We start from the raw sequence: 144,179 nt of genomic DNA, 5'->3' as shown, positions 1-144,179 counted from the left end.
TTAAAAACATATTGCAGTAGAAACGCATACAAATGACAAACAAGGCTGTAATTACGTCCAAATCAATCAACCGATTTTAGTGCGATATATTATATGTCTAGTATATGAATACTTAATAATCAAGTTGGTACATCTGTCTTAATTACATCACAATGTTAAGCAACGTTGATTTAGACAAGTACCAGGTTGATTAAAATTTGGGTATATCAAGCGATGTATGTATAAGCATGTCGACACTTCTAACAACTTCATCGTCCTTCCTTGCCTCTAGATGTCTCGACCCGATACTTTTGCTAGTTCAGGATCGTTCGGACGAGTGAGTGAGACTGTCTCTTCGCAAACTCGCCTCTACTTGAAGAAAACTAAGAGGTTTTGTCATACATCCTCCCTAGAGTAAATAAATCTAATAAAGTAAAGTAATCTAATGACCTTCCTCGTTTTGACGAAAGAATATTTTTTCTACAAAGGAGTTATCACTTATCAAATCCTGGAAGCCACTCAAGGATAAAGGTTACTGAGTGTACAGGCAATGTGACATTATCGTAGTAATCGTTTGTAGTGGAAATTTGGTAAATGTGATTACTTAAAGGAACGACTCATCAAGAACCTGTTCACGTTGGACTTGAAGACGATTATATTGTAGTCAGCTTGGAAGTAGGGAAACGGAAGAGTGTTCCACGGGCAGACTGTTCTAAAAAAGAAACTTTGTTCATGGAATCTACGTTTAAGTTTTAGCCAGGAGATTTGAATAGCATTTGGGATTAAAAAAAAAAGTGTGCACTACTGGTGATGAAAAGTGAAAAATTACAGATATCAGGGAGTATTGAACTGTCTGATCAAGAGGAGATGAGTGCGCTTGGATAAGATGACACTTACAAATATTTAGTTGTCCTGAAAGCAGACACCATCAAATCTACAGAAATGAAAAAGAAGACGTGAAAAGAGCACTTGAGAAGAACAAGAAAACTCTTAGAAACAAATATATGCAGTAAAAATCTAATTAAAGGAATAAACACCTGGGTAGTATAGCGAATAAGGTATTCTGGAACATTCATAGGCTGGACCAAAGAGAAACTTCTGGATTTTGATCAGAGAACTAGGAAACTAATAACGATGCAAATCCAAAAGACGATCCTGAGGAAAGAGGATTAATAAATGCCGAAGACTGCATAGAAATTGAAAAAAAAACCCTTAGAAAAGTACATGAGCTAGAACACAATGACTGACCACCGCAGTCAGAGACATGGTACAGGATATGAAGAAGCCAATAACAAAAAGACAAGAAAAGAAAAGTAGGTAGAGAAAGTAATGGGCAATTCATAAGAATGACAAAAGAAGAGAATAACAGCTAAGGAAAGGACAATGAACAGAGAAACAGAATCTCTTCTTACAACAGAACAGTACAACGCGATTAGATCGAACCACATTAAAGCTAAAATAGACAAAACGCTGGAAAACAGTAAATGTTGACTTTCTGGACAAAAACGTGAAACGCTGAACCATACAATGCGGTAAATTAGCCCAGGAAGCATACAAGGACACACACAACCTTATGGCGAAGGAGGTATTGGGAGTTATACAAACGACTGCATCTTGACACGCAGAAAAATGGTCCAAACACAAGCCGAAGACTATACTGGATAATGAAAACCACAAAATGCTTTGGGATATGGAGATATAACCAGATAAATCTATCCAAACCAAATGACCGGACGTCATATCAAGAAGACAAAAATGGACCTGTCAAATTGTAGATTTTGCCGACCCAGTAGTCTACACGGTGAAGAGGAAAGAGACAGAAAAGACAAACAAATATGCTAAAGAGAACAAAAGAGAATATGAAACCTCAGGAAAATCACATACTAACAATAATTGTAGGAGCATTAGGAACAGTGCACAAGAACTTGAAACCAGAATTGTAGTAATCGAAATCAAGTAGAAGGTTCAAACTATGCAACAGACAGTAATACTGAAATCATGAAAAATGTAATAAAACCTTTGGATGCGGAACTTTCTCTACAAGAATGACAATCGCTATTCGGACATATAAAAAATACACAAGAAACAACCAAAAATCAAATCGAGAGACCTGAGTCTATGAAATTGTAGACTGACTACTTTATCCCCCATCTCAACTCTTCCTCACCCCTTCCTCTAGCATCTCTCTCACCTTCCCATCTCCTTTACCATACCACATCCCATAACATTCTCATCATCATCATCCACCAAAAAGTAAGTAGTTTAAGCAAGCAATTACGAGACATCCACTGGATTAGTGGAGAGTAGTGGGGACGCCCATTTCGACCTAGATTCTACTGAAAACTAATGGTTGCTTTAAGCGAGAAATAAATGGTGAGTGACTGTTCCAATGGCGCAAATGTATTTGAAAAATTTATCGAATATAGTGAAGATTACTGGAAATCTGGGGAGACGTGTTTTCACCCAGACTTCAGGGAACACCACCGGTCTTTGTCGGTGAGCAATCTCTGTTGTTGACCTTTGTGAGAGGTTCTAGTGAGTTTAATAATAAACTCAATATAACGTCAGCAATCGTAGAGATCTTTTGCAAAAAAAAAAAAAAAAACTGTAAGAAAGAAGATAAAAAAATACAACAGGTATCAAAAATAAAAACGCCATTTTTCTTTTTAATATTATAGAAGCAGAAAGCAGCCTGCATGAACTGTGAACGCTAACCAATAATTTGAACACTGTAATATAAATAAAACAATTACGACAAGAAAGAACCAACAAAACGAAATCGCATATTTAGTGGCGTTTACATCTGATGATGCCACTCTAAGGATCCATCGAATGTCCAAGATGGACAAGGAGGATCATTAACCACTGCAAAAGTGCGGAAAGTACTGACGCTTTGGGGAGTTTTTTTTTTAATACTTATACCTCAGAGTATTTTAATGGCTGCTGCTAGCAAGAGGTCAAAGATAACTGCTTATTATGATAACATGAAATATGCTGCACTAATTTTCTAGAGAAGTAGAGTTAATTGGAATTTTGTGGAGACTTGTTGTCACTCAGACTCAATAAAACACCGCAGCTTATTACCAGTGAGTTATCTCTAATGGTGACTAGGACTAGTGAGTGGATAATATTAAAATAACTGCAAGAAATCTTATCAACTATGCCCCCCTCGCCAACGACAATTTTGTTAAAGGATAGAAGTGAACTATCCATAACAAGACCTCTATTGAATCTACTGGGAATCTGGAGAGTTTTTTCTTAACTCTATTGAACTTATTTTCCGATAATGAGCTGTGTGAAAACTGGTAAACAATACCCCCCAACAGAAAGGCACCAGTCTAGGCTGATACCATAGACCATGTTTGTGAAGTGTACAAGACGATGAACGAAGCGACAAAGGAAAACACTAACATTATTATTATTATTATTATTATTATTATTATTATTATTACTACATGATAGAAGTAACAGCAATAATAATAAGCTATATATTAATAGGATTGTGTACGTGTTATTTATTTTGCGTGTCCCGCTTACATCCGAATGATCGTCGTTTAATTGTTATGAATGCCCCATTTTTGTAATAAAAAAATTACTAAGAATTCTTGATAAGTTTTGGTTTCGGTTTCGAATATAGCTGATGCCACTCCAGAAATCCATCTTTTTATAAATAATTTTATCCAGAATTTGTCATAAGTTTTGGTTTCGGTTTCGATTCAAGCCGATGCACCAAAATCGTATGGATATAAATTTTTTAATCGCAACTTTATAGTATATTAAAATCGATAGAACCTCAATTATATAATAATATATACGAAATCTGCAAGAATTAAAAATTCATATTAAAGCGCACACTGCGACCAGACTACGCCGGGCGTCCCTGCGAGCTTGATAAATAATTTTGAAGTTTTAACAAAAGATTTAAAATAATATTAGAGCGTCTCCATTTACGGTGAACATCTACAGAATGCTAACATCGATATATTACATATGATTAATTTCTATATGTCCTGCTGGTAATAATAAATATAATAATAATAATAATAATAATAATAATAATAATAATAATAATAATGATAATGATAATAATAATGATAATGATAATAATAATAATAAAAATGATAATAATAATGATAATAATGATAATAATAATAATAATAATAATAATGATAATAATAATGGTAATAATAATAATGGTAATAATAAGGATACATGATAATGATTATAATAATAATAATGACAATGAAAATAATAATTATAATGGTAATGATAATAATAATAATAATAATAATAATAATAATAATAATAATGATGATAATGACAATAATGATAATAATAATAAGGGCAATATTAATAATGATAATAATAATGACAACAACAACAATAATAATAACAAGAATGGGAAGAGAAACAACTCCACGGAAGATTCATAAGAATGACAAAAATATGAGAATAACGAAAACACCTTAACATGGATTCGAAAAGGACATATAAACGGGGAAACTGAATCTCTAGTAACTGCAGAAAAATATAACTCGATAAAAACCAATGATATCAAAGCAAGTATCGATAAAACACAAGAAAACAGCAAATGCAGACTCTTTGGAAAAAGAGACGAAACGATAAACCATATAGTAAGTGAATGCAGCAAACTTGCCCAAAAGAAATACAAAAAAAGGCATGACCAAGTGGGGAGGGTTGTACACTGGGAATTGTCAAAACAACCGCATTTTGAGCGTACAGACAAATGGTACAAGCAGAAACCCGCAACAGCACTCGAAAACGAGAACCACAAAATCCTGTGGGACATGGACATACAGACGGACAAACCCATCCAAGCAAGAAGACCAGATGTCGTAATAATAAACAAGAAAGAGAAATCCTGTCAATCGTAGACGTTGCTGTCTCAGCTGACCACAGTGTGAGTTTTAAAGATGATGAAGAAAATCAAAATAGTACCGATAATAGTAGGAGCACTAGGAACAATTCCGAAAATTTTCGAAAAAAAAATGTTAGAAATTGAAATCAGAGGAATAACTGCAAAAATACAACGACTAACGATAATGAAAACGGCTGAAATATTAAGGGAAACCCTTGAATGCGGAGAATAATACAAGAAGACAGTATAACGAATAAGCGTTATAGGGAATGAAGAACACCGAAGCTGCATATCTACAAGTTTTACACCCCCACCATGCATCCCCCACATTATCTCATCACCGTTCCTCCCAATAGAAAACTAATACCATAGAGCCGAGGAGTGTCAATAAGGACTGAAAGACCGAGGAGAGAGCGCTGACCAGACTTCGGCTGGACAAACAAAGAGAACTGGGGCGTTGGGAAGCTTAGTACCACTCAAATTTTAGTATAACCCAATGGTCACTGCCAGGGAGAAATCAATGGTAAAAGGCTGTTGAGACGATGCAAATTAATTTGCAACTGCTATCGAAGGAGGCGGAGCGAGCTCGACGTCTGGGGAGACTCAGCTTCCGGAGAACACCACAGGTTTCCAATCATATCGTTTGTTGACTTGTGTGAAAGCTTCATGTGAGCAAATAATAAAAATAATAATAATAATAATAATAATAATAATAATAATAATAATAATAATAATGATAAAACTAATAATAATAATTACAATATAAGTATTATTATTCATACGTAATAATGATAATAATAATAATAATAAATATTAATAATAATAATGATAAAACTAATAATAATAATTATAATATAAGTATTATTATTAATACGTAATAATGATAATAATAATAATAATTAATGTTAATAATAATAATGATAAAACTAATAATAATAATTATAATATAATTATTATTATTAATACGTAATAATGATAATAATAATAATAATAATAGTAATAATAATAATAATAATAATAATAATAATAATAATAATAATAATAATAATAATAATAATAATAATAATAATATTGGAAAAGTGGAAACTTGTTGAAAGTGAAAGGGATAATACTATTAATTCGGGAATGAAAGAAAAATAGGATGTCGACTCAATTGTTGAATTGAATACAATAAAAGAAGCAGAAATAAAGGAAATAATAAAGCATTAATGCAAGAGAGGTCTATATTTCATTTTTCGGTCAAACTTGAATGTAATAAAACAAACTACCAATATTAAATATAAATATTTCAATAAGAAATAGGAATTATTCAATGGAAAGAAAATGAGCTGAAAAATATAGACAGGAAACGGTTTCCTTTAATGGAGCTCTACACCCAAATACTGATTTCGATGAATTATATGTAAAACTTAAAGAAAGAGGACGAGGTCTAATGGAGTATGAACGAAGGATTACAGGCAATGAATGCATAAAAAAACGAATGGAAAGTGTATTAAGAAAAATGTGTGATCAAGTTAGTACGAGAGGCAGTTGACAGGGAAACTAAACCTGGCGATTGTTGTCAAAATGTAACTGGAATCTCTAGGACACGGGCCGTCATGTGTGCTGAATAGAAACAAGCGCTCAGGTCAAATTATGTCAAGTATCACAATGATAAAATGACTGAAAGTCCCTTATGTCTATTGTGTGGTTTAAAATATGAGAATATACACCGCCTCGTCATTAATTGTGACAAGTAAGCTCATGGGGATTACAGCAAACGTCATGACAGTTTGTTAGAATGTTCGCTGGTATATATATGCAAGTAAAAGTCTTTGAATGCAGTGCAAAATATAATGAGCATGCTCCAGAAACCTTGCTAAAGCGTGAATATGTGTGATTATTGTGAGATATGAATACCGAGGCGATGGACGCAAGGAGACGAGATTTAGTCTTGTTAAGATAAAAAGGAGCAGATCCATATAGCAGTGCAAGCTGATATGAATGTGAGGAGGGGGGGAGAAAAAGTAAAGGTCGAAAATTAGCAAAACTTGAAAAACAAACATAAATATGTTCTAGAAGAAGACGGTAGCAGATGTAGTTATTGTGATGGAAGTCCTGAAAAGTTCGGCACTTCAAAAGACTGTGGTTGGAACAACGAAAATCTTATATGAAGCAGTGAAAGACTGATAAAATTATATGATAGCATACAGTCATTTTTTATGATCCGGCTCTCCAAAAAATCGGTAATATCAACAGCCAGACACAAAATGTGACGTCATCATCATCATCATAATAATAATAATAATAATAATAATAATAATAATAATAATAATAATAATAATAATACTTCTGAAAGGGACGAGATTCATTTTCAGAGGATTTCCCTCAATCCTGGCTTTAAACCAGGAGCTTCAAAGATCGAGGGTTTTCCTAAGGATGTTGGTGGTACCTACAATTGCAGAAGTCTAAAGGCCGCCTAGAACATCGGGGATTCGTAGTTTTTTCAATTGTCCTTCCAGACGACTTGACACTACTCCTAGTGTACCAACTACGACAGGGATTATTTGTGTTTTAACCCCGTGTATACGCCTTATATGCAAGCCGAATAGAGCATAATTATTCCACTTCCATTCTCATTCTTTCTCACATTCCTCTCCCAGGGTACTGAAAAGTCTACAATCTGCCAGTTTTTTTAGACCTTGTCAATGACGACCAAATCCGGACGATTATGTTCCAATAGATTGGTCGCTATGACACTTTTGTCTCACTATACCTCTACCTTGCTATCCTCACTTGTTCTCACTACATCAGTCACCTCCTCAAATCATTTTCCAGCATACTTCACCCCACTCCTTTTACACACCTCCCAATATATCCGGAGTCCTATGCGATCGTGTCTTTTCGGTACTATCTCTGGTCCAGCCCCCTACACCCTGTTTCAAGGTGCGCAATTGACTCTGAGGTCTTACCACAAATCCGGCATTCTACAGCAACTTTCTCTCCTAGAACAACTTTTTTGAACAATCGTGTTTATAATAATAATAATAATAATAATAATAATAATAATAGTAATAATAATAATAGTAATAATAATAGTAATAATAATAATAATAGTAATAATAATAATAGTAATAATAATAATAATAGTAATAATAATAATAGTAATAATAATAATAATAATAATAGTAATAATAATAATAGCAATAATAATAATAATAATAATAATAGTAGTAATAATAATAATAATAATAATAGTAATAATAATAATAATAACATTAATAATAATAAAAATAATAGTAATAATAATAATAGTAATAATAATAATAATAATAATAATAATAATAATAATAGTAATAATAATGGAACATGAGAATAAAAACTGATAAATCCATCCAAGAAAGAAGAGCGGATGTCGTAATAATTAACAAGAAAGAAAACTTCTGTGAATTCGTAGTCCTTGCTGTCCCAGCTGACCACATAGAACATTTCAAAGAAAAGAAGAAACGGGGCAAATATAGAGGATTAGCAGGGAGCAGAAAGGGATATGCCATGTGAAGAAAATCAAAATAATATCTATAATAGTTTGAGCACTTGGAAAAATCTCGAAGAAAACTTTAAAACAAGAATTCGAGAAATTGGAATCAAAAGAATGACTGGAAAATAGAACGAACAACAATAATGGAAACAGCTGAATTATTAAGAAAACCCCTTGAAATATGAAAACTAACACACATGAGCAAAAGCGCGGCTCAAACAAACTGCTGCAAAGGAAAAACATGAAGCATTACATGGAATCAAGAGCACTGAAACACCATATCTATAAGTTCTCTAACCCTACTCCATCCCATCCTCTCATTACCCCCTCCCGTTCAGAAAAAAAAAGAGTGAGACCAAATAACCAAGTAGAGACAAGGACGATTGAAAGACCTAGGCCTCCTCCATCGGATAAGTGCAAAGAGGGCTGGGATCTTGGGCTTATTGGCACTCAAATTCTAGTGAAGACCAATAGCAGCTGCTAACGCGAAAACAGTTGCAAGCAGCTGTTGCGATGATCCAAATTTATTTGCAAATAGTAGCGAAAGAGATGGAGGGTACTGGAAACCTGTGGAGACTTGTTGTTAATCAGCTTCCAGGGACACCACATGTTTTTTTTTAAATTAGATATTTGATGACCTGTGTGAAAGCTTCCTGTTAGTCAACAGCAACAATAATAATAATAATAATAATAATAATAATAATAATAATAATAATAATAATAATAATAGTTCCAGAAAACCAGAGAGTGAGAAACAAAGAAACAGAGAAGGGAAGCAAATACACTGAACTGTCCAATGAACACAAAAGGATATAGAATATAAAGAAATTCAAGATAATACCACTAATAGTAGGAACACTGGAACAACATCGAAGAAACTTTAAAAAGCAATTAGAATGCGGAATCTCTTAGAAGATACACTGTATTACACTTATGAAAACGGTTTAAATATTAAGAAGAAAACATTAAATGTGGAGACAAATAGACGTGAGCTACGGACAAAAGTCGAGCATATAGAAAAGAGCACAGCTGTAAAATACAAATGAATTATCACATGGGATCATAAACACTGAAACTGTATAATTGTAACTTAATTGCGCATGTGCCCCTGCCTTCTATTTACTTGTGTGTGTATATGTGTGTGTGCGCGCGCGTTTGTTTTCATGTCACAATAAGAAATACAACACATCAAATAATCTGCAAAGAGGATAGAAAGACCCGGGAGAGAAAGCACTAGCTAGACCTCCGCTGCATAAGTGCAAAACGGATTGGCACCCAGAAGAGGCTTATTGCCACCCAAATTTTAGTGGAGACAAATGGTTGCTGCCGACGAGAAATTAATGGTAAACGGCTGTTGCGATGATGCAAATTAATCTGCAAAAGTACTCGAAGGATGTGAAGAAGGTAGAAGTTGTAGCTATTGTCATTAGGGGAATGTAACAGAAGGATGTGATAAGTGGATTGAACAATTGAGACCCATTGCAATGTGAGAGTACCTAAAAAACTGCCTTTCTGGCAACCGCCAGAATATTGCAGGAAGTCCTAGAAAACTGAGAACACAAGATTATAATAGTCAGTGTACACTTGTTTTGAAATTATAAAATCGACAATACCAACAATTAGATACAAAATATGAATAATAATAATAATAATAATAATAATAATAATAATAATAATAATAAACATTATAATAAACATTATAATAATATAAATAATAATAATGATAATGATAATGATAATAATATTAATAATAATAATATAAATAATAATAATAATAATAATAATAATAATAATAATAATAATAATAACAATAATGATAATAAAAGTCCACAGTTATCTATTGTTATATGAATATCCTTAGACGACATCACTTCCCAAATATAAACTTAAACTTTGTCAGTTAGTTTTGCACGGTTTAAAATTAAAGATGGATTTTGATGTCTACATGATAATTAAGAGTCCACTTTGGCGGAGTTTTATAAACACGATCTGGATCTAGTATCCCAACCATTCATACACGAGTTGTCGACACACATACACACTCACATACACACACACAAACACACACACATAGAAAAGTTCACCTTTACATAAACATAGAAAACTAGTTGGCAACGCGGCATTGCCTAGTCGTGAAATACGCATACATATTATGTTTCCATTCATACACAAACTGAGACACGTACCTGAGTTAATTTTTTTTTTTACTTACAAGAAGTAAACATATATATTATTTGAATTGGAATTCATTATTGAGATGAATATTATTGATATTAATTTATTTATTGCGGACTTTTATTCTCATCTTTATTAGTTGTTGTTTCACGACGTTTCGGCCAACTATTCCTGTGGCCTTCGTCAGGTCGTAACCGTGACGGATAGAAACTTCGAATCTCCTAAATGCATTCTTCGGGACCCGTGGCGCAGTTGATAGAGACGTTGAATCTCCACGGTTCCAGATGGGCATTGTCTGAATACAGCGGTTTCAATCCTACTCAAAGCCGGCTAAAGGCTTACTTGGCCAAAACGTGGTGGGACGACAACAACTACGGATGCCAGTGATTGCTGAGAATGCAGTTAGGAGATTCGAAGTTCCTATCCGTCGCGGTTACCACCTGACGAAGGCCACTGGAATAGTTGGCCGAAACGTCGTGAAACAATGACCAATAAAGATGAGAATAATAGTCCGCAATAAATAAATTAATATAAAAAGTAAACAGTAAAAAAACAAAACAAAAAAAAAACAACATAATACTCGCATGCACGTATCTAAGTTTCTGGGCGAATTGAAATGTCTTATTTATTTGTATTTTACGACTGGGCAACGCCGAGCCGTCTGGTAGTGTATATAAACGAAAACATATTTAGTTAGTTTATAAAGTTTTTATTGTCAAGAAGAAATCTCTGATGATCTTTGTAAAAGCTCCTTGTGAACTACTACTACTACTACTACTACTTCTACTACTACTACTACTACTACTACTACTTCTACTACTACTACTACTCCTACTACTACTACTACTACTACTAATAATAATAATAATACTACTAATAATAATACTAACATCCCCGAGGAGTAAAACAGATGCCAAAAAGGAAAAAGAGAAACACATGACCTGTTATATATATAGATCAAAAAATCCTAAAGGAGGTAAAAAGGAGGAGAAAGAATTTAGCTATGGCATGGATCGACTACAAAAAAGCGTACGACAGGATCACTCAAGCACGAACAATAGAATGCCTAAAAATGTATAAAATACCAAGCGGGATCACCAACGTAATAGAAAATGCAATGAAAACATGGAGACTGAAATTGACAGCCGATGGACAACACATAATAGAAATTAACATATAAAGAGACATCTTTCAAGGAGACTGACTATCACCACTACTGGTCATCATAGCCATGATGCCCTTGAATAGTATTCTGAGAAAGTTTCAAGCCGGATACAAGTTCTCCAATACAGAGGAAAAAATGAACCACCTGATATACATGGACGATCTGAAACTTTTGGCAAGGACCGAAAAGGAGCTAGAGAAACTAATCAACACTACCAGAATCTTCAGATATCCAAATGGAATTTTGAATGGAACAGTGCGCACAACTAGTTATGAGAAAGGGAATATAAAACTACCCAACCAAACAGAAATGAGGGCACTAGGGGAACAAGACAACTATACATACTTGGGAATTCTGGAAGCGGACACCATCAGAGCACAGAAATGAAAGAGAAAATTGGAAAGGAATATCTTAGGAGAACAAGAAAACTCTTAGAAACGAAATTATATAGCAGAAACCTAATAAAAGGTATAAATAAATAGGCAGTATCACTAGTAAGATACTCTGGACCGTTTATAAGGTGGGCAAAGGAAGAACTGAGACAGCTCGACCAGAAAACCAGGAAACTCATGACCACGGATAATGCACTACACCCAAAGGATGATATTGACAGACTCTACGTGAAAAGGACAGACGGCGGGAGAGGACTCATCTGTATAGAAGACTGTGTGAAGGATAGGAAAATAGTCTAGAAAAATAAATAATGCAAAACACTGAAAGGACAATTGTGACAGCGAGAGACACGGAAAAAACAGCCAAACAAAAAACAGAGAGACAAATGACAAACGGAGAAAAGAGAAATGGGAAGAGAAACAACTCCACGGAAGATTCATAAGAATGACAAAAGATAAGAATAACAAAAACACCTAGACATGGATGAAAAAAGGGCATATAAACCGAGAAACTGAATTTCTAATAACTGCAGCATAAGATAACTCGATAACAACCAACCATATCAAAGCAAGGATCGATAAAACACAAGAAAACAGCAAATGCAGACTCTAAGGACAGACAGACGGAACGATAAACCATATAGTTAGTGAATGCAGCAAACTGGCCCAAAAGAAATACAAAAACGGACATGATCAAGTGGGGAGGGCGGTGCACTGGGAATTATGAAAACGGCTGCATTTTGAGCGCACAGAAAAATGGTACAAGCATAAACCCGCAACAGCACTCGAAAACGAGCACCACAAAATCCTATGGCGCATTGACATACAGACGGACAAACCCATCCAAGCAAGAAGACCAGATGTCGTAATAATTAACAAGAAAGAAAAATGCTGTCAAATCGTAGACTTTGCAATCCCAGCTGACCACAGTGTGAGTATGAAAGAAAAGCAGAAACGAAGCAAATACACAGAGCTAACCAGAAAGTTAAAAGGGATTTGGATGATGAAAATCAAAATAGTACCGATAATAGTAGGAGAACTAGGAACAATTCCGAAAAAACTTTGAAAAAAGAATGTCAGAAATTGGAACCAAAGAAATAACTGCAAAAATACAACGCCTAACGATAAAGAAAACGGCTGAAATATTAAGGAAAACCCTTGAATGTGGGGAATAACACAAGACAATATAACAAAGAAGCGTTTCAGGGAATGAAGGACGCCGAAGCTCCATATCAACAAGATCTACACTACCATCATACACCCCCATTGTCTCATCACTCCCCCCTCAATAGAAAAGTGATACCAAAGAGTCGAGAAGGGTCAAGGAGGATCGAAATACCGAGGAGAGAGCGCTGGCCAGATCTCCGCTGGACAAGCCCAAAGAGAATTGTACGTTAGTGAGGCTTAGTGCGACTCAAATTCTAGTACAAACCAATGGCCCCTACCAGCGAGAAATCAATGGTATGAGGCTGTTGCAATGGCGCAGATTTATTTGCAAAGTCTATCGAAGGAGGTGAAGAGAGCTGGACGCCTGGGGAGACTTGTTGTCACTCAGCTTCCAGAGAACACCACAGGTTTCCAATCAGATCGTTTGTTGACTTGTGTGAAAGCTCCATGTGCGCCAATAACAATAACAATAGTAATAATAACAATAAAAATAACAATAACAACAATATTAATAATAACAATAACAACAATAATAATAACAATAATAATAATAACAATAACAATACCCACAGTGATAATAATAATAACAATAACAATAATAATAATACCAACAACAACAATAATAATAATAATAATAATAACAATATCATCAACAACAATAATAACAATAATAATAATAACAATAACAATTACAATAACAACAATAATAATAACAACAATAACAACAACAATAATAATAATAATAAAAATAACATTAACAATAACAACAATAATAATAACAATAATAATAATAATAATAATAATAATAATAATAATAGCAAAAGCAATAACAAAATAATAATAATAATAATGATAATAATAATAATAATAATAATAATAATATACGAAAGAAAAGAATTCCTTTTAGCTCCCCTCAGTTAATGTCTATAGTTATCTCTTGCTATATGATTATCGTTCCACGACATTACTTCACAAATATGATATAATAAAATATACTCCATTTATATCAAATATAAACTTCAACTGTGCCAGTTATCTTTACACGATTAAAATTAAAGATTTTCGATGTTTACATGATCATGAAGAGTTCACTTCTGCGGAGTTTTGTAACAGGACGTGGATCTGGTATCTCAACTAGTGTGATAACATAGTATTTGTTCGTGTCTTGTTTTTTTCTCTTGATATTCATACAGGAATTGGCGATGACTTTGCACTTTTTTTTGTATATTTTCCCCTGATAATACCCTTTTTCCCTCTTTCTATTCGCTTCGTCTCCCCCTTCTAGACACATTTTCCTCAAGTCAGAACAGATTAACGCGCTTCGTGTAATAATCTTTTCTGTAGCGTACTATATGTTTCCTTGTGAAGCCGTTCATCAAAGAATGGTGACTGCTAAAATGGAATCCATGAAGCGGAATTTAAATTTGATAAGCCAATTCTGACACTATCAACCGGAAAGAACAAATGGCAGCAAAAAATAAAACGAATATTCAGCCGGAAGACAGATAAGGGCACACTGCTGAAAGTCAAACAAATGGTTTATAACTAGCAAGCTGCCAGGTGTTGCCAAGTCGTAGAATACTTTTAATATGTTAATTTAATTCATGCTTATTTCCTGTCGCGATCTCAAAAGTTTATATAGACACATATTTTCAAAGGAAAGGAAAAAGAAAAAGAAAACAACAATCGCTCCTGATGGTGATCAGATGAACCGATAGAACGCGCTTAAGAAGAATATGGCTGAACAATAAAGTGCGGACGCCATTTTATACAAATGCCAGCTGAAATAAAGAAAGAAAGCTCGGCGAATGGAAAAGATATCCAGAAAAATCGTGAAAAGAATAACTGTCCTGTTCAATCAGACGTGCCTGAGTAATGACTTGCAGCCATTATACATATATATATATATATATATATATATATATATATATATATATATATATATATATATGTTTTTTGGTCGGCTGTAGCGTCCTCAGACTTTTACAGAAATGTTCGCTATTTGGGGATGAAAGAGTGGAAGAGTGAATGAGATCAGGTCACCCTTTCATCTCAAAATAGCGAACATTTCTCTGTAAAAGTCTGAGGACGCTACTGACGGCCAAAAAAACGGCAGTGGACGCTACAGACGGCCAAAAAACGGCCGTGTAGCTGAAACAATAATGTAACTTAACAGAAAGATACGGTAATAAAAAATAAAACGCATATTTGCTGTACAACAGTATTGAACACTTTCTTCAGTTTTTATTAATTACCACCTCCACTAAATAACTATATATATATATATATATATATATATATATATATATATATAATAATAATAAATTCTATAGCATAACAACGTCGCAGCCAACAAGAGCCATGACAGCCAACGAACCTGAAGTGGGCTGCGACGTTGGTTGCCTGTGGAATTTATTATATTTATAATCTCTCATTTTATATATATAATGTTTTTAACTCTTTTTCAGTGTTTTTAACATATTTTATTAACTGCTTGCCCTTTAATATATATATATATATATATATATATATATATATATATATATATATATGTGTGTGTGTGTGTGTGTGTGTGTGTGTGTGTGTGTGTTGGTTGGTTGTTTTTACGGCATATCAACTCTTTTTTTGGGTATTTAATGGCGAATCCAAAGATTTTGAAGTAAAAATTTTTAATAGAATATATTTGTTGTTTTCAAGTCGGTTTCTATTTAACCCATAGTTAGGACCCTAACGGGTTCTACCACTCCAGGTCAGAGTGGACCTGGGAGCAATGACAATTAAAGGGTTGCTCCACACTCCCCAAAGCCCGCAAGCTGGGGCCTCACCACTGGATATAGTTTTAGGTTATATCAAGGACCGTCTGTGTGTGTGTGTGTGCGTGTGTGTGTGTTGGTGTTTTTCTCTTAATGCGGGTGTTGTCGACGACTTAACCGTTTTTAGTATATTTCTTCCTAATTACACGCTTTCTCACACTTCTATTCGCTTCGTCTTCCCTTTCTGCACATTCTTTTCAAACACATTTTCCTCAAGTCACATAAGAGAGAACGCACACACACATACATGAGTGTTTTTGTTTCTGTGTGTGTGTATACCTTTGTAATTTTATACATGCATAGCAGCTTTTTATTTCGATTAAACTTTAAATCGAATTTGTTTCACAGGCCCGATTATATATCAAGTTTTAAGTCGTTAAACTTAATTAACAAAGTAGTTCGGTAAACATAAACCCGTGTACACGCACACACACACACAAACACACACACACACATAAAATACCACTTTTAAATAAACATAGAAAACTAGCAGGACGCCCGCCGTTGCCTATTCATAACTAGTACATTTCCATTCATACATAAACTGAGACATGAATGAGTATTTTTTCTTACTTACAATATATATATATATATATATATATATATATATATATATATATATATATATATATATATATATATATACATATTACATTAAGTTAGAATATTTATAAACAAACAGAATCTTTTTTTCGTTTATATACACTACCGTACTGCCCAGTAGTAAAACACGCATAAATATTACATTTTACTTAATACAGAAACTGAGAACCGTGAGACAGTATTGTTTTGTTTTTTGTTTTTTAACTATTTACTTCTTGTAAGAAAAAATAATCATTCATGTCTCAGTTTCTGTATTAATGGAAATATAATAGTTATGTATAGGCAACGGCGGGCGTTCTGCTAGTTTTATATGTTTATGTAAACGTGGTATTTTCTGTGTGTGTGTGTGTGTTTGTGTGTGTGCACGCGTTTATGTTTACCGAACTACTTTGTTAATTAAATTGTTAGTTTAACGACTTAAAACTTGATATATAATCAGCCCTTTGAAACAAATTCGATTTGACGTTGAACCGAAATTAAAAGCTGCTAATGATTCACAGTTTAACATTCGAAACTTGGAAGGCGTACTTCAAAATAATGTGCAGTTCTTTCGTATGCCCTACTACACATTTTATTGTAGAAGTGTATTAATTAAAATGAGCTCAGATGAGTGCGAATAATGATGGGGAGGTAAAGGTTTTTCAACTAGAATCGAAACTAAAAACCTTTACCTCCCCATCATTGTGATATATATATATATATATATATATATATATATATATATATATATATATATATATATACACATACAGACGGCTATGTGTTTGTCTGCCTGTCTGTCGATTGTCCTCTGTCTTCATATTTTCAAACTAAAAAACGGTGATAAGGTCATAAAATGATCGGACTTTTTACGGGTCACTATTTTATGGGTCTTCAGCCTGTTAACATTGCTAAAAGGGGCCCAAAATGGATCAAAATTGAAAAAGATCTTCCTACATTTTGTGTATTCTCTTTAAGCTATGTTTAATATTTAATCGTTTTATATGCGTGTTACGTTATTACATTGGTAACGTGACCAGATTTGAATGCGGCAGTTTCGGTTTCGATCCGAGCTGATGGCACCGATATAATTTCTTTTACTTTTGAAATCACGACTTTATAATAATACCTTCGAAATCTAAACAAATTAACATATTATATAAAAGCATATTCATCGCAAGGGCAAAGTCGCACTCCCTCCGCTAGTATATATATATATATATATATATATATATATATATATATATATATATATATATATATAGTAATGTGATTGACAATTTAAAATTAAAATTAGAATTAAAAATTCAAAATTTGTTTCATAAGAAGGAACAATAACAAAGGCAATAATTTGTACGATCGTTTCGGAGACGATGTTTTTTATTGTGATAGACATTAAGCCACGGACAATAATGTTGACATATAGTATTTTATAAATATATAGTATTTTTTAAAACAAAGTCTCCTCATCAGCAAATATATATATATATATATATATATATATATATATACATATATATGTATATATATATATATATGAGAGAGAGAGAGAGAGACGACAGAAAGATAGAAGTGATGTAGAACACTGAAAATCTAATGCACATTTACTAAGTGAATTGAATTAATGAGGCAAAACCGAAACGAATATTTTTCACATTGCAAGCGTTAAATGCTTTGGACAGTTTTAATCAAATATTGCCTGCCAGATAGAACCAAAATCAACTCGATTTATGAAGATATAAAAAAGAACTCATCATATGTTGCGCCCACGTAATGTGCGCGTATAGCGATGAAAATTTTATTTGAGATTCAAACGTGACAGACTGACTATCGAACGGCATATATTTCTTGTCCAAAGCATGGGTGTATCTCGCAGAATCTTATTTAAAGAATACCACTGCCAGAATAAAATATTCAAATTCAAATTATAGCGTGACAGACCAAAGTGAGTGATATGCGAATGGAATTGAATTCCTGAAGTAATGGATACGTAACCATGCGCGAACGCACGTATAGTGGCTATATGCAAATAACGAGTCGTGTATAAAATGCCGCCAAAGTAAGGACAAAAGGAATATTAAAGTGAGGGGCTTGTACGTTAGAGAATATGATCACATTCTCGACGTAACGGACAATCGAGAGCACGTTCGAAACAACATTGAGAAGAACTGAGTTCAGAGAGAAGTAGTACGTTACATTTTACTCGGAAAGAACTCAGAAACAAATGCTGTCATTAAAAAAAGTTTAGTTATTTCTTGTTTTAGTCTGACTTGCGACGGAGTCTACAACGTGTTGGGTGTACGTGTGTAAACGTGTATAACGTTGCAGATAATTTAAATTTAATTTGCGTGTGATTTTATACCAGAAATGCTATTTCAAATGTGATCATGAGAGACTAATTACCATTTCAAATTGGAGCATGACAGACTTAAGATGATCGTTATAGGCCAAGAATGGTGGGATCCTTCTACCGCTCCAGAAGATATCTCACTACTGATGCAATTCTCTATCTATATAAAAGCCAAGTACGTCCAAGGATGGAATACTGTTGCCATATCTGGACAGGAGCTGCTAAAAACAGCCTATCCTGCCTTGACATAGTACAAAATAGACTTCATGGCTTAGTGGGGGGTGCCCTTTTCTCTACCCTGCAACCTATCTCCCACAGAAGAGACATTGCGAGCCTATCCTTGTTTTATCGTTATTTTCATGGCAGATGCTCGTCTGAACTCCAATCTCTGGTCCCCCCTCGCCAATCTTTCACGAAAAACACTCGTCTAGCTGAATCCACTGTGAAAAATTTCCCCCACTCTATATCTGTGCCTAAATCAAAACGCGGATTTCATGAGCAAAGCTTCTTTCTTAGAACTGCACGCCTGTGGAACTCTGTTCCGTCTGCCTGCTTCCCTCCGGACTACAACTTGGATGTCTTCAAGTCCAATGTTAAGAAATTCTTAATGAACCGCCCCCTTACGTAAACACTTCAGCAAATCTCCTCACTAACGTAATGTACTTGCAATAACCCTTATCCCTGAGTGGCTTCCGGGCCTTGATAAGTGGAGATCACTGTGTAAAAAAAAAAAGAAATATACAAGTAAACCGTGTTATACGTTATCGTAACAAACCGGCAGAGGGATAATTCTACAGAGGTGATTAGATGTAAATCGACATCTTTCCTACAATTTGATAGTTCATCGATTTTTAGTAAGAGACTGTTAACTATTTTATTCAAAATTAAGCACAGAAGAAAACTAGCGAACAAGGCGAAGAGTCGAGGAAAATGTAATTTAATATTCAAGGATTAGAGACAAAAGACAATGTTTTTGTAATATTAGACGTAACAAACTACAATGCTACTTTTTATTTAAGCGTGAATCAATAAACCAATGGAATTCTAAATTTAATCGTGACAGATCAGTTCTAATGCAAATTAGTTGCATATTCGATGTCTTCAATAATCTTTCAGACTTTTGTTGTAGAGCGATTTCAAGTTCTCAAAGCCTCTTAAAAATCCAGTATTTTATCGCAATAAATCTATTGGGAGTACTGCCCAGTTATTTTGATTTCAGATCCAAATGAACAGCTACAGCAGGGATTAAAATGCACCCTAATAAAGCCTGATTGGCTCAGCTGTTGAATTAAACATATGCAATATGGGCATGAGGAAATAAGGAACAGAATTGTATTTTAAACGCAGAAATGTATGGAATGCGTCGAAGGAGTAAAAACGTCACAACATTGAGAGTTCATTGGCCAATACGGATGTAATAGATAAGAACCGTAGTGTATCTATAGCGGCAATAAATCCCAGTTTGATGTCAGTGTGGGAACTATATATATATATATATATATATATGTGTGTGTGTGTGTGTGTGTGTGTGTGTGTCAATTTTTACTCTTGCAGCGAACATGTCTTCGTAACTTAGGCATTAACGCCAAAGAAAAAGTAAAACGTAAGCTAAACATTTTGGTTTCGATTCTCGGTGGTGGCACGCGAGTCCTTTTTTAAAATGTTTTAATCATTACTATATATTAGGTCCAATATAATATAATGATAAATATGAAATTTTTACAAATCAAAATATCATATTTGAGCGCATGTTACAACCGGGCAATGCCGGGTTTCCTACTAGTATATATATATATATATATATATATATATATATATATATATATATATATATATATCAGGCTGGTGACATTGTTATCTCTAATTTAACAGTTGACGGTGAGACCAGTATTCTAGGCGAGAGGTCCTGACGGACAGACAGACATTCTTTTAAAAATAAGATGCGTTATTTATTCTAAGGAGGACGATGGAGACTCTTTACAAAATGCTTACACGCATTTAAGATGCGTCTACTCACTTTCTCAGTTTAACCATGGCAACATTACTTTGACGAAATGTGTGGCAGACAAACACATATACAGACGTACAACACTGCACAGAAACATGTGATAACCTATCTATCATGATAAGAATGTTGTCATGCCGCTTTTACTTAGATAACAGTTACGTTATAAATAACTTATTATTATACCATATGTCACTGAGACGCTTTTAGGAGAAAAAATGCGGTATACAATTCTCTTAGAGGCAATGCATCTTCTTGGTATTTCCATCGTAAACTCGTAATTAAATTAAGAGATCCAACTTATAACTGCAGACAGGAGACAGATAATGAGTGAGAGATTCCTAACTGGCGTTATCCAAGTCGGTATGTGTAAAATATATCTTTTGTCTGTTCGTTGCCTTGTCCTAGAAAGGTAAGTTTGGCTTGTACAGGCGAAAACGGTCGAGAAGTTTGCATTAAAATGGCGGTACGATGGCAAAGAAAAAGGAAAATTACTAAAAACTAAAAATTATAAAATAAAACTACACTTAAATGAGTTATAAATATAACCAACTAGTATATGACGAAAGCAAACAGATGCTGGAACGATTTTTTCACAAGGTAATCACCACTTATCAAGGCCCGAAGCCACTCGGGAATAAGGCTTACTGCGTGTACAGTAATCAATGGGATAGTATCGTAGTAATCGTTAGTATTGGATATTACTTGTGTATGAAAATTGTCCAAGAAACTGCGTGAAGTCATAAGAAGATAACAAGAACGAAAGATGGCCATCGAAAAGACCTGAAGAAGCTTATTTATTTTAGTCTTGAAAATTTAGCCTTTCGTTTCCTTAGATTTAGCTCTTATTACGTGTGAATCCCTAGCTTTAATACACCTAGTTGCATCTACATCTATGCCACAGAGGATTTTCTGGTTTTCGTTTTGTTTTTATATTTTACAATTGAGGACCAGCGTTAATGAGTGGACAGTGGCAAAGGAAAACATGTCGTATTCATCTTAGTAGTAGAGATTCGGTAAAAGGAATTACTAAAGGGGAACGGTTAATGAAGAGTTTGTTCACGTTTGCCACATTTTAGTCAGTTGAAAAGCTGGAAAACAAAACAGAGTCCCACAGGCGTGCGGTTCTAAGCAACAAAGTGTTTTTCATGGAATCTATGTTTAGGTTTAAGCACAGATATAGAGTGGAGGAAATTATTGATAATGGTTTCTGATAGACGAGTGATTCTCGTGAAAGCCAGGACAGGGTGCACCATAGATTGGAGCTCAGACGATCAGTTGCCATGAAAATAAAGATAAAACAGAGACAGACCCGCGACGTTTCTTTTACTATATCCAGTTTCTTTGGGCAATTCTTGTCTACATATGCAAAATGTTACCAGTTTATTGGTTTTCGACATGTTTGTTCTTTTTTTATTCTTTTTTTGCATTAATTTATTATTTGGATTGCTATTTCGATTCTTTGTCTAGAAAATCTACATTTAGACTGTCTTGGGAGTTATCTATTTTATATTTAATGCAGTGCACTCACATAATTTTGTGCTAGTTAAAGTAACGATCCTGTTCCTCCCGCCAGGTGTTCTTTTTATTCCTATTTTTAAACGTTTTTGCTTTTCTCGAGATTTGTCATATTAATAAACGTTCATGAATGTTATTTTCTTCCGACATTTTTTTTTACCTTGTTTATATGTTGTTAATTTCGAGGTTCCTACTTTCCTTCTTATGTTTTAGCTTTAACTTTTTGTTATTATTCGCAAAGTTTGTTTTATTGTATTATTATTATTATTATTATTATTATTATTATTATTATTATTATTATTATTATTGCTATTATTATTAATGTTATTATTATTATTATTGTTATTATTAATATTATTATTAATATTATTATATATTATTATTTTTATTAATATTATTATTATTAATAATATTATGACCATTATTAGTATTACTATTATTATTGTTGTTATTATTATTAATATTATTGTTATTATTATAATTATTGTTATTATTATTAATATTATTATTGTATTTATTATTATTAATATTATGATTATTACTGTTGATATTAGCATTATTATTATTAATATTGTTATTATTGTTGTTATTATTATTGTAATCTTTTTATTTTCATTTTTATTTAGTTTTTTTTTATTAAAATCTTTTATCTATTTATTAATTTTTAAAAAATTCAAGCTAAAACTTAACACTTTTGCTGTTCCCTACAGGCAAGCTTTTGTAAGATTGCAAAAGAAATTGTATTGTCAATCTGATTAAGCCATTTATGGTGGCTTTTGTTAATGGTTCCAAGCGTTCTAATCAAAATAGGAATCAGCTTGACTTCTTTACATTTCCAGTCTAATTAATTCCCATTTTAGATCTTGGTATTTATTTATTTTTTCTTGTTCTTTCTCTCGCACCTTTATATCGAAAGGGCAGGCTACGGCGATGATTGAGTAAGTTCTTTTGTTTATTATGATTATTATGATTATTGTTGTTGTTGTTGTTATTATTATTATTGTTATTATTATTATTGTTATTATTATTATTATTATTATTAACTCACTAGAAGTAGTTACACATGTCATCAAAGATTTCACTTTGAGAAAAACTTGTGGTGTTCTCTAGAATACGATTGATAACAAATCTTCACAGATGTCCAGAACTTTGCATCTTTATGGATAACCTTTGCAGATGAATTTGTGTTATCGTAACAGCCGCTTATCATTGAGTTTTCATTAGCAGCGACCATTTCTCTTACTTGGTATTTAGACAAGCCCGTTCCACGGCAGACATCCTCACTGTAATCTCTGAACGCATATACCATTCACTGGACAAAGCGGGAGAGGGCAGAGCGGTAGCTCTAGATATATCCAAGGCTTTTGACAGGGTATGGCATGAGGGTCTCCTCAGTAAAATCAGACCATACGGTATCACTGGTAGAATACTTAACATAATTAAATCCTTCTTAGATAATAGAAAAATCCAGGTTGTCCTCAACGGTCGTACATCTAAACAATATGATATAAATGCGGGAGTGCCCCAGGGTTCTATCCTTGGACCTCTGCTGTTCCTGATATTCATAAATGACCTCCTCGACAAAACTGCCTCTGAGATGGGTATATATGCTGATGACACCACGCTCTATAGCAGGCACGACAGGAAAACAAATGAGCATACATCTAAAGTAATGGCAGAAACACTAGAGGATGACCTCCAATCAGTAGTGGAATGGGGACAAAAATGGATGACCACGTTCAATGCCGCCAAGACAAAACTGGTTTCATTCAATAATTACAAGAAACCTTCTCTACCACCTATAGCAATGCCCAACGACTCTTTATCTGAGAGTACGTCTCTCAAGCTCCTTGGCCCAACGTTCACAGGAAACATGAGCTGGAACAATTACATCGAGAGCATTGCCAGGGCCGCTGCGAGGAAAGTGGGCTCTCTCTACCGTTCTAGGAAACTTCTAACACTCGAAAGTATCCTGTACCTCTACAAGGCCACTATTCGCCTATATATGGAGTATTGCTCTCATATTTGGGCTGGTGCATCGGCTACTAGTCTCTCGCTCCTTGACAGAGATCAAAAGAGAGTCGCAAATCTGATAGGCCCTAAACTGGCATCTAAGCTTCAGCCTCTGTCCCATCGTCGAAACGTTGCATCCCTCTGCCTGTTCTACAAGTATTATAATGGTGAATGCTCTGATGAACTGCAAGCACTTGTGCCCCCACGACGTAAACACCCTCGACAGACCCGACAAGCTGCAAAATCCCACCCCCACACTGTAGAGATCCCTAGATGTAAAAGATATTTCTACTCCAGTAGTTTCTTCCCCAGAACTGCTAGACATTATAATTCCATTCCAGGTCACTGCTTCCCCAACTGTACTGACATGCATAAGTTCAAGTGCAACGTGAACCAACATCTCGCTGCCCAAATCCCTACATAGTACCCCAGTAGATGTTTCCCCTGATAGTAGCCCCCTACACCAAAGTGGCAATGTGCCTTGTTTGGGGTGAAAATGTAATAAAAAAAAAATTTATGTAGCAAAACCCCTTCCCAGGGTATTAAACCTTTTTGCTCTAGGCATCACTTTCTTAAGGTGAACGTTTGATTGGTGTTATTCATTATGACTAGCGGGAATCTACGAGACCGAATTAAGCACTTATGTTCCACCATATCCGCTGCTTAATTGTTCTATCTCATATTTCTTTTCTCTTCCGTTTCTAAAACTTGTATTAAACGAGCCTGTGTACAGGTGGAGGGTTTTAGTGTTACTGAATTAGCTAATTTAACTATTAACGAAATATGAGCATCTTTTACTTCCCCCCACTCTTTATCTGTGCCTAAACCTAAACGTAGATTCCGTGAACAAAGCTTCTTTCTTAGAACTGCACACCCGTGGAACTGTTTTTCGTTTTCCTGCTTTCCATCTGATTAAAATATGGTTGGTAAGTCCAACGTAAACAAGTTCTTGATGAGCCGTTCCACTAAATTAAAAAAAAATACCGAATTTCCATTACTAACGATTATTTTATTGTCCAATTGACTACTGTACACTCTTAACCCTTATCCTCGAGTGGTCTCTTGGCTTTGATAAATGGTGATGCTTTTGTAAAAATAAAATACCGATTTTTAATGCCCCCTAATTGAAACACATTATCACTCTATTTTGCAAAAGACAATCACGGCCCATTATTGTACTTCTGTTAAGATTCTTCAAAACAAAAAAAATAATGAGGTGTTAGATGAGTTCCTATCTGCACTCGCAATAGGAAAGGCACTTCCACAATTTATAAGGACCCGTTAACCGCTCTTAAATTTACCTTGTAGTTTTAATCCTTGTCTACCTGATTTGTAGATCTTGCTTTTTATCATTAATTCCATCGATCTTTTTTTTCGTCTGTCCTGATTTTGCCGAACTGGTTGCGCACTTATAATATTTTTTTTCAATTTTTATTTTACTTTTATTGCAGTTTGAATATGACCGGTCATCACATGTAACTCATGTGTATTAATCACTGCATTTGAGAAGTTTCTTTAATATCTAATTCATTTTCAGTATACTGATCAGCTTTGTCTTCGCATACATTACATAGTTACTATTTCGAAGTTCTACGAAAATGTTCTCACACGGTCCTACTATTATTAGTGTTGCTTTCCTTGATTTTCCATATTCTTTTTAGCTCTCATGCCAGTTTCGTTAATTAGCCTTGCTTCTACATATCGTTGCTATTTACCGTGTGGTATACTGAAACAGTGAAATTGGGATCTGGCAAGAATTGTCCTTCTTATAAACTATTATGACAGCTGGTCTTCTTGCTTGGATGGATGTGCTTGTTTGTATGTCAATGCCACATGCGGTGTTACGATTTCTCTTCTCAAGTACTGCCTCCTGTTTGTACTTGTGCAATTTGATTAGGTATTTAAAGTGCAGTTGTGCCATAATTCTCAGTTTACCGCCTTCAGCAATTTAACACATCTCTTCTCATATTCTTTTTAGGTTAATTTGCTGTATTCATTTAATCTATGGTTTATCTTTTCGTCATTTAGTACACATAGTCTGCATTTGTTGTTTTCTTGTATCGTGTCGATCTTTCTGTTTAGGTGGTTAGCACTAATCGCGTAAATTAGTGAAGTTGTTATAGGGATACATGTTCTCTTCCGCAAAAGTTCTATTTCGCAGCCATGTCCAAGTTTCATCCTTTGCCATCCATATTTACATCCGAGTAGAATTGTTTAATTCAATTTTTCTTCTTATCGCCCAATCACTTGTTTCTCCATATCATATAAATAATAAAAATAATGATAATAATTATAATAATAATAACACTACTAATATGAATTATTATTATTATTATTATTATTATTATTATTATTATTATTATTAAGTATGCTATTTCTTTAATGTTTCAAACGATTTACACAGAAAGCCCTTCATTCCACTCCGCAATGAAGTGTTCAAATGCCGATCGTATAATAATGCTTTGAATACAAACAAGTATTCTTAAAAGATCATATTGGAATAATATGAGTGATTTTTCTATTGCAATTCAGGCATGTTTCGATCTCTAAGGGCATTGCATGTTAATAGTAATATATCAATTAAAGTGTAATATTTTACAATTTTAAAATCGGGTTTCTATGAATAACTATTTTCAAAAGTCGACACAATGATAAGTGCATTTAGCGAACACAGATATGTTTTCCTTTACTCAAATTCGAATTGTTGGTTTTATTTTATGCTACTAAGTTATTAGAGGTCATGTATTTGTCAGGATTAAATTTATTTGTTGCAATCTATTTAATAATAAAATTATTTTATCGTATTTATAATTATCTAGAATGAATAGCAGAAATGTCTTGAAGTGAACAATTTTGCATCATTTATTTTTTGGAATTTTTTGAATTGAGTAATTCGTTTATTTATTTATTTGCAGACTATTATCCAAAACAACAATAATTTTGAAGGAAGCAATTACTTGAAGTACAGTTACTAGGGAGCATTTCTATCCCGTTGTCGTGAATCAACCGAAGAAGTCCGGAGGATGAGTTGGCTGAAACATGGTGAAACAACAGAAACTGTGAAAATGAGGATAATTTTCAGCAAATAAATAAATACAATTTGCATCACTTGTATCTATTTTTATTAGTCTAGAATCTTATTTCGATTAAAATGGGTACAATATATTTATAGGAATAAATTGCAATCTAAAGTTTAGAAAAAACAAAGACCTAACTGAAACTTATACGTCAGGGCAACTTAACTATTTTTGTATCATATCAATCAACTTCCATAGAAGTCTTATATAGTAGAATTATTAAATTTTATGTTTTTTCGATAATATACAACCTAAAACATTTATGACCTTTAATACAAGTATTTTGAGTTGTATTTTAAATGATTGCTGTACTCCGTATTATACCGCATAACACTTAAATATTATACATCTTTAAAATCATTTACTATTATAACCAACTTTAATACAAGTATCATATAATGTAACATTACGTAATCATGTTACGTCGATATTAAACCAGATATAATACTTTAACATCAATGCACATTAATGCAAATCTTATATAATGTAATCTTTAAATGACATAATAATTATTGATCAATAAGAAAGTATTTAATCGGGAATAATATTGAGATCACATGATATTTAAAGCATCCAATATATCTGTTGTGCATGTGATTTTATCAAATGAAGGTATAATATCGACATGACATAATAGAAAATAAAATATTAGATAAAATATACAACTATATAAGACTTGCACCAAGGTTGATCATTTTAAATATATATTAATGCGTACCATATGTTCATAACATGCTTTTAAAATATACGAGCCGATCATACAAATACATGATCCTGGATATGACCTTATACTATATTCGATGGTAAGGCCCCAGCTTGGGGGGGTTTGGGGTGTGTGGAGCCACCCTTTAATTGCCATTTCTCCCAGGTACACTCTGACCCGGAGTGGTAGAACCTGTTAGGGTTCCAACTATGGGTTAAATAGAATCCGACTTAAAAAAACCCAAATATACTCTATTAAAAACCGTTCTTAAAATCACTGGATTCTGCATTAAATAACCTGAAAAGGGTTGATATGCTGTAAAACAACCAATCAACCAACCATACTATTACATTTAAGGTAGTATATAATATATATATATATATATATTTTGATATAACATAGTATTTGAAAATTGCGTTTGATTTTAGCAATATTTTATTATTTTATAGGAGTATAATATGAGCATCACATATCATTTAATTCAGCTATATAAGGTCGTCCGAATTATTCCTGTAAAGTTTGATGAAATTATCGAATTGTTGGTAAAATTCGGTAATCGAAACACGTGTAACTAAGCAGATAAAACGTTAATTAAAATATATATTTTCTCTGCAATAGTATTGAGCACTCTCGTCAGGTTTTTACTAATTTCCATTTTTGCTATATATATATATATATATATATATATATATATATATATATATATATATATATATAACTGTATATAATCGATATATCATATGTTTCATTGTATCATGATTTTTATTTTGTGGTAGAACGGAAAGTTAAACGAAGTTGAGTCTTAAAAATGCAGCTATTTGGAATAAAATGCGAATGTACATGCACACACACCTTACAGAGAAACATACTATTACTGTGTAAAATTGGCCGAACCATACCACAACAACGTCAAAACAAAATGGCTAATGCTTCAAATAAATATTAAAACTCGATTAATGTCGATAGCAAGCTTCTATCTAGCGTATCATCCACAAAATTCCGAGTAAAACGAGAAATTTCACTGTGTGTGAAATATGAAATATTGCTTATAAGTTCTTTTTCACTTTCTTCTTTGAGAAGGCGTCCGTTTATTGCTAATCTGTAATGCCACTGAAACGGCCCAGATATTTTGGCACACAATAGTGTTCTTCTTTTAAAGACTCTGGCTCTACGATCCCACTGTCTGTCTCTTGTGCCCTGACATTCTACATTTGAAGGGGGATATATAACAAATAGTCGATATGTAATATTGTTAACTAGCATTTCAGCCTGGCGTTGACCGGGGTGTTTGGAGGTGTATATTGAGTAAAAAAAAAGCGGTCAATTTTTTAAAGTTTGACCCCAATTATGACGCCTTCACATTTATTGTCTGAGGATCTAATGAAGTTATTAAGTTTGATCCACACCCAAGCAACCTATATCTAAAATTTCATGTGTTTAGACCCGAAACTAGCAAAGGAGATTGGTAGAGTTCTCTAAGGTCAAATCGTTGAACTTTGACTCGTTAACAGCCAAATTTCTGGGCGAAAACGGATAAAAAAATTTCCCAAATCTCAGTACCCTGTACATCAAATTTTGAGTCTGTCGACTGCGTAGGGAAATGTACACACATAGACGCACAGACACACAGATACACAGACACGTTCACTTTCATAAATATACTAGCATTTGAGCTCGGCGTTGTCTGGGTGTTTGGAGGTGTAGATTGAGCAAAAAAGTTTTAGGCAGACATGCAAACATACATACAAACATACATTTATATATTAGTAACTAAAACTTCACGACCCCAGCCGATTAAAAAGCTTGCCCTATCGCTGAATACATTTTATGTAAAATTATAAATGTTTAGATCACAAAGTGTCTGATTAATTTGGTAGAAACTACAGAAGTCATTTTTTTTTAACTTTGAACCCTAATGTGACCCTTTATCTTTATTGTCTGGGGCTCAAATAAAATTATTAAGTTAGATGTCTGTCCAAGGAACCTCTATCTAAAATTTAAATTGTTTATACCCAGAATTGGCGTAGGAGTTTTGTAGAGTTCACCAAGGTCAAATCGTTGAAATTTGACCCATTAACAGCCAAATTTCTAACCGATAACAGAGCACAAAAACTTTCGCAAAACTCAGTATACCAAATTTCGAGTCTGTAGACAGAAAATGGTTAGAGTTTTTGCGTAGGGAAATGTACACAGATACACAAACAAGGAAACACATACAGGTTCATATATATATATATATATATATATATATATATATATATATATATATATATATACACATTCCAGCCCGGCGTTGCTCGGGTGTTTCGATGTGTATGTTGAGATAAAAAAAAGTGGTAGTAGGAAGGCAGGCTTGAACCTGCACCGGTAAGGAGGAAAAACGGGGGAAAAACCTGACGTCTATGCTGTTACGACTACCGTAAAACCGGAAGTGACGTAGGTTTAAATGTAGGCAAGGCATACAAAAAGATAAGATGAGTTTAAAAAATAACGAAAAAAAAAGCGATCCCCCCCCCCTGTAGAAAAGTGCCCAGTTGCAGGTGAAGGTATTAATGTTTTAAGCTAATTTTTCCATATTTGTCGTATGAAAGGTCAAACTTCAAAGCGATACTGATCATGGTAATATCCGTAACCTATGCCGTAAGTTTTAGGAAGACACGCAAACATATACATACATTTATATATTGGCAGCTAAAACTTTTCGACCCAAACCGATTAAACAGCGTGCCCTATCTCTGAATACCCTTTATGTCAAATTTCAAATGTTTAGACCATAACTTGTCTGTGTAATTTGGTAGAGACCGCAGAGGTTTATCTTCTAAACATTGAACCCTATTATGACCCTTAAGATTTATTATTTTGGGCTCAAGTCAAGTTATTAATTTCAAGTGTCATACCAAAAAATTGGTGAGGGAGTTTGGTAGTGTTCTCAAAGGTTAAATCGTTGAACGTTGACTCTTTAACAGTCAAATTTGTAGCCAAAAATGGATTACAAAGATTTTCTCAAATCTCGGTATCCTATGTATACAAATTTCGAGTCTGTAGACTAAAAATTGACAGAGTTATTGCGTAGGGAAATGTACACATACAGACACACAGACACGCTCACTTTTATAGATATATAGATAGATTTTCTTATTTTCGTTAGATTATCATCAATTACAGCTCAGTGGATATTTTTTTTAATCTCGTTCGCCTGGAATACAAAATTGTAATTAAGTAATTCCGTCTTATATTAAAATTACATCTCGTTCTCATCCTTTTTCGTTTTTTTTATGATTACTCGATGTTAAGAATTTTTCTTTACTAATTAAATTTTAATGAATTTCAACTTGAAGAGAGATTAAAGTGTATCGAAACGGAATTAATGTTTATCAAGGCAGAAATTGATAAACAATTTCAATGTTGCTTTAAGCCATATAAATGTCATGTCAAAAAGAGACTTGGTGATTGGCCAACGGCATATACCCACAATGGAAGAGACTACATCAAGTTCAAATATAAGTGATTTATAATTGTCGCCCTAGAAAGGATTACATTATTCAATTTCCCTTTGATGAAAACTGGTTTACATTTTTTGTTGCAGTCATCTTCTTGTTAGCCAGTTGTGTACAAATCCCAAAGGGGATATACGCTTTCTATCACGTCTGAAAGTGGCACAATGTTTAATGAGTGAAGCCGGAGATGCGCCGCTGTACAACTATTGTTCTCTACCGATCCATATTATGCACACAAGACCATTGGCAGCGCACTCAAAATTCCAAATGCCTACTAGACAGGAGAGCCTTTGAGTGCCTAGTACACAGGAGAGACTTTGAATGCCTAGTAGACAGGAGAGACTTTGAATGCCTACTAGACAGGAGAGAATTTGAATGCCTAGTAGACACTATCCTCGAGTGTCTAAGGTCTCTCTGTACAGGGATTTGTCAGAACAACCTGGCATGAGGATACTCTTTCAATATAGAAGTAAACCCTGAGCAAATATTCCAAATCACATAGTATTCGCTATCCAAAGATCTCCTCACTATGGCTAACCCACATTAGCTTTTACGAGGAATGGCGCCCCTTCTCCAAGTGATGTTACCTCAAATAACAGCACGAAGCTAGATACTCCACAAGACTAGATAAATGTTGTTCTGGAATCCAGTAAGACCAAGAGATCAAAATGAAAGGTATACTACAATGTATAAAAATGGTTAATGGAGGAGAGGAAAATTATGTTCTCAATTTCTTACTAACTCAGTGTTTGAGAGATAAAGACCTTTAATGGTACATTCACATATCTATGTATCTCATATAGAGTTCAAGTGTTACCCCAGGTTGTGGGCCCCAGGTTGTGGGCCCTATGATTTCTGAGAATTTTTAAAAAGAACGATTCAACGCATGAGTGTACAACTTAACTTATCCTGCAGTCCTTTAAAGGTTGCGAAGCGGGTGGTCAAGGCAAAGGATACTGCCAGAAAAGCTCGGTCCAACGAGTTTATGAAAAGGTCCACACAATCATTGATAAAACCCCTCAGAGGCATATTCGGCAGCTTTCCATAGATTCAAACGTCTCACATAGAACTAAGAATGCAGGTGTGAAAAAGATATTGAGGCACACATATCCGCCAAAAAGCCATATTGTGGTGGAGAATTCAAAGAATCCTAGGCTAATCAAGTTCGTTGTTGCTCTATAAAGCACTCGAAGCACCCTCTTGTTATTTTAAGATGAAAATAACTTCTGTGAAGACCAGGTGTACAACCGTCAGCGGCAAATAACGGCAGCGTGCCCAGCGTGACGAAATAAAGTTTCTGGCCATGGTTATAATCTTTGGGGTTGTTTAAAGGGAGAGCAATATCATGCCATCTCACATCTTCGATGTCGGTTGGAAATTGCACCTGGAAATGCTGAAGAGTGTTGTGACCCCCTTGGTGCAATGAGGTGGTAGCTGGCAGAGCCTGGGTGTGGCAGCAGGATCGAAGTTGGCTCACAAGTCTGAAGATATCAATGTTTGTCTTCAGAAGGAGTGCTACGATTTCATGACCACCCACAACACCAAAGCTGTCGCTCCCTATTCCGGAACTGTACAAAAACGCCGATTCATGGTAAAGGTTTCTAAAATTGAATAGATTTTAGCTCTGCTACATAATCAAGTTGCCTAAATTTATTTTTCAATAGAAGTTCTTAAATAATTGTTTTTAAAATTGTTTTCTTTCGGGCGACGATTTTTATTGTTTAACCCTACACTCTATATATATATATATATATATATATATATATATATATATATATATATATATATATATATATATATATATATATATATATACAAGCAAAGTACCTGTCGTTGACTGGGTTCGCAAACAGCCTACAGAAAATGGACTCTGATTTATGAAAGTATGATAGGTTATGAAAAAGAAGGGTTGTAGAGAGATAGCTTCGAATTTGGGGGTATCAAAACCAAAACAAAATATGATGAAAGTAAAAATAAAATAGATACACCCCTATATTTTATTATACCATACCTGTTAACGCTGAAACACTTATCACAATATTCTGTGGATCTATATTTTAACACCTTGTTAAACTTTGTGACATATTTCCATTCTATGGAGGTCAGGCCCGAACGAACATCCCATAATTTTATCATACCATATTTCTTCAAACTGAAGCATAATTATCAAAGTATACTTACGCAGATAGATATGAAAAGTCGTTATTAAAGTTTGTGCCTATTTCCATTCTATGGAGGCCAGGCGCGAACGCAGACCCCCACAATTTTATAATACTATCCCTATTTAAGTTAAAACATATTTATCAAAGTATTATTATGTGCATCTATATCCAAACCACTTGTAAACGTTTTTTTTTTTTAATTTTGTTATTTCCATACTTTGTTGATCAGGCGCGAACGCAGACCCCACAATTTTAATGAACCACCGTTCTGCCAGATCGAACATACCCATTTCTGTGTCTCGATACATCTTCTCTCATTATATGTAATCAGTTTTTTTTTTAAATAGTCAACCATATAGGAGCCTATTCGTGACCCAGACACACATACACACACATATATTCAGCTTTATATTATAGATAAATATATAATATATATATAAATATATATATATATATATATATATATATAGAGAGAGAGAGAGAGAGAAGGAGAGAAGGAGACAGAAAGACAGAGATAAAAATAAAAAGGGACACACCGAGTTATATGTTCATCAATGTTTCGTCTTTATTTCGCGACTTAATACTATTAAAATTATTCTCATATATATATATATATATATATATATATATATATATATATATATATATATATATATATATATATATATATATATATATATATAGATTGCTGGCAAAAGGAAAAGCCGCACTTGTAATTTTTTTTTAAACTGCAAATTAAAGCTATATTTAATGTAACTGTTTAAACAAACTATACTTTATTTGATTGGGCGGTTATTTTTCTCTAATTTTACCTGTTCATATTTTACTTTTAATTGAAATATTCTAGTGTCCACGTCAATTTAAAAAAAAAAAATAACTTCAAATTGAGGAGGCAAAAAGAAAGTCCGCACAATGGAAAATTGTTATTTAAATGTAATTGAAGGGCATTAAGGCAATATATATACAACAAGAAGACAATGAACTAGTAAATATTTAGTAGCATAGCTTTTCTGCAATTTGACAACCTGCAATCTTTTGGGAAATGTGATATTTCGGCGATAGAACAGAGATTAGTATTGTGTTAGGCGTGCCAGGCATATTAAGTTTGAGACACTTTAAACCCAGTTTAAAAAGAAGAGAAGATTAGCAGATGGATTAGTCCAGGGTACAATACGCTATGCGCGAGGGAATCATTTACTTGTTAATACTATATAAATTATTCTCAGGTGAGAGTAATTTTCTAACATGGATGATAGATCTCAGCTTCTTCACATCAGGTATTTCTTTACGTTTATTCGTAATAGAATATTTTAAATCCCTTTGTTAATACTTTCGTCTATATATCAGCAGTAAATAGGAGAGACAAGGGAAGAAAGATAACGGACACATAAGCTAATCATATACGTTAATCAGTGGAAAATAATAAGATATAGAGGTATGGATGAAAATATATAGAAAGAGTATCCAACAGCAAGTGTTATAGGAATAAAATAATGTACGAGCTGATAGTTGCTTGGTTGTTTTGTTTTACGGCATATCAACCTTTTTTTGTTGTTCTTGTTTTACGGCATATCAACCCTTTTCAGATTATTTAATGCTGAATCCAGTGATTTGGAAGACATTTTTTTAGTGTAATATGTTTTTTCAAGTCAGTTTCTATTTAACCCATAGTTGGGACGCTAATAGGTACTACCACTCCGGGTCAGAGTGGACCTGGGAGCAATGATAATTAAAGGGGTGCTCAGCAATGGTAATTAAAGGGTGGTAAACATTCATTGTGAAATGTTGATAGCAACAAATAAAAGAAACTTAATGTGTTAATTGCAAATTAAAGCTAATTTGAACACTTGAAATAAAATTGTTTAAAACATAAAATATTTTTCTACGTCTTTTTTGTTGTTAGAAAATAGAAAATGTCATCGTTTCCCTTTTTTAGCTGATATCCTTAAGGCATGAAATCAAAATTAGACGCAAGATCAGATTACGTGAAAATTTCCAACCCTTTGATTTGATTATCTGGATTCTTAGAACTATTGTTTTCATCTGAAGTGCTATTTTCATAACGTTTCGATCGATATAACATTCGGTGTACCTTCGTTAGGCGTATCCTCCAGAACTCGTTAATCTTTCTTTCGCAGTAGGAACTTGCATAAAATTTCGTAAATTTGGTAAAATGTAGTTGCAAGTTACACTTTGCTGGATGTTTAAGGATTAATCATCAGAACGGGCGACATTCAAAATGCAATTACAAACCACTTTGGATTTCTACCCTGTCAGGATTGAACAACAGCTGGTCCCACATTTGATTGAATAAAGATTTCCATCAAAAAATGCGTGCAGGTTCTCAAAGTTTACAGGAAGATTCCCGAGTTCAGCAGAAAAAATCTCGAGTATTAAAGATACACACGAAAGAAGCTCAAAGGTTACATTAACTGAAACGTGATTAAAATACCAATCAATGTGAGAATACGAACACATATATCATGGTTAATTAATATTAATATTTTATAAGTAACCTGGTCAACATATTTTTTCGTGATCAAGATTTTTAAGCTGATTTAGAATAATTTCGGGAATTCCGACACTGCTATACATTCTTCTCATCTGATGAAGCTGTTAAGATATGCGTAATTTCATACTTTGTTACCTTTAAATTGGATGTTCTGTCTTCTTGTTTTGAACCCATTATCTTCATTTAAGTTACTTTCTCCTAAATTTCGAGTTGGTCTCCCTTTTCAACCACAGGCGACATAGCACGTCTATTTCTTCTTTATTCGCTCTCATATCCGGCATCCACAGTATATTTTACTCATTTCTTTTGCTATACAGTGTGTTTATTTATTTGTGTCAGTTCATGATCCATTTCCTCATGAACTTGTTCAGTGTTTTAATTTCTTTATCTCCTTCATTTTTCTACCCTCGTTTGTTCTTATTGTTTTTACTTTCTTATATTTCTCATTTTTCTCTTTCAGCTTTTACGATTTCTCTTTGGATAAATATATCTGTTGATTATGTACTAGTAATCAGTCGTTATTTTTCAGAATAGTTCATCTGACTGTGAAGAATATGGGTGCATGAGTACATTAGGCGTGTTTCTATATACATTCTATCTTAATAATTACAATTATTGTGATTTATGTTCATAATTATAGCGTCACAAGCCTAAAAGCAAATTAAATTAGATATATACCTGATAAAATGTGGAAACTGAGGAGTAAATAGGCCCACAGATTGTGGCATGTTTACGTTGATTTCTGAGTCAAAGTGAGCTTTATTCTATTCATGTAAGAATTAATTTATAAGCCAGATAAGAAAATAATTAAGTTACATTATTTTACATTCGTTGCAAATTTTTTTACGCAAAAAATATGCAAGACTATATCATATCGTAGTCCACGTTGTTTAAATAATCCGAATTCGTTTTGCTTAACACGAGGGTCGTGCAATAAGTAATGCCCCTAAACGACCTCCAGTTGTCTGATCTAGCTGAAATTTTTCATGTCCAATGATTTATATCTCTACTAGTTATGTGGCAAATTACAGCTATGAACTAATTGTGGTTTCTGTTTTACAGGTGTTTGAACTGAGTTAGGTGTGAAATGGAGCCTGTTGAATATCGATCAATGATCTGGTTTTTGTATTTGAATGGACCCACGCCACAGGAGACTTTTGATGAAATGAAAAAAAACTGATGGTAATAATGCCCCATCATATGACCTTGTAAAACGCTTGGATCGTGAATTCAAACATGGCCGGAAGTCTGTGGAAACAGCTCTCAGACCTGATCGCCCCCCTTTCTGCCATTGATGAGGCATCTATCAGTCAAGTTGAGGCTGCCATTTTGGAAGATCGGTGCATTACTATTCGCCAAATAGCCCAAACTACCAAGATTAGTACGAGATCTGTGGAAACTATCATTCATGACCATTTGCATATGTATAAGGTATCTGCCAGATGGATTCCTATGTTGTTCACACCATTCCAGAAGCGAGAACGCGTCCAGTACTCAGGGATGAATTTGGAAATATGCCAAGAAGATGAGTCAAAGATTTTCAAAAGACTGATTACATAGGATGAAACCTGGGTCCATCACTATGATCCAGAGACCAAAGCCCAGTCAATGCAATGGAAGCACTAGTACTCACCACCTCCAAAGAAGGCAAGAGTGCAGCCCTCCACTGGCAAGGGCATGCTCACAGTCGTCTGGGACCAAGACGGAGTTTTGATGACAAATTTCCTGACAAGAGTACCACAATTACAGGAGCCTATTATGCTTCACTTTTGAGGAAATTAAGGGAAGCTATCAAAATCAAGAGGCGGAGCAAGATCAGCAAAGTTACCCTCCTCTTGCAAGACAACGCTCCGGTCCACAACTCGCATGTCGCCAGATCAGAACCACGGGCGTGTGGTTATGAAATCCTTCCCAATCCTCCCTTCTCTCCTGACCTTGTATACTCTGACTTTCACCTCTTCCCAGATATGAAGTTGTTTTTGAAAGTAAAGCGTTTCCCAGATGATGCAGCTTTGATTTCTGAAGTGACGTCGTGGTTGGAGGACCAACATGGGGTATTCTACAAAAACAGTCTTCAGAGCTGCATTAAACGATGGGAGAAATGCATAACTCTGGGTGGTTCCTATGTAGCGAAAGGCTAATAACGGTGCCAAGTTTCGTTGCTAAACTGCTATGGGAAGTGGGCCAGGGGCATTACTTATTGTACGCTCCTCGTATATACGTTGCAATTAAACAGGAAAGGGATAAGAGAAGTTGTGAAGTGTGCTTACGTGCTTCAAAATAATTCTACGTGATTAAAATAAGGCACGGTATGCCCATATTGTATTCAATCAATGTGTTTAGCATTTTCGATTATGGACAAAAAATGACGGACAGTCACTCCGCTTAGGTATTCCAATAGTTTGGCGTGAACTGAAAAAAACACTTCGATGATTGCCATTTCTGTGCAGTCTAAACGGAAGGTAATGGGAAGAACAGGAATTCGTTGATTTATTCAGAACATCGAATCTGCAATTAGACTAATTCCACACTGCAACGACATTCCTGTTCCAGGGTTTAAATGGTTGCCCCCATTGGAATTGCGTGGGTCTGAAGAGGACCGAACATCTGTTTTTATACTGACAATATTGAAGCAACTGTTTCAGATGTTTGTTTTCCTCTTTCTTTTATACTACATCTTTTTTTCTCAAGGAGAACCTAATGATCTGACGAGGCATCTAAAACTTCGCAAAAATTTTCTGAACATTTAGCTACAAACTCAACGAAAAGTTCTCTGTTGCAATATTTCATAATGGCGTATGATTCTGCACAGTCGGGAGATTCTATTTATAAACGATGCTGCTAGGAACTGGCGAATCGAATCAATTCTCGTTCTGCTACCAACCAATCAGAAACCAGAATGGCTCCATAAATATTAAACCTTTATGTAGCAATGTCGCATATGTTTTCTTCGAATCAACACGGGAAGAATGTTTTGCGCTGTGGATTTCAAATCGAGAACTGTCTACTGCGAACCAGTCCCCTCCAGGAATTGTGTAGAACAACTAACCATCGGAAACTGTTCTTAAACTAAACGTGGCTTGCACTTCTAGAGGTTATGGCCCCAACGTGCATCTTTATTTCGATGAATCCAAATAAAAATTCGAATTGTGGCAAGTCAAATTTCTAGGATATCTATGAATACAAAGATTACACAAAGTACTTCAAACACAACCTGAAAACAGAAACGACCCCGATTTTATTGAGAAGAACGCAACTGTGTGGAATTAACACAGTGCTTGGATGACCGGTCTATTACTGGTAATGAGAGAAGCCCTAAACGATAGCTGCAAAACATTGAAAATATTGAGAGAGCATTATTTATCGAAAGGAAAACCCAAAATTATTTCTTTATATACTGAACTGACCTCTACAAAACGAATGGAAGCTGAAAACATCACAGATTATATCATAAGAGCCAAAACTATTGCAAAATCTTTAAAAATGTCTGGTGAAGTTATTAGCGACAGTATCTTAATTTCCATGGTCCTCAAGTGATTATCGAGTCATTTCAAGCCATTTACCACCGCGATAATCCAGAAAGAAAAAAACAAAGACTTTTAGTCAATTGAAGGTTGCACTCAGAAGTTACGAGTAAACTGAAAAAATGATCACCGAAAAACACAAGTCTACAAATATCATGAACTTTAAAAATGCACACATAAAAACACCAAAATGAAGTTATACTTATGCTGGGAATAAAAATTGAAACGTTGCCGTAAAAAATTTTCTCCTAAGAAAAGTACAAAAAATTATTTGCTGTATTTTTGGCTGGCGTAATCACAAGAGATTTTAAAGTAGATACCGGACTTTCAAGGGAAAATCTCCGTTAGCGAACATACATTTTTATTTTCCTGTACGTTTAACACTTCAACAGACAATAATAATTTCCTTGTCGATTGTGGTGCAACGGCCTATGTGATTACAAAGGAATCTGATTTTACTAATTTTGTAAATTTTAAGCTTCAAAATCATTTTGTAGAACTTGCTGATGGCGGTCGAGTTAACGATACCATTTAGAAAAGAGGTGATGCTAAAATCTCGCTAAAGAACAATAAAGGTGAATTGTGTTTCTGTATTCTAGAGAACGCTTTTCTAATCCCAAACAAAATATATTTTCTGTACAAGTTGCCATTAAAAAAAGGTGCAAATCTAAACTTTAGCCCCAATAAATCTAATCTGGTGTACCCCAATGGAACTGAATTCGACATTTAATTTTATTGACTTTCAAACTTTAATTATTCCACATTTCCCGCATCGGCACGCGTTACATTCGGTTTTCGGTATAAAAAAAGCGAAACTCGACTCTAATCACAGGCTCAAAGCCAGTGGTCTCTAGAGAGCTAAGTAACATTTGCTCAATGTCGACTCCGTCATATCAGACGGTAGCTTTCATTTCGAGACGAGTGAGCGGGTTTTTAAAAACAAACAAACCGATTTATTCACCTCATTAAAAACTGCCCCGCACAAAATGCTAACAGCTGAATACCTATCGCCGCCACGTTAATCAAAAACGCGCACCTGTTTTTTTTCACACTTTACTATTTTCCAACTGCGCGTCGTCAAGGCTTCCTTTTTTTTTCACAGGCACCTTTTTTTTCACATTTTCGGGGGTTTTTCACACACACACCTACAAACACACTGGCAATGCCGGGTACCCCTCGCTAGTCTATTATATAAAGAGCAGCTTGATATTTGTTAATATGTATGTGTGTCTGGTCCGTTTTGTGTCCACAACTACAAGAAAAACAACTCCAAATTTTGTACATTCTGTTATCAGAATTACCTTAGATAAATAAGACCTTAATTACAAAAACAAATATATATTTTTTTCATTTTTAAGAATCAAATCGACCACTTTTCCATCGGTTTTTCAAGCAGTCTAATTTGAATTAATATGTTCGAAAGACAATACCAATGTCAGAAAATAGGTCGAACATAAAAAAGAAATATGGTAAATTATATTGTAGACACGTTTTACCGGAAGTGAGGGTCAGCTGATCGGATCTGCGTGTGAGTAACGTGATCAGGTGAGCTGGAGAGTGAGTTTGGACGTAGAGAAGAACAGACGACTTAACAGGTCGTCCCCTCCACTTCACTGGGGGGGGACGCTGACGTGTATGAAAGTAAGAACCAAGCAAGCAAAGATATTCACTTTCCATTCTTCTGCGATTGACACCTGGAATGTGAAATAAAAACTATATAAAACCAATCATCGTCTTGGAGTGAATGAATATTCGTCCAAAACAGGTTCCCAGTCTCCTCTCCAGGAACGAGATGAATTCCAGGTGGACATGATCAACGATGCATGAAGAAGATATGTCCAAAATACATGTACCACACACACACACACACACACACGCACACACACACACATACAAACCCACACACACTAACACACACACACACACAAAAACATATGCACACTTAGATATGAATATATCACAAATAGACAGCAACATTTAGGCGATCACACGCACGGCCCCCGTTTATAATACTAACAATACAACGCCAATACATGGCTTTAAAAACAAAGCTCAGAAAGAACTTAAGAGAGTTTCCCTTGAAAGAAAGATTTAGATAGCTAGAAACCCGGAAAGTGTTGCTTATTGCTGTGTATTAAGTATTCATTCTTTCGCTTCTCTTCTTTCTTTATTTTTTTTACGTCAAAGTCAAAATTAATCAAGACCTGAACTACACTCTAATAAGTGTCAGATGTTCGATGAGACAAAACCGTAATAATTAATAGTGCTTGAAATTAGGTAGAATTTGATTATTTAACAAGACAGCTTTACAAGAATTTGTAAACATTGGACTTGAAAGCAACCATGCTGTAGTCTGATGAGAAAAAGGCAAGCGATGGATTTAGTAGCATTCTACGAGCCTCCTCAGTTTTAATTGTTTACTCTATATGGGTGAAAAAATCATGCGGATAATAATTTTACCAGGAATTTTTCATAAATTTTGGTTTCGGATACGATTCTAGCTGATGGCAATCAAATCATTTATTTTTTTGTAAATAATTTTTCTAAGAATTCTTCATATTGTTGGTTTCGTTTATAGCTGATGGCATGTTAGTAGTCTTTTTTTCATAAATTATTTATCAAGATTCTTCATATGTTTTGGTTTCTGTTTTTATTATAGCTGAAGGAACTAAAGTTATATATATATATACATTTATATATATATATATATATATTACAATAGAAAAATGCAAGCATGATAAGTAATATGGTAAGCTTTAAAATGGAAAAGTAAAGGATTGTTGTTAAAACTGGAAAAGAGCAGGACAAGATATTCTATTAAAAATATAATAAATGTATAACTTAAAATATTGCAGCATTATAAATGATTATATAATGTTACATATTGAATATAATCAAACTATTAATGCCGCAATATTTTAAGTTTTAAATTTATTATATTTTTTTACTAGAACATCTTTCATTTTCTTTTGCAGTTTTAATAACTAGTCTTTTACTTTTCCATGTTTAAGCTAAACCATATTACTTTCCATGCTCGCAATTTTCTATTGTACTTAATGATTATTCAAGGCTTCCGATAAATTCACCTGTTCTTTGTTTAATTTTAGTGTAATTTTGGGCCTTATATACATACCATACACAGGTGTGATAACAATATACGTTACTCGTCTACTTTAAAAAAAGCCCCAATTATCTCCCGTTCGTTCTTTCATTCTCTCTGTTTCAGTTGTTACTTCTCTTTTCGCGAGATGAGTGAATTAGCAACAGTATTTTGTCTTCATGAAACGAGTGAATTAGCAACAGTATTTTGTCTTCATGAAACGAGTGAATTAGCAACAGTATTTTGTCTTCATGAAACGAGAGAATTAGCAACAGTATTTTGTCTTCACGAGACGAGTGAATTAGCAACAGTATTTTGTCTTCACGAGACGAGTGAATAAGCAACAGTATTTTGTCTTCACGAGACGAGTGAATTAGCAACCGTATTTTGTCTTCATGAAACGAGTGAATTAGCAACAATATTTTGTCTTCATGAAACGAGTGAATTAGCAACAGTATTTTGTCTTCATGAAACGAGTGAATAAGCAACAGTATTTTGTCTTCATGAAACGAGAGAATTAGCAACAGTATTTTGTCTTCACGAGACGAGTGAATTAGCAACAGTATTTTGTCTTCATGAAACGAGAGAATTAGCAACAGTATTTTGTCTTCATGAAACGAGTGAATTAGCAACAGTATTTTGTCTTCATGAAACGAGTGAATTAGCAACAGTATTTTGTCTTCATGAAACGAGTGAATTAGCAACAGTATTTTGTCTTCATGAAACGAGTGAATTAGCAACAGTATTTTGTCTTCATGAAACGAGAGAATTAGCAACAGTATTTTGTCTTCATGAAACGAGTGAATTAGCAACAGTATTTTGTCTTCATGAAACGAGTGAATTAGCAACAGTATTTTGTCTTCATGAAACGAGAGAATTAGCAACAGTATTTTGTTTTCATGAAACGAGTGAATTAGTAACAGTATTTTGTCTTCATGAAACGAGTGAATTAGCAACAGTATTTTGTCTTCATGAAACGAGTGAATTAGCAACAGTATTTTGTCTTCACGAGACGAGTGAATTAGCAACAGTATTTTGTCTTCATGAAACGAAAGAATTAGCAACAGTATTTTGTCTTCATGAAACGAGTGAATTAGCAACAGTATTTTGTCTTCATGAAACGAGTGAATTAGCAACAGTATTTTGTCTTCATGAAACGAGTGAATTAGCAACAGTATTTTGTCTTCATGAAACGAGTGAATTAGCAACAGTATTTTGTCTTCATGAAACGAGAGAATTAGCAACAGTATTTTGTCTTCATGAAACGAGTGAATTAGCAACAGTATTTTGTCTTCATGAAACGAGTGAATTAGCAACAGTATTTTGTCTTCATGAAACGAGTGAATTAGCAACAGTATTTTGTTTTCATGCAACGAGTTAATTAGCATCAGTATTTTGTCTTCATGAAACGAGTGAATTAGCAACAGTATTTTGTCTTCATGAAAGGAGAGAATTAGCAGCAGTATTTTGTCTTCACGAGACGAGTGACTTAGCAACAGTATTTTGTCTTCACGAGACGAGTGAATTAGCAACCGTATTTTGTCTTCACGAGACGAGTGAATTGCAACAGTATTTTGTTTTCATGAAACGAGTGAATTAGCAACCGTATTTTGTCTTCACGAGACGAGTGAATTAGCAACAGTATTTTGTCTTCACGAGACGAGTGAATTAGCAACCGTATTTTGTCTTCACGAGACGAGTGAATTAGCAATTTCTTTATCTCCTTCATTTTTCTACCCTCGTTTGTTCTTATTGTTTTTACTTTCTTATATTTCTCATTTTTCTCTTTCAGCTTTTACGATTTCTCTTTGGATAAATATATCTGTTGATTATGTACTAGTAATCAGTCGTTATTTTTCAGAATAGTTCATCTGACTGTGAAGAATATGGGTGCATGAGTACATTAGGCGTGTTTCTATATACATTCTATCTTAATAATTACAATTATTGTGATTTATGTTCATAATTATAGCGTCACAAGCCTAAAAGCAAATTAAATTAGATATATACCTGATAAAATGTGGAAACTGAGGAGTAAATAGGCCCACAGATTGTGGCATGTTTACGTTGATTTCTGAGTCAAAGTGAGTTTTATTCTATTCATGTAAGAATTAATTTATAAGCCAGATAAGAAAATAATTAAGTTACATTATTTTACATTCGTTGCAAATTTTTTTACGCAAAAAATATGCAAGACTATATCATATCGTAGTCCACGTTGTTTAAATAATCCGAATTCGTTTTGCTTAACACGAGGGTCGTGCAATAAGTAATGCCCCTAAACGACCTCCAGTTGTCTGATCTAGCTGAAATTTTTCATGTCCAATGATTTATATCTCTACTAGTTATGTGGCAAATTACAGCTATGAACTAATTGTGGTTTCTGTTTTACAGGTGTTTGAACTGAGTTAGGTGTGAAATGGAGCCTGTTGAATATCGATCAATGATCTGGTTTTTGTATTTGAATGGACCCACGCCACAGGAGACTTTTGATGAAATGAAAAAAAACTGATGGTAATAATGCCCCATCATATGACCTTGTAAAACGCTTGGATCGTGAATTCAAACATGGCCGGAAGTCTGTGGAAACAGCTCTCAGACCTGATCGCCCCCCTTTCTGCCATTGATGAGGCATCTATCAGTCAAGTTGAGGCTGCCATTTTGGAAGATCGGTGCATTACTATTCGCCAAATAGCCCAAACTACCAAGATTAGTACGAGATCTGTGGAAACTATCATTCATGACCATTTGCATATGTATAAGGTATCTGCCAGATGGATTCCTATGTTGTTCACACCATTCCAGAAGCGAGAACGCGTCCAGTACTCAGGGATGAATTTGGAAATATGCCAAGAAGATGAGTCAAAGATTTTCAAAAGACTGATTACATAGGATGAAACCTGGGTCCATCACTATGATCCAGAGACCAAAGCCCAGTCAATGCAATGGGAGCACTAGTACTCACCATCTCCAAAGAAGGCAAGAGTGCAGCCCTCCACTGGCAAGGGCATGCTCACAGTCGTCTGGGACCAAGACGGAGTTTTGATGACAAATTTCCTGACAAGAGTACCACAATTACAGGAGCCTATTATGCTTCACTTTTGAGGAAATTAAGGGAAGCTATCAAAATCAAGAGGCGGAGCAAGATCAGCAAAGTTACCCTCCTCTTGCAAGACAACGCTCCGGTCCACAACTCGCATGTCGCCAGATCAGAACCACGGGCGTGTGGTTATGAAATCCTTCCCAATCCTCCCTTCTCTCCTGACCTTGTATACTCTGACTTTCACCTCTTCCCAGATATGAAGTTGTTTTTGAAAGTAAAGCGTTTCCCAGATGATGCAGCTTTGATTTCTGAAGTGACGTCGTGGTTGGAGGATCAACATGGGGTATTCTACAAAAACAGTCTTCAGAGCTGCATTAAACGATGGGAGAAATGCATAACTCTGGGTGGTTCCTATGTAGCGAAAGGCTAATAACGGTGCCAAGTTTCGTTGCTAAACTGCTATGGGAAGTGGGCCAGGGGCATTACTTATTGTACGCTCCTCGTATATACGTTGCAATTAAACAGGAAAGGGATAAGAGAAGTTGTGAAGTGTGCTTACGTGCTTCAAAATAATTCTACGTGATTAAAATAAGGCACGGTATGCCCATATTGTATTCAATCAATGTGTTTAGCATTTTCGATTATGGACAAAAAATGACGGACAGTCACTCCGCTTAGGTATTCCAATAGTTTGGCGTGAACTGAAAAAAACACTTCGATGATTGCCATTTCTGTGCAGTCTAAACGGAAGGTAATGGGAAGAACAGGAATTCGTTGATTTATTCAGAACATCGAATCTGCAATTAGACTAATTCCACACTGCAACGACATTCCTGTTCCAGGGTTTAAATGGTTGCCCCCATTGGAATTGCGTGGGTCTGAAGAGGACCGAACATCTGTTTTTATACTGACAATATTGAAGCAACTGTTTCAGATGTTTGTTTTCCTCTTTCTTTTATACTACATCTTTTTTTCTCAAGGAGAACCTAATGATCTGACGAGGCATCTAAAACTTCGCAAAAATTTTCTGAACATTTAGCTACAAACTCAACGAAAAGTTCTCTGTTGCAATATTTCATAATGGCGTATGATTCTGCACAGTCGGGAGATTCTATTTATAAACGATGCTGCTAGGAACTGGCGAATCGAATCAATTCTCGTTCTGCTACCAACCAATCAGAAACCAGAATGGCTCCATAAATATTAAACCTTTATGTAGCAATGTCGCATATGTTTTCTTCGAATCAACACGGGAAGAATGTTTTGCGCTGTGGATTTCAAATCGAGAACTGTCTACTGCGAACCAGTCCCCTCCAGGAATTGTGTAGAACAACTAACCATCGGAAACTGTTCTTAAACTAAACGTGGCTTGCACTTCTAGAGGTTATGGCCCCAACGTGCATCTTTATTTCGATGAATCCAAATAAAAATTCGAATTGTGGCAAGTCAAATTTCTAGGATATCTATGAATACAAAGATTACACAAAGTACTTCAAACACAACCTGAAAACAGAAACGACCCCGATTTTATTGAGAAGAACGCAACTGTGTGGAATTAACACAGTGCTTGGATGACCGGTCTATTACTGGTAATGAGAGAAGCCCTAAACGATAGCTGCAAAACATTGAAAATATTGAGAGAGCATTATTTATCGAAAGGAAAACCCAAAATTATTTCTTTATATACTGAACTGACCTCTACAAAACGAATGGAAGCCGAAAACATCACAGATTATATCATAAGAGCCAAAACTATTGCAAAATCTTTAAAAATGTCTGGTGAAGTTATTAGCGACAGTATCTTAATTTCCATGGTCCTCAAGTGATTATCGAGTCATTTCAAGCCATTTACCACCGCGATAATCCAGAAAGAAAAAACAAAGACTTTTAGTCAATTGAAGGTTGCACTCAGAAGTTACGAGTAAACTGAAAAAATGATCACCGAAAAACACAAGTCTACAAATATCATGAACTTTAAAAATGCACACATAAAAACACCAAAATGAAGTTATACTTATGCTGGGAATAAAAATTGAAACGTTGCCGTAAAAAATTTTCTCCTAAGAAAAGTACAAAAAATTATTTGCTGTATTTTTGGCTGGCGTAATCACAAGAGATTTTAAAGTAGATACCGGACTTTCAAGGGAAAATCTCCGTTAGCGAACATACATTTTTATTTTCCTGTACGTTTAACACTTCAACAGACAATAATAATTTCCTTGTCGATTGTGGTGCAACGGCCTATGTGATTACAAAGGAATCTGATTTTACTAATTTTGTAAATTTTAAGCTTCAAAATCATTTTGTAGAACTTGCTGATGGCGGTCGAGTTAACGATACCATTTAGAAAAGAGGTGATGCTAAAATCTCGCTAAAGAACAATAAAGGTGAATTGTGTTTCTGTATTCTAGAGAACGCTTTTCTAATCCCAAACAAAATATATTTTCTGTACAAGTTGCCATTAAAAAAAGGTGCAAATCTAAACTTTAGCCCCAATAAATCTAATCTGGTGTACCCCAATGGAACTGAATTCGACATTTAATTTTATTGACTTTCAAACTTTAATTATTCCACATTTCCCGCATCGGCACGCGTTACATTCGGTTTTCGGTATAAAAAAAGCGAAACTCGACTCTAATCACAGGCTCAAAGCCAGTGGTCTCTAGAGAGCTAAGTAACATTTGCTCAATGTCGACTCCGTCATATCAGACGGTAGCTTTCATTTCGAGACGAGTGAGCGGGTTTTTAAAAACAAACAAACCGATTTATTCACCTCATTAAAAACTGCCCCGCACAAAATGCTAACAGCTGAATACCTATCGCCGCCACGTTAATCAAAAACGCGCACCTGTTTTTTTTCACACTTTACTATTTTCCAACTGCGCGTCGTCAAGGCTTCCTTTTTTTTTCACAGGCACCTTTTTTTTCACATTTTCGGGGGTTTTTCACACACACACCTACAAACACACTGGCAATGCCGGGTACCCCTCGCTAGTCTATTATATAAAGAGCAGCTTGATATTTGTTAATATGTATGTGTGTCTGGTCCGTTTTGTGTCCACAACTACAAGAAAAACAACTCCAAATTTTGTACATTCTGTTATCAGAATTACCTTAGATAAATAAGACCTTAATTACAAAAACAAATATATATTTTTTTCATTTTTAAGAATCAAATCGACCACTTTTCCATCGGTTTTTCAAGCAGTCTAATTTGAATTAATATGTTCGAAAGACAATACCAATGTCAGAAAATAGGTCGAACATAAAAAAGAAATATGGTAAATTATATTGTAGACACGTTTTACCGGAAGTGAGGGTCAGCTGATCGGATCTGCGTGTGAGTAACGTGATCAGGTGAGCTGGAGAGTGAGTTTGGACGTAGAGAAGAACAGACGACTTAACAGGTCGTCCCCTCCACTTCACTGGGGGGGGGACGCTGACGTGTATGAAAGTAAGAACCAAGCAAGCAAAGATATTCACTTTCCATTCTTCTGCGATTGACACCTGGAATGTGAAATAAAAACTATATAAAACCAATCATCGTCTTGGAGTGAATGAATATTCGTCCAAAACAGGTTCCCAGTCTCCTCTCCAGGAACGAGATGAATTCCAGGTGGACATGATCAACGATGCATGAAGAAGATATGTCCAAAATACATGTACCACACACACACACACACACACGCACACACACACACATACAAACCCACACACACTAACACACACACACACACAAAAACATATGCACACTTAGATATGAATATATCACAAATAGACAGCAACATTTAGGCGATCACACGCACGGCCCCCGTTTATAATACTAACAATACAACGCCAATACATGGCTTTAAAAACAAAGCTCAGAAAGAACTTAAGAGAGTTTCCCTTGAAAGAAAGATTTAGATAGCTAGAAACCCGGAAAGTGTTGCTTATTGCTGTGTATTAAGTATTCATTCTTTCGCTTCTCTTCTTTCTTTATTTTTTTTACGTCAAAGTCAAAATTAATCAAGACCTGAACTACACTCTAATAAGTGTCAGATGTTCGATGAGACAAAACCGTAATAATTAATAGTGCTTGAAATTAGGTAGAATTTGATTATTTAACAAGACAGCTTTACAAGAATTTGTAAACATTGGACTTGAAAGCAACCATGCTGTAGTCTGATGAGAAAAAGGCAAGCGATGGATTTAGTAGCATTCTACGAGCCTCCTCATTTTTAATTGTTTACTCTATATTGGTGAAAAAATCATGCGGATAATAATTTTACCAGGAATTTTTCATAAATTTTGGTTTCGGATACGATTCTAGCTGATGGCAATCAAATCATTTATTTTTTTGTAAATAATTTTTCTAAGAATTCTTCATATTGTTAGTTTCGTTTATAGCTGATGGCATGTTAGTAGTCTTTTTTTCATAAATTATTTATCAAGATTCTTCATATGTTTTGGTTTCTGTTTTTATTATAGCTGAAAGAACTAAAGTTATATATATATATACATTTATATATATATATATATATATATTACAATAGAAAAATGCAAGCATGATAAGTAATATGGTAAGCTTTAAAATGGAAAAGTAAAGGATTGTTGTTAAAACTGGAAAAGAGCAGGACAAGATATTCTATTAAAAATATAATAAATGTATAACTTAAAATATTGCAGCATTATAAATGATTATATAATGTTACATATTGAATATAATCAAACTATTAATGCCGCAATATTTTAAGTTTTAAATTTATTATATTTTTTTACTAGAACATCTTTCATTTTCTTTTGCAGTTTTAATAACTAGTCTTTTACTTTTCCATGTTTAAGCTAAACCATATTACTTTCCATGCTCGCAATTTTCTATTGTACTTAATGATTATTCAAGGCTTCCGATAAATTCACCTGTTCCTTGTTTAATTTTAGTGTAATTTTGGGCCTTATATACATACCATACACAGGTGTGATAACAATATACGTTACTCGTCTACTTTAAAAAAAGCCCCAATTATCTCCCGTTCGTTCTTTCATTCTCTCTGTTTCAGTTGTTACTTCTCTTTTCGCGAGATGAGTGAATTAGCAACAGTATTTTGTCTTCATGAAACGAGTGAATTAGCAACAGTATTTTGTCTTCATGAAACGAGTGAATTAGCAACAGTATTTTGTCTTCATGAAACGAGAGAATTAGCAACAGTATTTTGTCTTCACGAGACGAGTGAATTAGCAACAGTATTTTGTCTTCACGAGATGAGTGAATTAGCAACAGTATTTTGTCTTCACGAGACGAGTGAATTAGCAACCGTATTTTGTCTTCATGAAACGAGTGAATTAGCAACAATATTTTGTCTTCATGAAACGAGTGAATTAGCAACAGTATTTTGTCTTCATGAAACGAGTGAATAAGCAACAGTATTTTGTCTTCATGAAACGAGAGAATTAGCAACAGTATTTTGTCTTCACGAGACGAGTGAATTAGCAACAGTATTTTGTCTTCATGAAACGAGAGAATTAGCAACAGTATTTTGTTTTCATGAAACGAGTGAATTAGCAACAGTATTTTGTCTTCATGAAACGAGTGAATTAGCAACAGTATTTTGTCTTCATGAAACGACTGAATTAGCAACAGTATTTTGTCTTCATGAAACGAGTGAATTAGCAACAGTATTTTGTCTTCATGAAACGAGAGAATTAGCAACAGTATTTTGTCTTCATGAAACGAGTGAATTAGCAAAAGTATTTTGTTTTCATGAAACGAGAGAATTAGCAACAGTATTTTGTCTTCATGAAACGAGTGAATTAGCAACAGTATTTTGTCTTCATGAAACGAGTGAATTAGCAACAGTATTTTGTCTTCATGAAACGAGTGAATTAGCAACAGTATTTTGTCTTCACGAGACGAGTGAATTAGCAACAGTATTTTGTCTTCATGAAACGAAAGAATTAGCAACAGTATTTTGTCTTCATGAAACGAGTGAATTAGCAACAGTATTTTGTCTTCATTAAACGAGTGAATTAGCAACAGTATTTTGTCTTCATGAAACGAGTGAATTAGCAACAGTATTTTGTCTTCATGAAACGAGTGAATTAGCAACAGTATTTTGTCTTCATGAAACGAGAGAATTAGCAACAGTATTTTGTCTTCAGTAAACGAGTGAATTAGCAACAGTATTTTGTCTTCATGAAACGAGTGAATTAGCAACAGTATTTTGTCTTCATGAAACGAGTGAATTAGCAACAGTATTTTGTTTTCATGCAACGAGTGAATTAGCATCAGTATTTTGTCTTCATGAAACGAGTGAATTAGCAACAGTATTTTGTCTTCATGAAAGGAGAGAATTAGCAGCAGTATTTTGTCTTCACGAGACGAGTGACTTAGCAACAGTATTTTGTCTTCACGAGACGAGTGAATTAGCAACCGTATTTTGTCTTCACGAGACGAGTGAATTGCAACAGTATTTTGTTTTCATGAAACGAGTTAATTAGCAACAGTATTTTGTCTTCATGAAACGAGTGAATTAGCAACAGTATTTTGTCTTCATGAAACGAGTGAATTAGCAACAGTATTTTGTCTTCACGAGACGATTGAATTAGCAACAGTATTTTGTCTTCATGAAACGAGTGAATTAGCAACAGTATTTTGTTTTCATGAAACGAGTGAATTAGCAACAGTATTTTGTCTTCATGAAACGAGTGAATTAGCAACAGTATTTTGTCTTCATGAAACGAGTGAATTAGCAACAGTATTTTGTCTTCACGAGACGAGTGAATTAGCAACAGTATTTTGTCTTCACGAGACGAGTGAATTAGCAACAGTATTTTGTTTTCATGAAACGAGTGAATTAGCAACAGTATTTTGTCTTCATGAAACGAGTGAATTAGCAACAGTATTTTGTCTTCATGAAACGAGTGAATTAGCAACCGTATTTTGTCTTCACGAGACGAGTGAATTAGCAACAGTATTTTGTCTTCATGAAACGAGTGAATTAGCAACAGTATTTTGTCTTCACGAGATGAGTGAATTAGCAACAGTATTTTGTCTTCACGAGACGAGTGAATTAGCAACCGTATTTTGTCTTCATGAAACGAGTGAATTAGCAACAATATTTTGTCTTCATGAAACGAGTGAATTAGCAACAGTATTTTGTCTTCATGAAACGAGTGAATAAGCAACAGTATTTTGTCTTCATGAAACGAGAGAATTAGCAACAGTATTTTGTCTTCACGAGACGAGTGAATTAGCAACAGTATTTTGTCTTCATGAAACGAGAGAATTAGCAACAGTATTTTGTTTTCATGAAACGAGTGAATTAGCAACAGTATTTTGTCTTCATGAAACGAGTGAATTAGCAACAGTATTTTGTCTTCATGAAACGACTGAATTAGCAACAGTATTTTGTCTTCATGAAACGAGTGAATTAGCAACAGTATTTTGTCTTCATGAAACGAGAGAATTAGCAACAGTATTTTGTCTTCATGAAACGAGTGAATTAGCAAAAGTATTTTGTTTTCATGAAACGAGAGAATTAGCAACAGTATTTTGTCTTCATGAAACGAGTGAATTAGCAACAGTATTTTGTCTTCATGAAACGAGTGAATTAGCAACAGTATTTTGTCTTCATGAAACGAGTGAATTAGCAACAGTATTTTGTCTTCACGAGACGAGTGAATTAGCAACAGTATTTTGTCTTCATGAAACGAAAGAATTAGCAACAGTATTTTGTCTTCATGAAACGAGTGAATTAGCAACAGTATTTTGTCTTCATTAAACGAGTGAATTAGCAACAGTATTTTGTCTTCATGAAACGAGTGAATTAGCAACAGTATTTTGTCTTCATGAAACGAGTGAATTAGCAACAGTATTTTGTCTTCATGAAACGAGAGAATTAGCAACAGTATTTTGTCTTCAGTAAACGAGTGAATTAGCAACAGTATTTTGTCTTCATGAAACGAGTGAATTAGCAACAGTATTTTGTCTTCATGAAACGAGTGAATTAGCAACAGTATTTTGTTTTCATGCAACGAGTGAATTAGCATCAGTATTTTGTCTTCATGAAACGAGTGAATTAGCAACAGTATTTTGTCTTCATGAAAGGAGAGAATTAGCAGCAGTATTTTGTCTTCACGAGACGAGTGACTTAGCAACAGTATTTTGTCTTCACGAGACGAGTGAATTAGCAACCGTATTTTGTCTTCACGAGACGAGTGAATTGCAACAGTATTTTGTTTTCATGAAACGAGTTAATTAGCAACAGTATTTTGTCTTCATGAAACGAGTGAATTAGCAACAGTATTTTGTCTTCATGAAACGAGTGAATTAGCAACAGTATTTTGTCTTCACGAGACGATTGAATTAGCAACAGTATTTTGTCTTCATGAAACGAGTGAATTAGCAACAGTATTTTGTTTTCATGAAACGAGTGAATTAGCAACAGTATTTTGTCTTCATGAAACGAGTGAATTAGCAACAGTATTTTGTCTTCATGAAACGAGTGAATTAGCAACAGTATTTTGTCTTCACGAGACGAGTGAATTAGCAACAGTATTTTGTCTTCACGAGACGAGTGAATTAGCAACAGTATTTTGTTTTCATGAAACGAGTGAATTAGCAACAGTATTTTGTCTTCATGAAACGAGTGAATTAGCAACAGTATTTTGTCTTCATGAAACGAGTGAATTAGCAACCGTATTTTGTCTTCACGAGACGAGTGAATTAGCAACAGTATTTTGTCTTCATGAAACGAGTGAATTAGCAACAGTATTTTGTCTTCACGAGACGAGTGAATTAGCAACCGTATTTTGTCTTCACGAGACGAGTGAATTAGCAACAGTATTTTGTCTTCACGAGACGAGTGAATTAGCAACCGTATTTTGTCTTCACGAGACGAGTGAATTAGCAACAGTATTTTGTCTTCACGAGACGAGTGAATTAGCAATTTCTTTATCTCCTTCATTTTTCTACCCTCGTTTGTTCTTATTGTTTTTACTTTCTTATATTTCTCATTTTTCTCTTTCAGCTTTTACGATTTCTCTTTGGATAAATATATCTGTTGATTATGTACTAGTAATCAGTCGTTATTTTTCAGAATAGTTCATCTGACTGTGAAGAATATGGGTGCATGAGTACATTAGGCGTGTTTCTATATACATTCTATCTTAATAATTACAATTATTGTGATTTATGTTCATAATTATAGCGTCACAAGCCTAAAAGCAAATTTAATTAGATATATACCTGATAAAATGTGGAAACTGAGGAGTAAATAGGCCCACAGATTGTGGCATGTTTACGTTGATTTCTGAGTCAAAGTGAGCTTTATTCTATTCATGTAAGAATTAATTTATAAGCCAGATAAGAAAATAATTAAGTTACATTATTTTACATTCGTTGCAAATTTTTTTACGCAAAAAATATGCAAGACTATATCATATCGTAGTCCACGTTGTTTAAATAATCCGAATTCGTTTTGCTTAACACGAGGGTCGTGCAATAAGTAATGCCCCTAAACGACCTCCAGTTGTCTGATCTAGCTGAAATTTTTCATGTCCAATGATTTATATCTCTACTAGTTATGTGGCAAATTACAGCTATGAACTAATTGTGGTTTCTGTTTTACAGGTGTTTGAACTGAGTTAGGTGTGAAATGGAGCCTGTTGAATATCGATCAATGATCTGGTTTTTGTATTTGAATGGACCCACGCCACAGGAGACTTTTGATGAAATGAAAAAAAACTGATGGTAATAATGCCCCATCATATGACCTTGTAAAACGCTTGGATCGTGAATTCAAACATGGCCGGAAGTCTGTGGAAACAGCTCTCAGACCTGATCGCCCCCCTTTCTGCCATTGATGAGGCATCTATCAGTCAAGTTGAGGCTGCCATTTTGGAAGATCGGTGCATTACTATTCGCCAAATAGCCCAAACTACCAAGATTAGTACGAGATCTGTGGAAACTATCATTCATGACCATTTGCATATGTATAAGGTATCTGCCAGATGGATTCCTATGTTGTTCACACCATTCCAGAAGCGAGAACGCGTCCAGTACTCAGGGATGAATTTGGAAATATGCCAAGAAGATGAGTCAAAGATTTTCAAAAGACTGATTACATAGGATGAAACCTGGGTCCATCACTATGATCCAGAGACCAAAGCCCAGTCAATGCAATGGAAGCACTAGTACTCACCACCTCCAAAGAAGGCAAGAGTGCAGCCCTCCACTGGCAAGGGCATGCTCACAGTCGTCTGGGACCAAGACGGAGTTTTGATGACAAATTTCCTGACAAGAGTACCACAATTACAGGAGCCTATTATGCTTCACTTTTGAGGAAATTAAGGGAAGCTATCAAAATCAAGAGGCGGAGCAAGATCAGCAAAGTTACCCTCCTCTTGCAAGACAACGCTCCGGTCCACAACTCGCATGTCGCCAGATCAGAACCACGGGCGTGTGGTTATGAAATCCTTCCCAATCCTCCCTTCTCTCCTGACCTTGTATACTCTGACTTTCACCTCTTCCCAGATATGAAGTTGTTTTTGAAAGTAAAGCGTTTCCCAGATGATGCAGCTTTGATTTCTGAAGTGACGTCGTGGTTGGAGGACCAACATGGGGTATTCTACAAAAACAGTCTTCAGAGCTGCATTAAACGATGGGAGAAATGCATAACTCTGGGTGGTTCCTATGTAGCGAAAGGCTAATAACGGTGCCAAGTTTCGTTGCTAAACTGCTATGGGAAGTGGGCCAGGGGCATTACTTATTGTACGCTCCTCGTATATACGTTGCAATTAAACAGGAAAGGGATAAGAGAAGTTGTGAAGTGTGCTTACGTGCTTCAAAATAATTCTACGTGATTAAAATAAGGCACGGTATGCCCATATTGTATTCAATCAATGTGTTTAGCATTTTCGATTATGGACAAAAAATGACGGACAGTCACTCCGCTTAGGTATTCCAATAGTTTGGCGTGAACTGAAAAAAACACTTCGATGATTGCCATTTCTGTGCAGTCTAAACGGAAGGTAATGGGAAGAACAGGAATTCGTTGATTTATTCAGAACATCGAATCTGCAATTAGACTAATTCCACACTGCAACGACATTCCTGTTCCAGGGTTTAAATGGTTGCCCCCATTGGAATTGCGTGGGTCTGAAGAGGACCGAACATCTGTTTTTATACTGACAATATTGAAGCAACTGTTTCAGATGTTTGTTTTCCTCTTTCTTTTATACTACATCTTTTTTTCTCAAGGAGAACCTAATGATCTGACGAGGCATCTAAAACTTCGCAAAAATTTTCTGAACATTTAGCTACAAACTCAACGAAAAGTTCTCTGTTGCAATATTTCATAATGGCGTATGATTCTGCACAGTCGGGAGATTCTATTTATAAACGATGCTGCTAGGAACTGGCGAATCGAATCAATTCTCGTTCTGCTACCAACCAATCAGAAACCAGAATGGCTCCATAAATATTAAACCTTTATGTAGCAATGTCGCATATGTTTTCTTCGAATCAACACGGGAAGAATGTTTTGCGCTGTGGATTTCAAATCGAGAACTGTCTACTGCGAACCAGTCCCCTCCAGGAATTGTGTAGAACAACTAACCATCGGAAACTGTTCTTAAACTAAACGTGGCTTGCACTTCTAGAGGTTATGGCCCCAACGTGCATCTTTATTTCGATGAATCCAAATAAAAATTCGAATTGTGGCAAGTCAAATTTCTAGGATATCTATGAATACAAAGATTACACAAAGTACTTCAAACACAACCTGAAAACAGAAACGACCCCGATTTTATTGAGAAGAACGCAACTGTGTGGAATTAACACAGTGCTTGGATGACCGGTCTATTACTGGTAATGAGAGAAGCCCTAAACGATAGCTGCAAAACATTGAAAATATTGAGAGAGCATTATTTATCGAAAGGAAAACCCAAAATTATTTCTTTATATACTGAACTGACCTCTACAAAACGAATGGAAGCCGAAAACATCACAGATTATATCATAAGAGCCAAAACTATTGCAAAATCTTTAAAAATGTCTGGTGAAGTTATTAGCGACAGTATCTTAATTTCCATGGTCCTCAAGTGATTATCGAGTCATTTCAAGCCATTTACCACCGCGATAATCCAGAAAGAAAAAACAAAGACTTTTAGTCAATTGAAGGTTGCACTCAGAAGTTACGAGTAAACTGAAAAAATGATCACCGAAAAACACAAGTCTACAAATATCATGAACTTTAAAAATGCACACATAAAAACACCAAAATGAAGTTATACTTATGCTGGGAATAAAAATTGAAACGTTGCCGTAAAAAATTTTCTCCTAAGAAAAGTACAAAAAATTATTTGCTGTATTTTTGGCTGGCGTAATCACAAGAGATTTTAAAGTAGATACCGGACTTTCAAGGGAAAATCTCCGTTAGCGAACATACATTTTTATTTTCCTGTACGTTTAACACTTCAACAGACAATAATAATTTCCTTGTCGATTGTGGTGCAACGGCCTATGTGATTACAAAGGAATCTGATTTTACTAATTTTGTAAATTTTAAGCTTCAAAATCATTTTGTAGAACTTGCTGATGGCGGTCGAGTTAACGATACCATTTAGAAAAGAGGTGATGCTAAAATCTCGCTAAAGAACAATAAAGGTGAATTGTGTTTCTGTATTCTAGAGAACGCTTTTCTAATCCCAAACAAAATATATTTTCTGTACAAGTTGCCATTAAAAAAAGGTGCAAATCTAAACTTTAGCCCCAATAAATCTAATCTGGTGTACCCCAATGGAACTGAATTCGACATTTAATTTTATTGACTTTCAAACTTTAATTATTCCACATTTCCCGCATCGGCACGCGTTACATTCGGTTTTCGGTATAAAAAAAGCGAAACTCGACTCTAATCACAGGCTCAAAGCCAGTGGTCTCTAGAGAGCTAAGTAACATTTGCTCAATGTCGACTCCGTCATATCAGACGGTAGCTTTCATTTCGAGACGAGTGAGCGGGTTTTTAAAAACAAACAAACCGATTTATTCACCTCATTAAAAACTGCCCCGCACAAAATGCTAACAGCTGAATACCTATCGCCGCCACGTTAATCAAAAACGCGCACCTGTTTTTTTTCACACTTTACTATTTTCCAACTGCGCGTCGTCAAGGCTTCCTTTTTTTTTCACAGGCACCTTTTTTTTCACATTTTCGGGGGTTTTTCACACACACACCTACAAACACACTGGCAATGCCGGGTACCCCTCGCTAGTCTATTATATAAAGAGCAGCTTGATATTTGTTAATATGTATGTGTGTCTGGTCCGTTTTGTGTCCACAACTACAAGAAAAACAACTCCAAATTTTGTACATTCTGTTATCAGAATTACCTTAGATAAATAAGACCTTAATTACAAAAACAAATATATATTTTTTTCATTTTTAAGAATCAAATCGACCACTTTTCCATCGGTTTTTCAAGCAGTCTAATTTGAATTAATATGTTCGAAAGACAATACCAATGTCAGAAAATAGGTCGAACATAAAAAAGAAATATGGTAAATTATATTGTAGACACGTTTTACCGGAAGTGAGGGTCAGCTGATCGGATCTGCGTGTGAGTAACGTGATCAGGTGAGCTGGAGAGTGAGTTTGGACGTAGAGAAGAACAGACGACTTAACAGGTCGTCCCCTCCACTTCACTGGGGGGGGACGCTGACGTGTATGAAAGTAAGAACCAAGCAAGCAAAGATATTCACTTTCCATTCTTCTGCGATTGACACCTGGAATGTGAAATAAAAACTATATAAAACCAATCATCGTCTTGGAGTGAATGAATATTCGTCCAAAACAGGTTCCCAGTCTCCTCTCCAGGAACGAGATGAATTCCAGGTGGACATGATCAACGATGCATGAAGAAGATATGTCCAAAATACATGTACCACACACACACACACACACACACGCACACACACACACATACAAACCCACACACACTAACACACACACACACACAAAAACATATGCACACTTAGATATGAATATATCACAAATAGACAGCAACATTTAGGCGATCACACGCACGGCCCCCGTTTATAATACTAACAATACAACGCCAATACATGGCTTTAAAAACAAAGCTCAGAAAGAACTTAAGAGAGTTTCCCTTGAAAGAAAGATTTAGATAGCTAGAAACCCGGAAAGTGTTGCATATTGCTGTGTATTAAGTATTCAATCTTTCGCTTCTCTATTTTCTTTATTTTTTTTACGTCAAAGTCAAAATTAATCAAGACCTGAACTACACTCTAATAAGTGTCAGATGTTCGATGAGACAAAACCGTAATAATTAATAGTGCTTGAAATTAGGTAGAATTTGATTATTTAACAAGACAGCTTTACAAGAATTTGTAAACATTGGACTTGAAAGCAACCATGCTGTAGTCTGATGAGAAAAAGGCAAGCGATGGATTTAGTAGCATTCTACGAGCCTCCTCAGTTTTAATTGTTTACTCTATATCGGTGAAAAAATCATGCGGATAATAATTTTACCAGGAATTTTTCATAAATTTTGGTTTCGGATACGATTCTAGCTGATGGCAATCAAATCATTTATTTTTTTGTAAATAATTTTTCTAAGAATTCTTCATATTGTTGGTTTCGTTTATAGCTGATGGCATGTTAGTAGTCTTTTTTTCATAAATTATTTATCAAGATTCTTCATATGTTTTGGTTTCTGTTTTTATTATAGCTGAAGGAACTAAAGTTATATATATATATACATTTATATATATATATATATATATATATATTACAATAGAAAAATGCAAGCATGATAAGTAATATGGTAAGCTTTAAAATGGAAAAGTAAAGGATTGTTGTTAAAACTGGAAAAGAGCAGGACAAGATATTCTATTAAAAATATAATAAATGTATAACTTAAAATATTGCAGCATTATAAATGATTATATAATGTTACATATTGAATATAATCAAACTATTAATGCCGCAATATTTTAAGTTTTAAATTTATTATATTTTTTTACTAGAACATCTTTCATTTTCTTTTGCAGTTTTAATAACTAGTCTTTTACTTTTCCATGTTTAAGCTAAACCATATTACTTTCCATGCTCGCAATTTTCTATTGTACTTAATGATTATTCAAGGCTTCCGATAAATTCACCTGTTCTTTGTTTAATTTTAGTGTAATTTTGGGCCTTATATACATACCATACACAGGTGTGATAACAATATACGTTACTCGTCTACTTTAAAAAAAGCCCCAATTATCTCCCGTTCGTTCTTTCATTCTCTCTGTTTCAGTTGTTACTTCTCTTTTCGCGAGATGAGTGAATTAGCAACAGTATTTTGTCTTCATGAAACGAGTGAATTAGCAACAGTATTTTGTCTTCATGAAACGAGTGAATTAGCAACAGTATTTTGTCTTCATGAAACGAGAGAATTAGCAACAGTATTTTGTCTTCACGAGACGAGTGAATTAGCAACAGTATTTTGTCTTCACGAGACGAGTGAATTAGCAACAGTATTTTGTCTTCACGAGACGAGTGAATTAGCAACCGTATTTTGTCTTCACGAGACGAGTGAATTGCAACAGTATTTTGTTTTCATGAAACGAGTGAATTAGCAACAGTATTTTGTCTTCATGAAACGAGTGAATTAGCAACAGTATTTTGTCTTCATGAAACGCGTGAATTAGCAACAGTATTTTGTCTTCACGAGACGAGTGAATTAGCAACAGTATTTTGTCTTCATGAAACGAGTGAATTAGCAACAGTATTTTGTTTTCATGAAACGAGTGAATTAGCAACAGTATTTTGTCTTCATGAAACGAGTGAATTAGCAACAGTATTTTGTCTTCATGAAACGAGTGAATTAGCAACAGTATTTTGTCTTCACGAGACGAGTGAATTAGCAACAGTATTTTGTCTTCACGAGACGAGTGAATTAGCAACAGTATTTTGTTTTCATGAACCGAGTGAATTAGCAACAGTATTTTGTCTTCATGAAACGAGTGAATTAGCAACAGTATTTTGTCTTCACGAGACGAGTGAATTAGCAACCGTATTTTGTCTTCACGAGACGAGTGAATTAGCAACAGTATTTTGTCTTCATGAAACGAGTGAATTAGCAACAGTATTTTGTCTTCACGAGACGAGTGAATTAGCATCAGTATTTTGTCTTCATGAAACGAGTGAATTAGCAACAGTATTTTGTCTTCATGAAAAGAAGAGAATTAGCAGCAGTATTTTGTCTTCACGAGACGAGTGACTTAGCAACAGTATTTTGTCTTCACGAGACGAGTGAATTAGCAACAGTATTTTGTCTTCACGAGACGAGTGAATTGCAACAGTATTTTGTTTTCATGAAACGAGTGAATTAGCAACAGTATTTTGTCTTAATGAAACGAGTTAATTAGCAACAGTATTTTGTCTTCATGAAACGAGTGAATTAGCAACAGTATTTTGTCTTCACGAGACGAGTGAATTAGCAACAGTATTTTGTCTTCATGAAACGAGTGAATTAGCAACAGTATTTTGTTTTCATGAAACGAGTGAATTAGCAACAGTATTTTGTCTTCATGAAACGAGTGAATTAGCAACAGTATTTTGTCTTCATGAAACGAGTGAATTAGCAACAGTATTTTGTCTTCACGAGACGAGTGAATTAGCAACAGTATTTTGTCTTCACGAGACGAGTGAATTAGCAACAGTATTTTGTTTTCATGAAACGAGTGAATTAGCAACAGTATTTTGTCTTCATGAAACGAGTGAATTAGCAACAGTATTTTGTCTTAACGAGACGAGTGAATTAGCAACCGTATTTTGTCTTCACGAGACGAGTGAATTAGCAACAGTATTTTGTCTTCATGAAACGAGTGAATTAGCAACAGTATTTTGTTTTCATGAAACGAGTGAATTAGCAACAGTATTTTGTCTTCATGAATCGAGTGAATTAGCAACAGTATTTTGTCTTCATGAAACGAGTGAATTAGCAACAGTATTTTGTCTTCACGAGACGAGTGAATTAGCAACAGTATTTTGTCTTCACGAGACGAGTGAATTAGCAACAGTATTTTGTTTTCATGAAACGAGTGAATTAGCAACAGTATTTTGTCTTCATGAAACGAGTGAATTAGCATCAGTATTTTGTCGTCATGAAACGAGTGAATTAGCACCAGTATTTTGTCTTCACGAGACGAGTGAATTAGCAACAGTATTTTGTCTTCACAAGACGAGTGAATTAGCAACAGTATTTTGTCTTCATGAAACGAGTGAATTAGCAACAGTATTTTGTCTTCATGAAACGAGTGAATTAGCAACAGTATTTTTCTTCATGAAACGAGTGAATTAGCAACCGTATTTTGTCTTCACGAGACGAGTGAATTAGCAACAGTATTTTGTCTTCATGAAACGAGTGAATTAGCAACAGTATTTTGTCTTCACGAGACGAGTGAATTAGCAACAGTATTTTGTCTTCATGAAACGAGTGAATTAGCAACAGTATTTTGTCTTCACGAGACGAGTGAATTAGCAACAGTATTTTGTTTTCATGAAACGAGTGAATTAGCAACAGTATTTTGTCTTCATGAAACGAGTGAATTAGCAACAGTATTTTGTCTTCACGAGACGAGTGAATTAGCAACCGTATTTTGTCTTCACGAGACGAGTGAATTGCAACAGTATTTTGTTTTCATGAAACGAGTGAATTAGCAACAGTATTTTGTCTTCATGAAACGAGTGAATTAGCAACAGTATTTTGTCTTCACGAGACGAGTGAATTAGCAACAGTATTTTGTCTTCATGAAACGAGTGAATTAGCAACAGTATTTTGTCTTCACGAGACGAGTGAATTAGCATCAGTATTTTGTCTTCATGAAACGAGTGAATTAGCAACAGTATTTTGTCTTCATGAAAGGAGAGAATTAGCAGCAGTATTTTGTCTTCACGAGACGAGTGACTTAGCAACAGTATTTTGTCTTCACGAGACGAGTGAATTAGCAACCGTATTTTGTCTTCACGAGACGAGTGAATTGCAACAGTATTTTGTTTTCATGAAACGAGTGAATTAGCAACAGTATTTTGTCTTAATGAAACGAGTGAATTAGCAACAGTATTTTGTCTTCATGAAACGAGTGAATTAGCAACAGTATTTTGTCTTCACGAGACGAGTGAATTAGCAACAGTATTTTGTCTTCATGAAACGAGTGAATTAGCAACAGTATTTTGTTTTCATTAAACGAGTGAATTAGCAACAGTATTTTGTCTTCATGAAACGAGTGAATTAGCAACAGTATTTTGTCTTCACGAGACGAGTGAATTAGCAACCGTATTTTGTCTTCACGAGACGAGTGAATTGCAACAGTATTTTGTTTTCATGAAACGAGTGAATTAGCAACAGTATTTTGTCTTCATGAAACGAGTGAATTAGCAACATTATTTTGTCTTCACGAGACGAGTGAATTAGCAACAGTATTTTGTCTTCATGAAACGAGTGAATTAGCAACAGTATTTTGTCTTCACGAGACGAGTGAATTAGCATCAGTATTTTGTCTTCATGAAACGAGTGAATTAGCAACAGTATTTTGTCTTCATGAAAGGAGAGAATTAGCAGCAGTATTTTGTCTTCACGAGACGAGTGACTTAGCAACAGTATTTTGTCTTCACGAGACGAGTGAATTAGCAACCGTATTTTGTCTTCACGAGACGAGTGAATTGCAACAGTATTTTGTTTTCATGAAACGAGTGAATTAGCAACAGTATTTTGTCTTAATGAAACGAGTGAATTAGCAACAGTATTTTGTCTTCATGAAACGAGTGAATTAGCAACAGTATTTTGTCTTCACGAGACGAGTGAATTAGCAACAGTATTTTGTCTTCATGAAACGAGTGAATTAGCAACAGTATTTTGTTTTCATTAAACGAGTGAATAAGCAACAGTATTTTGTCTTCATGAAACGAGTGAATTAGCAACAGTATTTTGTCTTCACGAGACGAGTGAATTAGCAACCGTATTTTGTCTTCACGAGACGAGTGAATTGCAACAGTATTTTGTTTTCATGAAACGAGTGAATTAGCAACAGTATTTTGTCTTCATGAAACGAGTGAATTAGCAACAGTATTTTGTCTTCACGAGACGAGTGAATTAGCAACAGTATTTTGTCTTCATGAAACGAGTGAATTAGCAACAGTATTTTGTCTTCACGAGACGAGTGAATTAGCATCAGTATTTTGTCTTCATGAAACGAGTGAATTAGCAACAGTATTTTGTCTTCATGAAAGGAGAGAATTAGCAGCAGTATTTTGTCTTCACGAGACGAGTGACTTAGCAACAGTATTTTGTCTTCACGAGACGAGTGAATTAGCAACCGTATTTTGTCTTCACGAGACGAGTGAATTGCAACAGTATTTTGTTTTCATGAAACGAGTGAATTAGCAACAGTATTTTGTCTTAATGAAACGAGTGAATTAGCAACAGTATTTTGTCTTCATGAAACGAGTGAATTAGCAACAGTATTTTGTCTTCACGAGACGAGTGAATTAGCAACAGTATTTTGTCTTCATGAAACGAGTGAATTAGCAACAGTATTTTGTTTTCATTAAACGAGTGAATTAGCAACAGTATTTTGTCTTCATGAAACGAGTGAATTAGCAACAGTATTTTGTCTTCATGAAACGAGTGAATTAGCAACAGTATTTTGTCTTCACGAGACGAGTCAATTAGCAACAGTATTTTGTCTTCATGAAACGAGTGAATTAGCAACAGTATTTTGTCTTCACGAGACGAGTGAATTAGCAACAGTATTTTGTCTTCATGAAACGAGTGAATTAGCAACAGTATTTTGTCTTCACGAGACGAGTGAATTAGCAACAGTATTTTGTCTTCATAAAACGAGTGAATTAGCAACAGTATTTTGTCTTCACGAGACGAGTGAATTAGCAACAGTATTTTGTCTTCATGAAACGAGTGAATTAGCAACAGTATTTTGTCTTCACGAGACGAGTGAATTAGCAACCGTATTTTGTCTTCATGACACGAGTGAATTAGCAACAGTATTTTGTCTTCATGAAACGAGTGAATTAGCAAGAGTATTTTGTCTTCACGAGACGAGTGAATTAGCAACAGTATTTTGTCTTCATGAAACGAGTGAATTAGCAACAGTATTTTGTCTTCATGAAACGAGTGAATTAGCAACCGTATTTTGTCTTCATGAAACGAGTGAATTAGCAACAGTATTTTGTCTTCATGAAACGAGTGAATTAGCAACAGTATTTGTCTTCATTAAACGAGTGAATTAGCAACAGTATTTTGTCTTCACGAGACGAGTGAATTAGCAAGAGTATTTTGTCTTCACGAGACAAGTGAATTAGCAACAGTATTTTGTCTTCATGAAACGAGTGAATTAGCAACAGTATTTTGTCTTCACGAGACGAGTGAATTAGCAACAGTATTTTGTCTTCATGAAACGAGTGAATTAGCAAGAGTATTTTGTCTTCATGAAACGAGTGAATTAGCAACAGTATTTTGTCTTCATGAAACGAGTGAATTAGCAACCGTATTTTGTCTTCACGAGACGAGTGAATTAGCAACAGTATTTTGTCTTCATGAAACGAGTGAATTAGCAACAGTATTTTGTCTTCATGAAACGAGTGAATTAGCAACAGTATTTTGTCTTCATGAAACGAGTGAATTAGCAACAGTATTTTGTCTTCATGAAACGAGAGAATTGGCAACAGTATTTTGTCTTCACGAGACGAGTGAATTAGCAACAGTATTTTGTCTTCATGAAACGAGAGAATTGGCAACAGTATTTTGTCTTCACGAGACGAGTGAATTAGCAACAGTATTTTGTCTTCACGAGACGAGTTAATTAGCAACAGTATTTTGTCTTCACGAGACGAGTGAATTAGCAACAGTATTTTGTCTTCGCGAGACGAGTGAATTAGCAACAGTATTTTGTCTTCATGAAACGAGTGAATTAGCAACAGTATTTTGTCTTCATGAAACGAGTGAATTAGCAACAGTATTTTGTCTTCATGGAACTAGTGAATTAGCAACAGTATTTTGTCTTCATGAGACGAGTGAATTAGCAACAGTATTTTGTCTTCATGAAGCGAGTGAATTAGCAACAGTATTTTGTTTTCATGAAACGAGTGAATTAGCAACAGTATTTTTTCTTCATGAAACGAGTGAATTAGCAACAGTATTTTGTCTTCATGAAACGAGTGAATTAGCAACAGTATTTTGTCTTCATGAAACGAGTGAATTAGCAACCGTATTTTGTCTTCACGAGACGAGTGAATTAGCAACCGTATTTTGTCTTCACGAGACGAGTGAATTAGCAACAGTATTTTGTCTTCATGAAACGAGTGAAGTAGCAACAGTATTTTGTCTTCATGAAACGAGTGAATTAGCAACAGTATTTTGTCTTCACGAGACGAGTGAATTAGCAACACTATATTGTCTTCATGAAACGAGTGAATTAGCAACCGTATTTTGTCTGCATGAAACGAGTGAATTAGCAACAGTATTTTGTCTTCACGAGACGAGTGAATTAGCAACAGTATTTTGTCTTCATGAAACGAGTGAATTAGCAAGAGTATTTTGTCTTCACGAGACGAGTGAATTAGCAACCGTATTTTGTCTTCACGAGACGAGTGAATTAGCAAGAGTATTTTGTCTTCACGAGACGAGTGAATTAGCAACCGTATTTTGTCTTCACGAGACGAGTGAATTAGCAACCGTATTTTGTCTTCACGAGACGAGTGAATTAGCAACCGTATTTTGTCTTCACGAGACGAGTGAATTAGCAACAGTATTTTGTCTTCATGAAACGATTGAATTAGCAACAGTATTTTGTCTTCATGAAACGAGTGAATTAGCAACAGTATTTTGTCTTCACGAGACGAGTGAATTAGCAACAGTATTTTGTCTTCATGAAACGAGGGAATTAGCAACCGTATTTTGTCTTCACGAGACGAGTGAATTAGCAACCGTATTTTGTCTTCACGAGACGAGTGAATTAGCAAGAGTATTTGTCTTCACGAGACGAGTGAATTAGCAACAGTATTTTGTCTTCACGAGACGAGTGAATAAGCAACAGTATTTTGTCTTCATGAAACGAGTGAATTAGCAACAGTATTTTGTTTTCATGAAACGAGTGAATTAGCAAGAGTATTTTGTCTTCACGAGACGAGTGAATTAGCAAGAGTATTTTGTCTTCATTAAACGAGTGAATTAGCAACAGTATTTTGTCTTCACGAGACGAGTGAATTAGCAACAGTATTTTGTCTTCACGAGACGAGTGAATTAGCAACAGTATTTTGTCTTCATGAAACGAGTGAATTAGCAACTGTATTTTGTCTTCACGAGACGAGTGAATTAGCAACCGTATTTTGTCTTCACGAGACGCTTGAATTAGCAACAGTATTTTGTCTTCAGGAGACGAGTGAACTTCGTTTATTTCCTGATTTTTCCATTACAGCAGTTTCATTATTGAGTTGGCAATTTTACGATTTATGTTTTGTTAAAATATCCTGTTTTCACCAACTTCTTCAGATGTTAATCCATTATATTCTTACAATAAATGATATATTTTTAGCATTAACGTATTCGGGTAAAAAGATTTCCACAGCCATGCTTCCTCACTTCCTCCATATATACATAGTTACAGTAAGATATGAAAATATATATGGCAATTTAGCAACACAGAATATTCCGCGTTTCATTCTCGTGAGAATTATGCTTTTGCCATATATCATTACATATTACCAATCCCCATCTATCTATTGAGCACTGTTGAAGTAAATACTAAAAAATCACGCATAAAATTATACAGCGTGGTCGCTAGAAAAGCTGGAAATTTGAAGGTCATCTTAGATCATGAATAAAATGTGTTATTGCTATTTTTTGATTAATGCCGTATGAGTGTTGTAAAAAATAAATCGTTGTTTCATGCTACAGTGAAGCGCACGGAAATTTCGAGTATATATTATGAGTATAATACGGCATTTAGTTTTGACAAACTTTGTTAAAACCACACACACATATACACACATGCACATATATATCCATGTATATATATATATATATACATATATACATATATATATATATATATATATATATATATATATATATATATATATATATATATAGTAAGTTATAAAATATATATGGCGACTAAGCTACAGTGAATATTCCGCGTTTCATCCACTCTAAGATTCTTCAGGCATGAAAAACGTGGAATATTCAGTGTAGCTTAATCGCCATATATATATTTTATGACTTACTAACTAGCTCTACCTACGTAGTGAGCACTGTTGAAGTAAATACTTGAAGTTTACGTATAAATTTTTACTTTTGTATATTAAATAAGAAATACGTTTCTTATAGTTGAGCACTTTCTGTTGAATAAAAAGTCGGTCAATTTAGCTCTTATGCGTAGATCGTCGTATAACGACTTGATCACTGTCTGTCTGACGTAATGAACATTTAAATTTAAAATGTTTAAAATTCAACGCTATTTCACACGATTAATGGTAGCCGAATGGATACGGTCTCCGCTAATCGAGCCAGAGATGTCTCGTGTCGCGGGGTTCGAATCGTTCGACTGGTAGTAATTGTGACACCCTGCACTGAAGAATCCCGAAAGGATGAAACACTAGTGTCTGTAGGTATTTAATTATTATAGTAAAAAAATAATTATATATATATATATAAATTTTGGATTCGGTTTTCATTCAAGATGATGAACACAAGTCATATAGACTTTTTTTTTTGAAATCGCAACTTTATAATATATTAAAACGATAGAAAATTAACTCTCTAATAATATATACGAAATCTGAAAGAATTAAAATATCATATACAAGCGTATTTTACGACCTGACTACACTGGGCGTTCCTGATAGCTTTGATAAATATTTTTGCAGTTAAAACCAAATAACTACAATACCATCACAGCGTCTCCATTTACAGGTCCATCTAGTCATTTAAAAATGTGAAAAGCAAGATTCTTCTCCAATTACATTTACATTTTTTCATGGTAGTATAGTTTGAGGGAAGACACTAAAAACGTTGAATGGCGTTTGGTATCTAGGGACATCTGCGATTTTTTCTTCTAAACAAGTACAAAATCTTCCCCAGTACACAGTAGATTAAAAACTTGTAAAAAAGCAACGAGAATGCGACACTGAGACAGTGGTGGGACAGTGGTTGAGACTATTTGTTAGAAAATGTCTAAGGAAGGGAAACTCGTGGCGTATGAACTGGCCCTATTGGGCTAACTAATACTTCATTCATGGGCGAATTGTGACGCTGTAAATACATGGGGTTATCTACAATGTAAGTAATTTTCTAGGACAGTAGAATGAGCCCACTTTTATCAGCAGCCTTTTCAATGTTTTCAGTTAGAAAGGTAAGCAAATCGGAAAGGTTTGTTTTAACAATGTGTCTAAGAGCACACTTAATTATATTTCTGTTGTTTTAGTGGCATCCTATAAGCGTCCTAAGTTTTCATTTTTTCACTCTATACAAGTAGAATTAAAATAGCAAGACAGAAAAACAGCGTACATAATGTGGAATATTACAAATATATACCTGAAAAAGTTCAAGAAAACATGGGATTATAGCTACTCAGAACTGCAACTAAGATTAAAAGAGCAGCTTGAAATTTACATACTATTCTACATTAACCCCCTGGTGTTATCAATAGACCATGAGCAGCCCTTTATAAACACAATATTACACGTCTATGCCATAAATAGTCGAGGAGTAGTCATTTATGAACACACAACTAATGTTTCCATAAAAATTACTCTATACTATGCATAAAACGAATTGATGTCTGGAGCTGATTATTGCAAAGAGAGAGGTTGGTTAATCTTGAAAACAACAAGTTTATATATAAGAAAGAAAATAGTGAGCAGAGAGCGATTTCTACAACTTTTCAGTCTTTAGTATGAAGCTACTGGAATAGGAAGCTGTTTAACAATAAGATGTTAACACAGCAGACTCATAGAGACCGCAACGAGCCGGCTGAACTGAAAAACAAAACCCGAATAGATAAACTATTCTAAGGGTCGCATATCATAAGAGTATTTGGAGGAAAAACTGAAACTATAAACATCACGTCCGTGTGAGGAAGGTTGCAATGAATAAGTGTGGAGCTAATCAAACTGCAATTTATAAAGAATTTTAAAATATAATAGAGATTCACCAGCTAAAATATGATACTCCATCCATGGTCTGATAGATTTACAGAGAGAGTAGCCGCTGGTGTGAGGAATGTTTCATGCGATAGGGGAACCGATTTCTCGAGAAGCCGAAAAAGGCAATGGATGTAATATATGGATTTGGACAATGATTTATTGAGAACTAAAAACCAGCGGCATCACAAAAAGAAAAGGGAAAAAAGGCTTTTTTAAATTACCAGAAGCACTTAGGTTTTTTTTATTGATGTACCAATATCAAATAAATACAACTTGCATAAAACCAAACACTAATGCGAAATTATATTGATGCGAAAAATAAAACACAATAAGAAGTGGTGGTTTAACATAATCGATTGGAAAAACAAATATTGGACTTCTTCATTTTCCAGTAAAAACTCCCCAAAACGATGCTGCATACCGACATTTACTAAGTACATATATTTTCTCAATTCTGGAAAATAAACTTTTTAAAATTTACACGATTAATAATGTTATACCTCAAACAATACAAAATAACACTTTTTATTCATTCGTCGGAAGATACCTAAATTTATTTCCATAATATTGCTGTATTTAGATTTTAAATAAAATCCAATTTTACTTATATTTCAATACGTTTAGCTTTTGTATGTATGTATGTATGTTTGAGTTTTTGAAATATGTATATTTATATGTGGATGCCTGCATGCTTATATGTATTTTGTATAGCTATTTATGTATTTACGTATTTATGTGCCGATATGTGCCTGAGTATATATGGATACCATGACTTCGCAAATATCTTAACGACGTTTATTCTATATTCCTTTTTCATGTACGTATTTACATTTCTTAGCCTAAATCAATTTTCCCGTGCCGTTTTCTGTTTCAAATATATGTCACATTAACAGTGTAAGCTTAGTAAGAAAATTGAATTTGTTCTAAAAATATAAGGTATAATCTATCTGTCTTACATTGTCTTTCTGCGTTTAAACTTTAACATATTTCATTCTAATTTGTTTTTGTCGACCGATGGGAGCAAATGTTTTTTTTTTTTTCGTTGGACGTCCAATAAAAGTCAGTTCAATTCGTGACAAAATTTTGCACCGTAATTTTAGGATGCCATCTTTGCTTTTGAAATTGATTTATATTTCCTTTCAATATACCAGGATTATCACAATTCCAAATAGGAAATTGTATTTGCATCTCTACATTTAATCAAGTAACCTTTTCTGTATATTTTATGAGAATTTTCCTTTTTTTTCTTCAGCGAGTCTCTATTTAATTTTATTATGTATTTAACACATATCTTTTCACATTATCAAATTTTATACAAATAGGAATTTTTTAATAATCTGCAGTTTTTAATTCCTGTAATAACCAGCAAATTACCAGTTTGTCTATGAATATCCTTTTACTAAGGATTAGACCAATTCGTCAAAACAATAGGATGAGAAAATTTGTTGTATTCCTTGTCGGATAATAAATTGTAGTGATAACTAATTTACAAAGTTTAAATTGAATTCCTTATATATATATATATATATATATATATATATATATATATATATATTTACCATATATATATATATATATATCCCCACATATATATAAATATATATATATATATATATATATATATATATATATATATATATATAAAGATACTACAGACACTAGTGTTTCATCCTTTCCTGAAACATCAGTGCAGGTTGTCACGATTAACACCGGTCAATAGATTCGAACCTGGTAACGAAGCAATCTCTGACGCCATTAGCAAGGACCCAACCCATTGGCCACCGCTAACCTCGAGAAATACAGTTGATATGTAAACATTTAAATTTAAACTGGCTTGGCTAGCTGCCCACAGTTGCCCGGGTGTTTGAAAATTTGTTGAGCCAAAAAAAAAAAAAAAGTGGAAGTCTGCTAGCACGCTCGAAACCGTACGGCGAAGAAGGAAAAGAATATGAAAAAAAAACCAGTGATATCTTTGTGGTTGCGTCTATCGCCAAATTGGTAGTGGCGAAGGCTTAAATTAAGGCTAGTGAATCGCAAAGTGTAGATGACTTTCGAAAATATTGGCAAAAAAGTCGACCCCCTACCTGAAGAAAAGTGCCTAGTTGAGCATGAAATAAATATTTTTTTTTTGCCAATTCTTCGATATTTGTCGTCCGAAGGGTCGTGCTTCAAGACGATATAAATCCCGGGAAAACCCGTCGCCTCTGTCGAAAATTTAAGGCAGACATACATACATGCATACATACATTCAAGCAGACAGGGGAGATTCATATTATAGATATTTTTTACGTCTGTCAGAGTGGTCTAATCATTATATGATGATCTGTGCATGGGAGCCAAATTGACCGACTTTATTTCAACTGAAAGTGCTCAACGATAATATACGAGTTTCTTAAAGGAGCTGACATTATATATATATATATATATATATATATGTGTGTGTGTGTGTGTGTGTGTGTGTGTGTGTGTGTGTGTGTGTGTTAAATCCATATCTTTGATATATTCTAAAAATCAATTACAATATGGCTTCTTTCCTACGTTTTACCAGGGCAATATATCAATTGACTTTCTTGTTCAGAATTATTACTGTCCCTGCAGTTTCTTACTGCAGTACAATGAGCCACGCATTTTTTTCTGTAGCTATATTAGCTAAACATTGCAATTTCGAAATAATACGATTTACAAAATGTCACGCTAACTATTCGTGGCCTAAGAGTTGAAGGCAAAAGATGAAATCTATCACCAGCATCCATATAAAAGGTATATTACAATGCACCATTGATGTCAATTCCAGAAAACAGATAACGTCTATTGCAAAAACTCGGCAAATGTCAGGAATAACAATGTTTAATATCAGCGAGAAAACCTGGCATAAATATTTCATGCAAGAACAGGGAAATCGCTTAAACAAATCTATTAGGATTTTGTGCAACTCGCAAAACCAACGCATAACGGTATCGTTTTGTTCTTTATCATGAAACACGGAAAAACCATAGATGGTTATTTACCAAACTGCACACAATGGCTTAAACTATTGCAGCATAAAGAATTTATATATAATATTAAACTGAATTTTAAAATATATATATATATATCTTAATACTGCAATATTTTAAGCTATAAATTTACTATATTTTTATTAGAATATCTTGCCTTTTTGTTTTTCAGTTTTAACAATTAGCCCTTTTACTTTTCTAAGCTTAATCTTTACCATATTATTTTCATGCTCATATTTGTCTATGTAAATACGTTTATGCGAATGGGTTAATCCATATAATTATAAAACTCAAATGACCTTGTAACGATGGATGTCACCCACTTTCCAGTTTACGATATCCGGTTGCGCATGCGCGCATTACCTGTGCACTGAAAAATTAACGTTATTTCGAAATTATTATTTAACATGGGAAAAGTGGGGTTTAAAATAACTTAAACGTAATACAGAAATGAACGATGTAAAAAAAGACAGTATAAACAATTGTTTATTTCGATAATTTAAATGAAAAAAAAGAACAATTGAGACGGTGAAATATTAACGTTATTATTTCGAAATTATTATTTAACATGGGAAGAAATGGGGTTTAAAATAAACGAAAAACAAAAGAACAATTGGGATGCTGAAATATTAACATTATTATTTTGAAATTATTATTTAACATGGGAAGGGTGGGGTTTAAAATAACATTACCGTAATACAGAAATGAACCATGTAAAAAAAGCAGATATATCAAAATTTGAATTTAACTATAAGTATTATGGTATCTGTTCAGTGCACATTTACCTATAAGTATGATCTTGGATATGACCTTAAACTATATCCAATGGTAAGGCCCAGCTTGTTAGCTTTGAGGAGTGTGGAGCAACCCTTTAATTGCCATTGCTCCCAGGTCCATTCTGATCCGGAGTGGTAGTACCTGTTAGGGTATCAACTATGGGTTAAAAAGAAACCGACTTGAAAACAACAAATATATTCTATTAAAAAAATATTCTCAAAAAACTCTGTATTCGGCATTAAATAACCTGGAAAGGGTTGATATGCCGTAAAACAAAAACAACCAATCAACCTATAAGTATGGCCAGCCACTTATAATTCAATAACTGTAAATTGTTTTTTTTTTCAAAAATAATCAATTATAATAAACAGAACGACTCATAGAAATATATCTATATTCTTTTTTTCATTTTAATATACTTTCATAGAAATGTTTCTGTTATGTAAAAAAAAATATTTTCGTTACGTCACAAGTGTCACGCTCAAACATGAATTCTATAGCTAATATAACATATTGACTCAACTGGTCACGAGTTTTCTAAATACAAATTAAGAATACATATAAATAATTAGAATGAATGGTTCACTCAAAGTAAAGGATAACATAAACTAATACTTGTAATTATCATAGACTTCCCATAAATACGTGTTGTATACATGCCTCATTTCGTAGAGTTATAATTTTCGATTTATTTTCCTCCCTATCTTCTACCTCTATAAGGCCACCATTCGCCCATGTATGGAGTATTGTGGTCATATTTTAGGCTGGTTCATCTGCCACGAGTCTATCGATCCAAGACAAGGTTCAAAAGAGAGTCGCCAAGCTGATAGGCCCTTAACTTTCATCTAAGCTCCAGCCTCTGTCCCATCGACGAAATGTTGCATCCTTCTTTCTGTTCTACAAGTACTTTACCGGTGAATGCTCTGACGAACCGCTAGACTTTGGAATTTCCTTCCGGGTCCCTGCTTCCCCAACTGTACTGACACGCAGAAGTTCAAGTGTAACGTGAACCGATATCTTGCTGCCCAACTCCCTACATAGTACCCCTGATGCTTATGCCCCTGATAGTAGCCCCCTACATCAAAGTAGCAATGTGCCTTGTTTGGGGTGAAAATGTAATTAAAAAAAACATTAAATCAGTTTTTAATGATAGAAAAATCCAGTTCAATCTGAAATGTCACGCTGGATTAGAACAACATTTACTTCAGTATTTACGTATTTCTGTATCATCTAATGAGGGTAAAAAATTGAATGCAGTACAAACAGAACAGATACTACGCTTTCCTTTTGGTTAAAAAGCTAATAAATTATTTTGTGATTGTTGCAGTTAGAAGCAGCGCAATATTTTTTTTTTTATTATCGAATATTGTATTTTATCCGTCATATATTAATGATACTTATTTGTTAAAATATATTTTTATTTCATTTTTTTAACGTGGAGATCACCACTTATCAAGGCTCAGAAGCCACTCGGGTATAAGGGTTATAGCGTGTACAGTAATAAAGGGGATAGTATTGTAGTAATTGTTAGTATTGGAGATTTGAAAAAGTGTCTTACTTAAGGGGGCGGTTCATTAGGAATTCGTCTACGTTGGACTTGAAGACATCCAAGTTGTAGTCAGGTGAGAAACAAGCAAACGAAGGAGAATTCCATAGGCTTGCACCACCAAGAAAGGAGACCTTTGTTTTACTAAAACTTCTAATACTTGATCCCTTAAAAAGATTAATTGATACACGAGCGTTCCAGTAAGTTCACTCAACATCTGTGATTTAGAGTAAGTAAAGAACTGATTTTTATTTTTCTCTCATTTATATACCACATATATGTGTTAGAGTATAGCTTTATTATGTTTTCCTTGTTTTATGGGATTTAAGGAAATATCTTGTATGGTAAAATATCAACTTAGTGTCATAGAAGTGCAGAGTTCCTCATGCAAGTGTGACATGTTAATACAAGGGGATATTTTGAACAGCAAATATTTTATTCATGTCATTTCGATTAAGTTTACATGTAGTGAAACTTACCCTTATGTTAATTTATAATGACAATTTTCTGTCTAAAATGCTTTAAACACTCAGCCATAATGTCTACTATGAATTCAAGTTTACTTTTCTGTGAAATAAATGAAAACTTTCTGTGTGTATGTTTGTATGTCCGGTTTAAACCCAAAACGATTAAACAAATACACACTATGCGTAGCTTTACTTGATCGGAATCGTTTCAGGTGAGTTATATTTAAGATTTAGAAAACAATATTTCAGTTTTTATTCTAATCTCGCGTTTATTTAATCAAAGAACGCAGTTCTCTAATTTATGGTGTATCAACTAAACGCTATAAACTCTTAATTTTACTCAAGGACATTATTCTCTAAGACCGACTTATTCCTCGATAAACCCAAACACGAGTTGTATTTGTATGTGTGTATGTATGCCTGTATGTGTGTATTTTTGGGGTGGAGGGGGCTTCCGTAAGCCGTGGTGAAGGCAACCTTTCTAGGAGAAGCAATTCTCTGATTTAAAAAAAAACATGAAACGGGAGACCAGTACCTGCACTAAGCTGGTCTGCAGTTTAACTTGTTGCTGGCTGTCTTGCTCTTGCTTGTTACTGGACCTGAACATTTTGAACCGAGAGAGAGTGGCTTAGCTGTCGTACAACTCTGTAACATCATCTGTGTATAGATACTCCCTGAAGCATGTGTCTATTAAAATGGTCCTGTGGCGATGGAAGTCATTTTGAGGCTCATGGACCTTAAGTGTCTGAGGGAGTGATACTCGTCTGACAAGATGTTGCAATCATCATCATGTGGGTATTTGGTTTTCATAGAGAAATTTTTTGGATATAGAAGAAAGAGCAGCTAGTAATGAGTCGGTTTATACCAGCAAGGGTCGACATAGATACAAGTAGAACATAAATAGAAGTTACTAAAAATGTGACACGTTTGCTCTATGTGACGCTATGTAACCTTGCTAATATAATATATGAGGGCCGTTCGAAAAGTAAAAACTTTTATGTGTTAACTCAATAATAGAAATAGCAAAAATAACTGGAATAGAAACTTTAAAACTAGCGATCTTTTTGTGATTCAGAATGCATTTTTTCAACCTAGTCACAGCCATTCTCAATGCAACTTTGCCAGCGATGAACGATGGGTGTGCATAAACATCCGAGTGACCTTTTATTTTTTTGTTTTATTTTTATTTATTTGTTTGTACAAAACAGTCGCTACTTATCAAAACCCGGAGGCCACTCGAGAATAAAAGTTAAATGAGTGTACAGTAGGCAAGGGAACAATATCGCAGTAATGGTTAATAGTGTAAAAATGGTAAATTGGATTACTTAAGGGGAATGTACATAAATAAGTTGTTTACGTTGGATTTGAAGACGGCCATATTGTAATCAGATGGAAAGCAGAAAAACGAAACAGATTTCCACAGACACGCAGTTCTAAGAAAAAAAAACTTTTTTTTTTATAGAATCTACCTTTAGGTGCAATCACATATAAGGAATGGGGGAAATTATTGATAGTGATTTTCAGAGAGACAAGTGTTTTTCGTGAAAGTTCGGCGAGATGAGGCTATAGATTAGAGCTCAGTCGAGCACTTGCCATAAAAATAACGACAAAAATGCACCAGAATTTGTTTTTTCTACATAGTCACCAAAATTCACAGTGCACTTTTGCAAAGGATTCACTTATCTCTTTTCTTAAATATAATCTAGGAATTTAATTTATCTACTACTGGGGCATCTCTATTACAGGGATAGGTTTCTCACGCTGTCAATATCTGTAAGCAAGATGAAACTTTTAGGTCCTGAATGCAAAAGTTTATTCATCATAATAATGTAATTTTCAATACCATCTGATCTATTAAGACGGAATTAAAATTAGGAGTCATTACTTTCGGAACGACGCTCGTATATGTGAGTCTGTGTTTGCCCGAGCATATTGACATCTTATATATCTGTAATACATTGCTATTTATATCAATTTGATGTTTCCCCTCATCCAGATAACGCATAAGACTTCTGTGTCATATAGAGCGGCGCACTTTACAGAATCGTCTATTCAATCACTTTCAGACTAACGGATTCACCTGCGAAGTGACACTTGCGGCGCTTCAGACATGTGTTGCCGGGTCAGTTACCGGATATTCCAGCGAAACGTAGCACAGGGGGAAATTGACACGAGTGGACAGTTCACAGTATGAAACTGTTATCCGATTAAGTTATTTTTAAATCAACAATCCAGCAGGAGACAAAAAAAAAACAAAGAATGTTATTTTAGTTTGCAAAATGAAGATAATGATGCAGAATATGACGTCAAATTTTTATTTAGGTGACCTACAGAAATATTTTTCAATTCTTAATTATTAAATTATTTATGTTCAGAAGTGGTCCGCAGACAGCTGTTCTGTAGCTTCCGAGACTCCAAATCGTTACATACGAGCGATATTCGAAATTTAAAAAAAAAAAAAAAAAAAAAAAAAAAAACGCTTTAAATAAACCACAGAAAATTACATTTTTGGAATATTTATTAATTGATGTCTAAAACCTGTTGTTAACATTACAGATTCATTCAGTTGTATCTACATTTTAACGAAGATATTTCAACTCCTTTGCATCAAATTATAGCAAATATAAATCAGATGTTGCTCCGTCGCGATTACTAATGGTATTAAAAAACTATTAACATCGGTTAATAAGTTAAGTAGTGAATTCTCTTTGTCTAATATTTAAAAGGTTAATTGCCTGTCAATCTGGTGGTCTCCAGATTTTAAAACTACGTAATTATTAATCTCTCACCGTTACCATTGATCTCTCTCTCTCTCTCTCTCTCTCTATATATATATATATATATATATATATATATATGTATATATATATATATATATATATATGTATATATATAGTAAGAGATAAATACTTGTGAAATTATAAATCAAGATTTAATAGAAGGAAACATAAATTCTTGTGTACGATCGTTTCAGAGGCGATATTCTTTTATGCATCAGATATTTCAAATAAAACCATAAAAAATAAGTGAAATATTTCAGTACATCGTCTCCTTATCAGAATAAATCGGGAGGGGCATGAGCGTGAAGACACCACAGTAAATATAGTTTCTGAACCTAGAATAAAAACAAAAAATTAAAAACAAAAATTTGAAATTGAAAAAATTAAAGAATTGAGTGTAATTGAATTTTTTTTTTGTTTTATGATCAATATAAGATTGTATTTCAGTTATATTTGTTATGATATAATGTCTATGTGATACAATTAAACTACTAAGTAATGTTTTCTTATTAGTCCACTGGTAAAATGAGAAAATTACATTTTTCATTTAATACTTGGATAGGGCTGTTAAAAGGAGTAAATTACCTATCTATAAGTATAGTAAGCTGATTCCTTTAGAATTTTTCGCTATGATATAATATTTAAACAAAAATAAGAAATTGCAATCTCACCTTTTTCTGTTCATATATAATTATAATCGTAGACTTTTTCTGATTATATAGGTAGTTACATCTATCAAGCTTATCAAAACTGCAGTACTCCGTGCAATGCAATATATATATATATATATATATATATATATATATATATATATATATATATATATATATATATGTTTGTATACGCTATGTACTTATATGCATATATTTACTTATATATATATATATATATATATATATATTTATATACGTATATCTGCATACATATATTTGTATCTCTCTCTCTATATATATATATGTGTGTGTGTCTATATATATTGAATGAGTTTAATTATAAATGATAAAATAATACACATTCTGTAATAATCGCGTAATGTTTTTTTTTTAATTTTTATAATTTCTTATTTAGTGTATAAAGAAAAGGTGTTAGTGAGTCATACGTTACGAAAATAAAGAAACGTTTATTTAGATGTTAGAATAGGAAGAGGAAATAAACCGTTTTAAACAGTTTAAAGGCTTGAAAATTACACAAAGCCGGGTCTTAACTTTAATAATCGCATAAAATAAGTAAGGTTTATCTACATTTTAAAAAAGGGAAAAAGAAATAATGGCTATGAGCATGTGACGATGTGTCAGAAAACATTATGTTGGTTGGTTGGTTGGTTGGTTGGTTTGTTGGTTGGTTGTTTTACGGCATATCAACCCTTTTCAGGTTATTTAATATCGAATCCAGTGATTCGGAAGAAAAAGTCTTTAATAGAATATATATTTGTTTTTTTTTTGTTTTTTTCAAGTTGGTTCCTATTTAACCTATAGTTGGGACCCTAACAGGTATTACTACTCCGAGTCAGAGTGAACCTAAGAGCAATGGCAATTAAAGAGTGGCTGCACACTCCCCAAACCCCGAAAGCTTGGGCCTCACCATCGGATATACCTTGAGGTCATATCCAGGACCGAAAACATTATGTACGTGTATGTAAACATAAGATGTATGTGTGTAAAAAGAAGACAACATCTCCGGTATATTTAATGTAAAATAAAAGCAGTCTTGGCTTATGACGATGTTTCTGTACGTTTTTGTAGGAAGATTAATGTAATAATCAGTTCTCTAATTCCAGATACGAAACTAACATAGAACTGCAACAATTTAACTTAGTTGATTAGTCCGCATTAGAAAAAAATAATTTAGATAAAATAAAGGAATAAAGAAATTTAATTTAAGAAATCAATGAATAGTATTAGTAAAACATATTAAGTGGGCAGAGGTAGTTAGTGGAAAAGTTGTATGATAATTTGTTTGAATTTTTTTGTGTGTGTGTTTGTTTTTATGCGTGTGTTTTTGTGCGTGTGTTTTTGAGCGTGTGTTTTTGAGCGTGCGTTTTTGTGCGTGTGTTTTTGTGCGTGTGTTTTTGAGCGTGTGTTTTTGAGCGTGCGTTTTTGTGCGTGTGTTTTTGTGCGTGTGTTTTTGTGCGTGTGTTTTTGAGCGTGTGTTTTTGAGCGTGCGTTTTTGTGCGTGTGTTTTTGTGCGTGTGTTTTTGTGCGTGTGTTCGTTGTAAAACACTATACTTTCTTACAATAAGAAAATCTATTTGTTTTTCATTTAGGAGATTTCCATTTCATGCTCACATACATGTTCATATTAAGATTAAACCGCCATTTTTCCCCTCTGTCAACCTCAAGAAGAACGGTCATCTAACATGCATTGAATGAATTCAACGAGTATATAATTTAAAAAGTTTAAGACTTTACACTTCGCTGGGCGTTTGCTATAAAGGTTAACAGGTCTCTAAAATTTTTATATTCACAAGCATTGTAAACAAAAGCATCAGAAACAAACATTCCTGCCTTTTTCTTGTTTGTTTTCCATTTAAACAGACTAGGCCAAAGCGACGTGTGGCCGGGTACAGCTAGTGTATACTAAATTAGACATCGAATTTCCTAATATCTATTACCTAACTCCATTCTTGTTTTACGGTTAGCATTAGACTTCGAAATACCTTGCTATAAAATGCGTTTGGCACACTTTTTGAATTGATGTCTCTCGCCATTAAATCGTCAATATACTTTATATACATATCTATAGTTACTTGTATTGCCACAATTTATCTTGTATACATATGTGTGACTTTATGTTTTTCATACGTCGTTGATGCATGATGTTTGTTTTAATCTTAGGCCAAGCCAAGTACGTCAAAGGATGGAATACTGCTGCCATATCCGGGCCGTAGCAGCTAAAAATAGCCTATCCTGCCTTGAAAGAGTACAAAATAGGCTTAGCTTAGTGGGGAATGCCCTTTTCTCTTCGCTGCAACCTGTCTCCCACAGAAGAGACGTTGCGAGCCTGTCTTTGTTTTACCGTTATTTCCATGGCAAGTGCTCGTCTGAGCTCCAATCTCTGGTCCCCCCTCGCCAATCTTTTACGAAAAATACCCGTGTAGCTGAAGCCCCTGTCAAAAATTTTCCCCACTCTCTATCTGTGCCTAAAGAAAACGTAGATTCCATGAACACAGCTTCTTTCTTAGAACAGCACACTAGTGGAACTCTGTTTCGTCTGCCTGTTTCCCACCTGACTACAACTTGGATGTCTTCAAATCCAACGTAAACAAATTCCTGAAGAACCGCCCCTTTAAGTAGACACTTTATGAAATCTCAACACTAACGTACAACGTGCTGTACATGCAATAACTCTTATCCCTGAGTGGCTTCCGGACCTTGATAAGTGGTGATCTCCTTGTAAAAAAATAGCAACAAAAGGCCTACAGTTTATTACAACGTGAATACAACGTGCATACACACAAACACATATTCACACATACACACACAAAGAATCATATATATATATATATATATATATATATATATATATATAATTAATACGTGACACACACACATATCGCTATATATATATATATATATATATATATATATATATATATATATATATATATATATATATATACTCAAAAACCCATCGACAATTTTCATATAATTATGAATCACTATTCGACACCTCATTACATGCGTCGATCCTTCGCTTTCTAGGTCTTCCTTTTTTATTTCTATCTCTCTTAAATTGTATCAATGCATTTCTCTGTATCGGCATTTCGACCTGACGACGATCGATGAACTAAGCCAACCGGCTAATCGATCGCCACATTTAGCCGGCCAATTTCACACGAAGACATGAACACAAGAAAAGCACTCGTTACTTGTTGGATCAAGTTTAGAGTGTTAGCATTCGTGCCAATTTTTATGCACTATGCCTTTACCACGTAGTCCTCACATAAACATGCTCCCCCTTCCTCTCTATCCATTTCATTATTTGTTTCTTTTCACACATACCTATACATATATATGCATATATATATATATATATACAGATGTTATATATATATATATATAGATAGATAGATAGATAGATAGATATATGAATATATTTATATATGTATTTATATAAAAATATATGTGTGTATATATATATATATATATATATATATTTACATATCTACCTATATATATATTATTAAATATTATTTTACGCGCATAAAAGTATACCTATGGACACGAGAGTTTCTGGCTTTTAGTTGTCGTCAGCACCGGTTAGGATAGAACATTCCGTGTGGTAGGGATATCTCCAAAGAAGACCCTAATTTACCTTATATGTGCTTCCGGGTTACACTTGCTTACACTACCGCATTTATATTTTCCCTCTATCGCCCCCACAATAGCGGGGTTACTATCTTTAATGGTATATCTGAGAAAATTGACCATATCCTGTTTTCGGCTAACATTCACATTTGCGGTGACTTCAATGTCCATAATGTGGAATGGCAGACCCACTCAAATAAGACAGGTGAGAGGAGACGTTCTGTCATAATTTTGCCATTGCCTATGACCTCACTCAGATTGTTCACGAAACAACCCGTGTGCCCGAGCCTCCTAGACCTTTTTCTCACAACTTCCCATGTGCTATGTTCATATTCTATTCTATCTCCCCTGGGATCCTCCGACCACTCCGTTGTATCAGTTAAGATAAAAATGAAATGTAATAAGTTTTCAGACGTACCTCTCCACCTTACTGTATACCGGTACTCTATGGCTGACTGGGATAGCTTCCATACATTCATATCTGATCTACCTCCGCATTCCATGTTTAAAAAGGATTCGTCCTCTATAGTATCAGACCCGACCGAATAGTTAATTGTAGGCATAGACCGATTCATACCATCTAAAACATTCCAACAAAAACCTAACAGCCAGCCATGGTTCTCCCCAGAATATGCTCCTGCCATCGCGAACAGAAATCACTTTTTCCAGAGGTACCAATGTAATATATGTACGGAGACTAAAGCCGCTTTCAGGACTGCGATCAACCATTGTAAAAGAGTAATAAAAATACAAGAGAGCTGTATGCTCAGTCTGTTACATCCAAAGTAGCTGAGCAGCGGCTTGGTTCCCACCAGTTTAGGCAAATAGCAAAGAGGATCCTGAACAGAAGCGTGCGTTCTATCCGAACCATCATCAATGCACCTGAGGTCATCTCGTCAGCATCAGACAAGGCTAAGCTATTTGCCAAGAACTTTGCAGCTAATTCTACCCTTTGCGACGAAGGCCATCAGCATTTCTTCTGTCGGGACGATTTTTTTTTTTTGTCGGCTCGACGTTGTTAGGGTGTACTTTACAATTTTGTGTCAGTTAAGGGAAGCTTATTTGCGATAATGTCGAAAAGGGAAGAGGGCAGATTTCTGTTACGTGTGCTTCGACGTAACGAACTTGGCGGTCTGAAAATCATTCTTAATTTCTTTAAATTGACGATTAGAAATACCTATTAGACTACAGCTTATTTACGCTTGTTACGGTATATATTGCGCAATGGGCGACGTAAATTAATGAAAAAAAAAGACACTAAGTTTATATAGATAAAACCGTAAAATTTGTTTAAATACAGGAAGAATATTTACATATTTTTACATACAATAGAGACATGTGGGTGCGTTCTCCGTGCGCGTTGTTATCTGTTCACATGTTGACTGAGATTAAATATTTGAGGTAATTCATGATTGTAGAGTTATTTTGTTCATGATTATGCAATGTTTGGGCTTACCTCGATAAAACTGGATATTATGCGATAGTTGCTTTTTTTTTAAGCTGCGGTTGTCGTGTATAAAACACACTTGGTATACGTGGTGCCCGTCGTCACTGTCAGATGTCACCGGGGGAAGAGAAAGATGAAAAGAGAGAAAGAGAGAGAGAGAGAGAGAGAGAGAGACAGAGAGAGAAGTTAGAAACGGGAACTTAGCGTTTAAATCTGTCTGCCAGAAGCCAGGTCATAAAGGGGGAAAAATGCGGATTCTTTCCTTTTTACAAATTATGTCCGTGAGTTCACTTAACGCAAATCTATTTAATAGACTAGTTTTATACTGGTATATCTCTGCACGCTCTAGGCGCTACGCTTCCGTAAATGTGGAATTATTTAGTGTAAGAAAATGTTGGTGTTAAGTTAAGGGACAGCAAGATGCAATCAGAAAAAGAATTAAATATCTTTAGTTTTGATTGGATAAAAATAACTATCAAATCCGGTGGTTTACGATCTATAAAATGGATTTTATCGTAGCTTAAAAGCAGTTTAATTTGCACAAAATCTAAGCATTCTACATACTCACGTCTAAATTATAATCGCGCATGTAATTTTGATAATACTGTATATTATTGTGAGATTTTTTCTGCAAGAGTAAAATGTCACAACCAATTTTTTTTAGCGATTTTGGACACAGATTAGATGTAAACCTTCCATCTCACTTCAAGCATTTGACGAAACAGGTAACTCGTTTGAGACCAGAGCCATTCATTTTACATGCAGGCCAGGTTGGTATGGATGATAGTAGTTTTACTCGACTATAACGGAATCTCTATCCCGAAAAATATTGTTTGCATGTATCACTATGCTTAAAAAGCCGTAGTAAAACGAACAGTTATTGCGACACATTTACTATAATAAAAAAAACTTATGGCTACCGTAACACAAGAAAATGCTACATATCAATAAATACAATGCGCTGAAGTGATTTATACGAAAGTAGTAATTAGACTATATGCCGTCGACAAGAGATCCGGAAGAAATTACGGTAGACAAAACTAATTGAAAATAAAAACCGCCAAGAAAACTAGGGATGACATGTATCAAGACGAGAGGAATATGAATATGTCTTCCCTGAATTAACTGTTTCTCTGTAATAAATCTAATAAGAGAATATTAATATAATGTTCAAGTTCTCATTTATCGAAGACCGTAACTACGTATGCGAAGTAACTGCGTTTTATTATCGACGGAATGAGATACGACTAATGCACTTAGATGGTTTCTAGGAATGTACTGACTACTTAAATTAGATGTAGCTACGTATAATTGCATGTAATTCAACCATCCATATATATATATATATATATATATATATATATATATATATATATATATATATATATATGTGTGTGTATAGGTGAACGTGTCTGTGTGTCTGTCTGCGTGTCTGTGTACAATTCCCTACGCAATAACTGTATTAATTTTTAGTCCACAGACTCGAAATTTGATAGACAGGGTACTGAGATTTGGAAAAATCTATGTGAACGAGTTTCAGCCAGAAATTTGTCTGTTAAGGGGTCAAAGTTCAATGATTTGACTTTTAAGAACTCTACCAAACTCCTACGACAATTTTGGGTCTAAACACTTGATATTTTAGATATTTGTTCCCTGGACATGGATCTAACTTTATAACTTGATCTGAGCCAAAACAATAAATATTAAGGGGTCATAATAAGGGTCAAAGTTAAAAAAAAAATTACAGTTTTTTTGTTTATTTATTTTGCTCAGCATACACCTCCAAACACGCGGACAAGGCCGAGTATCCATGCTAGTATATATATATATATATATATATATATATATATATATATATATATATATATATATATATGTGTGGGGGGTGCGTGTGTGGGGGGTGTCTGTATGTGTAAGTGAAGTGTGTGTGTGTAGATGTGTGGCTGTGTGTCTGTGTGTACACTTCCCTACGCAATAACTCTGTGAATTTTTAGTCTACAGACTCGAAATTTGATATAGAGTGTACTGAGATTTTTGAAAATCTTTGTAATCAGTTTTCGGCCAGAAATTTTTCTGTTAAGGGGTCAAAGTTCAACGATTTGACGTTTAAGAAATCTGCGAAACTCATCCGCCAATTTTTGGCCTAAACAATCGAAATTTTAGATATAGGTAAATTGGACATGTAAGTAACTTACCTTGATTTGTGCCTAAAACAATAACTGCATAGGGGTCATAATAGGGATCAAAGTTAAAAAGAATATGACCTCTGCGGTCTCCATCAAATTACTCAGACAATTTCTGGTCTAAATATTTGAAATTTTACATAAAGCGTATTCAGAGATACGGCAAGCTTTTTAATCCGTTTGGGTCGAAAATATTTAGTTAACAATATATAAATGTATGTATGTATGTTTGTTTGCATATCTGCCTTAGACTTACGACATACGCGACGGACGTTCGCAAAATCTTTCGTTTTGAATCTCGACGCTCCAGACGACAAATACCGAAAAATTGTCGAAAAAATTAATTTCTCGACCCTTAACTGAACACTTTGCAACAGGGAATGGTCGCTTCTTTCGCCGATATTGTTTTCGATTGTCTAGCCTAAATTTAAACCTACGTCACTTCCGGTTTGGCGGTGGTCGTAATAGCAAAGACGTCACGTTTTTTCTAGTTATTTCCCTCCTTCGCTCTACTGGTTCGAGCCTACTTCCCTACTACCACTTTCTTTTTGCTCAACACCCGCCTCACAACCCCCGGGCAACGCGGGCGCCGATGCTAGTATATATATATATATATATATATATATATATATATATATATATATATATATATATATATATATATATGATTGTTTATCAATTTATAAGCGGTTCTGTTGTGTTTTTTCACTCCATTAGAGGGGTTATCTCACCTTTGTTTTTATTCTGGTCACTCCCCCCATTGTTGGGACGTATCATTTGTAATTAATTTAATATTTAAATGTTTTCTACGTGCATAAAATTAAGTTATCTAAAGACATGACATGTTTCGATGTATCATATCGTTAGTATAGCTACACTTATTGAGACTCGAATTTACCACCGTTCGATACGTAACCTGATGTCTTAACACCGGACCACGAGATCTCAACATATTCATGCACGGTTCTTTATCGCATTTTAATTTAAGATTGTTTATTTATTATTTTTATGAGCAATTATCTGATTATTTTTTCACTCCCTGAGTTATTTAAAGGAAGAGGTTATTTGCCCTGTTTTTTTATATTCTAGTCGCCCTTAATCCTTTGGACTTATTATTTGTAATACATTTATAATTTAAATTTTTTTTTTTAAATATTTCCTATGTGCATGAATTAACGTATCAATAGACGTGACATGTTTCGAAGTTTCACTTCCCGTCGTCGAGCGGTGGTGAGTTCGAGTCTCAATAAGTTTAGCAATACTGACGGAAATGAAACTTCGAAACATATCATATCTATAGATATCTTAATTTCATGCACGTAAAAAGTACTTCCGATGGTATATGCATATAAATAAGGTACACAGGTCTCATCAAGATAGTCTCATATTTAAATACTAGATCTATACATGTTTTGAATTAAAATCAGTTGTGTTTCCGCATTGATATAGTATAACATTTACAAGTGCAGTATATTCAATATAGGCAGCAATTCTAAACATTTGTCGAAGCGTTTCGAACAGCAGGTTTATATTTGATTATTTACTTTCCACCAACATGTTGTCTCCTGTAGTAACACCTCGCAGAATAGCGGATCGACAGTTTTGCCAATTGCCGGAACATAGGCACCTTACGAATTTCAGAAGCTCTTCTTATTTCGAGAGTGTTATCTATAGTTAATAACAGTATCCCACTAATTTCTGCCTTCTATTATAAATTTTGTCTCGCCGGCTGCGAACTTTTAATCGGCAATTTTATTTCTTTGAATTGAAAATTTGGCAACTATCAGTTAGTTTATGTTCAGCCTTTTTTTTTCTACAAGACGGGTACTTTTGTTCCTAACTGAGCAATACAATCAATTTACTTTAAAAAATCCCGTCAACTCGTCACATCGAACATGCGATTTTACCTCATCAGATTATTTAATGGAGATATTTAAAGTCTCATGTCAACCGTATTAACCAGATGAAACATACCATATGGAAGACGACATTTGAAAGCAATGTCTAAAAATAAAAATGTTATACTTGCTAGGACGATGCTATTCAACAAACTTACCTAGAAATTAGGGAGATCATTTAAATTTTTTCCACAAAAAACGTCGGAGCTCACAAAAACTCCATTGAGCTGCGACGTTGTTTGAGTGTGAAAATAATTATATTATCTCCCACATTCTCTAATACTTATATATATATATATATATATATATATATATATATATATATATATATATATATATATATTGTGTATATTTCGACAGCATTTTCTCATTTAGACAAATGTTATTGAATAGCACGGAATTATTCTGTTTTACAATTTTCCTTTTTATCTTCTCCAATCTCCGAAGAGTCCTTTATGTGTTTTTCTCGAAATTGTATATGTTGGATCCATAATCGCAAGCGCTTTCGACAGAAGTACTTCTATCATCCTCAGCCATATTGTAGAAATAAATGTAGGGATTGTTCTTTAATTTACTTATATATATATATATATATATATATATATATATATATATATATATATATATATATGTGTGTGTGTGTGTGTGTGTGTGTGTGTGTATATATATATATTTTCCTAGTCACGTGATAATTTGTTACAGGTTAAGTGGGCTGATTTTTTTTTTTACATATGTTATACACATTTATATATAAAAACACACATATAGATTATCAAACATTTATCCCAAACATTTCAAAATGTTCCGGCTGCACTCATAATTAATATTATGTATTTGAGGCTTCTTTGTTTTAATGTACAATGCTTCGAGTATGATAGAAGTACTTCTGTCGAAAGCGCTCGCGATTATGGATCCAACATATACAATTTCGAGAAAAAACACAAAAAGGACTATTCGGAGATTGGAGATGATAAAAAAGAAAAATGTAAAACAGAATAATTCCGTGCTATTCAATAATATTTGTCTAAATATATATATATATATATATATATATATATATATATATATATGCCTCTCTCCGTGTATACCTACACATATGTATGGTTGAATGTAACAGACTATGTAAGTAAGTAAAAAATTGCATTCACTTACTCTATTAATGTCTGAATGTCTAGTATCATTTTAAAATATAATATTAAAATCTAAAAATTGTTTATATACTGCATGTCTGTATACCAATAGGAAAATTGGAATTTCACACGCAAACCATCTTTGTATATAAAAACTATTTAATAATATTCTTTCAAAATCTGACAAGGTAACTTTAGATATAAGGCTAGTAAAAATACATTAAAAAACACACACAATTGAATCTTCACATCATTATATGTAATATCCTTTACATACCCCACCGTCTACTCGGAGGTTACCACAATCCGCACTTACCGATTTTTAACACCACTCTGCCTAAGTATTCCACCTCCGAATTTGAGACTTCTCTTCGTAGGTATTCCTCTCCTGCATTGAATATCTGCTACTGAGATAATCGTATTTGCTCCAGTAATAATCTCACACTTCATCCGCGCCCCTTCCAAGCCAAGTTAGTACAATCTCGTCCATCTCAGGCGCCTTTTTGAACAAAACACTATACAATCAATCCAATATAAACACTTCATGTTTATTTAGTATCACATATTTACATATCCATCCATACGTGGCGCTGTTTTGATTTGTCTGCATTAGTTCAGAATGCATTTGCGTTTATCATTTATTTCTATTTTATTTGAAGTTGCCTAACCCTCATACACTTTATATCGTGTACATTCATACATGTACACAAACAAATGCATCTTATATGCATATACATACACGCATATATATATATGCATATATATATGTGTATGTATATATACATTGCTTACTTAATTTAATGACATATATTAATATACGAAAGTATAAATTTACGTCTAAACTTTACGTATTTACTTCAACAGTGCTCAATACGTTGGTAGGGCTAGGTAGTAAGTTATAAATTTACTTAATTTCCATACATATTTTATAACTTACTATACATATATATATATATATATATATCTTATATATATATATTTTTTTATAAATTACTATATATATATATATATATATATATATATTCAATAGAGTACAATGACAGTGACACACCCGTTCTCGCCAAATACCGGAAGTTAGGCAACGTTGAGCCTGGCCAACACCAGATGGGTGACAATTTGGAAATCCTTCTCTCGAGGGTTGATGAGACTCTCTCAAGCCGTGGTAGGCACACTGTCTAGTGACTGCGTCACGATCCAAAAAATACCCTTGATATCATCATATATTCAGCTACCGAGAAGATTTGAATAACGTAGCAAGTTCAATCTCGGCTGCGGCCGCGCTGGATGGAATAGCGTATGAGAATATTTTATGTATATATATATATATATATATATATATATATATATATATATATATATATTAATTTTATTTATACAAACATAAATGGTTACATATGTGCATACATGTTTCTGTAATCACCCACGTTGGGGGATTATGTCTTCAGGCCAAGAATTACCGTCGTAAATATATATATATACAACGCTGGAAGAAATAGGGTATGCGAATATTATATATATATATATATATATATATATATATATATATATATGCGTGTGTGTGTGTTTGTGTGTATATATGTGTGTATATATGTGTATATATATATTTACATATATCAAATCATATATATATATATACATATATATATATATATACAAAGATATATATATATAAATGCATATATATTTATACAGATATATATAGGCACACACATATGTATATATATATATATAAATATATAAAGCCACAATTTTTCTTTTTATATTTATTTTTTCTATTTTTTCTATTTATTTTTTGTCTACTATATAGTTATATATGACGTCATAGCCGAAGATGTGCGTTTATATCTTTCCCAAAAACGTCATATATGAAGTAATAGTTGATGACGACATGGCGGCAAATGTCATAGCAAATAATCTCATATACGCCGTACAGTTCGACCTGGCAACGCCGTATATATACATTCATATATATATATATATATATATATGTATATATATATATATATACATATATATATATATATATATATATATATATATATATATATATATATATATTTCGGAATAATGAACTAGAATAATCTCATTTAATGATGTAGCATTTATGCTGGATTTAAATTGCTATATCTTTTTTCGGCCTTAATGTAAATTTTTCTTATTGTATTTATATTAAATGTTATAAAAAAGCTTTAATAACTTTAATTTTCTATGTTTATTGCTTTTAGCATATAAGGTGCAAACCAATAACAATACTTGCTAATATTGTCCTTCACATATATATATCTATATCTATATCTATCTCTCTCTATATATATATACATATATATACACACATATATATATATATATATATATATATATTAAATTTTAGTTATTCAACGAACTTAAAAATATATATGTACTATCCCACCTAAATAAAAATTGCTTGATATACCAAATAGAGCAATAAATCAAATTTTTTCATTCAATGAATTTAACAATTCATGACGTGAAATGTTTAAATTTCAAATCAAAAGATTGTTTATTCCATGTAAGACAAATATTATTACTCCCCTTTACTCTATGACATTTAAATACTTCCACAACTTTTTATTGCGATTTTCCATGTCTCACTGGCTTTAACTAATAACGTGTAAGCCATTATAACTATTTGTTAATATTTTCTCCTCTGAAAAGAGGTAGACATCGAAGTTCTATAGGATAAGGCAGTATAATATTCCTAATGTATTATATAGAATAATACCTAATAAAAAAAATATTGATTTGAAATTTAAACATTTCACATAATAAATTGTTAAATTCATTGCATGATCAAATTTGATTTATTTGCCTTATTTGTTATATGGAGCAAACTTTATTTAGATGGGATAGTACTTATAGAATGATACTTCCAGTAATATCATGTAAAACTTATAATCACATGTTTCCATACCAGTTGATTTTTAGATAATTTCATTCTGTAATACACACACCCACACACACACACACACACACACACACACACACACACACATATATATATATATATATATATATATATATACATTATATATTATATAATTCATCAAAATATATGCTCTATTCTCTATCTCTTTAAATGTAATTGAAAGATTCCCACCATACAATGTACCTTTACGGGAGCACTTACTATACAAACATTACATTTACATTCTCCTCAGTAATTATGGTTGGACTATGCCATAATATATATCAAGAGTTTATTTAACGTTCTTTCAATACAATAACTACTACTGCAATATCAGAAATTTTACAACAGCAGGAAACGTCTAAACGTCATAAAAAGAACATAAACACTTTTAAAATATTGTAATAAAAAAGCATTGATATGATTTGGTTTAAAAAGAATTGACTTTTGTTGCATACCCGTGCAGGAGAAACTAAAGTGGTATGAGAGGAACGTGTTCGTAGCATGCGGTTAAACATGGCGTGAATGTCTCCGTTTAGTCTCAGAAACCAGTGGTATTCAGAGGACTGGTTGATTCTACTTAGTACTCAAATAGGGGTGAATTGTACCCCACAACAATTTTCTTTTTTTAAAACTTTTTTATTTATTTTTTTATATGTGTTAATGACTAAAACCATGTCTCATTCAAAATCGACTAATCACGCACCCCCCACACACACACATACACTTTATCACGTTCTGCCAAAATGTCAACAGGTACAAAGTTCTACACGCAACTTTGAAAGAAGCGTCTAAATTTGACGCTGCATTAAAACAAACACACGGACACAAATGCGTTTTAAAACATCATTTCGTTCTTTTATTTTACTTAAGAGCATAATTGAAATAATCATTATCTCTCGTTAAACATACAAGTAAAATATGTTATATTAAGGATGAGATTCACATTAACCCATGCAAAAGGTTTAATCGTTATAGGCACTAATTCTTACTGTAATACAATATTGAATTATATAAAATATGAGAAAATTAAACAATACTTAATTAGCTCAAGCCTACACTGATTATTAGTCCTAGGTGAACATATAAAGATGTTTTACCAATAAATATACTTGATCTAGAATAATATACTTGTCCTTTCACACGCACACACACACACACACACACACACACATATATATATATATATATATATATATATATATATAATATAAAGCTGAATGTCTGTGTGTGTGTCTGGTTACAAATAGGCTTCTATATGGTTGAGTATAATAGAAAACGTATCACATATGATGATAGAAGATGTATCGGGACACAGGAATGGGTATGTTTGATCTGCCATAATGATGATTCATTAAAATTGTGGGGTTTGCGTAAGCGCCTGGTTCACTAAGTATGGAAATAAAAAAAAATTAAATTAAAAAAAAAACGTTTACAAGTGTTTTTTTATATAGATGTACATAATAATACTTTGATAAGTATGTTTTAATTTAAATTGGCATGGTATAATAAAATTGTGAGGTCTGCGTTCGGGCCTGGCCTCCATAGAATGGAAATAGGCACACACTTTAATAACGACTTTTTATATCTATCTGCGTAAGTATACTTTGATAATTATGTTTCAGTTTGAAGAAATATGGTATAATCAAAATTATGGGGAGTTCTTTAGCGCTTGACCTCCATAGAATAGAAATATGACACAAAGTTTAACAAGGTTTTTTTTAATATAGATCCACAGAATATTGTGATAAGTGTTTCAGTGTGAACAGGTATGGTATCATACCTTATGGGGGTTATCTATTTTATTTTTACTTTCATCATATGTTGCTTTGGTTTTTATACCCCCAAATTCGAAGCTATCTCTTTACAACCCTTTCATTTCATAACCCATCATACTTTAATAAATAAGAGCTCATTTTCTGTAGACTGTTTTTGAACCAAGTCAAAGACAGGTACTTTTGCTTGTATATATATATATATATATATATATATATATGTGTGTGTGTGTGTGTGTGTGTGTGTGTGTGTGTGAGTGTGTATGTGTATGTGCGCGTTTGTGTGTGTGTGTGTCTGTCTGTATATATGTGTTTGTGAGTGGAATATTAAACTTCAACTAAATGATAAAACGATTCCTTAAAATTTATCTATTAAAGAGCTTAATACATTTACGGACCCAACGATGTATAAAGCGGTATGTGTTTTAGAATCTTGAAAACTAAAAGACTCCAAAACGATTTACAGATCAGAAAAAAAAGACTATCCGATTAAAAGAATGGCACATATGATTTTCAGAATTAAGAAACAAGAACCGTGTTCTTGCCAACTAAATCCGATCAATTTCCTCAGTTCAGTTTTATGCCGAATTCACTACGGTTATCCTTATGAAAAATGAAAATATAAATTGAGAAATTGTCATTGAAGATTATCCTAAAGTCGTACAAGTATTCGTAGTAATTTCATTCACTTGACATGATACCTTAATATAATATCTTATGAAAAAATTAAACTTTTTTTTTAATACCCAATATTAATATAGATGTATTTATATAAATAAATGATGTTAAACTATTTACATATAAAAATGAAAATCTCAACTCGTATGACCATGCATAATTTACTACATCCAAATGACAATATTGACAGACTCTACGTCAAAAGGAAAGACGGCGGGATAGTACTGATCTGTATAGAAGACTTTGTGAAGGACATGAAAAAAGAATTAGAAAAATACAGAATGCAAAACACTGAAAGGAAAATTATGGCAGCGAAAGACACTGAAAAAAAAACAATTCGAACAACTGGATTGTACTACACAGCTGAAATTTTTTAAGTAATAATAATGATATAGGAATAAAATAAAAGGGAGAAGATACAAATATTTTAAACGAAAAACGAAATAGCATTTGGTTTGCATCCACGATCTAACCAGATGGTGAAAATAAACTTAGAAAGAAACCTTCAATATCTCTTCCGATTTCCTGCTTTTAACCGACTGCAATATGATCGTCTTCAAGTCCAACGTTAATCTTCATAAGCCGTCCTCTTAAGTAATTCCATTTATAACATTTCCACTACTAACTATTCCTACGATATTGTTACATTGATTACCGTACACTCGTATGCCTTTATCCCCGACTGGCTGCTAGGTTTTTATAAGTGGTGACCCCTTTGTATAAAAATGCATTGTATTCAAATAACAATACATTAAAACGTCTAAGAATTTCTAAAACAAACTTAGAACTGCAGCAATAATGAATGAATTTAAATGGTAATTAATCAAATCTTGTAATAATAATGTATACCAACATAATTTGATAATAGAAGAAATACTAAAGCACTTATGCAAGTTGCTGACTAGAAATAACTGCTTTATAACATGTACGGTCTACTAAGCTATAATAAAAAAAAACACTAATAACACAAGGGACAGAGCAGGAATGAATTTACACTTTAAAACTAGTTATACAAAACATAAATCACATTCAATAAGAAAACACACATTATAAACATACATAGCAAACAATTCTGTGGTACTTTAAGCAAGCGCCGACTCAATAAATGCGAAGGAATATTATAACGATGTGCCAATAAATGAAAACATTACACGATAAATCATGTATGAATGAAAAATTTAGATTTAAATATATAAATACAAAATAATTACAAAAATGTAAAATAAAATACCAACTAACATTATACATGTGAACAAGGACATTGTAGGATAAATATATGACTCAATAATAAATTTTAAAAAACTATTATTAAAATCATCATCATTTTCGAATTATTATATATTTTAATATAATTATATTGATAATAGAATATACAAATTATATATCAAAATAAAATTGTATATTATTTTTTATTCTATTATTAATATAATTATCGTTTTTAATACTATTATTATTAATTTTATGCATTATTACGCATGTAAGTTGATTTTTCGTTCGATATATTCTTTTCAGTTGTGATATATATATATATATACATATATACATATATATATATATCTTCCTTATATATAAATAAAATGAACTCATTTTTCGCGTGTGACTTTGACCTTAATAGGATTAAGAATCTAGACATTTCATGCAGATGTACTATGCACAAACTGCATCACGATATCTGAGGTGTGTTATAGGCATATTAGCTATCCACTAAATCGCAAATAGGAGCTTCCTATATTTTATCTGGTGAGAGTTCACTGGCAAAACCGGTTACGATCAATAGAAGTAGTAAAGTCATATGCATATTTTCACCGCCACTCATTTACATCGTCTGTGACGATTCACATAAGACAATAAAGACGAACGCCGGTTAAGGTTTTCATAAAAAATTGACTGCAATTTAGGTGAAATGCACCACGCTAACTTTTATGTTTGTTAAAAATAAAAACAAACACAGGGCAAAACACTTTACATTTTCTTACAGTGTATTAACACTTATGATACTTCAATTCCGTTTTATTTCGCATTCTTCGGGAATTACAACATCGTTTATTTTTTTTTGCTTTTTTTTGGGGGGGGGGGTCCATGTACCTTCCCTCTGTTTTACGTTTTCCCGATCTTTGCCTTTCTCAAATATGTTTCTTCTCTCTTTCCGTATTTCCTCTTTCTTACGGCAAGTTCACCATGGTTTCTTTTCATTTTTATTTATTTATTTACTTTTTATTGTTATAAACTTTCCTCTGTTTCTGTTTCTATGAACTTTACATTTTGTTTATTTTTTTCTCTCTTTCGTTTCTAGTCTTCCTTCGGCAAGTTTAACATCGTTTCTTTCTTTGTAATAATGCCGGATTTTTTAACACTAAAAAAAATAATAAATTACATGGATCAATTCCTTCTTCTTCCATTTATGGGCACTTTGTTCGCTGTCTTTCTAATCTCTTTTATTTCTTTTCTCTTTTTTTTTTATAAAAAAAACATATCATACATCATTTCCGTTACATTTTGCTTTGTTCTATGCATTTCTCCCGATTTTCATCATCTATTCCTTTATAATTTTTTTTTTCAAGTTTTCCCTTATATGTGGCACTAAGAACCCATTTTGTTTCTTCTTCTTTTTTTTCCTCCTTTTTTTGGATTGGAAACGCCCGTCTCACGTTCGTATATGACAACATCTTTGCAGGGTAGATTTCGGGGTGCTAAAACAGCGGGGATTCTTCCATTACACCAACACGAGCCACAGCAACGCGTGCCAGGGTATAGCTAGCATATATATATATATATATATATTCTAACAGTGCATTAAAACTTATGATACTTCCCTAACCCTAACCCTCCTTATAGTCCAGACTTTGCTCTCTGTTAGTTTTGGTTAATGTGGTTATTATTTAACCCAAAAGAAAATCTTACAGGCTATCGTTATGAGATAATTCAGGGTATTTAATAGGTTGCGACGAGGGTCCTGGATACGCTTATACTGGAAGACTTTCATGGCGCCTTGTAGAACTTGTTGGAAAGCTACAACAATAGTATCGAAAGTGAAAGAGGTTACTTCGAAAAAGGCAAGCGTTTCATATGTGTACTATCAATACAAATGCTTATATGAAAAGAGTCTGGAAACTTATTGAATGCCCCTCGTATACCATGTCACTCGTAGGTTTTTGTCGAACACATTTACAAGTTAAGCACAAATTGTGTTCATGAAGGTATATTCAATCGTCTTTTTTAATTAATGGTATTATTTCTGGTTTACTTGTTTATTTTCGATCATCGTAAGCACTCATAATAATATTTAGAAAAGATGGCGTCGGTTATAAAATTGAAGAATCGGTCTACTATCCATAATGTCATCTGAACATTCGAATATCGAATTTTCCCTATTTATACAGCATCCATTTCAATAAGATCTTCATTCAAGAAGGTTTTATACGTTGGCATCACATCGTCTCAGACATAAGTTGTTTATTTAATTGACAAAAAATCGATTTCTCAGTAAACTTCGTTCTGCAATTTAATTTTGCAAGAAACAAAATCGCCTGTCACGGTGTAAAGTGTTTATTCAAGACACTTCGACATAAATTTGCTCTCAACTAAAAACATTCGACGGCGTTTAAAGAATGTTCGATTGTGTAAAGTAGATATTTTATTCGCCGAAGAATTTCGAGAGAATAATTTTGCGTTTGAGATGTTGTCTTTTCCATTTCTACCATTATCGACTAATACTCGGTTTCTCTGTGGCCAACTTACACTCATCAACCCTAATTCCTTAATGGCCTTCGGGCCTCGATAAAAAGTAACTCCCTGTTAAAAAATAGCTGAAATAAAACACTTTTTTTTTTTACCAATAATGATTTTCAACGCGATATGTTATGAAATCTCTCCTTTTCCTATGAGAAACGGTTTTCTAATTTGAAAGTTTTAGTAAGATGGTATCTTCGTAAAAACACTTATTCCTATCATCTCCTGGTAAGCACCAAGACAGGCATCTGGCGCACAAATAAGCTAAAAGCTTAATAAGCTATAGACATCTGTGGACTTGTGTTCTATGAGTGGCCATCTGTCTTCTTTTGAAATCTACGTTTTCGATTAATCATTAGGCCGTCTTCGCTTTAGCATGTTCCGGCTATGTACGTTAGCTATCAGAATTGGCCGAAGAGGTTGTCGGTAACTGGGTCGTACACTACGTCAGAACCCGTTTTTTTTTCGCGTGAATACGCAAGAGGCAGATTCATGACCAATTAAATTTTCTAGACTTTCTCGTAGAATACAAACAACAAGTAGCAAAGACAATTTTTATATCACATTATTGTTGCGTTCTCTCCGTGTGTTAGACAGCAAAATTGGTGTTGATACCAACAACTAATTGATAATTTTTACTAAAGAAAGAAGGCATGTCAGTAGGGGATTAATTCTGTAATAATACACACGTAATCCTCATAAATGAACATATCATGTTTAAAGATATTGTACGACCGGTCAACTAATCCTCTGGCCGGTTTTCGTAGGATTGAAACCGCTTCATTAAGACAATGCTCATCTGGAACTGTAGAGATGAGACACCTATATTCACTGCGCGACGGGGCCCGAAGGACAACAACTATGGAAGGCAGTAATTACTGAGGAAACAAAGAGCCTCGGCATTCTTATCCCGTCGCGTTTAACCACCTGACAATTACCAGAGGAACAGTTGGCTGAAACATCTTGAAACAACAACTATGAAGATGATGATAACAGTCCGCAAATAAATAAATATGCAAATAAATAATCTCAATCGATTCCAATAATAAAAATAATATATACGTTAGATATTCGTTGCTATCGAGCGAGACAGACAAAACATATATATTTAAAATGTATCTTGATTTTAACTTTTGGTTTATAAAAATCGCTTGGTCACTAATGTCAACAGTTAACTATATATGAAAGAAAAGCACGTAATTTAGTTTAAAGTGTGAGTTTCCTTGGTCTGTTTATTAACACCACCTCTGAGATCTGCATTAACGTAAGCGCTTGTTTTAAAATGATGCCATTTAATTGACGTCCTTGTTAATAGTTATCGATACAGGAGCAAACGTAGGTGAGTACAGGTACAATTACAGCGACGTTGTCCGCGTTACAATCGCATTACCGATATTGGAGAAGTGTGAGAATCAATCTAGAATATATGAAAGGCAATTGTAAAGATATCGGTTTCTTCTATTCTATCTGAAAAGATTGCTTTATCGCAGCAGGTATTAAACGGTTTTCCCAGCTTTCCTAAGATAACTGTCAGAATACCTAACGCAGTATGTTAAAAGATTTGGGTCAGTTGAGAGAATTATGAAAGCGGTGCAAAAAATATTTTCTCAATAAAATACAGCGAATAATAAAAACAAAAAAGCAACAACTGATATGATAGTTTTCCAAATATCAAAGCAGAAACCACACAGAAATGAGACAAGAAATATGTTTATGTAGTCATAAGTCACCCAAAAGATTGGATTATCACCAAGATATTCATAATAAAACGAGTGTTCAAATATTCAGATCTTAGCAAAGCAGCAACAACGTTTAGTCATACTTGTGAAACTATCTAATAGCTTTTATGATGTCCTAAATATGTCATATGCAAATGAAAAATAATTTAAATATTTTGCAGCTAAACAATGCGCAGGAAGTGTGTTTAAAGATCCATAAGTATCAAGATTTCAATATATATATATATATATATATATATATATATATATATATATATATATATGTATGTATAAATATGTATATATATATATATATATGATTTTCAGAATGTCAGAGATTGTATATAATAAATTACACAGCAAAACAACGTCGCAGCTCACAAGAACCATGAGAGTCAACGAACCGAAAGTCCAACTCGAGTCTTGGACTTCCGGTTCGTTGACTGTCATGGCTCTTGTGAGCTGCGACGTTGTCTGGCTGTGGAATTTATATATGTGTGTGGGTGTGTGCGTGCGTGTGTGTGTGTGTGTGTGTGTGTGTGTACTTGACTACTCGTGACTTGTGTCAGTATGTCATATTAGCTATGGAATTAATGTATGAACGTGACACTTGTGACGTAAAGAAAGTAGTTTTTTGTGATAATTTTTTTTGATTTTGTGAGAAATGTTTCTGTTATAAGAAACATTTCTATGAAAGTATAGTAAAATGGAAAAAGAATATAGAAAGATTTATCTGAGTCTGTTTGTAATTGTTTTTTTTTACTTACAGCCATTGAATTATAAGCGGTTTGCTATACTTATGGGTAAATAGCACTGAGAAGATGCCAAAATACTTAAAGTTAAGTTTAAATTTTGATAGATCTTTTACTTTAAATTTAAAAGAACAATTAGGACGCTAAAAATGTACCCAGTAAAACAATATGTCTGTCTTAAAGGCATCTGTCTGTGAATTGTAAAGGTGTTTTGTGAATAAAACCGTAATATACTTTCATGCGTGTTATTGGCTACATCTGATCAATAAATATTCATTGAAATATAAGGTCGAACTAAAAATATTCATTTCTACAAATTCAATTAGTACATTGTTTTCATACTCATTTATCTATGTATATATCTATGTTTCTATATATGCATCTATCATGTATATATATATATATATATATATATATATATATATATACATATATGTATGTATTTATACATATTCATACAAACATACATACATACATAGATCACACATACATAAAACATATATATATATATATATATGTGGTTAGTTTTTTTTTTTTTTTTGGAAAAAGAAATCCAGCAGAGTGCTCAATTAAAAGGAAAATCCGAAAATAAAGAGCGTATTTATGTTTTGTATTTTGTGTAAAAAACTTGTTAGATGAGACAAGTCATTGGTAACGTCAGTTTCAAACCCGATAAATAGGACCGTTTTAGATATCCATATCAAGCTCTCTTCAGCTTGATGAGTATTAGCTGAAGAGTGCTTGATATGGGTATCTTAAACGGCCCTAATTATCGGGCTATAAAACGACGGTACTAATGACTTGTCTCATCTAACAACTTTCTGTATAATTTCTGTATAATATATATATATATATATATATATATATAAAATATATTTTAGTCATCGACATACAGACCTGTTTCGTTGTTTCACAACTCATCAATGCCGCTAGACTAACACCTATCCCAAGCCGAGGATAGAACCTAGAACCGTCGTAATGACAGTCGGCAGCTCTACCCCCTGACTACGGAATCGGTGGCCGAAACTAATCTGTCCGAATGTCTATTTAAATAAACATCCGTCCACCACTCGTAGAGGGCTCAAGCGTTTGTTTGTAAACAAACCGCGAGCTTCGCATTTTTTCAGCTAAATTAAGTAGCGAGTAAGATAATTTACGATAGTGCTCTACCCAAGAGGGAGGGCTTTTATAAAATATATTTTAGTCATCGACATACAGACCTGTTTCGTTGTTTCACAACTCATCAGTGCCGCTAGACTAACACCTATCCCAAGCCGAGGATCGAGCCTGGAACCGTCGTGATGACAGTCGGCAGCTCTACCCCCTGACTACGGAATCGGTGGCCGAAATTAATCTGTCCGAATGTCTATTTAAATAAACATCCGTCCGCCACTCGTAGAGGGCTCAAACGTTTGTTTGTAAACAAACCGCGAGCTTCGCATTTTTTCAGCTAAATTAAGTAGCGAGTAAGATAATTTACGATAGTGCTCTACCCAAGAGGGGGGCTTTTATAAAATATATTTTAGTCATCGACATACAGACCTGTTTCGTTGTTTCACAACTCATCAGTGCCGCTAGACTAACGCCTATCCCAAGCCGAGGATCGAGCCTAGAACCGTCGTGATGACAGTCGGCAGCTCTACCCCCTGACTACGGAATCGGTGGCCGAAATTAATCTGTCCGAATGTCTATTTAAATAAACATCAATCCGCCACTCGTAGAGGGCTCAAACGTTTATGCCTATACCAGTGGAGATAATGACTAAATATAAATGTTTTATGTTTTTCTAATTTTTTTTTAAATTCCATTTTCACACCAAACAAGGAACAGTACCACTTTGAAGTGGGGGACTTCTATCGGGGACATATAAGTTGCAGGGGTATTATGAAGGGAAATTAGTAGGAAGATGCCTGTTCACATTACATTTGAATTTCTGCATGTCAGTACAGTTGGGAAAGCAGAATCCCGGGAGGGAGTTTCAAAGTCTATCGATTCTGGGGAAGAAATTATTGGAGTAGAATGATTTTTTACACCTCGGAATCTCTACTGTGAAAGACTGGATTTAACTGCTTTTCGGGTTTGTCGCGAGTATTCACTCGAGGGGGTAAAAGTGCTTGTAGTTTGTCAGAGAATTAACCATTAAAGTACTTGTAGAACAGGCAGAGGGGTGCAGCATTTCGTCGATGGGACAGAGTCTGAAGCTTAGATGACAGTTCAGAACCTATCAGGTTGGCGACTCTCTTTTGAACCCTTTCAAAGAGAGAGAAACAAGTAGCAGATGCACGAGCCCAAATGTGTGAATAGTATTCCATACATGGGCGAATGGTGGCCTTATAGAGGTGCAGGATACTTTCAGGCATAAGTAACGTCCCACCACAGTAGAGAGAGCCCACCTTCTTCGCAGCAGCCTTGGCAATGATCTCAATGTATCTATTCAAGTTCATGTTCCCTGTAAACGGTAGGCATAGGAGTATAAAGAATTACTTTCAGGTCATGTGTTTTTGGCCATTGCATTTGCTGTTTTAGAAGATTTCTTGTAATTATTGAAGGAAACAAACTTAGTCTTAGCAGCATTGAATGTAAGAATCCATAAGTCCCCATTCCACAACAGATTGGAGGTTATCACAGGGACTAATATCGCAAACAGTTGTGTATTGCAATCATTTTTTTTATTTCAGATATTACTTAAACTCTGAACATTTTCATTGTACTCATCTTGTAATTTAAAAATCTTTTTTGTCAAATATGCTATTATTAGCCAGTACTGTTTCTCTTTTCTTATATCTAAAACGAAAAAAAAAAGTCTCCCATGTACTTGAAAAAATTGGATTGCTAGGAAAGTCTTCATCATTCTCAGCATTTACACAAGCAACTCGGCTCATAAAACAGCAGTATCCAAAGCACCTTGATAATATGGGTAGGGAAACAAATTAAAGCAGGATTCTAACAATTTCCCTCACAGAGACAGACGTAAACTTAAAAATGGTATATCAGTTTAAATGCCCGGGAAAAACAGGTGAATGTCTAGTATTCAGTATGATACCTAATTGAAAGCCAGAATAAATAATAAACAAGTAGATTGAAATTTAATCTAAGGGATAACATTTGTTAATCATTCGAAACTTATTTGGCTACACAATTGGAGTCATGATTAGGCCAAAAGCATAGATAAAAGGACGCATCGAGTTCAAACCTTTCGTTTGCCTCTTCGATCTACTCCAATAAATACAGGTGTAAAGAAAAAAATGCATTGGTTCAATAAGTCTGAGGATTAACGTGTCCTATTATTTTGTAAATGTAAAACAAGATAAAATAAAATGTCTGATAAACAGCTTCCTTTATTATTACGTTTATATAAATTAAGCAACGATTTTCTTCAATTTACTCCATTGTTCCAGACATACACAGATTACTATTAAATGTTTGTGATTTATATATATATATATATATATATATATATATATATATATATATATATATATATATATATATAAAGCAATCTTGAGCCTGGCTAGTACTAGATATGTGACAATTTATGAATTCTATGTGCTGTATGTTCTCTCCGTTTCTCTCTCTATTTGGCACATTTATATAACAACGCCGACTCAGGAGAGATGTATTTAGTGATTGTGCAACTCTTGCAACAAGAATTCCTGGCGGAGATACCTTTACATGGGTATTCATAGTCTGTCAACTTTGAAGGATCGATATCACATACATACACATGCGTATTTATTTATAGATCTTAAGTATATATATAGACACATCAAATCTACAAGGTTTTCTGTTGTCCATCTTTGACGGCATTGATTAAACCAAAGAAGTCAAAGTACTGACCGACAAAGCGAGACTGTCAATGTATTAAATACATCTTAAGAAAAAGCTACAAAGAAAATCTTTTGAATGACTAAAATAGCAACAGATCAGAAGCGTATTACACTAAGCCCATCAAATGTCGAGTAAGAAGATAAGAACTTTAAGGAGATGATTAGATAGGAACAGAAAATAAATTCAATATGGACGTATAGCGATGTACATTTTCGTTCAAACCGAGTTCTGTTCATTCTATAGGAGAATGATCTGTATTCAATCTTAATAATTAATATGATCTGTATTCAATCTTAATAATTAATATGATTTGTACTCAATCTTAATAATTAATATGATTTGTACTCAATCTTAATAATTGATATGAGGTTTTTTTTATTCTATTTATTTTACTAAACTTGAATTTTAGACCCGGGGTTTGTTGTGCGTTTTATGAAAGTGTTTCTGTTAAACTGTTACATATAAAGAACACTACACCACAAGCTATTAGTTCGTGTGAATTGTCTCGAAGGTTACCTTTAGCGCATGATGGTTACCCAGATCTGTAAAACAGAATTTTTCCCACGTTTAAATAGCAACAAGCCTTGGGCACGGGATCAAACTTGATAGAAAAAACAATAAACGACAAACACAAATGCTAGATGACGTCACTTCTACCAAACTAGGGAAACTGATATTTCAGGACCTTTGGGGAGACATGCGAATAAGCATGGCCCATTATGTAGAAAATGGATAGTATCAGCAAATGCGTCACTCATTTCTAAAGTTACAGAGTCAGTTAAGAATTCTCTTTGTGTTACTTTTTTCAAAAAATATATATTTTTGAAAACTCAGCGGACATCTTTTTATGTCTTTACTGAATGATAAGGAGTATATTTATACTATTCAAACATGGACAAGTGAAATAAAGAAGAAACAAAAAATCAATAAAACAGCTCCCGTTTATCTATAAGCGCTTTTATATTGTTCATTGATTATCATTAATAACAACATTACAGGTTGAGCATACCCTATTCCCACATTACTACTATAAAACTTACACCGACGTCGCATTTATCAAGTCCGCAATTCATATTTTCCCACTTCTGTATTTATCTCGTGTTGACCGATTTAACTAACAAGATATCACTGCCTTATTGCTTACAAGCACAGACAAGTAAAACGTCTGTTTATCAAAAATAGTTTACGTAGTTACCTTGATATACACTTTTTTGTAACAAAATTGGCAAAAAATATGCCAAATAATTTCTCATCACATTTTACATGCATTTAAAAACCAGATAGTTTAAATAAACATATATGATAATCTATATATATAAAAGCGAAAATGTGTGTATGTATGTATGTTTGTTTGTATGTATATATGTATGTATGTGTGTTTGTGTGTTCACTAAAAACTTTCGACAGACAGAAAAAAATTCACAAACTTGGTATCATATTGAAGCTCCATCCATTCGCCCGAAAAATATCGAAAAATTGGGCAAAAACGTTAATTTTTTTCACCCCGAAATCGACAATTTTCTACAGGCGGGGTCAACAAAAACCGTCCTCTCATGACGACGACCGGTTCTACGCATGCGTCAGATGACGTCATTACCTAATTTAGTTTAAATAGTTGAAGAACTGACTGAATTTCATGTACGTTGTGTTAGCTCAGTCGATTAGAGCGCTGGTTCATTATCTAAGGGTTTTGGGTTCGAATCGTGGTGTGAGGTGTCTTTTTTCGATTTTTTAAATTTAAATATTGAAGCAGGGTTATTTAAGCCATTTTTCACCTAACGTTCGTTTTTCTCTTTTTTTTACTTCGTTTATTCTTAGGTTTTATTAACACCCCCCCACCGACCACACACACCCCCAAACCCCCGGGTACCCACCGATTTTTTAAATTTTAATATCGAAACAGGCTTATTTAAGCCATTTTTCACGTGTTATTTTATTTGGTTTTTAGTTTTAAGTTCGTTTTTCTGTTTTCTTTTTTGTTTTTGTTTTTTCGATTTTTACATTTAACATCGTTCGTTTGCCTTACGTTAGAATTTTTATTTACATTTAACATCGTTCGTTTGCCTTACGTTAGATTTTTTTGTGTTTTTTCGATGTTTTGATTACCCCCCCCCTCCGAGTGCCCGGTTTCATTTTTCTGTTTTCTTTTTCTACTTCGCTCATTCTTAGGTTTTCATAAACACCCTCACCCCCTCTAAACACTTGGGCAACGCCGGGTACCCCATCCCGCTAGTCTATATATATAAAAGCGAAAATGTATGTGTGTTTGTTTGTGTGCATGTTTGTGTGTCTGCTAAAATCTTTCGACAAACTACAGAAAAATTCACAAATTTGGTCTCATATGAAAGCCCCACGTTCCGGACGAAAAATATCGAAAAATTGGCCCAAAGTGACAATTAGAAGTGCGTCAACTGATCGATTTTCTGCAGGGGGGGCCAAAAAGTGACATTTTAATAATAAACATTACATATTTTTAAATCGATTTATAACTGCCCAAAAAAATACGGCCGCTAACTCTTCTACATAAACTAAACCCGCGGCCGTTTATTTTAGGTCAATTTGTATTTAAAACCCATGTCACGTGATCTTGACGTCAGCAACCTCTAATGGCGGTCTTAATTTACAATTTACAAATGTTGTTATCGGTAAAAAAATTAATTAAAGCTAAACTATGAACTTCTACGCTATGGCAACGTTACCAAAGTTATTACCTCATTCAAAATAGTTAGACTCGATAGTTAAACGAAAAATAATAAGCCAAACATGTGAAGTAAAAAAAAATACGCTTACAAAAAATATATTAACGAACGAAGTTTTTAAAAATAAAAACAGCCAGACGCCATTTTCCAGTCTTTAGAGTAAGGCAGACGAAGTGGGTGAGAGAGCGAGATGTCTAGACAGATTCGACAGGGGGGAGGGTCAACAACACATGCGTTAGATGACGTGATGACGTCGTGACCTGATTTACTTGAAATAGTTAATAAACCGAACAACCTTTATATACGCCGCTTTAGCGTAGGTAGTTAAGGGTTGGTTCATTATCTAAACGTTTTGGGTGTGAGATGTCTTTTTTTTTTCGATTTTTTACATTTAAATAATGAACCCTGTATTATTTAAGCCATTTTTCACGTAACGTTCGTTCGTTTTTCTGTTTTAATGTGTGTTTTATCCCCCCCGCTTAATTAAAACGTTGTTTTCTTTTCTTCGCTTATAACAATGCTTACATCGTCATCGTCGTCGTCGTAACGCTCGACGACTTTCAAACATCTTTCACTCCTGGCTGGCCGATTTTATTTTCAAACTTCGCTCAGGGGTTCGGTTTCTTTTTTATTTAACACCACACACCACTACAAACACCCGGGAAACGCTGGGTACCCCTCACCCACCGCCCGGTTTCGTTTCTCTGTTTTCTTTTTCTACTTCGCTTATTCTTAGGTTTTCATTAACACCCCCACTCCCTCTAAACAACTGGGCAACGCAGGGTACCCCATCCCGCTAATCTATATGTATAAATGCAAAAATGTATGTGTTTTTGTGTGCTTGTATGTCTCGCAAAAACTTTCGACAGAGGCGACGGATTTTCACGTCTTCGGTATCATTATGAAGCTCGACATCCTGGACGACACATATCGAAAAATTAGTCCACCACATTAATTCCTTCACCCTAAACTAGCCATTTTGTACAGGCAGGGGTAGCCAAAAACCGTCCTCTCATGGCAAGATGGCTCTATGCATGCGCATATGACGTCGGAACGTGGATTATTTGAAATATAAAATAAAAACGACTCAATTTCGTCAACGTCCTCTTAGAGCGCGGCGTCATTATCTAAAGTTTGTGAGTTCGAATCGTGGTGTGAAATGTCTTCCTTTTTTTTCAATTTTTAAAGGTTTAATATTGAAACAGGATTATTTAAGCTTTTTTTCACGTTCTATTTTTTTTTTCAGATTTTTTAAAGAGGTTCTTACGTTCGTCTTTCTCTTTTATTTTCCATCACATTCGCGCTTTCTTTTTTTGCTTTTGTTTTTTTCCGATTTTAAGAAATTTTAACATCATTCGTTTGACTTACGTTAGTTTTTTTTCGATTTTTTAAAGGTTTAACATTTTTTAATAATATTTAAACAGGGTGATTACTTCGCTTATTCTTTTGTTTTGATTTACTCCCCCCTCCCGAGCACACATACCTCTAAACATCCGGGCAACGCCGGGTACCCCCCGCTAGTCGCTAATAAATATGAAACTGCCTAGCTTAATATTTCAAATTTTTCAATTTAAAAAAAAAATGAATTGTTCCCAAATGAGTTTGTGTCGTCAGGTCGAATAAAAAAAAAAGTTTAAATAAATAACGTTAAAAAATGTTAAACCCAAATATAGAACTTCGAATGGGTTCGAATACCCTATATAGAGTTATGAAAAGTTTGATAGATATGTTTACTCATTTACGTCCCGAATAAAAAATATTTCAACTTGTATACGTATTATATATATATATATATATATATATATATATATATATATATATATATATATATATATATATATATAATATTATAATGTAGCATAGGAATCGTCATATATAATAATGATATTCAAATGCGATGCGACATAAAATACAAGTTCCTATTATATTCCTGGCCTCTTTAGAGTAAAATTACGGGAATTATGCCTTTTTTAAAAGTAGTTTTACTAAAAACCAGGCTTCCTGTGAATGTTCGACCAACGCACGAAGAGCTTTTAGAGAGTGTATCGTTAGCGAGGAATATTAGTAGTTGAAAAGTATAGTTTATATTAAGGAAAGAAACTTATTAACAAAATTAAATGTTACCATCGATTTATGTTTCTAATCCACCAGCGAATTTATAAAGTATTAACAGAGCTAGAAACAGGTTTTGATATTTTACGTTGTATACTAAATCAAAGAAACGCATGATCAAATATAGTTTACTTAAGTTAAAAATAATAGCATAATAATATCAGTCTACTTATGTATCAAAATCTCAACACTAAAACCGCTGTTATTAATAAAGGTATAACAGGATGAGGAAATAATCGAAACCAAAAATGTCTATTTTCAGAAAAACGAAAATCCGGATTAGGAATGTTACACAGACATCTTGATTAATTTTAAGATCCGTCATCGTATCTTTCTGAGAAGCATGGTTCAAGAGTTTGTCATACTACAGAAATTAATCTCATTTTACTTTATCCGGCTTATTTTTTTATTGAGCGTTATCTTTTATAATAAAATGTCGTTTTCGTGATTTATTTTACATTATGATGCGGTTGTATTTTGCTGAAGGTTGGCGCGGATATTTATTCGGACACTTCGAAGCATTGGGCGGAACGATAAATTCATCGCCCCAGAAAAGACGACATGACTTCATTTCCGTTTGAGGAAAACCAGTTTCCTTTTTGCTATAGACCGTCTATTCGTTGACCTGTTGTATACAAATCCCACGAACGACGAGAGATTTCTATCATGTCTGAAAATGACACAATGTTCAACGAGCAGAATCGTAGATGTACTGCTGAACAACTGATGCTCTCTGCCGATCCAAGTTATAACAACAGGACCATTGCCGTCACCCTTAAAATACATAGCTGGATGATCACGATCAATAGGAACGTGCCCAGCGTAAGTAAAACAGTTTTTTTCGGTCATGGTTATATTCTGGTTTCACGTGAAGGCATGCCATATCACATCTTCGAATTCGGATTGAAAATCAATACAAAAGTGTACGTGGCAATGCTAACAAGTTTGATGATCTCCTGGTGCAATCAGGTGGCAGCTGGAAGACCCGCAGTGTGGCAGTAAGATTCGCTGCCGATTCACAATCCAAAGAAACGCAGGCTTGGCTGCAGGAGTGCTATGAGGATATTGCAAAAGTTGCTACAAAGAAAGAAGTCTCTCTCTACCGTGCTAGAAAATTACTATTTTTGGATATTAATTGTCTTTTGAGTCGTATTTGGATTCTTCGAATTACTGTTCTCATCTTGGGTGTAATTTTCCCAAAGTTCTAGTCTATTTAACTTCTGACCTTCTGCAAGTAGACATTGTCGAACATCGGAATACGTCTGTCAAACTGCGAAAATTGTGCGGAAATTACAAGTTAATCCGTTATTTAATCGACATGGGTGCAATGCTCTCCTTGCTCCATGCATGACATAGTAGATATATTAAGTAATTTACAATTGTATTTTGAGGGCCACTCGTACTAATGATTTAACTTTAATTTCCAGAAGAGTTAAAGCAAGTAACTTATCCACTACACCACAAGTCTTTGAGGGTAGACAAAGAATAATATTCAAATTCGACAAAAAATATATCAGGTTGACAAGACTGTTTTTGCGGTGTTTAACTTTTAAATTCAGGTGACTATATTTAGGCTCGAACAAACATATTTTGATCGAAATAATAGCCATCAGAATCAAAACGCCTGGGTTGACGCAAAAAAGTACATTTATGCTAGTATCGTAAAAAAACATGCGTTCCAATGGCAATTAAGTCTCTGAAGGCGTTTTTGATTTCGGTTTGGTTTTTTAAAAAAATTTTCGCGAAGAAAGTTGTCGACATGCTTGAAAAAGTAGTAGTCGGTAGGTGAGAGGTCTGGAAAGCATGGTGGATGAATGAGAGTTTTGTAGTGCAGTTCGATCAACTTTTGCTGGGTCGGTTTGATAACGTGCAATAGAGCTTTGACATCTGGGAGAATTGGCATTTTTCTGTTGACTAATGCTGGGTGTTGTTGTCGGAGTTTGTAACGCATTTCATGAATTTGTTACCGCTGTAACGGTTTTGCCTGTTTTAACAAGGAGTAATAGATGAGACTGCCGGCATATCACAAACCACTCAGCATGAAATTTTTGTGTGCAACTCTTACTTCGTGAAGTGTCGTCGAGCTTGTTCGGCATCTAAGCACTCAGCTGGTTGTTTTACAGATGACACTCCTCATCAAACTCGGTCGAGAAACGGGTCTTTCTTGTCGTGTGATAAAAGGGGAATATTACACTTTAAAACGGCGTTTCTTTTGGTTGTTAGTCATTAAATTGGTGAGACATTCATTTACCAAATTTATTTGCCTTTCTAATCTCTCAAGTAGTTGGAAATCGTCGTATACGTTGCATTTAATTTAGAAGCAAGTTCTCGATCAGTTGTGCGTGATTGGCTTTGAATAACTGAACTTTTATCAGCATTCGGTGGCTGTAAAATAAGGTTATTATCTTCACGACTTTCGTCATCGGTGGCTGTAAAATAAGGTTATCATCTTCACGACTCTCGTCATCGATGGCTGGACAATAAGTTATCATCTTCACGACTTTCGTCATCGGTGGTTGTAAAATAAGGTTATTATCTTCACGACTTTCATCGTCGGTGGCTGGACAATAAGTTATCATCTTCACGACTTTCGTCATCGGTGGCTGTAAAATAAGGTTATCATCTTCACGACTCTCGTCATCGGTGGCTGGACAATAAGTTATCATCTTCACGACTCTCGTCATCGGTGGCTGGACAATAAGTTATCATCTTCACGACTTTCGTCATCGGTGGCTGTAAAATAAGGTTATTATCTTCACGACTCTCGTCATCGATGGCTGGACAATAAGTTATCATCTTCACGACTTTCGTCATCGGTGGATGTAAAATAAGGTTATCATCTTCACGACTCTCGTCATCGGTGGCTGGACAATAAGTTATCATCTTCACGACTTTCATCGTCGGTGGCTGGACAATAAGTTATCATCTTCACGACTTTCGTCATCGGTGGCTGTAAAATAAGGTTATCATCTTCACGACTTTCGTCATCGGTGGCTGTAAAATAAGGTTATCATCTTCACGACTCTCGTCATCGGTGGCTGGACAATAAGTTATCATCTTCACGACTTTCGTCATCGGTGGCTGTAAAATAAGGTTATCATCTTCACGACTTTCATCGGTGGCTGGACAATAAGGTTATTATCTTCACGACATTTCTTAAACTAGCATTGCATTGTACTAAATACCTTAAGAAGTTCTTAGATTACATCGCCTACAACGACGTGAAAATAAATGTTAATATAAGAATCCAAATTATATAAAACATGTTTTTGTCATTTCATGCGATACGTATTTTGCATATTCCTTATTGCATCATTAATCCTTTTTCATTCAAGCGCTTTTATTTGCTAATGGATTTTTATTTGAACATTTTTTCTGTCTCTCGAATTACTGACATTCATACCATTTGACTTATATGCACTGATTTATGATATTTAAAATCACGTAAAATCAAATTAGCTGTTTTATATAAAAAAATCGTGATCAAACTTTATATTCGGATGTTACTATTTGAAATCTTAATACACTCATTTGTATTTTTCAGTATCCATTTATATTGATTCCGCTGCGCAAATTCGACGTGGTTTATGTGCGTTTTATATCATGCAAGATTTTATTTCCTAACAACCCATCTAAATGAAACAGATTGCAGTGTGTTTTAACCAGTTCGCTTTCTTTCTAAGTCTGGCAATACACGCTAAGATAATTGGATCATATATTTAAAAAAAAATTGTTTGTCAGTGTGGAGCTGACTACGTTGGCAAGACATCCCAAAGATTGGAAATGAGAATATCCCAACACATCCCTCGGGATATTCGATTATACCAGGTTTCGAGAACATCCGGACACTCCCAAGCTCATGAGTCCGCCATCGGTAATCACCTGATTAGTATAAATAAATGTTCTGACCAATATTCCGATGGGTGTTTTTCTGTTTTATATAGTGCTAGGTCGAACTATCATCTCAATATCATTGAGGCGTTAGTCATTAATAACTCTCGACCTAGCCTGTGTAGACAAAAGATTTTGAAACATCAGTTGGAAATATTTACGGATTTAAAACCACCTGAATAATAAGATTATATATATTTTTTTTCTCACTGGTCTTCCAACTGAAACCAAATTCCCTCTTTCCTCATTCGATTCTTAGTTTTTAATTTATCATTATGACGTTTCCTCTTAGAGGGTCAGACGATAAGGCCTTAAGGAAATTTTAATAATTCCATCTGCCCGTTTTTTTTTTTTTGTTTCTTTGCAATTTAAATAAAATTATGTTTCCTCTGAAATTTCTCCTTCCATTTTGCTGTACTAAGAATTTACTTATATGTATATATATATATATATATATATATATATATATATATATATATATATATATATTCCCATAATATATATTAACACCAAATTTTCTATTTAAAAAGAGAACACAACATTCTTTTATATGGGTCTTGGAATTACATTTACCTGCAAAAGATCTAATTGGCGTATTCTGTAAAAAATTCATTTTTATTAATTCTCTATTTGTTTTTCAGTTTTCTCATGGCATGTTGATGTTAAGTAAACTACACGTGTAACTATAATTATGCAGATATTCAACATAATTAATACTTTCGTAGTATTAGCGTAAACAGGTGATAGTTAACAGACTTATTTATATTTATATATATATATATATATATATATATATATATATATATATATATATATACAGTGATGATCATATTTATTGGCACGGTAAAATAAAAGTTAAATGTTGTCTAATAAATTCTAAAAAAGGGATTAAATTAAAGAAAATAACAAAGTATATTATGTATTTTTAACTGGCCTTTCTGATGCAGCAATCGGATTTTAGAAAAAATAAATAACAAAGGAACAACAAACATAATTGCAAAAAACCCTTGTTCAAAATTATTGGCACGATTTATTTAATAATCAATTGTATAGCCTTTGGCCTTGATTACCTTCCTCAGTCGCTTTTCATAGTTTACAACCAAGTTGTTGCACTCTTCAGTAGTAATTTTAGCCCACTCTTCCTGACAATAATCCTCCAATTGAATAAGATTCTTAGGCTTCCTTTGCATTACCCTCAATTTTAATGTTCTCCATAAATTTTCAATTGGATTAAGGTCTGGGCTTTGTGATGACCACTCCAAAACATTAATATGATTGTCCTCAAGCCATTTCTTAGTCAGTTTAGCCGAATGCTTTGGGTCATTATCTTGCATGAACCACAAACGACGACCAAGTGAGAGCTCTTTAGCAGAGTCTTTAAAATTTTCATCCAATATTTTAACATAATCTTCCTTTTTTATGCTACCTGTGACCTTAACAAGTCGCCCTGGTCCAGAGGCAGCAAAGGATCCCCAAAACATCAAACTGCCTCCACCGTGCTTCACTGTGGGTATGGTGTTCTTATGCAGGAAAGCTTCGCCAGATTTTCTGTAAATATAAGACACTTTATTATGGCCAAATAACTCTATTTTCGTTTCGTCAGTCCATAGAACACGTTTCCAGAATGCAACATCTTTATCAATATGACGTTTTGCAAAGGCTAGCCTTGCTTTCAGGTGCATAGGCTTCAATAAGGGAGTCTTTCTCGGACGACATGCTTTTAAACCAGCTCTCTTCAAAACTCTACCAACTGTATGTCGAGATACATTCACTCCAGAGGTGCTCTGTTCATCAACAATCTCCCCAACAGAGATCCTTGGGTTTTGTTTTACTTGTCGAACAATTTTCCGTTCATCTCTGGGGGAAAGACTCCTTTTTCTCCCTCTACCCTCTAAACTCATAACGTGGCCTTGCGATTTGAACTTGTTTATTATGGCTCTAACAGTGGATTTGGGAAGGTTTAGCTTCTTTGAAATCTTATCATAGCCCTCCCCATTGGTATGGCATGCTACAACAAGCTTCCTGACGTCTTCGCTGTGTTCCTTAGTTTTAACCATGGCGATTGAAAATTATAATTTAGTCACTTATAATAGTTTAAATAAATCGCTATCTAAAAATTATCTGAAAAAAATTATTCACTGAATTAGCGTTAAACAAGCATAATATGGCTATAAAAAAGTTCAGAAAGCACGTAAACCGGAAATTGATTGATATTATACTGATACTAAAAGAAAAACAAAGCTGTGCCAATAATTTTGAATAAGGGTTTTTTGCAATTATGTTTGTTGTTCCTTTGTTATTTATTTTTTCTAAAATCCGATTGCTGCATCGGAAAGGCCAGTTAAAATACATAATATACTTTGTTATTTTCTTTAATTCAATCCCTTTTTTAGAATTTATTAGACAAAATTTAACTTTTATTTTACCGTGCCAATAAATATGATCATCACTGTATATATATATATATATATATATATATATATATATATATTGATGTATGCGAATATATATTGGTTTAAAACTGTTGCTAACGAATTTCTTTGTTAATTTTGTGTCTACAAACTTAATATATAAGGTATTTGAATCCATGCAAACATTTGTATTTGGGTTTAAGCCAAAAGTTCGGTGCAAAAGTGTAAAAATAAAAACAAGAACATGGAATTTGCCAGGTGAAAGTCGAACAACGGCATTACGAATACGCATGCGTAAAGTAATAGCTATTTGTTTATGTAATGATTTTTGCCTTGCAACACACATGTATTTTAGATCGGGCATTAACGTCAAAGGTGAAAGTAAATCGGACGCTAAACGTTTTTGTTTCCATTCTCGGTGTTCGCGCTCGAGTCATTTTTTAAACTTTTAAAATGATTGCAATATATTGGGTCAACATAATATAAAAATGTAAAAATAAATACGAAATCTGCATTAATCCAAATATATTTAAGCGTATTTCCTACTAGGCAATGCCAGGGAACCTGCTAGAGTATATATCTATCTATCTATCTATCTATCTATCTATCTATATATATATATATATATATATATATATATGTATATATATATATATATATATATATATATATATATATAAAAGCAGAAGTACCCGTCGTTGATTGGGTTCCATAACAGCCTACAGAAAATGGACTATGATTGATGAAAGTATGATAGGTTATGAAAAGGAGTGGGTTGTAAAGACATAGGTTTTAATACTCAAAAATTTAACCCTAAGCAAAATATGATGAAAGTAAAGATACTTTTCGCGAAAATATATTTTTTGTATCAACTTTGTTTCCATTCGTAGCGCAGAGTGACCAACAAAATGGTGTTTCTTTAAAAAGAGAAATTGTTATATATATAAAGCGGACGCCTATTTAAGAGCAAAGGTGAGTTGTGGGATGCTCTCTAAGAAGTATCGCGAGGAATAACTGTTGACGAAATCACAAATTTAACTAATTCTTTTACAAGTCCTTCATAAAAATAGAATTGCGTATGCCCTACTAATTATGCCAACGTAGGCATTGCTATGTAGTTATTGTGTTTCAAGCATTTTTTTAGTTCATTTAATGTTTGAAGATTATTTCAATAAACAAGTTATATTGTGTTTTTTCTTAAATTCGTTAATAACTTGACACGCTGAAATCAATAGATATTCCTATCTTTGCCATAGTTTCGCTACTACTGTTTTAAATACTTTTATTTTCGGTCTCGAGTAGTTGATTGGTTGGCTGGTTGGTTGGTTTTATTTTACGACATATCAACCCTTTTCAGGTTATTTAGTGCCTAATCCAAAGATTTTGAAGAAAATTTGTTTAATATATTTGTTGTTTTCAAGTCGGTTTCTATTAAACCCATAGTTGGGACCCTAACAGGTACTACCACTCCGGGTCACAGTGGACCTGGAATCAATGGAAATTAAAGGGTGGCTCCACACTCCCCAAAGCCCGCAAACTAGGGCTCTACCACTGGATATAGTTTAAGGTCATATCCAGGACCCTGGAGTAGGTGAATAGTATCGTAAGCACTGTCTCCAAGTTTTCATTCGTTCGTTCCTTAAATATTAAAAAAAATTAAACTGGTTACTAATTTTATATATATATATATATATATATATATATATATATATATAAATGCACATATTTCATTCTACGGCTGTGGACACATTTTCATGGAAACTGTATACGCAATCACTATTTCCAGAGGAAGGAAATTCGGTTTCAATACTCACGTATAAACCTGACCCCAACAAATGCAAATATTGTTCAACATATAAAATGATTGCTTTTTTCCATAGTATGCCATAGATTTTACCAACATAGAAACATATTTATAAAATCATTTCTGCGGAAATTGGAAATAAAAAACGATAACAACTATAACTCATTCTCTTTCTATTCGTTTTTCATTCATTTTCTTTTTTTCCTCTATTTTTACTTTTTTTTCTACGCGCTAATGCATAAATAAAATGCGCGTTAAGATTAGGTTTACAAAGATGATATTCTCACGAAATATTCGTAATAGACAATCTATTGCGTAATGAGAAGTCGTATTTTCTTTTTTTTTAACCGATAATAAATCAAAAACCACATAAGATACACATGAAGTTCTCATTTTATAAGATTTGACATGACTTTCGCTTATGTTAGCGTTAATGTTTAAAACTGAAATTGATATTTGGATCGAAAAGGATCAAATGATTGCAAGCATTAGTGCGCCATGACCTTTATTTATTCTTACTAATAGGGGTTTACAAATAACATTGAAATAAGGTCAAATTTCTTTTATCGTATAACATAGTTTTTACTTACGTCTTGTTGCAACAGATAGAGTAGGGACAGTCGGGGAGAAAAAATACATAAAGACCGACATTTACAAGGAAATATGCGACATATTTGTTTTATTCCTTTTAATTTCTTCATTATACTCTCGATCTGATCTACTAGTAATGCACGTACTTTAGTCACCATGTGTACGAGACAGTATGGACGATTACGTAGAAAGATTTCAACCTTTTATCAAGTGCAGTTTCGTGGCCTCAGTTTACTCTCGAAAGAGAATAGATACCGTAACCAGCCTTAACAGTGAAACCACCAGTCAGTTCCATAAAAATGAGTAACGATCACAAAACGAGTTCGTCCAAAGACAAAATCTACACCAGCCGATGACACAAACGAGACCAAATCTTAAAATAATCTCGCTGCATCAACGAATATGTATTTCATATAATAATTAAATTTATGCCAAATAAAAGACTCTAGAACACTTTAAGGTATGTATGGATAATTCTATGTCCACTATTGATCACGAAAGATCATTGTCATATATATATATATATATATATATATATATATATATATATATATATACCTACATATATATATATATATCTATATATATATATATATATATATATATATATATATATATATATATATGATTGTTGAGCTGGATTAAATCCGAAGATATGAGATAAAATGGAGGTTGAAGGGCCTGAATACTCAACGTTTCGCCCGATTTATGCGGGCTTCTTCAAGAGGGATGGTTATCCCTTTTGAAGAAGCCCGAATAAATCGGGCGAAACGTTGAGTATTCAGGTCCTCCCACCTCCATTTTATCTCATATATATATATATATATATATATATATATATATATATATATATATATAAATATATATATATATATATTAATTTTATTTATACAAACATTAATGGCTACATATGTGCATACATGTTTCTGTAATCACCCACGTTGGGGGATTACGTCTTCAGGCCAAGAACTACCTTCAAAAGTGACATTTCCACCAAATACATTTTTCTATTTCGTTTATGTATTTGGTGGAAATGTCACTTTTGAAGGTAGTTCTTGGCCTGAAGACGTAATCCCCCAACGTGGGTGATTACAGAAACAGGTATGCACATATGTAGCCATTAATGTTTGTATAAATAAAATTAATATACCTGCTCTGTTCACTCATTGAGCACTATTTTGGTAGACACATGTTGTTTCATTGGATGTACTTCTAGGAAACTAAACTCTACTGGCTATATATATATATATATATATATATATAATGTGTAGTAATATATAGTGATATTTACGTCTAGAAATAAAATAGCTTTAGGTTATTAAAAGTCATACTATATTGGTTTGAAAGTAGCGCAGTCATTAGAGAACTTGGAGAAATCAGTGATAAATTGAAATTATACTTAAGGTTGAAGCTCTAATCCTTAATATGTATTACCTACCACCTCTATCTAGTCATGGCAGAGTGAACGAAAGTATGCTAAACCCGTGGATTAAATAAACGATTCGAAATTCCATACAGACTCTCAAGCGCAATAGAAAGATCGTCGAATATGATATATATATATATATATATATATATATATATATATATATATATATATATATATATATATATATATATATTTAAAGTGATGGTTGTGTAGTTCCAACGAGAGAAAAAATGTATATTTAAAAGAGTGTAGCCATCAACAATTGTGGGTTTTTTTTAAAAGGTTTTCATCATATTTTTATTTTAAAATATTTTTATAACGCGTTTCGAGCTTAGGGTGTGCTCTCTTCAGATATTTTCGTAAAAAGTTTTTCTTTAAAATGGGAGTTTGTAGATATGCCTCCGCTGATATTAAATATGTTTTTCATAGTGGTGCGATGCATGTGTTCAGTGTTTAGACATTCTGTCTCCAACTGTAAGTTGTTCACTGTGACCGGTCAAAGTTAGTTTCAAAGAGTGTTTTTTAGTCCATATGGTGATGGTTTTTATAGCTTCTTTAGGGTTCTTTTATATATATATATATATATATATATATATATATATATATATATATATATATATATTTGGATTTTACCATTCTTGGAGTTTTACCCTTCACCGGACCATTCATTCATGTGAAATTTTTTTATCATTTTTTTCTTTTACCTCCTATTCCCCTTACCTCACCCTTTTTTTAACCAAGTAAGATCTGTGACTTACTTGTGGTTTTATTAAATACTTTTACATGCAAAATCCGATCCCGCATTTTGCTAATTCTTGCCCTCTGATGAGAAGGCGAGTATTTCTTCGAAACTCCACGGATTAAGGACTATCCACTTATCTTGTGCTTCCTTTTTAAAATTAAATATGTTTTAACTCTTTTTTCAAGATGTTTTTTAGCATGTTTTTTTAATCATTTGTTATAAGCTCTATTTCCTTTTTGGTTTTATTGAACTTTTACATCTGGTTGATATTATTTTACTTGTAAATATTAACTCTTTAATATTTATAATATATTTTAAGTTTAGCATTTTGATTATCTTGGTAAACTTATTGTAATTTTTATTTCTTATATATATATATATATATATATATATAGATAAACATATATATATATATATGTATATATACATATATATATATATATATATATATATATATAGAGAGAGAGAGAGAGAGAGAGAGAGAATACGCACAGAATTATAAAGTAAAATTATACAAAAAACGTTTTATTATCCGGCAGAATACTCCAAAGTTGAAAGTTCTTTATCCGGGGAGTTTCAAAGAATGCTATTTCTTCTCATCAGAGGAAAATAAACAAAAAGCGAAATAAACAGAAAGCCAGGTTAACATTTTTAACATGTCTATGTATTTGCTTGTAGCTGCGTAGGTTGAAGCTTAAAAGTTTATGATTGTGGCGCAAAACTTAAAAAAACATAAGAATATAAATATGTAAAACAGTTCATGTTGACAATTCATCCAGATTTCAATGTTATAAGAGAACTTTACAACTCTGTTCTTCTCATTATTTATCTTTAGCCCTACCATCCTCTATGAGTGTATTGAGTTTTTTTTTCATTTGGTTGGTATTAAAATATAAATAACTATATTTATAATTCGTTTTTGGGTTTTTGGGGTTGCATCTCTTTGATTTGTAAACTACTCCTCATAAATCTTTCCGCTATATATATATATATATATATATATATATATATATATATATATATATATATATATATATATGTATATATATATATATATATATAATGTTATTTGTTTTTGTTTTTGCGATACGTATTGAATGAATTCAATTATTTACGAAAATGCATTTTTACCTAAATACGAGTTTGGAATAATTTTCCCTTTCACCAATTTGGTACCCCCACATGGTGAGCGGCTTATATATTAGTTTTAAATTATAATTATCCACTGAAACGTGTCCGTCGTGTACGAGTCATCAGAGTGGCTGAATCTTACGAGATTCGAAATCGGGACCCCACGGTAATGAGACTAAATTCTTTATCCACTCGCTCATCTGGCACGGCTGCTTGGATATATCCCGATTTATTTAGATGTTATTTGTATTTATTTTCATTTTTGGGGGGATACGTTTTGAATGAATTCAATTATTCGCGAAAGTGCATTTTTACATAAATGCGAGTTGGGAATAATTTTTCCTTTAACCAATTTCGTACCTCCACATGGGAGGCGGCATATATATTATTTTTAATATATATATATATATATATATATATATATATATATGTGTGTATATATATACATATATATATATATGTGTGTGTGCGTGTGTATGTGTGAGTGTGTGTATATATATATATATATATATATATATATATATATATATATATATATATTGAAAGAGAGAAAAGATTTTATTTAACATTACTAAACTCCTTCTCATAAGCCTTTGTATATATATATATATATATATATATATATATATATATATATATATATATATATATATATATAATGGGAGGGAGAGAAAGAGAAAATTATATTTAATATATACTCATTCTCGAATCGTCTGTGTAACTGTCTCTCTTCTCACTTTTTTTTTCCTGCCTTGTACCTCGAATCTTTGCCTTTTTTCCATTTTAATTTTACCGTCTTTCTTTTCAGTGCGAATTCTGTTATTACGAATTCAGAGAAGCAATGACGATAAAGTGATTACTGGTGCGGACTGTAAATGTTCATGCCGTGTTCAAATTCTATAAATAAAAAGCCAAAATTATGAATGTTTCAAATCTCCTCATTGTTATTCCTTCTAAAATAGGAATCTTGTATAATAAAAATCAAGCAGAAAAATGACACAGACTTCAAAAATAATAACAGTATTCTAACGAGAAGAAATAATAACGCTACTTTACGTTTGTCCGTTCATCTGTTCAAACTTTTCTCAATAACTGGACAATTGGAATTTTTGGAAATTTTTTCACAAACATTAAACATGAAATGAGTAAAAATAATACTTTCATGGGAACACTCTGGTTGTCCACCTAGGGGTGCCTTTCGGGTTAAATAGGTGAAATAGTTTAAATTGACACTCTTATGCTTATTAAAAATGATGCCTTGGATTTTTATAAAACTTTCTGAAATGTTGAAACTAACTAATTTCCATATAATTGCTTTGTCTATACTTCGCGATAACTCTTGAGTGTGCCCCAGGGGCGTTTTAAGGCTAATAAAAACACTAAATTTTTATGATTATTTTACCATTTTTGCCCAAAATTTTCTGTGTATGTCTATTTAGCAGTTTTGCATGGTGCTTAAATCAAACTTAAATATGTTAAGACCTTGGCGACTTTTGGGGCTCAATGGTAATTTCTTTTCTTTTTGCATGGTGCTGAACAAAAATTTACATATGTTCAGGCCTAAAACCGCATAGTTTGTTCATTTTAACCAGGATTTTACGTCCCTTGGGGACTTTGGGGGCTTAATGGGGCAGTACAAATGCTGAACTTTTTATTTTTTTTTTTATGCCTCGTTCACTTTGCACTCAAGGGGCCATGCATGCTACACTTGTTTTCTAAAACGCTATCAGTTATTTACGGCATAAAGGTTGCCAACATAGTTAGTGAATGTGATTTTTTGTGGAACAGACTGGATTCGAACTTGTAACACCCAGGTCGTTAGTCCTTGTGGAAAACCATTAAATTACAATTGCCTCAAAACCTCCATGGAGGATAACGTTGACAATATATATGAAAAGTCGAAGCCACATAGTAAGTTAAAGCTACATTCATATGAGATTACTAGTATTAAACAAATATTCAGATTCCAATTTTAGACATTTTATTCGTGTAATTTTTTGTTTCTTATATAACCAGGTCAGACCTTTATGTTGCTTCTTTAAGGAATCCTTAATCTGAGCCTTTAAAGTTATTACATTTTTCCAAGGAGATTTTTATACTTTCACGCATAAAAGCAACAATTTAAATGTCACAAGGGACTACTGATTAACAACCCTGGGCATCCGGCGTTGCTCGGGTGTTTGTGGTGTGTATTGAGTAAAAACAAAAGTGGTAGAAGGCAGGCAGGCTCGAACCCGTACCGCGAAGAAGAAAGAGAACGTGATAAAAATGTGAGGTCTTTGGCGTTGCATCCATCGACAAACTGGGAATGGAGAAGGTTTAAATTGAGGCTAGTCAATAAAAAAGAGGTGATGCCTTTCGAAAATATCGGCGAAAAAAGCGACCCCTCCCTGTAGAAAAATGACTAGTTTAGGGTGAAAGAATAATTTTTTTTTAGCCAATTCTCTATATTTGTCGTCCGAAATGTCGAGCTTAAAAACGATACCGATCTCATGAAAATTGGTCGCCTCTGTCTAAAGTTGTAGGCAGACATAAAAAATGGCTTCCTTCAGTCTTGAAAGACTATGGATACCCACTGCAAGAGTGCCGGCGCGTGAGATTTTCGTGGCAAGTTGCGCAAAATCCAACGACACGTATTCTACGTCGACATTGTTGAATGACAGTTGAAATTGGAGGTTTAGGACGACTGGAAACAATGCTCAGATAAGCAGAGAGCGCATACAGCGCCTAGAATTCCCAAATGGTCACTCATCCGGTACTAGCTAGGCTCAACGCTGCTTAACTTTGGTGATCTGACGAGATCCAGTGTGCCAAGTTTATTATGCATTATATTAGGCAGACATACATGCATGCATACATACATCAAAACATGCATACATACATACATACATACATGCATACATACATCAAAAACATGCATGCATACATACATACATACATACATACATACATATACACATACGTATATTTAAACAGACAGGTAAGATTTATATCATAGACTAGCCTGGGTGCCCTGCGTTGCCAGAATGTATGCATGTATGTGTCAAACAAAACAAAATCGTAGTAGCAAGGCAGGCTCGAACATTACCGCGGAGGAGGAAAAGGAAGTGGAAACAATATGACGCTTTGCCGTCGTGTTTATCGCCATCCGAAAGTGACGAAGATTTCAAATTAAAAACCAGCGAAACTCTCCTTGTAGAAAAGTGTCCCTCCCTATAGAAAAGTGCCCAGTTGACGGTAAACGAATTAATATTTTTTCTCAAATTTTCGATATTTGTTGTCCGAAAGCCCGGCTTTAACACGATTTTAATCTCATGAAAATGCGTCGCCCCTGTCGAAAGTTTTAGGCAGAAATGCAATATAACCTATTGACCCAACGGGTCACATGTAGTCTAGTATATATATATATATATATATATATATATATATATATATATATATATGTGTGTGTGTGTGTGTGTGTGTGTGTGTGTGTGTGTGTGTATATATATATATGATAGAATATGTACTTTTTAGAAATAACAATAGAATCCTAAGAACAGAGAAAATTGTTGGATGTTCATCTATTATATAGTACTTATTGTAAATTTAAAACTTCTCGGTCGAAACGGCAAGTGGTCTTTCTTACATAATTTGCTCCTATTCTACTAAGTGTTCAAAAAGATATATGCAAACTGTAAATAATTTTAGACCAGAGGTTTTTTTCATTTTTTTTTTTTTTTTTTTTTGCTAATTAAACTCATCGATGGCTAGCCTTTGAAGAATATAAATCATTCTAAACTTATGCTTACAGCAGGAAAACGCTGTTGAAGTTCAAAGACGAACTAGGAGAGTGTATACATCTTTGGGGGGGCCGCTGTATATTCCGATTGAATCGTTAAATGGGTAATAACAATTGTATTGGTATGATGACTTATCTTATGCATTTTAACCTGGAAGTTCATCTCTCTGTTGCAGATATTGGCAGTATATAACTCAGAAATGCAAACCCTGCGATAGGCGTGCGTAAGAAGAGAAGGTTCAACATTGCATTTCTCTATGTAGAAATAATTGAACCGATGGAAATTCATCGGTTTCTGTTCAATGTTAAAGCAGCCGATGCAATTAATATAATACGTGCGAAATAAATGGTCGGGCACACAAGTCGAATGATTTAATATTATCACTCCTGTTATCGAAATTTTCATCATTTTTAAGAGTTAAATAATAGCATACGACCTTCGTATGTATTATCTTGAATGGAATGATGAACATAGTTTCCGATCACGTCGTGATTTTATTATTGTAGACAAGAGATTAACTTTACTTCATCGGATTATTCTTTGAAGTCAAGATTTTAAAAGGAAGAACTTGTTTCGATAGTAATCTTGCTTGAATTATTGTTTACTTTGCAGACGCATTGAGGAAATTGTGAATGCAATCTGGGTATACTGTTAATGATAATTACTATAAAGAAACACACACACAAACATATATATATCTACACACATACATACATGCATATATATATGGTGATTGCAACGTCTTGTCAGACGAGTGCCACTCCCTCAAACACTTAAAACCAATGAGCCAAAATGCCCGAGGGAATATCTATACAAAGATGATGTTACAGGATTTTCGCTTTATACGACAGCTAAGACTCTCTCTCTCTCTCGGTTAAAATGTTCAGATCCAGCAACAAGAAATAGCAAGATAGCCTGCAACAAGTTAAACTGCAGACCAGCTTAATATATCTATATCTATATCTATATCTATATATATATATATATATATATATATATATCTATATATATACAAGCAGTAGGAAGTGGCATTGTCAAGATTAGCATCACCAAATGCTCCATACTCCCACACTCTTATAGTCTATGAAATCGCACATTTTTCAATCGAATTGCTTGATTGTTTGTTCTAGAGGGACCCATCGCCGTATATCGTAAGTAAGCGTTACATGCCTCTAAGTATTGAACTCACCATAATAAATTATTGTCTACATTGCACTGTAGAGAACCTACTCTGGTTTCATTAAGAGATTTTTATGTCAGATATATTGTTAGATATTAAAGCGTGAAGTCTCTAATAGACATCATATTGCCATTTATCATATAGGTGCGGACCTCTTTTGAAAATCGGTGGTATTAAATAGAAAAGTGAACTTCAGAATACAAAAAAAAAACTGATGAAAACAAATTAAATAAGGTTATGAGTGTCTACATCATGGAATGGATTTTTGAATATGTTTGGACGATCAACTACCACAGCCGCGAAGCATTTCCTTGTGTTCAGAAAGAGGCAAAACAACTTTAATTATTTCAGAAGAAGCCGATGACATAGGGGCCTTGACTGTCGGGTTTCAATCCTGGCTTGAGGTAGTTGCCTATCTAGCCGCACTGATGAGCTGTGAAACAGCGAAACAGTACTGTATTTTGGGTACTATATATATATATATATATATATATATATATATATATATATATATATATATATATATATATATATATACATATATATATATATAAATGTGTGTAGGTAAAAATAAACTTTCGTAAATAATTGAATGCATTCAAAACGTATCGCAAAAAAAAACAAAAACAAATAGCATTTACATAAATCGCGATATATCCAAAAAGTCTTCGACATGGATAAAGAGGTCAGGCTCATTACTGTGGGATCCCGATTTTAACCTAGCTAGATTACGCCACGTTGATGAGTCGTAGGTGATGAAACACGTGTCAGTGGATAATTTTATTTAAAAAAACAATATATATATAAATATATATATATATATATATATATATATATATATATATATATGCAAAGTTTTGTTGAAAATTTAAAGACTCACGTTTTCTTTTTTATAACCTTCGTTTATTTCCTGGATGTTGTCCATTACAGCTGTTTTATTGATGAGTAGGCTATTTTACGATTTATGTTTCTATAAAAAATATCCTGTTCCCATCAACTACTTCATATGTTTATCCATTAGATTTTTACAACAAAAGAGTAGAAACTAGCACATTAGTATTACTATTATTATTAATTATATGAAATATATGTTAAGCTATATATATATATATATATTTATATACATACATATATATACATATGTATATAGCTTTACATATATTTCATAAATTAATAATAATAGTAATACTAATAATGTTGTAGTTTTTACTCTTAAAACACAGCATATTGTTCGACTAAAATTGTCTTTGTTTATTCCTTATTTTTTCACGTCACAGCGTTATGTAATTTCTCTTTAAACATTTTCAGTTTTATATACGTAAACAAGAAGTAATACCCAGTGGTAACACAGAAACATTCATTTTTACCTGTTTAAAAACAGATTTGTATAATGCACAGAATGTTTTATAATTCTGAAAATGAATAACTGATAACATTAAGAAAACATCTTGAGTTTTGTCTATAACAAAGTTGTTGTAAACACACACGCACCCCCACATATATATATATGTATATATATATATATATATATATATATATATATATATATATATATATATGTGTATATATTTTACATATGTGTGTGTTGTGTGTGTGTGTAACTGAAGGTGTTAGACGAAACATTGCAATAATTCAAACACATCACGAAATAGTCTGTTGCAACAGTGATGGTTTATTGTATCCCCAGTGACAACACCTTGCCATTCCTTTCTTTCGTGACCACAACTATCGACTTACTGATGTCAATAGATCTAATGTGTTTCAATCTTATATAGATTATCTTATAAGATATGTCGGTTGTCTGTTTTGGAGTTACATTTAAAAACGTTAAACTACCTTACAATTTCAGCAGTTTCTTAAAATATATTTTATAAACTGAATAAGTTGGGTATTTATTTTTTAAGTTTTCTGCGTCTAAAACAAGATATACTGCCACTGCAACATAAGCAACTATACTGGTGCTATGTACTGGGTATTATTTTAGAAGATGCCAATTATGAGAATATGTTACATTGTTCTTATTTAGATTGTGACTTATATATTTGTTGTTGTTCATGTTAGTAAGAGTCTTAGAGTGATATAGACACTCTTAGGAGTGTTCATGTTGTTGAGAGATGGAGACATTGGTGAGATATAGAGACAGGGCACATATAAAGAGATGAGCGCCAAGCCTGTAATTCAATGAGAGGAGATTTGATATATAGACAGATAGACCGAGAGTGCGTTTGACATTTACGTTTGACAGTTGTACATATAAACACGTTACCTTTCTCGTTGTAATGATGAACACAGAAAGACGGCAGTTATAAAAACACATGATGATACGTTTATTTCTTCTTCGACCGGTCGAAAATGATTTTGTATTTTCAGGGATTAAAAGTTGTTAATGATTATCTCTAAACCCTCTCGCTTCCAGAGGGAGCCTTGACTCTAACGTAGGATCGGTCTGATCTCCTCTTCTTCTCTGATCTGCCTGATCTAACTCTCTGGCTTCTTCTTCTAACTGACTTTGAACCCTCCTATATTGAGAAATCATTTCTGCCCTGACGTCACACGTATGTCTGGTCAACGTGACTACAACTCACGTGTTTCCAACATGCGCGATTTGCACGTTTTGAAACCATTTCTTACGACCAGGAAATTTCCCATTCTCTTTGTTGTTTTAGAAAGGAATTTAACCTACATGTCTAATTCTGTAACCCATATTTTTTTAGTTTGCATTCTTTCTTAGAATGTGAATAGATTCAAGCCAAATGTGTATTTATAAAATATTTTAACAGAATCAACAATTTGCAGAGCATTCCATTTATAATAACATTCTGTGTTTATTTTAACTTATTATAGGAATTCTCAATTCCAAGTCTAGAGTCGCAAGTTCGAATCCTTGACTATCCTATTTATATTTACATTTAACTAATTCTTTGTTTTTTTACTTACATGAAAAGGGGACGACCCTTATCATGTAGCATCCCTTCCTCTAATTTAAAAAAATGCATGCATTTTTTAATTTTAGTAAATTTATATATATATATATATATATATATATATATATATATATATATGTGTAACTACTTGGCTAAGAAAGATCAGACACTATAAAACAAAAATGAAACTTTTTTTCTAAGTCAGCCCTTTTCCAACTGCCTTCATAATTTTATATTTAGACCAGCCTCTCTATCTGATCTTCCTAGCATATTCATTTTAGATGTAGGGTAGCACCTCCTATTACTCACGTCTGCTGCTTCATGCAACCACCCTTATGCCGAAAACTGAGGTCTCATTTTACCTCTTTACAAAATCGACAACTCTTCGTCCAAATGTGTCCTTGAGCCTTTCTTCCGTATGGTTCTTCTATTAATTTGAGCTTTGTTTTTTATTAACTACCTTATCTTTTTGGGACATTCTCAAAGCTCATTTATCTTTGTGGTTGGCTTCCAAAGTTTAAGATACACCTTTCACCCACTGATTCGCTCGGATTTCCTTGCTTGGACACTTGGAACTTGGCGAAGACCTAGAAAATATCAGCCTTAACTATCTAACAACTTTTGCGCCAAAATTCCTATTTGCGCACTAAATTCTACCTAATGGGCCGCTTTTTGTGATTTTTCTTATCTCTCATCAGAGCTTCCAAGATCCAGCAGAGATATCCCACATTCATGCGTCTCTAAAAAAATACAAGGTTATATCTTCCTACGTATTTACGGTACATTTTCCTTTTCTTTCACTTCATTATGCTATATGTGATTTGCCTTCGGGCTCTCATAGCCCTTTTTTCATAAGGATTCTCGTATCCTTTCAACGCCTGCTTTTTTAAATTATTGTACCGAGACTTTTCCTCTGCCCAAAACCATTACATGCGGCATGCTTTTAAAGTACACAATATCGCAGGTTCCCATCTGTATTTTTCTAATTAGGGACACCTCTAGTGCTTATTATCTCCCTACCAAGTTACTTTTCTTGGGAAAATGTTATGGGCATCATAAAAAGAAAACAAAATCCAATTGTCAAAAAAAAAAATTTTCTTTCGGCTTATCACATCTGCAACTCTCAAAATACCCGTTTACGGAATTTATCTTGTCCCCTCTCTAAAATTCTAACTGATTTCTAAGCCAGCCCTTCGTGTTTATTTGTTTCATTTTTATTTATTTTCCTATTACTTGTTTCTTTTGATTTTAATGTATATTTAATTAAAACTTTGAATTCCTGATGTGAAATACAATACAAATACATTTAAGCAATTTATAATATTTGTTCCAACATAACATTTTCAAAACAAAATACATCAATACATTCAATTGGGTTTACACAAAACTATGATCAACAGTTATAACTCTTTTCATTGAAGAGAAAAAATGTTCGTAACAAACAAAAACTAAAGTAAAAAAAACTGGAACATACAGAGAAAAACAGTTATTTTTTTAAGTATCTATCTAGAGTCAATATTTAAAATTGTCCCTTTTTCAAAAAGAAAACAATTAAAACAGACAAACAGTAGAAAAGTTCAACTATGAACACAAAATTGTTTTTCATTTCTGCATCCTTTATTTGTAAATAAGCGTATTTCATTCTACTTTATAATAAGACAACATTTTAAAAGTACCTTCGAATTTGACACAAAATTATTACAAGTGATTGACATTAAATTCGACAATTCGTAAACACGATTTCATACTGACACAATTTTTCTAACTAACATTCCATACAAATTTCAAAACAATAATGGCTGACCCCAATCTCTGTGTATGTGTGCATATATTTTTAAAAACAAACAATTTTATCAATAAATATCATATATTTTCATGTTTTACGAAAACACACATTTCTCTTTGTATGTGCTTTTTAGATTTTTATTCTGTTATATCGTTTTCTTTGTGGCCTATGGGTCTTAAAATTTTTCTTGTACACTTTTGTTCCATTGTGTCTATGTGTGTGTTCATTTTTTCTTCTTTTTTCAATAGTGTGTATATGTGAGAGCTTCTCTTTTTCCTTTCTTAATTATTATTTTATTTCGTTTTGCATTTTTCCTCTGTTTCCCCCCCCCTTTTTTTCTTTTTCGCGTTGTGTGATCGTCTAGTTGTAATGGACTCTTACGTTGTGTACCCGTGGTAACCGACGTTTCTTTTTTCAAACCCACTCTTGCATGAGTGTACTAGCCGCGTTCACCAAATATGCATATGTTACGTTGTGAGTGTTATTTTAGAAGGTCCCAAATATGTTCTTATTTAGATGACGACTAATATATTTGTTGTTGTTCATGTTATTTAGAGTCTTGGAGTGATAGAGACAGTCTTTGGAGTGTTCATGTTGTTGAGAGATGGAGACATTGGTGAGATATAGACAGGGTACATATAAAGAGAGGAGCGCCAAGCCTGTAATTCAATGAGAGGAGATTTGATATATAGATAGATAGACCAAGAGCGCGGTTGACATTTACGTTTGACAGTTGTACATACAATATAAACACGTTACCTTTCTCGTTGTAATGATGAACACAGAAAGATGGCAGTTATAAAAACACATGATGATACATTTATTTCTTCTTCGACCGGTCGGACATGATTTTGTATTTCAGGGATTAAAAGTTGTTAAGTGTTATCTCTAAACCCTCTCGCTTCCAGAGGGAGCCTTGACTCTAACGGTGAATCGGTCTGATCTCCTCTTCTTCTCTGATCTGACTGATCAAACTCTCTGGCTCCCCCTTCTAACTAACTTCGAACCCTCCTATATTGAGAAATCATTTCTACCCTTACGTCACACGTATGTCGGGTCAACGTGACTACAACTCACGTACTTCCAACATGCGCGATATGCACGTTTTGAAACCATTTCTCGCGACCAGGAAATTTCCCATTCTCTTTGTTGTTTTAGAAATGAATTTAACCTACATGTCTAATTCTGTAACCCACATTTTTTATTATGCATTCTTTCTAAGAATGTGAATAGTTTCCAGCCGAATTTGTATTTATTAAATATTTTAACAGAATCAACAATTTACTGGGCATTCCATTTATAATAACATTCTGTGTTTATTTTAACTTATGATTGGAATTCTCAATTCCAAGTCTAGCTTCACAAGTTCGAATCCTTGACTATCCTATTTTATATTTACATTTAACTAATTCCTTGTTTTTTTTTTTACTTACATGAAAAGTTGACAGCCCTTATCATGTAACACTGGTATATGGCCGATATATGTACGAAACAGCTCGTGTGTGTAGTTATGAAGCAAGGTGTTGGTTATATTACATAAAATGGTGATACGGTTGACAGAACGGAGATAAAAGAGTGAATCTTAAACAAATGAAATCTGAACACAGAACCGATTTGAATACACAATAAATTGCATAAAGTTGTAAAAAATAGAATTATTTAAATCAACGGATCGAGCGGAGAATCTATGAGGCCTGGCAATACCTTACGTATAGTGACCCATAGAGTATAGACGGTGTTAGTTATTAGCATCGTTCATACTAAGGTCGGGGTGTATAAGTTCTTGTAAAACGAGCAATATTGTGTCGATGTGACAGGGTTAGATTTCTGCAGATGTTGCAGAATTTATTAGATTAGAAACATTAGACTCTGGCAAACTTTGGATGATTGACTTTACTGTTTTACACGCTAAGCAATGCAGGAAAATACAAATGCCACATGTGCTATCATGAAGTGATAAAAATTGTTCTAGTTTGTGCACAATGATTATCGTTTTTTCTACAGGGAAACCATCTTTATAATGTGATGTATTAGTAACAACAAATAAATATGTTAAATAGTCTGGGTAAGACAAAATAAATATAATGCTGAAAAGTTAGATTAAAACGAAATAAATATAATGTTGAATTTTCAGGGTAAAAAAAATATAATGTTGAATAATCGAGGTAACAAAAATATAATGTTGAATAGTCGAGGTAACAAAAATATAATGCTGAATAGTCGAGGTAACAAAAATATAATGTTGAATAGTCGAGGTAACAAAAATATAATGTTGAATAATCGAGGTAACAAAAATATAATGTTGAATAGTCGAGGTAACAAAAATATAATGTTGAATAGTCGAGGTAACAAAAATATAATGTTGAATTATCGAGGTAAAAAAAATATAATGTTGAATAGTCGAGGTAAAAAAATATAATGTTGAATAATCGAGGTAACAAAAATATAATGTTGAATAGTCGAGGTTACTAAAAATATAATGTTGAATAGTCGAGGTAACAAAAAATATAATGTTGAATAGTCGAGGTAAAAAAAATATAATGTTGAATAGTCGAGGTAACAAAAAATATAAAGTTGAATAGTCGAGGTAAAAAAAATATAATGTTGAATAGTCGAGGTTACAAAAAATATAATGTTGAATAGTCGAGGTAACAAAAATATAAAGTTGAATAGTCGGGGTAACAAAAAATATAAAGTTGAATAGTCGAGGTTACTAAAAATATAATGTTGAATAGTCGAGGTAACAAAAATATAATGTTGAATAGTCGAGGTAACAAAAATATAATGTTGAATAGTCGAGGTAAAAAAAATATAATGTTGAATAGTCGAGGTAAAAAAAATATAATGTTGAATAGTCGAGGTAACAAAAATATAATGTTGAATAGCCGAGGTAACAAAAATATAATGTTGAATAGTCGAGGTAACAAAAAATATAATGTTGAATAGTCGAGGTAAAAAAAATATAATGTTGAATAGTCGAGGTAACAAAAATATAAAGTTGAATAGTCGAGGTAACAAAAAATATAAAGTTGAATAGTCGAGGTTACTAAAAGTATAATGTTGAATAGTCGAGGTAACAAAAATATAATGTTGAATAGTCGAGGTAACAAAAAATATAATGTTGAATAGTCGAGGTAACAAAAAATATAATGTTGAATAGTCGAGGTAACAAAAATATAATGTTGAATAGTCGAGGTAACAAAAATATAATGTTGAATAATCGAGGTAACAAAAATATAATGTTGAATAGTCGAGGTAACAAAAATATAATGTTGAATAGTCGAGGTAACAAAAATATAATGTTGAATTATCGAGGTAAAAAAAATATAATGTTGAATAGTCGAGGTAAAAAAATATAATGTTGAATAATCGAGGTAACAAAAATATAATGTTGAATAGTCGAGGTTACTAAAAATATAATGTTGAATAGTCGAGGTAACAAAAAATATAATGTTGAATAGTCGAGGTAAAAAAAATATAATGTTGAATAGTCGAGGTAACAAAAAATATAAAGTTGAATAGTCGAGGTAAAAAAAATATAATGTTGAATAGTCGAGGTTACAAAAAATATAATGTTGAATAGTCGAGGTAACAAAAATATAAAGTTGAATAGTCGGGGTAACAAAAAATATAAAGTTGAATAGTCGAGGTTACTAAAAATATAATGTTGAATAGTCGAGGTAACAAAAATATAATGTTGAATAGTCGAGGTAACAAAAATATAATGTTGAATAGTCGAGGTAAAAAAAATATAATGTTGAATAGTCGAGGTAACAAAAATATAATGTTGAATAGTCGAGGTAACAAAAATATAATGTTGAATAGCCGAGGTTACTAAAAATATAATGTTGAATAGTCGAGGTAACAAAAAATATAATGTTGAATAGTCGAGGTAAAAAAAATATAATGTTGAATAGTCGAGGTAACAAAAATATAAAGTTGAATAGTCGAGGTAACAAAAAATATAAAGTTGAATAGTCGAGGTTACTAAAAGTATAATGTTGAATAGTCGAGGTAACAAAAATATAATGTTGAATAGTCGAGGTAAAAAAAATATAATGTTGAATAGTCGAGGTAACATAAAATATAATGTTGAATAGTAGAGGTAACAAAAAATATAATGTTGAATAGTCGAGGTAACAAAAATATAATGTTGAATAGTCGAGGTAACAAAAATATAATGTTGAATAGTCGAGGTAACAAAAATATAATGTTGAATAGTCGAGGTAACAAAAATATAATGTTGAATAGTCGAGGTAACAAAAAATATAATGTTGAATAGTCGAGGTAACAAAAATATAATGTTGAATAGTCGAGGTAACAAAAATATAATGCTGAATAGTCGAGGTAACAAAAATATAATGTTGAATAGTCGAGGTAACAAAAAATATAATGTTGAAAAGTCGAGGTAACAAAAAATATAATGTTGAAAAGTCGAGGTAACAAAAAATATAATGTTGAAAAGTCGAGGTAACAAAAAATATAATGTTGAATAGTCGAGGTAACAAAAAATATAATGTTGAATAGTCGAGGTAACAAAAATATAATGTTGAATAGTCGAGGTAACAAAAATATAATGTTGAATAGTCGAGGTAACAAAAATATAATGTTGAATAGTCGAGGTAACAAAAATATAATGTTGAATAGTCGAGGTAACAAAAAATATAATGTTGAATAGTCGAGGTAACAAAAATATAATGTTGAATAGTCGAGGTAACAAAAATATAATGCTGAATAGTCGAGGTAACAAAAATATAATGTTGAATAGTCGAGGTAACAAAAAATATAATGTTGAAAAGTCGAGGTAACAAAAAATATAATGTTGAAAAGTCGAGGTAACAAAAAATATAATGTTGAAAAGTCGAGGTAACAAAAAATATAATGTTGAATAGTCGAGGTAACAAAAAATATAATGTTGAATAATCGAGGTAACAAAAATATAATGTTGAATAGTCGAGGTAACAAAAATATAATGTTGAATAGTCGAGGTAACAAAAATATAATGTTGAATAGTCGAGGTAACAAAAATATAATGTTGAATAATCGAGGTAACAAAAATATAATGTTGAATAGTCGAGGTAACAAAAATATAATGTTGAATAGTCGAGGTAACAAAAAATATAATGTTGAATAGTCGAGGTAACAAAAATATAATGTTGAATAGTCGAGGTAACAAAAATATAATGTTGAATAGTCGAGGTAAAAAAAAATATAATGTTGAATAGTCGAGGTAACAAAAAATATAATGTTGAATAATCGAGGTAACAAAAATATAATGTTGAATAATCGAGGTAACAAAAAATATAATGTTGAATAATCGAGGTAACAAAAATATAATGTTGAATAGTCGAGGTAACAAAAATATAATGTTGAATAGTCGAGGTTACTAAAAATATAATGTCGAATAGTCGAGGTAACAAAAAATATAATGTTGAATAGTCGAGGTAACAAAAAATATAATGTTGAATAATCGAGGTAACAAAAATATAATGTTGAATAGTCGAGGTAACAAAAATATAATGCTGAATAGTCGAGGTAACAAAAATATAATGTTGAATAGTCGAGGTAACAAAAATATAATGTTGAATAATCGAGGTAACAAAAATATAATGTTGAAAAGTCGAGGTAACAAAAAATATAATGTTGAATAGTCGAGGTAAAAAAAATATAATGTTGAAAAGTCGAGGTTACTAAAAGTATAATGTTGAATAGTCGAGGTAACAAAAAATATAATGTTGAATAGTCGAGGTAACAAAAATATAATGTTGAAAAGTCGAGGTAACAAAAAATATAATGTTGAAAAGTCGAGGTAACAAAAATATATTGTTGAATAGTCGAGGTAATTAAAAATATAATGCTGAATATTCGAGGTAACAAAAAATATAATGTTGAATAGCCGAGGTTACTAAAAATATCATGTTGAATAGTCGAGGTTACAAAAAATATAATGTTGAAAAGTCGAGGTAACAAAAATATAATGTTGAATAGTCGAGGTAATTAAAAATATAATGCTGAATATTCGAGGTAACAAAAAATATAATGTTGAATAGCCGAGGTTACTAAAAATATCATGTTGAATAGTCGAGGTTACAAAAAATATAATGTTGAAAAGTCGAGGTAACAAAAATATAATGTTGAATAGTCGAGGTAATTAAAAATATAATGCTGAATATTCGAGGTAACAAAAAATATAATGTTGAATAGCCGAGGTTACTAAAAATATCATGTTGAATAGTCGAGGTTACTAAAAATATAATGTTGAATATTCGAGGTAACTAAAAATATAATGTTGAATAGTCGAGGTAACAAAAATATAAAGTTGAATAGTCGAGGTAACAAAAATATAATGTTGAACAATCGAGGTAACAAAAATATAATGTTGAATAGTCGAGGTAACTAAAAATATAATGTTGAATAGCCGAGGTTACTAAAAATATAATGTTGAATAGTCGAGGTAACTAAAAATATAATGTTGAATAGTCGAGGTAATTAAAAATATCATGTTGAATAGTCGAGGTAACAAAAATATAAAGTTGAATAGTCGAGGTAACTAAAAATATGAAGTTGAATAGTCGAGGTAACAAAAAATATAATGTTGAATAGTCGAGGTAACAAAAAATATAATGTTGAATAGCCGAGGTTACTAAAATATAATGTTGAATAGTCGAGGTAACTAAAAATATAATTTTGAATAGTCGAGGTAACTAAAAATATAATGTTGAAAAGTCGAGGTAACAAAAAATATAATGTAGGATAGTCGAGGTAACAAAAAATATAATGTTGAATAGTCGAGGTAACTAAAAATATAATGTTAAATAGTCGAGGTAACAAAAATGATATAATGTTAAATAGTTGGTGTAACACAAAATAAATATGATGTTGTATTGTAAGGCTTGTACCAACTTAAATATAATTAATTCGGGTTTCAATAATGCTGTATAGTCAGGGCAATATCAAATAATTATATTGTTTCATAGTCACGGTAGTACAAATAAATATAATATGAATTATCAGGTTAACACAAAATCAATATAATAATAATGTATATAACGTTTTAACTAAAATCAATGTAATAATAATGTATATAACATGTTTAACTAAATAACGTGTAATGTTCCTTCTTAGAGCAGCGGATTTACATACATAATCATTTACATAAATTTTGTATAGTTCGTTTTCCCGTCGATTGTTTTTGTCTTGAATGTTTTTTTAAATAAATACACTTTCCTTTACAGAAAATCACTTACAACGAATTATACGTTCATATGGCCTATATTCGTGTTTATGCCTGTCTTTTTACATTTTTACTCGTGTCGACTTAAATGCTCCCGTGGACTTTCCCGTCAGTTCTCTCAAACAGGCCACCATAAATCTTTCTTGCTAAATCTTAATGAAACTTTTATCTGTATTTTTATATTGTTATGTCATTAACCCCACGTTACAAATACACAAATTGGATGATCCACCTTTGTCAACGTATTATGTTTCTGTTAGCTAACATTCCTCTAAACGAGCTTGTATTTTGGGGGAACTGTTTTTACATAAATATATATTTACATATTTATTTCATTTTAACAACATTCTTTGTCTATTTTTACAAATATTTATAACGATCATAATTATAATCATCCAGCTAAGATCGCGTTGCCCGGACCAACGACGTAATAATAAGCGTAGCAGAAAACATCCGGACGCAATCATAGACCTAAAATGGAATAAAAAACACCCCTATATATATATATAGTATTGGAAGCTTTTTAAAAACTTTAAGATTATTGAAAAAAAAATTATTAGTAAAATATTATTTTGTCAGTAAGTGAATTAATCTTCCATATCGCTAATATTTTTACTAGTAAATATACATATATATGTATATATATATATATATATATATATATTGCCATCTATGTATACCAGTTTATATTTAGCATAACCACATAAAACACCAAACGTGTTCTTTGAAGCTAACTTTTTGCTACGTAGTAGGGGGTACACCAGTAAGTAGCGATTAAATAAATTGATGTGAATTTTACCTAAAATAAATCTTAGTGCATGTTAGGCTGAGTATGATATGTGAATCAGAACAGTACTCATAGTTGAACAAAAGAAAGGTTACAGTGCAGATGCACGAGGTAAAACTAGCCAAAACTGTTTGGAAAGTTGGCCATTTATTTTTTGTCCAATTAGTACTTTGCGAGATGAAAAGTGTGAGAGGGTTACTTCAGAAATGCGATTCAAAAGTCCTCATAATCTACGAGATTAAAAGTGTGAGAGGGTTACTTCAGAAATGCGATTCAAAAGTCCTCATAATCTACGAGATTAAAAGTGTGAGAGGGTTACTTCAGAAATGCGATTCAAAAGTCCTCATAATCTTGATCTTATCTGATTTCCGCAACCAAAAGTAAATCACAATTTTTTCACGTACGCGCACTTTACTTTTAAAAATTTATAGAAGATATGTAACATGATTGGATAATTCTATCGCTGTGTTGGTTGAATTTCACTGCCGTTACTATCCTTTGTATGGATAAGAGCAAAATACGTCCTAGGATTAAGCATAGTTGCCATATCTTGGCTGGAGCTACTCGTAGCAGCATTTTTTGGCTTGACAGATGTAAAAATCAGCTTTGAAATCTAGTTGATGTCAATTTCTCTTCCCTGCAATTTCATTCTACCAGAAAAGACGTTGATAACCTGTCTCTGCTCTTTCGCTATTTTCATGGCAAATGTTCATCTGATATAAAATCTATGGTCCCCTTTTGCCGTACTTTCACACAAAAAAAAACTTGTCTATCTGCAAGTATTATGAATATTTCTCCTTTTCAAATGGGAATTCAGATACCTCAAAGATTATTCTCGTGATGCTCTCTTCCTATTGGCTGTTTTTCAGAGTACAACAACATGGTCGCCTTCATGTTCACAATGAACAAACTGCTCTTTAGCCGTCTCAGTAAATAATCAATATTTCCACTATCGTACACACATTACCTGTTATTTTCGAATAGATTTCTCGTGATGGGCGGAAATCATCTCGTGAAAAACATCATTAGAGGCGCCAAGAGAGATAGTGATGCTATAAGTTTACGTACGATGAAAATTGGTTGGAAATCATTGATTTAAATCTTTCTAATATCTTCAACTTTCGCCGTAATTCATCTTTTCGTACTCATAAAGAAATCTTAACATATCTTGATCTGTGTTGACAATGAAAACGAAATTCATTCTGGTAGAATTTATTTTGCAATTGTAGTTTGGTATGAATGAATTCGAATATCAATGAATGACCAGCCCAATGAGGCATTTTAAAAAGTTCCAAGGCGAGAGAATATGAAAAAACGGCATGAAAGATACGAGACGAGGTAAAAAAAAAAAGGTAACACATGATATTAATCATTATTTTCGTAATTTGCCGGTGCGCTAATTTCGACGAGGAATGAAGTGGTTCAGAATACGAGTCGGTTGAATTTTATTAAACAAATCGTCGTTGTTAAATAGAGATATTAAAATATGATTGGGTTTGGTTTTAGAAAGCGTTCTCATTATTAAATGAAGAGATTAACTACGATTCGGTTAGATTTTGTAGAAAAAGGGTCGTCGTTGCTATATGGAAGGAATTAAAATACGGTTCGATTAGATATTATAAAACGGCATGTCCGTGTAAAATAGACATACGATTGAGTTAGGTTTTACGAAAAGAGTCGTAATAGTGAAACGGGGAGATTTAAATGCAATTCGAACCGAATTTTTATTTAAATTTGTGTTTAAATTTGGAATCATCGTGCAGTGTGTCCTAGTTGTGTTTAGCCGTCTAGTGAATGCTAGCTGTGTCTAACCGAGTAGTGTAAGCTAACTGTATCTAGCCGTGTAGTATGGACAAGCTATGCCTAGTCACGCTGTATTAGGTTACTATTTCTAGCCGTGTATTGTGAACAACTTTGTCTAGACATGTAGCGAGTGCTAGCTGTTATTCAAGTAGTGAATGCGAGTTTACGTGTAGTGTGGGAAAGCTATGCCTAGCCTTGAATCTGAGTTAACTGTGGCTAGCAGTGTTCTATGGCCTTGCTGTATCTTGCTGTCTAGTGGGGGCTAGTTTTGTCTAGAAGACAGAAGCATTGGTTTATGTGAGAGTATCGTTTATGGTCATAAGGATGTGTAGTTTGATATACATTAATTTGCATATAAATGAAAGATCAGTATTGAAAAGACATTTAAAAATACCAAAGGCAAGAGGGCAGAGTGAAGTGGTTGGCACGATAAATATATAACGTGGTAAAATGTTGTGCGCGTGATGGACAATATTTTTGTCTACTTAGACCACAAATAGTTAAATTATATTTCTTGATTTTTTTTATACTTTCATTGTATTTTATACAATCGATGGTTATACTTGATGCGGCGTTACGTTGACCTGGGCCAGACACAATCGTTGAGATTTTTTTTATGATTTTAGTTTTTTCTAAGCAATTTTGGAATACATCTGAATAATTTTTATTCTTGTCTGACTCTTCAACTCGTGTAAGGAGCAACGTCAAAGCAAGAAATATATATAAAAAACATTATAGAACATCACAAAATAAGCATCCCATATTTTCGCTTTCTCTCTCTTTATTTTTCTTCCCTCCTTCTCTCGCTACCTCTTTTTTCTTGACCATATAACTAGGGTTAAATAGCATTAATCAGGATTATACTAGTGTGTCTTGCTTATAATACATTAGTCTTGAATTGTTCATGGTTTTCTTTTTATTAACCTCAGTTGTTCATTAACATAGAGAAGCGAGAACGAACGGGATAGCTTATATATAAATTTCACTATGTCTTTTTGCTGGTCTGTCTGTCGTTTTCTTTTAACTGCATTTCCTGCATTTCCCCCGGTCAAAGAGTGGCAGTATCAAATGATTGAATCTTATTTATAGGTCTTAAGCCGGTACAATTATCTGCTACGGGGTTAAAATTACAAGCAATTTTATCTTGACAAGTGTAAGTTCACTTCTACGTATTTGATATATATATATATATACACACACATAGTCATCCACATACAGTACTGTTACGCTGTTTCACAGCTCATCAGTGCGGCCAGACAGTCAACTACCTCAACCCGACCGTTTGTACGACAGTCAAGGCTCCTAACCACTACGCTATCGGCGGCTGCTGCGTGAGTCATGGGGTTAACAATGTTTTGACATCGTCCGAACTACCTATGCTCGATTTGTTTACACTTTATACGCTGATGGTAATTCGTGTATCACTTCTCAGTATGCTCAATTCAAGATGAGGAGCATTATAGTCATCCACATACAGTACTGTTTCGCTGTTTCACAGCTCATCAGTGCGGCTAGACAGGTAAATATATAATTACACCTTAACATTAATGTA

Source organism: Euprymna scolopes, chromosome 15 (assembly GCF_053919585.1).
Source record: "Euprymna scolopes isolate OS-2025 chromosome 15, ASM5391958v1, whole genome shotgun sequence".
In the NCBI taxonomy this organism is placed as follows: Eukaryota; Metazoa; Mollusca; class Cephalopoda; order Sepiida; family Sepiolidae; genus Euprymna; species Euprymna scolopes.
Note: the sequence above shows the minus strand (reverse complement) of the source record.